We start from the raw sequence: 144,179 nt of genomic DNA, 5'->3' as shown, positions 1-144,179 counted from the left end.
TGAAGCACTGAAGGGATGAAGGAAGAAGAGAACTGCTTTGGGAACTCAGCCCATGCCTGGTTAATTGATCCAACTCAACAAATCAAAGTTAACATTCATCTACTGATGATTGGATAAGATGCATTCAAGTAGATTTCAGTACGTTTCTATTGCAAAATCAGTTCAAACAGGAATTGGCATTTAGCTATTTTTCTATAAATAACCAATCGTTTTAGCTGCCATCAAGCACAGCAAATCCAAATAAAGTATTGGGAATTCTATCTCCCCAAATTGCCCTTGCTCCTACCATGATTTCAGTGTGCCCGCTTTCCTGGAGGTTTTCCAAAAGTACAGTAACCCAAATGTGAAGCATCTTAAACCACCTTCAATTTCATTGTCACCAGCTGGTAACACCACAACTCGTCACTTGTGGGGAGAAAACTGTATCGGTGTTCTCATACTTTCTCTGTAGTATGTTTATAATCTTGTAAAATAGGGAAGTAATTGGATGGTCTACCCAGCCACAAATAACACAGAGAGAATTGCTGAACAGCATTCTGATTAGTTATGTTTATTCAAAAATTAATGCCTGAAAAGTCAGGGCTTTACACAGATGTAATAGGAAATAAATCTAATAAGTCTGAAAAGAAGGTCAGATGTGGATACTTTAGCAATGATACTAGATGTCTGGTTTCGGGTTACAGACATGGAACGTGTTGCTGCTGCTGTCCCTGATCTCCAAATGTCATTAGCATTCTGTATTTTTTCAGGGTTCTGCACTGTCTAAACCTGTTTGAAATGTGAGAGCCATTCATCTGCACTTGACAAGGTTTTTTTGGGGGGGGGGAGCAACATTTCTGAAAGGGGCTGAACTCCCTTGACTTCGGCTAAAACCAAGTGAAACACAGAGCAGTCAGAGTCCTGTAAAACCAGCTGTTTTGCTTTCAGTGGTCGTGAAAGTAAAGTGTGAATCTGAATTGAGAGGGAAAGCCAGTTGTCAGGGCAGCTTTATTATAGTAATTAATAGCCTCTTTAAAAACTATGTTGTGCTGACATTTAGTAAAGCACGCAGAGCTGCATTTGGTCTATGGGGAATCTGCTCGAGGACTCCAGAGACAGTCTGTTCTGGATGAGGTCGCACTTTCCCCCGAAGAAGCAGGTTTGTAGCTTGGAGGGTACTACTAGTTTCTCATCCATGGTTGCTCTGCTCAGGTCTCCTCTGTGGCATGTAGCACCTTTTATCAGTTCTGATTGGTCCACCAGCAATGAAATGCGTGACCTGGCCACAGTGATGCATACTCTCATCACATCCAAGTTAGATTACTATAATGTGTCATACACAGGGTGCCTTTGACATTATCCAAAAACTTCAGTTAGACCAAAATGCAGCAGCCTAGCTAATTTGTTTTCTTTCTTTTCTCCCTTAGAAGCTCCTTGATTCATAAATCTTGAGCAGCAGAATTCTATATCTTTTGTTTAAGGAGATATAAGGACTAAGACACAGAGGTACTAGTCACAGCCGAGCTATTGTCAGTAGGCCATACTGAAGGATCTGTACTGGTTACTCATCTGTCAATGGGCACAATTTAAAGTACAGATTCTCACTTTAAAGGTGCTAAATGGGGCCAGGGTACCTGAAGAAGTATCTCCTCCCATACTGTGCAGCTAACCAGTTAAGATCTGGTTCTCAAGCCCTTCAGAGGTGAGGCAAGTGACAAACAGAGACAGGTCCTTTTCTGTGATAGCACCTTCTTTCTGGAATGAAAAGTATTTCCCACTTGTTACCCCCCTCCCCAATTTAAATAGCAGGCACACATAAACATGACACAGATACAAGGGAAGTGGAGTTTAAGCTTTCTTACCACGCTGATCTTAATTTCTTTCTCCCTTTGTGTGGTTCTCAGCTGAGCTGAGCTGGGCATATATGTGCCTCCTACTGAAAGGATGGGGTGGGGTGTATGGGGTGCTTTCCATTATGCTTCCAGATTCTAATCTGTTTTGGCACTAACTGTGTGATGGGGCTAAGTCAGCCTATGCTCCCTCACAAGGTTGTTGTTAGGATAAAATGCAGAAGCAGAGAAACATGTTCTTGGAGGGACACTTAGAAAAATAGCTGTTTCAAAAACAGAATAGATTGGCAATTTCAGACTGATGAGGGAACCAGAGCTGAGAAGCTATCTCTGCTTCCTTCCACTTTTATTTTTGTTCCCATGATGGTAATGAAAATATCCCCAGCATGAGGGAGAGGATGCTACATTTGTCAGGAAGCCATATCATCATTTGGAGTGGCTCTTACAGTCTGCAGTTTTTCTACCACATCCAGCTGGTGCTGTTTCTGTTATTTACCCAGTAATAATTTACACAGTGATTGGGATCCATAGGAAAAACAGTGATCCATAGGAAAAACAACTTCTACTGGGAAGATATTCCTACTGTACATCAAGGGGAGAATTGATCAAATGGAAAACTGATGGGAAAACATAACCTTAAAATATTCTTCACACCCACCAGAAAAAAAATTTACCCCCTAACCTCCACACAAGTCTATCAGATACCATGCTGCTGCAGACAAATATAGATAGGAACTTCAAAATGCAGCATTCTGACAAGAATGAAAGAAGATGAAAGGCACTGCCAACTAATCCAACCTGAGAAATCAGCAGTAGCTGAACATGCTCTAAGCCAAGCTGGGCACAGGTTCTTATGACACAGAAATTCTTGACAACTTCAACAGCTAGTATGTCAGATTACACAGTGAAACCACTGAAATTTACAAATACTAGGAGGACAGTTTCAATAAAAAGGAAGAGAGTCTAAAAATCAACAAAACATGGCTACCAGTACTAAAAAAACACCGAAACCAACAACCAGAGACATTCAAACACAACTGAAAATTAACTCCCCCCAGAAACATGCTAATGCAGGGGTCTGCAACCTGCGGCTCCGGAGCCACAAGCGGCTCGTTCGTCGTTGTACTGCGGTTCCAGGTGGGTGAAGCAAAATAAAATGGGAGGAGGGAATAAAAGGCATTGGTGACAAAAAGCCTCCAAGCCTAGTCCCATTTTATTTCCGTTTTATACGCGATGCTTTCCCTCTTTCCTTCGGCCCTGCATAACGGTGTCAAATGGGAACCCAAAGTGCAGATTTGCATGGAACTCTTGTTATTCGATCTCTTTGTGCAGAGAGGGTTTGGGAGGGTGGAAGTGATGTTTTTGCCGCCTTCCCTCCTGGCAGGGGTGAAGCTGGTGAGCTGGAACGTGAACGGGCTCTGGGCTGGACTGGGGCCTGCAGGACTGCAGTGGCTCTTGGAGGCGTTGGATGCGGATGCGCTTGCAGGAGACCAAGATCACCTGGTGAGTGAGCATGCAGGGGAGAAGCCATAGGAGGCAGGGTCAAGTGTTCACATGTGCAGGAGATAGGAGAGGAGGATGAGTTGTACCTAGGGTTGCCAAGTCCAGGCCGGGAAATTCCTGGAAATTTAAGGGTGGAGTCTAGGGAGGAGAAGAGCATTATCGGGGTATAACAGCATAGAGTCCACTATTCAAATCAGACCTTTATTTTCCTGGATCCTTATCTTCAGGGGAACGGGCTCTATAGTCTGATGAGTTGCAATTCCATGTGGTCCCCAGGCCCTACCTGGAGGTTGCCGAACACAGCATGTCAGGTTGCATGCTGTGGGTTTTCCCATTGTGAGTGCCCCTTTTTAGGGTTACGAACCACCTGGAGGAACAAAACTCTCCTGCCTGCTTAATAGAGTCTTTACGGGATTTCATAAGCAACACACTGTAACTGTTTACACAAAGCATAAAGGTAAAAAAACCACAATAAATACTGTGTTATCGTCACTTTAAACGTCAAAAAGTATTTGCGGCTCCAAGTGTTTTCTTTTCCGTGGAAAATGGGTCCAAATCGCTGTTTGGGTGTTAAAGGTTGCCGACCCCTGTGCTAATGCAATCATCCATGCAATAGAGTGCTAGGTTTCCATTGTTCCTTCCCATCCTTCGTGTTCTGTGCGTGAATAAGGGGGTGATCGCATGTGTATGCATTGGTCAGGTGCTTCCATGCCTGGCATCATTGACGTGATACTCTACACTCTGTCAAGGTCAGCAGCATTGGAATGGATTCCAAAGCAATTGCTCTGCTTTAAGCTCCTTGGGATTGGGTCTTTGGGGCATTCTCTGCTGAGACAGAGAATATCCAGGCTAAATCTTCTAAGGGCAGAAAATAACTTTTCTGCCTTTCACCTCCCACTGAATGCACAGATCTCTACTTTTACTACTTTAGGTGGCATGGGGACCTTGAGGAGTGACATGGAGGGCTCTGCAGTGGGAATGGAGAATCAGTGGAAATTTCCAGTTTAGTCTGAATCCACTTCAGGTATGCCAGGGCTGTCATAGATATGCTGACATTAGGAGTCTTAGTACTGAGCTGTTAGAGCATTTTGTTTTTGTCCACAGTGTTTTATAGCTGTTTTCTAGGACAGATCAATGAAAATTGTGACATGGCTACAGTGCAGTTCTAAACAGAGCTTTACCCTTCTGAGTTGTTTAGGATTGCACTGTTCATAGCGATGATTTTTAAAAGCCATAACACAAACAGCATCTGTTTATGGATTGCCTTAAGAGTGTACGGGCTTCCTGCAAATTGTCACATTTAAGATGTGACTTTACTTTGACTTCTGAAAGCACCAACTAGATTACAGTATCTTGTTATTGCTGCTTATGTTCCTAATGGGTAAACTTCTGGTATCAGTTTAGTGCAGATGTTCCAGGATGACGGCAGCAGCCATAGATACAGGCATGACTTGTGACTCTTGTACAGGATTGCCTAAAACATGTACTGTCATAATACTGTGCACAATATTTTTCCTCAGATTGGTACAGCATCCGATAAATCTCTCCTTATGTACCATAATCGGGAGTTTAGACAGAGGTGGCCTGTATGTGAGGCAAGGTCACTTTAAATATCCAGTTTTGAGGATTATTAAGGGAAAGTGATCAGAAAAAGAAGAGGCTTGTGCAATTAGGCACAAATCTCACTGAGGTGAACAGAATTTACAGTGTTTATTAAAATGTAAGACTAGATCTAGGTATGCCATCAAAAAAAGAGAGAGGGTTGACTTAAATTTGCATGCAAGCTAATTTATTCCAATAATTTGCATACAAGCTACATTTATTACAATAATAATTTTTTTATGTATAATGTTTTGGGGTAGGGTTGTCTTACATTTGGGGTCTTCCTTTTGGGTAAATACAGTATTTGTATACATTAGTGAGAGAAAGCGCCATTTGTATCAGACACCAAAGTATCTTGGGGCAGCCTTGTATGAAGAATTGCTTTGCCATAGAAAATTGGATTTTGTTTTCCAGTACAATTGCTGCAACTTCTTTTACATGACACATTTTTTTTGAAAAAGCAATGATTACCTCAGAATCTAGAAAGAACATACATGGGGCTTCCTGTGTTTGCCATATGTTTGAACCTCACACATTTTTCTATTCTTCGCTTAGCAGACTACACTACAAATATTCCTTCCTGTTTCCTTTCCAGGAAACCACACACATTTAGGGCTCTTTCCAATGGCTAGGAGGGTGGACATCTGTTAACATGTAAAGCTGCCATGTGCAGAGTTGGATCGTTGATCTATCAAGGTCAGTATTGTCTACTCAGATTGAAAGCCGCTTTTCATGGACTCAGGCAGAGCTCTTTCATATTACTTCTTCCTGGATCCTTTTAACTGGAGTTGCCAGGAATCAAAACTGGGACTTGATTCACTCAAATAAGATGTTCTTCCATCGAGTCACCTCCCCAGGTAAGTGGCACAGCAAGTAAATAATATGGCTGAGAAAGGGCTCCCTGAGAAATTATGAGGTGAATAAATGCTTGAGAAAATGTTACTGCAATCATACACCTTTCCCATAGGATACCATCTATTCTTAGAGCCTTGAAAATGTTAATTTCCCTATTTCCCTCAGTTTTCTTTTTCTTTTCGCTTTAATCATTACTCAGCTGCTCTTAACATTCTAAGGGCATTAAGTATGTTCAGTGTTCATAAGATTGCTTTGGGATATGTGTGTCTGTTTTATTATTTACAAGACAATGGTTTTTCTGACTGTGTGTGTCCGGGGGAGGGTGGTATATAAAATTAATAAAATATAAATATAAATAAATAAAGTGTTATCAAGTTGCAGTTGACTTATGGTGGCCCCAGCAAGGGGCTTTCAAGGGGCTTTCAAGTCAAGTGATCAAGGAGAAGTGGTTTGCCATTGTCTTCGGCAGAGTCTTCTGTGGAGGTCTCTTTTCCAAGTACCAACTCTGCTTAGCTTCTGGGTGTTAATGAGATTGGGCTATACCATGCTGCCTTCCTATTTTTTCTGTATATCTGGGGGATTTTCTGTATGCAGAAACCGCTATCTTATGGCCCACTTTCACTGCCCTACTGCCAGTGAGTCAGGCACAAACTTAAAAAGGATAAGCACAAAAGGAATTGTGGAATGCAGCCCTCACTGGGAATGTATTCCTGATTCAAGGCTTAATTGATTGCTTAGGAACAACAGAATTTTGCTTTCCTCATTCTTTCAACTTTCTTCCCTCATTTTAACTGATTTGTTTGTTTGTATCCCACTTTTCTCCTGTAGGGACCTGAAGAGGCTTACCATAGCTTCCAGGAGCTTCCTCTTTTCCTTCCCTGCCAGATATTAAAATGCCCTCAGCATTTTGTGTTTCCGGAACACTAAGTCATCATCAAGTCATTCTGAACGTTGTTTATTTTGAAAGTTGGTTATTTTTATTGAGAAAATAATGGGCCAAAAGGAGCCAATATACCAATGACTGTGAACCCAAAATAACTGTGGGGCCCTTCCATAAGAAGGTTGTTCATAGACTTCATAGAACACTCTCATTGAAGTAGGAAAAAACCCCCCCCTGAAAGCTGCCTTGTACCAATTCTGATTGTCTGATCAATAAATATCCTTGCTATAATATGATACAGACCAAAAAAAATTAAGAAGTCACAGGGGAGAAGATTTGAGGTAGATCATTTGTAATTTTTTTAATAATCCAGTAAAAATGTTGGAATGGAAGCCAAGAGAAGCATCGATCTCATCCTAGTAGACGAGTGCAAAAGAGATATACGCAGGGAAAGTATGTTGCAGTATTTTTTACAACATCAGATAATTGATGGCAATTTTCTGGCTCTGAAAAATACTCAGTGCAATACTCATGGCACACACTCAATAAAAAGGTCTCCTTGATGTAAGCAGCCTGAAGAGAAGTGACCTTTCTCTGTTATGTCTGCCAACCATGAAAGTAATGCTAGAACTCTCTGAATGCCATGAACTGAGTTTGACTGACAGGACAACTGGGCCATCTATTCAGCTGCAAAACAGCTGTTGCATGTTCTTCTTTGAGGCATACCTTATACATTTTGTACTCCAAGATATTTTTACATGAACCCTGATCCAGAAATCTCAGAAAAGGGTAGCATTTGCGATCTCCTCTATGGTTCCTAGTAAACAAGGTTTGCCCCAGATCCAGTCAAACCAGACATGTGCTGAAAGTTCTGTGTTCAGTGCTCTCAGTGATCTTTGAAATTCAGTTCTCAGGCACATGGGGGCATGATTTGGATCAGGATTGCAGCATGCAGGAAAAAGGGACCGAAGCTCTCCCCCCCACCCCCACCCCCGGCATGTTTTCCTGACCTGAATCAGCCCTGGGGAGCTGCTGTTTGTCCCATTTGGGAAACATACCGGTACTGATGTTCCCAGACTAAAATGTTTTACATTTTAGAGCTCTAGGGAACAAATCTCTTGTGGCTTGCCAAGTCATATTGCAATTCCATTTATGTTCCAGTAGCCAGCATTTCCCTCAGTCTCCTTTTGTAGTTCTTTTGTCGTTCTTGAGCGTTAGTGGGAAAGAAGAAAGAGCTTTCTGCTTTCATGCTTCTGCATTAAAAAAATGCATTTTCAAGCCACCACCTAATCACACTTCTGATGTTTCTTGTGCCAGCTATAAAAGAAAGCAACAAAAGATGTTATGGTAAACACACTTGCTTGAAATCCACTCATGAATATTCCAACAACTAATCTATTCGGCCAAAGAGTCCATTTTAATTATACTCAGAGGGTAGTTTCTGATAAAGGTAATGTGAAACTGGACAACCAATTAACACAACTGATAGAAGTGATACAATTAGCTGTGATAAGCAATGTATTTTCTTGGCAGTTTAAAAACATGTATTCACCATACTTTTTTTTAAAGGTACTGACAGATTTTTAATTGTAGGTGCTGCCATCTGCTGCCAGGGGGAAATAAATGAAATCTAGATTACAGAAATGTTCATTTTCACTCAAGTTCCTGAAACATATACCAAGAACTAGTTATTTCAGATAATTTAAACAAAAAGTTGAAGATATTTTTTATCAGCATGCTCATCCAAATAGTCCAAGAAATGTACTTCTTATTTTGTAAAACTATAGCATTTTTAAATCAGTAGGGCATTTTGCAATAACTTCTACAGCAGGATTTATGTCACAAAGAGCTGGTGCTTAGTTTGTTTTCAAGGGTGGTACCTTTCCTGGTGCCCACCAAATATTTTTAGAAAGTGGGCAGGGCTTTTGTATGCAAATATAAGACAACTTCATATTTATTTTGGATGGCACACCTGATAATATTTTTGATGGCATACCTGCTAAAAACATAGTGTCGCCTTGAAGTAAATACTGCATCTCCAAACATCACACACATCAAATATAATTTCCATGATCCTTTCTTTTCCTTACCAGGCTTCATTCCAGCACTGGGGAGGATGAGAAGAGATCTAAGACAAGTCTGCTGAAAGCAGGGGCTTCAGCATCTTGCTATTAACCTATAATAATTGGATCTGGGGGTATCCACATGGCAAAGTGTGTTACCTGCTCTTTCACAATCCTACTATGATTCCAAGCCCTGGGGAGTACTGCTAGAGAATTGGATAGAGCTGTAGTCCCCCCGCCCCAGTTATTTGCTGACATTTCCTCTGCTGCCTTGAACCCTTAGAATCCTGTGAGCAAGAATCGCTACTCATGAGCAAAGGCCGAGTTCCATTTTAGGCAGCAAGATTTCCAATTTAGCTTGCTGTAGAAGAGCCACATCAGTTTTACAGCTACTGGACTTGGAAGATCTCTGCACAGCTGGACTTTCCTTCCCCTGCTTGCTTCTTTCCAAATCTTGGTCATGGCCTGGGAAGTATAGGACCATCTCAAGTGAACTACAAGATATATAATCTTGGAATAGGATGACCTGCTATGGGTTATTATAAGCAAAAATATTACTTGATGCACCACCTTTGGAGCTAATGCAGATGGTGATCAGGAGCATGGTCTTTTCAGTAGAGGGCTCCACCTAATCATGGAATGAACCAAATAGGGAAACCTGGCAATCATGCTGCTTGTCATGTTTTAGGGAATGATTACAACACTGCTTTTCATGGCAGGTTTTTGCTGTGTTTATACTGTGGCTCTCTGCATTTCACATTGTTCTTCCAAGCAAGTGTTCAGCACACATTTTTACATACATTTGAGCAATGCATTTGTAACTGAATGTTTATTTTGAAAACTACGTATGAGCAAGATATGCACGTTGAACAAATGGTACTGGAGGAATGGTCCAAATGTGCAAAGGAAACTCTTAAGAACATTATCATCACAGAGGAAAATAGGAAGTCTCCACACACATGTGGTTATTTATTGTTGGAGATTTATGAGGTTTCCATAGTTAAACCCAACATTCTACTCCACAGAAGTAATGTAGGAAGTGCAGCTGAATTATACAAAGATGGAAGGGAGGAGGGTCACAGTCAAAATTACTATCCAAAGTGTACAAAGTATTGGCAAAACTATAACACAATCAACAGTGATCACTAAAAATATATTACATATATAAGTTATGGCCTCTAATACAAAATATTGTTTTGTTGTCACTTTTTGAATATATGTGTCACACTTTTTATCACATTTTATCACCCAAGACTTGTATCTGTTATATTCTGATAGCTTGATGTGCTATTCTGTTTATCACTTTCTTTTACAGTTTCATACAAAAAACATGTACTGTCTTTTAAAGCACATCATACATGCAACCAAGTCACACAATGTACACCATGCTTTTTACAATGTTTGCATACATACATCCAACTTATACTATTTATACAGTATACCTATAATATATAATAATCCCTAGACAGAACTCAAACCCATAATCCTTACTTTGGAATTGTGATTTTGAGACCCCTCTGAGTTGCCAATCTATAAGTATTTGTATCACCTCATAATTGGTCCCATCAAGATGTGGAATTGTATGGTATAGTTAGTCTGATCTCATTAGACCCTAGAACAGTGATGGCGAACCTTTTCGAGACCGAGTGCCCAAATTGCAACCCAAAACCCACTTATTTATCGCAGAGTGTCAACATGGCAAAAATGGTTGGCTCTGAGGCGTAATGCTAAGTTACTCGAGGGTAAGCTTCGATTGGAAGCAACTTGGGTGCAATGCTTTGAATGGGTGAATCGTGACCCTAGGAGGGTTTACTCAGAAGCAAGCCCCATTGCCAGCAACTGGAAGCACTCTCGGGTAAAGGGGACCGTTGCCAGGCCAACCTAGATATATTAATGGGGTGTGTGATTTTCATACATGATGAACTCTGTGCACGCGTGCCCACAGAAAGGGCTCTGAGTGCCACCTCTGGCACCCGTGCCATAGGTTCGCCACCACTGCCCTAGAAGCTAAATAGGGTAAGTACTTGGATGGGAAATAACCAATGAACACTTTGCAGAGGAATGCAATGGCAAACCACCTCTGCTGCATGGCTTGCCTTGAAAACCCCTTGCTTGGATGACCATATGTCTGCTGCAACTTGACAGAACTTCAAATACATGTAGTAAACATCTTCCTTTCTTGAGTTCCATTATAAGATGAATTACAATGTTATTTAGCCTGCACACTAAAAAATAAAGTTGTGTGCTCCAAATCTAAATAGTTCAAAAATTAGAATAGCTATTAGTTGCAGGAACTTCAATTTATTTTTACTTATTTATTTTACAAACCTCGTATCCCGCCTTTCTGCCCTCACAATGGTTACCAAGGTGACTAACAAGTTAAGGTGTGAATAATAAAATCACATCTTAAAATGATTAAACTAACCTCATCAAAACCTCACACACATTATTAAAACAGTTTTTAAAAGTGCTAAAATACATATAAAGACATAAAAGCAACAGTCAAAACAATTAAAACTAATCAGTATTTATTTCTGGAATTTTGTTATTAGCCCATTGCTGCATTGAGAAGTGAACAAGGCTACAGCAGGAACACCACGATAATAATCATCAGCAGAGAATTCACTTTCTGATTTTTGCATGTGGCTCTGTGTGCCAAGGAAGAAAATTGAGATCAGAGCACACAGCTGAAAAGAATCTCTTGTCCTTAGTTCCTCCCCTTCTTAATTCCCTCCCTTGTTAGCATCTTGGCTGGGCTCAAAAATCTCAAGGAAAAGAATGCAGATGGAGTTCAAAGTCAAGAATCCTTTCCTCACTTGTGACCTCCCTGTCATTTAATTCATCCCCCCTTTGGAATCCCGGCAGGGAGCCAGATCAGCCCATCAAACTGAAGGACACACGCCTAGCACAGAACAATGTCCACATGTCTACAGTTATTGTGAACAGCCACCACATTCATAAAAAACTGTTAATTACAAGCAGAAACATCCAGACTGCAATGCTAAACCTATTATTATAATATGTGTATGTCAAAAGGTAATCATGTGCACAACAGATGCATATTTCAATATGAGCATTATAGCAGCACATTATCCCTTACTTCCCACCATGTTACGCATGGTGGTGAAAATGCATTTGCTGCCACACAACAGGTGAAACATTCCCTAGTAAGCACTCCATGTCTCATCACATAAGAACACATCCACTATTTGAATGGGACCATGTGGGGAGTATCATCTGTTATTGCGCTACTTTGACATAAATGTGTCAATTGAGATTTTATTCTTCATGGAATCTATTCAACACATTTAAAAGGTTATTCATGCTGACAAAAATAAGAAAAGTTTAGCAATTAAATCACTCTCTGACATCAATTACATGCAGTGACAGTATTAGCAACATATTTGCTGGAAGCTCTTAATCATGGAAATCTTAGATCGAATGATCCCTGTTAAAGATTCATGTATCTCTGCAGGTTTGTTTTCCTCTTATTTGGGCAACAAATTCTTACAGTACTCAGATATATTCCTTGGCTTCTTGTGTTTAATGTGATAATCCAGTCTGGAATCCCATAAATTGTACTGATTATCCACTAGGAAACTTGAGACAATCATAAATCTATCCATCTTGAGTAGCATGAAATACTAGTAGCTCCAAAATGATATATAATAGGCATTTTGTTAAAGGATTCTAAATAATTAGAAATTAAGTGGAGCTGTAGATACTTATAAAATAATGCTCGATACCAAATTTATTTATTTATAATTGTGCCACTCTCCCGGTTGCCAAAGTCTCAGAGCTCTGACAGAGCTGAAGTATGCCAAATTATGTATTTGAACACATCACTTTTCAAAATGATTATATGATCAGTTGCAGATGACTCGATTATTTTGAGGTTAAAGGGTAACATCAATTGTTATGCTTTCAAAGTGTTACCTATTTAGAGGCTTATGAGCATCATGACTCACAAGCGAATCGTCCACTTTGCTGGCACTGAATAGGACTCTGTGAATAAAAGACATCGTAATGTCATGGTTTGCCGTACAGATGATTAACACTTCCTTTATCATCTATTAAATAGCTAGATTTTATGTTGTACAGTCTATTTTACACTGCACATAAATTACTTTTTTGTATCGGAATTTGCACAAATCTCCTCATGAGCAATCTGTCATGTGTATCTTACTGTTTGTTTCCAAAGTTCTGCTGCTTTTAGAAATGTCTCTATCTCCATATACCTATGTTCTTTGCCCATTCACTATTTTGGGGATTGGGAATGGAGAAGAAACTAGAAAAGAAGGGGAAATGACATAATACATAAATAAATAATGAATAAAGAAGGGAAAATGAATGACAAATATATGCCAGTAAAATGGGGGGAGGGAATGACGTAGTAAAGTCTGAACAATTTAACTGTTCAAAACATGCAAATGACTCTACATTACTGGCAGAAAACAGTGAAGGCTTGAAATTACTATTGCTGAAGGTTAAAGCAGAAAGTGTCAAAGCAAGACAACAGATAAAGCAAAAGTAATACTATTGGACAGTCTTAAGGTAGACTGTTGTAAAGTGTGTGGTGTCCGAGAAAGCCGATGGGATGGAGGAGATTCAGTCATGGGATGGAGGAGATTCAGTCATGCTCCCAGGGCCCATGCAGAATCTGCCCAAATCAAGCTGAACTCTCTCTAGAAGCTAATATGACTACACTGAGGCTATGGTACTTTGGTCACATTATGTGAAGACAAGATTCACCAGTAAAGGCAATAATCCTTGAAAAATTTGCAAGCAGCAGGAGAAGAGAAAGACTTGACATGAAATCGTTTGATGCAATAAAGGAAACCAGGGCCCTCAGCTTGCAGGATTTGAACAAGGCTGTTAACGAAAGGTTTTGGAGGTAATTGATTCATAGGGTGGCCATGAGTTGGAAGCAACTTGACAGCATTTCACACACACACACACACACACACACACACACACACACACACACACACACACACACACACACACACACACACACACACACAGAGTTTTTTTTAAAACCTAGAGATGCCTTTTCCTTAATATTGAATACATAAATCCAGCCAGTGTTTTGAAATGAATTTGACTGGAAATAGAAGTAGGGAGTATAAACGATAGATGTGTGTTAAGCTTGTGTAACCCCTGTGTCAGAATGGGATGACCCAGAAAGGGGTGGAGTCTGAAATGAAGTAGAATGCTGCAGAACTCATGAGGTTGGAGGAAGCGAGACTACCAGGCTGGGACCTTGATTGATTTTATTAAGCCCTTAACACCTTGTTTAAGGTAACTGCAATGTTGTGGGGAACTAGTGGGAAGGGAGTTTATTTTTTTGCTATATTGTAAATGTTAGAATTTATTGTTTCAGGGTTTTTGTGTATGTAAATGGTGAGAGTTTTCTGGGAACCTTCATCATCTTGAAGCCCATTCACCAAGCCTCAGAAGTCTTCAAAACCAACCACCAGCAAAGAAGAATTGGACTTGGCAATATCAGTAGACTGTAAATAAGGACTTGAAAATGCAAACTTAACAGGACTGCAAAGTGTAAATGTTAAATGTTTTAAAAGTGTTATTTGTTAAGTAAAGTAAACTGTTTTGTTTAAATTTGGTTCTTTGCAACTCCTTCCAAGTACTGCCCCACAGAACCCACAAGCTGAGGTTACACTTGCTTGCTAGTATCAGCTTTGGATACTATGGTACTTTGGTTGGACTGTTAGAGGAATCAATGCGCTTAAAAAGACTAGGGATGCTTTAATCCAACATTCCTCCTTTTTCTGTTTCCCACTACCATGATCAAAAACAGTAACATATTTTCCTTCTCCTGAGTTTCATATGTATGTTTAATGGTTCATGAAGAACTGATGTTAGTTACAAATCTATTTTGAAAGGCAACCTCACCAGTGTGGGTTCCAGTTCTGTAAGTGACAATGTTGCCAAAGTTGGACTAGAGAGATCTAGACTAAAATGTCCATTCAAGCATGAATTAATTGGGTGACTCCAATATTACCTTTCAGCATCACTTAGTTAACAATTTATTGCTGTAAAGATATGACGGAGGGGAAGATATGGATGCTGCTGTGAGTTGCTGTAATACAAAAAGATGGCTGAGCTTCTTTCAGCTTCTCTTTTTGCACAAGGAAGAGGCAATTAAAGTGATTTATTATCTATGCTTCATATATTCCATGCTTTCTGAAATCCTAGTACTTTTTCTGATTAGTATGTATTGGATCACAGTAACTTTGTATGTTTTTCTTCTGTGGAACTGAATCTCTGACCATTTCTGCATAGCAGCAGAAGCAGCTGTCCACCAGCATAATTAATGTCAGTGGAGCCACAGGACTCGCACGGTCTGGTGTGGGTGGCCCCGAAGCTGCTGTGAACCACAGAGGCAGCTCCACATGGGCAGGTCTGTTTACCTTGTCTTCCCGCCAAGGCTCCAGAGGGAGTAAATGACAGGGTCAGGTGCTGCTCCTCTGAATCACAGGTGAAGGAGGGGAGCCAAACCACAGCACATAGTTAGGTGAAAGCGCCGCAGGTGAGCGCTCTCATGCCAGTGTCCTTTGCACGGTGGTGGCGGGAAGACGCCGCCTTCCAAAAAACACATTCATGGAGCGAGTTTTGAAAGCAGCATTTTGCGTCATGGGGGGGGTGAGCACGGTGCTGCTGCAGCGACAGCTGTGTGAACAGCGCCACAGGGACAGTGTTTTTACCGTCCATAGGGCCTGTGCAGAAACGGCCTCTGTGTTGAAAAGCTCTTTGAGGAAAAGCATATCTTTTCTTGCCACATACAACAAAAGCCACGTGGATGGCCACCAGTAGCTACAGCACCTCTGAATTTATGGCTCAACAAATGCTGCTGGCCTAGAGATAAAGGCAGGAAGTGCTTGTCAGGTTGCCCAACAATGTGCGTAAGTTCTATAACTGAAACATTGAGTTCCTACAGCTGCAGGAAAAGGTGCAGTGGCTGGAATGTGGAAAGAATACCTTCCATGCTTGAAGTCTTACTATTGTGCTATAGTTTCTACTGAAGAGCTATTAAGAATCTTGGAGCTCTAGCTGATTGGTTTGGAAACAGATACTAAAGAAAATGTCCATAGAAATATAGGTTTCATAAAACAGTAGCAGCAGCTAATTAATAAAGGACCCTGTGAATTGCTCCACGGATTTCATGTTGCTGCCGCAAGATGAATGTTGTTGCCTGATAAATGCACAGCAGAAACAATGAATGTGCTGAACACCAGCTGTTCCACGTCTGCACAGCCACACTGTGGGTCATATCTAGGCACTTATTCTCACCTGATTCTCCTTCTTACTGCAGCCAAGTACACCCAAATGTGTGGTGGTGGTGGAGATATGATTGCTTTTCAAATCAACACAAGGAAAAAAGGGAAAAAATGAAATTGCTGCCTGCAATAAAATATAGCATTTCTTTATGGCTGAAGGTAGTTGAGGGAAAGCAGAAAATTTAAACAGATAAGGAAATATCAAAGGCAAGAAAAAAAGGACACACAAAATACCTCAGTTAAAAAATAGTAAGCAAAGCATTATGAAAGAATTCAGATTTATTACAAAAAGATAACAAGAAGGGGGACACTGGGAAGGCACATATTTACGCAGCCAAATAATAAATTAGAAGATAGTCTTATAGCATTATAGAATTTATTTAAAGTGTCTCTGGAGCAAATAATATGGTACTGAAATGCCCAGTATACCCCAGAGTGCCAAACATGTCAATGGTTTTGGAACAGGTAGATTGACACACAGGTATAAGTATTGCTGAGCCAAGCATTCCCAAGTGTTCATTGCATAATGTGCCAGTGCAAGGGAAACAGCATTGTCTGATTAGTGTGCAAAATCTCCAGAGCCACCTTTGCTGTAAGTTATTGTTGTTGCCTGATAAAGGCACAGCAATTATGTAATGATCTTAAGTGTGAATTGTTTTGATTTTTTAAAAAATTGCACACTACTTTGAAAACTCTCATGGGTACATGGAGATCTTTAAGCAGGGCAAATAAATAAATTAAAAACAATTCAAACAAATTATAAAGCAGTGTAAGATAATTATTCTATCATCTGTATTAATCAGTGTCCTTAAGGAGTATTTTGATGGTGATGTACATGTTTTGAGCTTACATAGCTTGAAAAAGTTTGCAAAACAGTTACAGTGATTATGCAATTCATTTTTGCCACATCCTTTGGAGAAATCAGCTCATTCTGTCATTCTTACATAAACACTGACAGACAAATCCTATATATTTTTACAAAGAAGTAAGCCCCATTCGATTAATTTGCTCCTGAGTGAGCATAAAATGGCAGCCAAGGGGCATAAGGTTATGTTTCTCTAAAGGGATTATGGGTAAGGCACTAGAAGTGAAGAGGTAATTTTGTTCTATGATACAATCACTATAAGGTGCCAATTAACATTTTGCAGTTTGCACAGATTGTATCCGAGTTCCCTGCTCTGTCTTTCAGACACGTGAGTTGCGAGTTCCCCTCAGTTACTATGTACATTGTGCTTGGGACTTGGACTATGATGTGTGAGGAGAAGGAGCTTTAGTTCTACCCTTCTGTGCTATTTTTTTAACTCGATATGGTACTAGGGTAGCACTATTTGCCCCACCGGGGAAACTGACATGTAGCCATCAATACAGTAGGCTTGTCCTACCAGTTTTCAAAGAATGGTAGGATACAGTTTATCTTCCAGGGTGAAAGAATCATTATTTCCAGTATGATGCTAAAAACTAGGCAACTGAAACAGATATTGCTTATTAAATAACAATACTAGTAGGTTTTTAAAATTGTGAATCTTATATAATAATGACAGAACAATTCTTTTTTGTTGTCTTTACAGTCATTTTGGTGCACACCATGAGATTATTCCAAGTCCTAAACTGCAATCAGTGACTTCAAGCAGGAGGACAGCTACCACTGGGAAATTAATCATAGGTCCATTCCTCACAGCACAAAAAAATACATTTGTGAGACATCTTTAAAAAGAGGCAGCTTCTGATGTGCTTCTCTCCGACAGTGGTAATTTGAGCCGGGAAGTGCTTCATTTCCAATCTAACTGCCTTGCTCTCTGGCTCGCTCTCACCACCCCCAACTTGCACCTGGCATTTTGTGTGCAGCTGATGTGATCCTCCCTACTTTCATTTGCTGAACGTTACCCCAGGACATTTGCCCTACAGGCTGTGATCCTGGGCACCTTTTGAGCCCAAAAAATATGTACTGAATGTGTATAAGTCGACCCGAATATAAGTCGAGGCACCTAATTTTACCACAAAAAACTGGGGAACTTATTGACTCGAGTATAAGTCTACAGTGGGAAATGCAGCAGCTACTGGTTTACTAGTAACAAATCTTGACTTGCATTTTGCAGTCTTTAAACGCTACAAGTGCAATGGAATCTCTCTCCAAGAGGATGCCATGCCTGTCAGAACACAAATTTCAAAGGCACAGAGTAATACTTAACACAGCATTCAGAGCCAATGGAGCAACTCTAATTGCAAAGTCTGTGGATTTATCAAAGCTGGAGGATTTATAAGCCTAGACTTACATAAAAACACAAAAGGGAATGGTGAATTTAATACTCAAAGTTGAATGCAGGCAAAATGCTTCTGCCACAGCTGGTGTGATCTCCTTTCTCCATGTGCCACAGCTCCAGCAGCCATCTTAGAATTACCATATATACTCGAGTATAAGTTAAGGGGGGGGGGCTTTTTCAGCATTAAAAATGTGCTGGAATGGTCAACTTGTACGGAACAGGTGGTAGCTGTACCCAAATGAAGTGACCTGGAGATGGTGGCAATAGACAGTTTTCCTGATGCTGAAGAGCTATCTGTGAGCTGCATAGACACAAAGGCGGGGAATTCTGCTTAGCCACTTGGAAGACCTGTCTACTTCCCATTGAGAAGCATTGGGTTGACCTGCTCTCTGCGGACTAACTTTCCCCCTCTCCCTTACTGCACATTAAAATGATAATTTCTCATCTTCCTTCATGCCATTCACTTACCATGCAGCAGTTCACAGCAAAGTGCATGAATTGCCTCCACTGAAAGTATCAAGCCTGGAGTGTTCTGGTGCAGCCCTGGGGCCACTCGCATGCTTCTGTGCAAGTGGCCCTGGAGCTGCTGCAGCTCGTGGATTTGCCTCCACATGGAGGCACATCCTTGAAACTGACAGGTGTACGTGCACTAGATTACAAGGGCGCATGCGGCTTAGCTGCATCTTACTATTTGCAGCCTGACAGACAAAGGTTAACTCTACCATGTCTGCTCTGGTCCTCAGAAAGTTGAAAAAGTACTGATGTAAAACAGACTTTTTACCTACCAGGAGCTTTTTCTGCAAATTGTTGCTCAAAGCAAACAGCCCTGCAAAGGATTCTGAAACAGATTGTTGGAGGGTATAAAGGGGAGGGAATTAGGGAGATATTATTTCCAAGGAATGATAAAGACATAGGGAAACCCACCAAGCACTGCCTAGAGCTGCACATTGTGGGGAAAGATTGGTTTGTGGGTAACAAATATTTTAATTCTGAAACTCTGATACTACCCAAGAAATCCCGAGCTTTCCCAGAGAACAGTTTGAAACTATTTACATAAGGTTGCAGTCTGTTTCTTATAGCTTCATCTCCTAAGTTAGTGAGCAACTGTAGTGTGGCAGTTAGCATATTAGACTAAAACAAGGGTAACCTGAATTCATATTATTTAACCATAAAGTTGTTGGGTGACCCTGGGCCTAACTACACTTACAAAGGACCTAACTACACTTATAAAGTTCTCAGGTCATATTCAGATCCACAACAATAACTTTTAATCAGATGTGAATTGAGAGTTTCCTACAGAGCATTCAGTTCCCAGGTATGCATGGGAGCAATTTGGATTCAGACCATGGCATACATTTAAATCCCAACACCCTTCTGAGAGCTCTGCTGATAGGTTGAGAAAGTGGCATGGTGGGTGGGGCTTAATTGCCCTCTTCCTGTGCACTGTGGTCATAATCAGGCACTTGTATACTTGGGCATTGGGTTCCAAGTGGAGAATGCACAGCTCACATTTGATTGGAAATCCTCATGGTAGGCTCCAAAACAGCCTCACATGGATGCTTTGCAGAAGTAAAATAGGGGAATGGTATAATTTGTCCTGACCAACTTCAGCTTCACTCATAAAAATCAGGACCTCCACATTAAAGAAACTGTGTCCTTAATTTTGTTTAAATGAACATGTTAGCAACAGAGAAGAAAGAGTGATAAGCATAAGCATAAGCATAAGCATTTTATTGTCATTGTGCACGCACAACGAAATTAACAGCAGCATTCCTCGATGCACACAATTTCGTATCGCAGGACGCATCCTCAGCTTTTCCTTCTCCTCCACCCAACCCTGGCAGCCCCAACTACATCAATATGAAGCAGCGCAGTCTAGCCTAGCCACAGCTCCAGAGTAGAAGCTGTCTCTAAGCCTCGTTGTCATCTGAAGTTCCGAGGGGCCTGTATCAAGTCTGGGCCAGATGGTAAATAATTTAAAAAGAGAGGGAAGTAGGGATTAGACAATCCCTCGGGGAATATTTTGGGCTTTATTTAGGCTTCGGGAATTATAGATTTCTTCCAAGGAGGGAAGAGGGCAGCCGATAATCCTTTGTGCAGTAGTGATCACCCTTTGGAGCGCCTTCCTATTAAACATTAAACATTGGACTCCTATTTTGTAGAATAAAAAATGTCATCTCTTGCAGACTATTTAATGAAAATAAAAGTCCTTTTATTTATTTATATAATACAATGAATCGGTACAGTTCTTCACAGTATTTATGCTGCTAATTAGCATTTTAAATTTCGGCAAAGTCTAGCAGCATGATTTGAAAACTGAGCAGGATATGATATCCCTCTTCCCTGTTCATATGTTCCTGATGTGAAGTCCAATTGCATTGTATATAAATGTTGGTATATACATTTTGGTAAGAGGTCTATTATGTCTGGTTGTCTTCTTAGTAATTCCTTCACATCTGTCATGGTAGGTCAACACATGGCAAAAGATTCTGCGCAAATTCAAGTTGGCACACTCAAGCAGAGCATTGTCTAAATATATTGGACAGAATGCTGCCCTACATAAACTTGGACTGAAACCTCGAACTATTGTTGCCAGCTGACCAGACAAAATGGAATGGCTTGCTGTTGTAACTTTGTACAGAAATCAGTAGGTGGTGGGAAGATGTTGACATTCTCGAAGCTAAAATGGGAATCTAATCTATTTATAAAGAAAAGCAAAACGTAGGGCGAAGGAAGGCTTGACAAGAACACAACGAGTGAAGCACAAAGTAGAGGAAAATGGAGTACCAGTTCAGGGCTGTTAGATATGTATCAATATTGTTATTCTGTGCTTTCCTCCAGCTAGTGAAGGGTACATTGGACACTTAATTATGCTGCCAAGACCAGATCTTTCATGGCCTGTTGCATACATTGTGTTAACCAAATCAGAATAAAAAGACTAAACAAACAAGCAGGATGGAGAACATTTGTCCTGGCCAAATTTGACAATAGACCTGTGGAATACAATATACAAACATCATGGGCCACCTGAAATCATACCATAATTTACAGCTGTTGTTGTTTCTGCTGTTAGAATGGGATACTTTGGGCCAAAATGGAAAGCTATATTTTCCAGTTGTCATAAGAAGCAGGGTCCAAAGAATAGCAGTTAGAGCGCTGGTCACAGAAATGCGTTCACAGTAGTAGAACTGAGGATCTTTTTGTCCTAGACCTTTTGCCATCTTCACCTGTACAGGGATGGTCACCTCTCACCAGAGGGTTGTGACTCCTACCTGGATGACCTGCATCACTGCCTGTGGAATGCTATGATAATCTGCAGGTGAGGCAAGGAGTTTGTTAAGCAAGGCAAACCCTTTTTGTTGGCAAGAATGGAGCAGGTTGCTCATGCTCACTGTAAGTATGGAGAATTGGCAAGTTCCCCGAGGCTTCAGGCATGATGGAGGGTCAGCTCTTGAACAACCTGTCATGTGTGTGGCAATGAGATGGAGTACCCTTGGTGCTGAACAACATCACTTAAAGCTGGTCATGGTTTCCAGTACATCAGGAGAGGGTGATGAAGCTTTGCACCTCTCAACACAAAATAAATGCTGGTGATAATAAAAGAGGCTGGCAATTGCGTTTGGAATCAGGGTGAAGCTGCCCTATTGCACTGTCTTTAAAAGATGCTAGCATATTTCAATAGGATGTAGAGGTTTTTTTAGGGAGGGCATTTTGCTGTAAGTTGCAACTGACTTATGGTGACCCTGTAGGGTTTTCAAGGCAAGAAACATTCAGAGATGATTTGCCATTGCCTCCCTTTACATGGCCACTCTGCACTTCCTTGGTGGTCTTCCATCCAAGTCTTAACTAAGCCAGGCCATGGTATAGGGTAGCTTAGTGAACTCATACTTCTGTCTGATGACTTCATTCAGGGAAAGGTACCTGGGTCAAATGATCTTTCCTGACTCCTGTCTTTTTCTGCAACTCCTCATGCTAGTTCTCCATACTATTTCCCTGCATCATCCAAAAAACCTGATCCCATTGGTCTGGAAACCACATGGAATAAAGAATATAGAGCCACAGGTTGAGTCTGTGACATCTGCAGAAATTGTCTCCCAACCCGTGCAACCTTTTTCTCGCACAAGAGCACCTTCAGAACTAGCCCATTTCCCCCCCTTACTGCTAAATATTTTGTGAACTAATACATCCATCTGATTTCTGCCTGGAGATGTTATCAATAGTCCTCTTTCCTCTTGCTCTCACCTCACCTGACTGTTTGGTTGTGAGGGGACAAGTGTTCCCATATATTCAACCAATCCTTGTCAGAACAGAGTTTTCAAGGTCAGCAGGAGACGAAAAGCTGTACCTAGGGAGAGCCGAGACATCAAGCCCCTGGTATTTCATTGCAGACACGTCCAGCATTTATAAAAGCAAACAGCTTAGGTCAGATTTTCATTCTTGGATTATTCCAAGTCAGCCTTGCCAGAGTGTATAAAAGTGGACTGCTCAGCTCAGATTTTCATTCTTGAATTGAGATTTGGATTTCAATGCACGCGCCATGCAAATGAATACCTATGACAAGTCACCTACTTATAGAGATTAGGCTGTCTCAGTGTATCAAATCTGGAAGTTGTGCCTTAAATAGATGAAAGATTTGTGTTGTATAAAAACCACATATATTAACTGACCTCCTGTGTCCATTTCTTCTAATAAGTAGGCTTGTTTTTCATATTTTATAATGGTGTGGGATTCCGGCCAACTGCAATTGTTATTGTAGGTATTATATTGCTTTTACTGCATTGTCTTATGTCTTTGTAACCCCACTTTTTGCATGGTTTATAATATATCTTGCCTTGGCTGTTTGTTATTCATTTTGTTTCCTAGTTCTGTAATCCTAGTCCTATTGTATTGTTCATTGGTTGATTCAAACTGTTTGATTGTACTGTTTTATATTCTGTATCTGCCTTGAGACTTAGCAAGAGAGGTGGACTATAGATATACATGACCACTGCTCTATTTTGCCCTCTAGAAAACTATGTTCTGCACTATTTTCGTGGGAAACCTGTATCTCCAACCCAGATTGTTCTATACATGACTGAAAGATATTAATGTATAATGTAAGATCCTTTATAAATTAAACTGTGGTAACCTCTGTTTCGTACTACATATCTGGTAAATTATGAAGCTTTGTGAAAGATTGCTGTATTTAAAAGAAGAAAATGGCAGATAAATCAGCAAATCTCTGAGTTTAAAAGACAGTGAGATTTCCCTCTACATTTCGCTATTTTCGCTTTTGGCAGCTCTTCCAACAAAGATCTGGCTCGTGTGTGGTTTCCATCCGTACCGATCATGCTTTCCATTTCATGCCATGCATCACAGTGAAGGGAAAAGCATATGACATTCTTGCTTGTTGGATACAACATACCACCGAGACCTTGGCATCCCTCAATCAAAACACAGTGAGACATGCCTTCGAATGCATTCTGTGAGGCATGTTACATGTCAAATACCATTAAACATTGGACTCCTATTTTGTAGAATAAAAAATGTCATCTCTTGCAGACTATTTAATGAAAATAAAAGTCCTTTTATTTATTTATATAATACAATGAATCGGTACAATTCTTCACAGTATTTATGCTGCTAATTAGCATTTTAAATTTCGGCAAAGTCTAGCAGCATGAATAGTGGGTCATTGTCTTCATTGCTGTTTAGCAATATTTATAATGGAACTAAATTAGACATTAAAGTAAACTTGCTGTCAACTCAAGGCACAACCAACTTATGTAACCCCATGAAGTTACACCTCATAGGGTTTTCAAGGCAAGAGATAAGCAGAGGAGGTTTGCCTTGTATTTTTCTGCATAACAGCCCCACTCTTCCTGGATGGTTTCCCATCCAAGTACTGACTTTTTCAAGCTCTGATGAATCAATCAATATACCTTGCTTCATAGGGTTATTCACTGATATTTGACCCACAACTGAGGAAGATATTTCTGTCCCTATCAGCAAGACTGCCCATGACCCATATGCCTTGAAAAACATTTTGAAAGATCCTTAGCTCTGTGGTAGAGCACACACTTCACATGCAAAAGATCATTGCTGTCTCTAGCAAAAGTATCTGAGAAGGGAAGTGTGGGATATACGACTATGAATTTTGAAGGTTGCTGTTAGTTTACCTAGTTGAATATTTGTTATTCATTGTTGACTTTGTATAAACATTTCTGCAAAGTCCTCCCATGTCTTTACAAAAAATTATGGTATGGATGACAGGCAAGCCAATCCAAGAGACCAGGCAGCCGGCTGTGTCACCACGCCCACGCCACCCCATCGCTTCCTTAGGGGCTTCCCAGTGGCGTGGGGAGGCTTGCAAAGCAAAAAAGCCTCCCAGCTGCTGAGAAGCCCCCATTGGGCTTAATAGGCTTAAGGCACCTTTTTAGGTGCTGTAAGTCTAAACCCTGGGCCGCCGGCGTAAGGCGGTGAATGGCCGGGAGGAAGCTGACTGCTATCACCTCCTCCACTGGCCACATCCCAGCAGGTGGCATAAAAATATGTTAAACAAATAAATAAACAAGTTAGGCAATAACTGAGGCAATGCACAGTTCCTTTCTGTACAGTTTTCACATGTATGTTAATGTCAAATATAGTCAAGGTTAAAACCATGTATACCTGTAGACAAATAGGTTTCTCTCATGATTTCCTTCATGATTTCCAGTGGTAGGACCTTGGATGACCTTTTTAGACATTTCTTTGCTGAGCACACACCTCTCTTTGGAACAATAATGACTTAAATGAGAAGCATATCTAATTACAGCAGTCGATTTTAAGCGCTGTACCATCGTACATATGCAGAGGCAGTGCAGACTTTCAGTGTTGATCTCCCTGCCAACTACATTCTTCTTTCTCCTTTCATTGCAGGAATTCACACATAGGAACTGGTACAGAGCTGAATGCAAATTTCTTCAGACAGAAATCCTCATTTTGGGCATCAAAGAAATTGATTATGCTTTTATTGGGGGAAGGGGTTATTTTAAGGAAATAATAATAATAATAATAAAATTGCAGACAGTTTATTCAAAGGAGACATGAGAACTGTGATAGGAATTGGGAAAGAAACTACTCATGGATGTCCAGAGTAATTGTGGGCCCCAAATATTTATTTTAATGGGTGAATAGTAATAGTAAAGCGCTAAGGGATGGAATGTCCAATGACAAACCCTCCACCAATAAGGAAGCAGGACTCATAGGTGCTCCCCCCCCCCCCAGCAAGCCCTCTGGGACTCTCCCACACCATCATGGGAAGTCTAGCAAGAATTTCTCATTTGCTCTTAGTAGTCTGTAGGTCAAAGCTATTACCCTGATTATTTTGCACAGTTGTAAGAAATATCACTTTTGACCTACCAGGTTTCCCACTGTTCAGCACCAGCACACATCAAAACTTACATTACCTTTGCTCAAGTTCATAACAACACAGTAACTCTGTTAAAGATCCATAAGGTTCAACAATATATTTTTCTGCAGCAGTATCAAGTCTTATGGAAAGCTCACAACTACAGTGTGCAGGTTGCATCCAAGCCAAGTGATTCTGAATTTGGAAGTCCTGTTCTTTAGTTGCCTCAACAAGAGGTCAGTAGATCCATCACTCTCCATCAACTTGTACGAGGCTACCTAAACTCATTACCATCATTTCTCTCCCCTCCTGCTGCCATTACTGACCTTATATGTTTCTGCATGTGCAGATAAGAATGCAAGATACACCTGAAATTTCATTTTCAACCAGTCTGACATCTTTGAGCCCTCCATTGCTAAATACTTATAAACGAAACGTTTTCCTCCCAGAGTCTGCTCTACATCATCAAAGAGCTCTAGGTCTTCTTGGGTTGCTGCTGTTCACTCACTGATTCCTTACTTTATTTGTGAAGTTCTTTGCCCTTTGTCACTGCTACTAGGGTTCTCATCCATTATTTACCTCTTCCTATAATAATCTGTTATTTCTTTATCCCTAGACATAACTTGAGCAAATAAAAGCACATGCCTTTATGATTGAACCCACTATTGATCTTGTTTGTGACCTCATTTGCTCCCGGTTGTCTGATTATTTACTGTACATTATTCAGTTCAAGGTCAGCAGAAGCAGAGGGTAGTATGATGTCAGGAATAAGTTGCCGATCTTCTGGAATTTCAAAGCAGCCACGCCTGGAGTTTATAAAAGCAAACAGCTTAGGTCAGATTTTCATTCCTGGATTATTTTGAGCCAGACTGTGCCAGAATGCATGAAAGCAGATTATGCAACTCTTGAATCAGGATTTAATTTGTCAATGCCACCAAATATTTGCAGCAAAAAATGTGAGATTCAAAGGACTGCATACATTGATCAATCTCAAAGAAATTCAATGTTTGCTGCTGAAGAAATCCAGTTGAGTTCAAGGGTGATAAATGTTTTGCATTTTAAATGTCATTCTTGTGATCGAGATAGACTAATGGTCCAATCGAAGGGGTAGGGTGGGGGGAGAAACAATTCTTGGAGGCAGTGCAGGGCTGTACAGGAAGATTTGCCTTTCCCAAGGCACTTATCCTGGGGAAGGGGTAAATCTACCAGCAAGCACCGTGTCAGTGCCCCTGCACTACTGTTGACCCTGCTGGCATAGTAGGTTGTTCTGGAGGCATAGCAGGGGGCGGAGCTGATGTAAGTCAGTGTCCACTCCAGCTTTGCCTCTGGATGCGCTATGGCCCAAGGCTCTGATCTATGCCACCCAAAAGGGTGGTGTAGGTCCATGAAGTCCTATGGAGGGCTTTTTGGCAGTAGGAAGGTTTTTTTTGGCTCCCTGTGCCATTGAAAAGCCCTCTGAAGGTGGAGGTAGAGGAGTGGGGTGGCAAGCAGTGCTGTCCGCACTTGTCTGGGCCTCTGGATTGGAGTGCCTGGCTACAATCCAAAGGGGAAAGCTGAAGCCATCTTGGAAGCAGTGGGAGGGTTTTCGGTTAGCTGGGAAATGGGTCAGTAAAAACACTTTGCTATTATTACAAACAGAAATAGCTAGTATGCTTTCCAGGTGTAGAACTGCAGTCACACAGTCAAACATGATATAAAAATCCTCAGGTTGTTCCCACAAAATTTAAGGATTTTGTAATGTGCATTACAAAATGTAAGGATTTTGTAATTATACAAAAGCATTCAGGGGAGGGTTTTGTGCAACAATCACTCTTTTAGGCTTTGCCGCTGATAATAATCTCACTAATTTCCAGTTTGCTGTTGAAACAGCAGCAGTAATCTGAGGGATTAGCACAATTCTAATGCAGTTCACAGGTGTCAAGTGTGCTCAGTAAGCATGCTTGTTACTGCAAAACTATAGTTATCTACCAGTAGTGGGAAGAATTTAGTAAGGAATGTAGTAAGAAGGGGAATAACAAATAAGAGTGTATAAAAAACTTGACTGGACCAATTCATTCACATGCGAATATATTTAGATTTATTTTGATTAGTTGATTTCACAGTTTGATAAATATGAAATTAGCAAAGATCACACGAGTGCGATTGTTTTGCACATACTGAAGGAGAGTTAGTTTTTATACTTCACTTTTCTTGACCATAAGGAGTCATAAAACAGTTTACAATCACCTTCCCTTCCTATTCCCACAACATATACCTTGTAAGGTAGATGGGGCTGAGGGAGTTTGGGGAAAACTAACAAGATCACCCAGCAGGCCTCATATGTAGGAGAGGGGAAACAAATCCGGTTCACCCGATCAGAGTCCACTGCTCATACGGAGGAATGGAGAATCAAACCTGGTTCTGTAGATTAGAGTCTGCTGTTCTTAATCACTACAATGTGCTAACTCTGCTTTTTTATGGTTTATGTGTGTACATATCAATGTATAGAAATGCAATGTGTGTACACAAATGTCCATTTAGCAGTGTATATATTTTTAATGGATACACATGGCAAGGATAAAGGCCTCCTAGCAATTCCAACCATGAATACACGTTTGCTTTTTTGTCAATAGACATCTCAAGAACTTTGCTTCCTGTGTTGGGGAGAGTTTTGTGCATTAGACTCAATGGAAGTTTTGTGTATCCCATATTCACCTGTGCTCTTTTCTCCTTATGACCATGATAAGTGAGTGGAAGAGATTTTGGTTCCCTCCTATGCCATTTTCACTTCCTCAGGCTGTCCTATGTAGCTGCTCTTGACTCACCTGCACAGGTAACCATGTAAGTAACGGGATTGTGCAAATGGGGCCAACTGCAGTGGTTTGATGATGCAAACATGGCACCAGGAGGTGTTGAAGCTAGTTCCACCTGTGCACTGTGAATGCGAGATGAAGAAGGCATGGGTGAGTCTGGGAGGCACAAAACTCTGAATGAATGTCTAATGCAAAGTCCTACTAACCAACGTGAGAACTTTGTAATGTATGAAATGATTTGTTTTTACAGTGATGTCCACAATGATGCACTTTATCATCATCATCATCATCATCATCATCATCATCATCATCATCATCATCATCATCATGAAAATGATGATGAAGGAGGAGATGAGGATAATGATGATGATGATGAAATCACAGCTGCCAGATCTTCTGCTGATGATAATCACTTGGGAAAACAATTACTGGTTTGTACCATAATCCATTTTCAGCTCTTGGTATTTTGTCATCTTTTTCCAGTTCTTTTTCTTCAACCTTGCTGTCACCAAGTATTGCTACAGCAATTACCCATACTTTCCCCCCCTCTTTTCAGCCTGGTATATTATGCACCTATACTTTATCCAATGAATCATTTTAGCTACTGTGTTATGCTGTTGTTTATAATGGGTTTGTGTGATCTTGCACAGTCTTAATATATTATCTACTGTTTCTTCTACTTCTTTGCACAATCTACATTTTGAAGTTTTTCAGTTCTGGATTTAATTGCATTCATTCCAATAGCTTGTTCTTGAGCAGTTACTACCATCACCACCACTACTACTACTTCACTACTACCTGGGAATATATATCATTGATCACAGTTGAAGAAGAAGAAGAGCTTGGATTTATACACAACTTTTCTCAACCAAAAGGGATCTCAAAGTGGTTTATAAACTCCTTCCCTTCCTTTCCTAATAACAGACACCCTGTCAGGAAGTGGGTCTGAGAGAGTTTTGAGAGAACTGTGACTAGCTCAAGGTCACCCAACAGACGTCATGTGTAGGAGCAGGGAAACAAATCCAGTTCATCAGATAAGAGTCGCTGCTCATGTGGAGGAGTGGGGAATCAAACCCAGTTCTCCAGATTAGAGTCCACTGCTCTTAACCACTGCACCACTACACCACTGCTGGACATTCTCCCAAGTAAACATATATAGGATTAGGCTGCTAATCATATTTCTCTGCCTGCAGCTTATCATTCTTGTCCTCCCACACTCCTTGAATTAGCGCAAAGGCATTTCAGATGACTGGTGCCATGTTTCAAGCTACCTCCACATTGTCTGCCTCCATCTGTCTCCGCTTCCACAAGACAAATTGAAATGACAGCTGCTGTCAAGTATGGGACAATACAAGGAGTGGCACCCTGGTTTATGACTGAGACAAAGAAGTTGTTAACAAGCAGCTGCTACTTTGCGGGAAGTGGTCAGGAGAGGGCAGGGGCTCGGACAGCGATGTGTCAGTGCCTATTCATGTGATGTATTGCCCAAGTAATTTTGCAGCCTGATCAAAGAACTCTTTGCATCACTATCACATGACGCTGAGGGAAAGGTAATGTTAAAATAGATAGGACTGTTTTAAGTCAGGTGTGGAAATGATCAAATGATACTTCCTCAAACTCATTCCACCATCATCAAAAAGACTTGGTCAGTTGCCTATAAAATCCCTTCGGTTTTATGTAGGAGCTCTGAGGCCTGGTATTCCCTAACTGAATTTCTTATCCATGTACGGTCAGGAAAATGGGCATGGGAAAAGGTCCCATCTCAAATTTCTGACAATACTTTTCTCCCAAAGTACGTTCAAGTGCCAGAATGAATTCCTCCCGGCAGAGATTCTCCACAACCTTTCTATTTTAAAGTTTACAATTTCAGTAGTATTAAATGTTTTAATCTAAATATTCTTCAAAAATTATCTGTTTTGTAGAGCGATACAGCCCATAAATTGAATTTACATATTCCTGTGCTTGTGGCCTAGGGCTGAGAGCATGGAGGGGGAAGCCATTGGGCTGGCTCTGCACCAGTGGCATGGCTCCTTTCTTCCGGGGGCGGGAGGTGAAGGGGGAACTGTCAGGCAAACCTGACAAGAATGGTCATCATCCGGGTCTGACATGCCATCCCCTACTTAGCCAGGCAGCCAGATGTGTCTTGCCCTATCTGGGTCACACAGCAAAACAAACTCATATATCTATCCTCAGAATTAGCTGGAAACAGCTAATTTCTTCACTTTGATTAAAAAAATGAAGTATTAGTGACTGGTGGTTGGGTTTGGCTCTGGAAACCTCCAGCATCAAATTCATCTCAGCTATGAAGGGTGTACCAAAACTAATTTTGAAGAGATTTGTCTGTTCCCTCTGTCGTTTCCATCAAACTCTTTGTTTTGTTTTGTTTGGTGTCTTCTTATTGACCATCTTCCCTGTTTATGTTTTAACTGCTGTGAACTGTTTTATTTTAAAGCTGTTTGCCAATCTAGGGTGTTACTAGCATGGAAAGGCAGATTAAAATGTCTGAAACAAACCAACAAACCTACAAGCAGTGGCCTTTAACAAGTCAGTATGGCCACAACCAAATAACATTTAATGTTGCAGTCCTAAATGCACTTACTAGGAAGTGTGTCCCACTGAATTTGATGAGACAATGGGGAACTTCATGGAGGAAATGTTTTATTTTCTGTTCAAAATTTTTTAAATGAATTGTGCAGAAAAGGGCCCATATCTTGCCAGTTATAAAAGTTCTTCACTGGCTGCTGATTTACTTCTGGGCCCAATTCAAACTGCTGGTTTTGACCTATAAAGCTCTTAAATGATCTAGTACCAACAGAGGCGTAGCTCCAAGGGGACCTTGGTGTGATGGCGTAGCTTGGCATCCTGTGGGGAGTGGTGGTGAGGGCATTCTGGGGGTGCGTTGGGGGCATTCCAGGGGCATGGTGGGGCAGTCCAGGGTGTGGAGGGGGCAGAGGACACACCAGTGCATTAGGGTCTTTTCCCCCTTGCTACACCTCTGAGTACCAGGGTAACTGAAGCATTGCCTTATTCCACATGACTCAGTCTGCCAGTTCAGGCCCTGCTCCAAGGTCCTCCTCTATATGTTTGTTCTGAAATTAAGTGGGTAAGCATTTGAGGTAGGGCCTTTTGTTACAACACCCGGATTTTGGATAACTTGCATGACACCAAATGTGTTTTATTTTCAAGTGTCAGATGGAGACATTTCATTATCTTTTGACTTTTAGAACCCCTACAAGAAATTCTAGCCACATAATTTTTGATTATTGTTCTAGGCTGTGTTTTAGAGGCTTCTTGATGCTGTTTTTAGAATATTGACAGTATCCTGTTTATACCTATTAATTGTGTTATTTTTTTTTTGGACAGTAAGGAGCCTAGAAGGGTATAATCAAATGAAATTGGTTTCCATTTATATTCTGTGCTTAGTCACTTTTACTTTAGCATTTTATTGTTTTTATATTATATGTTGCCTTCAATATATTTGTTTAGATAAGTGAGTTATAAATATCTTAAATAAATAACAAGAATTGGAAACCCTGATGGATATTAATTGTCGTTTACAAATCGATGCAAATGCTGGTATGCAAGAAAGGTGCTAAAATTCGTTTTAATTTACTCTTCCCTCATTTGAGCTAAGAATACTCTATTTTATTTTATTGTTATTTGTTGGAAATATTTACAAGTTACCTGACAATAGTGCTACCAATATGATAAATTTAGCATGCGACAGAAATGGATACAAGGCACAATAAAAGTCAGCACCCTTTTAAATTTAAGGAGTTTTTTTCAAAAAAAGATATCATTTTATAATGCAATTCTACACAGAATCATAGCTTTTATTGAAGTTATTGGGATGGATTCCACCACTCTCTAAGTAGCCCTCACCTCAGTTGAAGAGGCATTTAAGTTAGACGAAGGCTCCTTAAGCTGGAGGAAGGCTTTAAACTTCAGCCGGAAAAAAAGGTGGGATATGAAGTTAAAGATAGAGGCAGCATCCACCATAAGGAGCCTAGAAGGGTGTAATCAAGTTATGAAATTGGCTGGAATAGAAATTTAAAAGCTGAATGAATTAATAAGGTATAGGAAGCTTGTAGGATAATCATAGTGTTCAGCTGTTTAACCAGCTATTCAGGGAACCTACTCCATCTGGTCACAGACACTCCTCGTTGGAAGAGACAACAAATGCAGCCAACAGGAGCTCCTGGATAGGCTTTTCCAGTGGTCAGAAGCCAGGCTTTCTCTGCTGTACCAGACATTTCTAGTCACAAAGCAGTTCAAACTAAGGAATTGCTTGCTTCACATGTATTAGAAGCTTAGGCCCTTTTCCAGACTGCAGAAAGAGCCCTGACAAATTCTCAGCAGGAATTCTTGCCGGTGGAGGGTAGGGGCCGATTCCCGCACGGGACAAGTATATGCAGCTGCCCCCAAGCAGGAGGCCAGTGATGGTGGGGAGCCGGCGTTTTGCATGCTGAGCCGCCTCTCTTCCCATCCCTCTCCCACTCACCTTGCCAGCCGTCCGTAGCCGGCTGCTGGGACTCCTAAGAGGCCAGCCCACGCTTGCCTCCCTCCGGACTCCTCCAGGGGTTGGAGGACAGCGAGGGAGGGTCTCAGCAGTCCAGTAGAGTGATGAAGGCGACGAGGTTAGTGGGAGAGGGATGGGGAAAACAGTGTGTTCCTGGCGGTGCCGTCCAGGAGGGAGGTTTTTGGAGGCGGCCTGACGCAGCCCTGGGGGTGGTGGAGGGGAGCCAGGTCGGCGCTGCTGCGTTTTAGCAGCACCGCCTGTGCGAACGGCTCCCTGGGGACGGTGTTTTTGCTGTCCCCAGGGCGCCATAAATGGCCCGTGCGGAAAGGGCCTCAGAGTGAGCCAGTGTGGTGTAGTGGTTAAGGTGTCAGACTAGGATCTGGGAAACCCAGGTTTTAATCTCCACTCTGCCACAGAAATGTGCTGAGTGACATTGGACCAGTCACTTTAAGCCCTCACCCTGGCTAGTAGTTGGATGGCAAATCTTCAAGGAATACCAGGGGTGTGATGCGGAGGCAGGCAATGGCAAACCACCTCTGAATGTCTCTTGCCTTGAAAACCCTATGGAGTTGCCAGAAGTCAGCTGTGACTTGATGGCAAAACACACACACACACAAAAGCTTGACTTTGCTCCCCTGCACTAAAGAAGCACATTGAAATTTGTTGCAGTTTCTTGATTTCAGTAATTTCCATATCCCAGCAGATGTGTCATGTGCTGTGTGAAGCATTATTCCTAGCAAATGGTGCTTATAGTTTTCTGATTAAAAAAACACTGAAATAAATTATCACCATTCAGTGTTTCCAAACACTTTTTAGAATGGTTGTCATCTCAAACACTGTGCCACATTTGTTTTAAGGATAGGTAATTAGTCTGTAAGATTTCAGTATAAAAATTCAGTTGGGTAGGGATATTTGTAATCTATGAGCAGATTTGTTAGAATGATGGCAGAAATTTGTATGGTTCTGTTGGATTTGGGGAGGAGCTATGGCTCAGGGGTAGAACATTTGCATTGCAAACAGGGGTCAGAGTCCATTGCTGAAATCTCCAATAAAAAGCTCAGGTAGCAGGTGATGTGAAAGGCCCGAGACTCTGGAGAGGAGCTGCCACTCAGTGTAGACAATGCTGATGTTGCTAGACCAGCGGTCTGACTCAGTAAACAGCAGCTTTATGAGTTCATGTGGACTACCTGTTAAGGATGGAATTTAGGAAATGGCTCAGATTAGTCCTATAAATCAATTTATTTGATTATTTTAGTATTAGATTTCTATCCCGCCTTTCCCAACTTAGGTTGGAGTCAAGGTAGCTCGAATGGGTTTAGGCTCATTTCTTTAATGTGGCAAATGTAGTATCTTTGACTTTGATAGCAACTATATTTTAACAAGTAGTATGACAGCCAGGGTGGTGTAGTGGTGTAGCAGTTAATCAGTAGTGGGGTTTAAATTCTTCTCACTCTGCCATGAAAACTCATTGGGTGACTTTGGGCCAGCCATGCACTCCTAGCCTAACCTAACCTGAGGCTAAATTGGACAAAAGGAAACAATGAAAGTGGCTTTGAATCCCAACAGGGTATGAATGAAGTAAATCAATAAATATATTCATATTAATATGGCCAATATTACCATCGTCTCATAGGTAATATCATGTATTGTGTTCTGTTCACCTAGGAGATTTTCAGAACAAGTATGTTTGGCACATAGAGATATTTGGCACATAGGGGATATTGCAGATAAATCTGAACAAAAAAATTAGAAAACCCATAAGTTTCAAACTATAATAAAAACAACAGCAGCAGCATCACATTTCACAGGTAACTTGAATGTAACATCTAAGTGGAATGTGGATGTGATTTTTAAACTCCTGCAAAAGAAAGAAAGAAAGAAAGAAAGAAAGAAAGAAAGAAAGAAAGAAAGAAAGAAAGAAAGAAAGAAAGGTGATTCTCTTAGTGTCCCACTAGTCCTAGCCCTCTCTGAGAAACGGGCCAGAAAACGCCATTCAAAGAACCCCTCGCGATGTACCCTTCACAGGCTTTTCAGACGATGTGCCAACCGGGCGTATCCCATCATATGCTTATCGGACCCTCCGAGCCTAGGAGAAGGGTCCGTTTGGGCTCAAGCCCGGGGCTGGTTCTGAAAGGGAAACCTCTGCGACTCACTTGGGGGGGGGGGGCAGGACCTGCTTCTTCCTTCTCCCCCATCCCCGCGCCCCCAGCCGGCTGGCTGCGCGCCAGTCGTTTCTGGCTGTCCTCCGCGTGCCTTTGCCAGATGCGAAGTGTCGGCGTTGGCCGAGCCCTATAAAGGGGCCGGACGTCCGACGACCGCGGCTGCCCCGGTGCAGAAATCAGTGCCAGGCTGCGGAGCGCAAACGGTGCCGAGCGAGACCATGAGCCACGGGCTGAGCCCTCCGTGGGGCTACTCCAAGGAAAACGGTGAGTGAGTGCGGAGGGGGCTTACGGGTATCTCGCCGAGCCCTCCCTTCAGGGGCCAGGGGTCGGGGGGGGGGTCCCAACTCCCAAGGCAGGCTGGAAAGCGCACAGAGCGCATCTTCCCTCGCTGCACCTGCAGGCGGCTTGGTGAGACCAACGGAGCCAGCCAGCATCTCTGCTCGGGCGCACGGAGGCCTCCTTTTGTGTTGCTGGGCAGCCCTTCATTTACAATCGAGATCGATTTTCCAAAGCCGCTTTCAACGGTCATAAAGTGACAAAACTTTTTTCCCCCCAGTTAGAAGTATTAACAATATATCAGTTGTGCAACAGGCCAAGATACACAGAGTAGGGGGGAAAACAAAAACCAGCAGCCAGAAAAAAATGCAGAATGAATGCAATAAAAATATCCTAAACTCTGGGGACTCGTTGTTGTTAGCATTTTGTATTGCAAAGTCAGCTAAAGAAACAGATGCCCAGTTGCTTTGGTTTGCTGGCAGAGTTGCATGTTCTGCAGGTTAACTTTTTTGTTTGGCAAAATTGTGCATATGTACTTTTTACAAATACTTGAGATATTTCAATGTCAGGTAGTACCACAGAGACAGATTTATTTATTGAGGTGTGTTTGTGAAACGTAGCAAACCTAATCTTTTCTTGGTAGAATATCTTGCCCTGTTCTTGTTTTTTGTTCATTTCTTATTTTCTTTGGGTTTTTTACACATATTTTAATAAGTTTATGGATATTTTATTTACTTCTTTATTTGAAACATTTCTGTCCCCACTTATCTCCTCAATGTCAAGATAGTGAATGAAGTGGCAACCACGTTGCAAGGACATAAATCCCCCCCCCTGCAACTTTCAGAATTCCATCTAGTTTCACATGAAGAATTACTCAGAGCCTCAGAAAATTTTCAGTGCAATGCTAAGGAAAATTACTCCAGTCTAGGACAATTGAACAGGCTTAGACTGTAGTAACTCCCCTTTAGATTGCACTGTTTGGGTTATTTGGTGCCCCTGTGACATAACTCTTTTCCAAATGTCCACAGCAAACTCTAGCCATTTAATGTTAGCCAGTCAACAAGTGGCTTTTGGGCAGGGATGTTACTGGTCAGCTGTAACATCCAGTCTTTGATTTTATTTGCTCCTCCTGTCTCTAGATATAAAGTCTGGACATAAATATAGGCTTGAGCTCCTGGGCAAATGGAATGGCAGCAGCCGAAGGCTCTTGGCCATTGGACTGTGCCCTTTGCCTTTGAACAACCTGGGCTAGTGGATCCAGGGCCAAATACAAGATATTAGTTTTTTTATCTTAATTGTACTTTTAAATCTTGCATATGAATGGTATTTCATACAATTGTAAGTCATATTGGGTGGGCTTTTTCGGGGAGAAAAGTAGGGCATTGGTGATCTAAGTAAGTGAGGCAGCATGGTCACTCTTATTTTAGCAAGTGGTTGCTGTAATCCCTGCCACAAGATGTGATGGTGGCCACTAGTCTAGAAGGATTTAGAAGGGGCTTAGCCATCAGAGCTCAAGCACCTCCAGAATCAGAGGGAGTATGCAGCTGAATACCAGTAGCTAGGAGGCAACAGCAGGAGGGAGCTATTGACTTTATGCCCTGCTTATGGGCTTCCCAGAAATATTTTGCTGGCCTCAGCATGTTGGGTCCTCCCTCTTCAACTGACCTTGGAGGACTCTTCTCATGTTCTCGTTTCTGTGCTGTAGCCACACCAATGCTGCTAATTGAATCAGTAATGGTGATTGATGACATGGTTGTGTAGGAAGGGAGAGGCTGCCCAAACATTGTTTATATATTGTTGAAGGCTTTCATGGCCAGAATCAACTGGCGGTTGTGGTTTTCTCTTTGGCCAGGGTCTGGTGATTTTAGCTCCTGCTGTTTTGCCTGGATTTGTTGCTGGCAACTTCAGAGACATGTCATGGTAACATGTGTTTGAAACACAACTAAAATTGGAGGGCTTCTCAAAAAAGATGGTGTCAGGTTAGCAGTATGAGTTTTTTTCTCTTCCAAGGTTATAATATTGTCCCTGGCATTTAGGTTCACTAAAACCTTTTTTTAATAGCTAAAGTCACCAGAACGTGGTCACATGGCCTGGAAACTCACAACAGCCAATTTGTTTTTTTCATTTTTGGTTAACTATCAGTTAATTATTTAGGTGATTTTGCAAGGCATAATATTGCAAAAAGAGCACCCTTCACATCCTAAAATGAAATATTGAATTAAGCACCTGAAAAACTTTGCAATCTCAAGCTTATTTACTTGAATAGGATTCCTAACTTTTGTGTGGCATTTTCTTTTTTTCTTCTTCTTCAGAAACTCAAGTAAATAAATGCAGGATCATTGTGGAATGATTGGGGCATGATCTCTCTATATTTATTCACTATTAAAACCCATTTATTTATGTAGGTTGGGTAAGCAAATATTTCAATTTTTTACTTAGAAATCAATGGGAATAAAAATAGTTATACTTTGGCTTGATCATACCATCTGTGTATATTGTACTATAGATTTTATTTGCTTTCTACAAATACATGAAATAAAGCATAGTGTTCATTAAACTATCCCTTCTTTCTGCATTTTTGTGATATTGTTCAATAAAAAATGGGCACAATTCCAACAGTCTTTCATTGTAGCTGTGTAAAGTCGATCCATTTTAGTAAACTTACTAAACTTACATACTTACACACAATTTTTGTACTTTTCCTTAACTGAATGGTGATTTTATAGCAGAGATACTTGGCAATTGTATGTATTGGCTCTTCATACTCTGTTTATTTCTGTGTGGATAAAATGCTGCTAAGTTGCCGTTGACTTATGGCAACCCTATAGGGTTTTTTAATCAAAAGATAAAGCAGGTGGTTTGCCATTACCTTCCTTTGCACAATGAACTTGGTATTCCTTTTTGATCTGTCATCCAAGTACTAATCAGCTTCTGAGATCTGATGAGATCAGGTTATCTTGAACCATCCAGGTCAGGACTCCATGAAGCCATGAAATATTTGGTAATGTGGAACAATAACTTTACAGGTTACATGATATCAATGAAACAAAATGTCCATGTTTGGCTGGTAATTAACTATTCTTGTCTAATAAGAAACGGTGGCTAACAAGAGCACAGTGCTAAATGGTAAATACAATTCCTTAAGGCTGGCCATTCAATAAGTAGGAAAACTGTTGTGTGATGTTTTTCTTCTGGCATCTACTCAGAACCTGACATTTCCTTACTTTTTTGCTCAGGGCCTGATCGTTGGCATGAAACTTACCCATTGGCCAAAGGAAGTAATCAATCACCTGTTGCAATCCTTACCAAAGATGTCTTCAAAGACCCTGTTCTACTGCCTTGGTTTACGGGCTATGATCCAGGCGCATCAAAGGTCATCACAAACACTGGAAAAACTTGCCGGATTGCATTTGATGACACGTTTGATCGCTCAGGTTAGTTTCAGTTTTATTTTGGTAAAAAAAATTGGGATTAACATCTGTGCACCTGTGGAGATGAGAGATGAACTATGAGGAAGAAAGGGAGCTTTTGGCTGCTGCCTTCTTCAATTTCCAATCTATTTTATCAGCCACTGCTTCAGTTTTTGCATTTATTCCTGCATCTGTCATTCAGGTAGGGAGTTGGTAGTTGCAAAACCTCTCTTCCTTCCTACTCTGAGAATCTTGTCCACTAGTTACAGTGAGCACATGTACAATATGTGCAAAGTGTATCACTGATTTTTGTTTATATGTTCTTTGAGTAATGATTAGGTTATATGCAACACATATACAGCTGAATGTGTGGTTTAAACCCCACATTGATCCAGGTACTGATTGATCACTGCCTTCATTTGTATAGTGAAAATGTGGTGGGTTTTATTTGTTTACAGGCAGGTTTTACCTGCATTTATTGTAACAAGGTGAGCAAGATGTTAAGGCTCCTTGTATAACCAACACTGTTAGCCCTGTTGTCCCAGTGGCTGTACCCTGACCTCTGCAACTGGAGATGGTACAATAGAAGTGTGCATGTACAAGCCACACCTAGTGCCATTATTAGGGACTTGGGTACCAGTGTCATCATTTCTCATACTTTTCTATCCCGTTTTCTCTTTATTTAGTCTGTAAAAATGTAGCCCCTTCCAAGACCTTGGCACCTTTGTAGACAGATTTTTTATTTGACTTTTATATGTGTAGATAAGAAATAGCTTCCAGTTGGATGCTGTGTATGATGCAGGAAAGAACCAATATAGTTCATTTACAGGTTGGGGGCTAATGAAGAATCATGAGAGGAACAATTCTGAAATCCTCCATCTCAGAAAATCTGTGCTTCTAGAATTGTATAAGCTCTCAGGATATTGTGAAGTCTGTTTCTTCTTTCTCCCCTTATAACCACTGCTCAAAATCTCCGTTCTCCTATTGCAAATTCAAGCACAGGAGGCTATTCTTTTCTTTCTTTCTTTTTTGATTACTTTACAAAATCATACATTTATACCTACCAAACACGTGGACTCCACCAAACATGTGGGAATTTTTACTTTATTGGTGAATTGTCTCATAGTGCTGTTTCCATGATCACTGTGGGACCACCTACTTTATTATTAGAAAGAGTCACTCCAAACACACTGAATGGCCCCATATGGTTTGAACCATAAAAATAAAATGTTCATGGTAATGTTCAGAACATTCAGTAACTATATATTTGACCTTGGTATGGATAATGATGCTGCAGACAAGCAGTTATTGATATGATGTTTATTTTGAACCTAAGTAATTTGTTCCAAGAAAACATTCCAAACATCTACCTCCCTCTCTTGAAGGAAAATACCAAAATATCAGAGAAGGAAGAGACAAGAACATGAAGACCCATCCTAGATATTCCATTTGGCCATGAGTTGTGTTAGGGGTATCACAGTCTGGCTTATGGTCAAACATAATGTCTAGTTTGAAATTAGGAGAGCAGGTCTACTGAGAATCTAACTCAAGCCTACCCAGTAGGGCTTACTCCCAGGGAAATGTTCTTGGGGTGCCACTATCAATCCTTGATAGGAAAGCAGGGTCTTTGAGTTATTCAAAATACATTGAATGTTTACAATTCATTTCTTGTGAACCTTTCTGAATCATGTTTCTTTTTTACCGGGACTATTGTAACAGCCTGCCCTGTTTACTGGGTAATGATAATGCTATTATACACTCCAGTGTCATAAAACTAAGGGCTGATTGCCACTGCAAAATTCATGAAATTAATCCCATGAAATGCAGTAATAATGAGTGAAAAGACTGCCATGTGCTTTATGTACTAGTAAGCAGCAGACTTATCTTTGCCCTGTTCTCTCTTGTGAGCCAAATTTTACCACTGCCCACTTTACACATTTGAGATGTTTGTGTATTTTGTACTTAGGTATTCATATCTGATTAAGATTAAAAAAAAGAATTGGCCACAATGGACAGTGTTTCAGTCAAAAGCCTTTGTTGTCCAAAACTCAAAAGCAAGAAGAAAGGCATGTTCTAACTTTAGCAAACCTCCCATGGCCTGTAGTGTGGGCCTATAATATTTCTGCTGAATGTAAAACCTAAAATTTTGTTGTGGGTTTTCTGGGCTGTGTAGCCATGCTCTAGTAGTTTTTGCCAGTTGATTCCAGCCATGAAAGCCTTTGACAGTATATGGTTTTAATTGTTAACAGCTGGGACTGATTTCCATGTTGACACAATGGGTTACAATCCACCTGTGCTGCCATGAAGAGATAGCCTCTTCTCTGAGTGTAAACAATCTTATATGGCTGTTGTGATGATAGAATGGCAAGGGGAACAGTCTTCCCAGGCTCCTTGTAGGAAGAGCAGAATAAAAACAAAATAAATATACCAGGAAGCTTTCAATGGTGCAAATTAGCTCCTAGTGCTGTTCCACAAATGTTAGTATGGTAACTTGGGCAAGAACTTCACAGTGGGGACAAAGGGAAGATTCTAAAGCCACTCTCATAGTTTTGTGTGTGTGTAGAAACTTACCATTGGATTTAGTGGTATTCTTCATGCACAGTGCTGTTGCATGAGATTTGAATTGGCTTTCTGCGAGCCAACAATATCTTCTATGTGCAGAAAGACACATGGCCAAATCATAATGTGTTAACATAAGTCTATATAATTGCAATTTGTAACACATAAAAAGTCATGCACCCTTGTCTTCAGTTTGACATAGAATTTGATGGATATGTTAGCATTTAAATATGAGCATATTTTGCAACTCCATGAAGATGGATGGAGTCAACTGGCTTTTTAATTTAATAGGAAAAGTTCCCTATGGACCACACCACTAGGGGACCGACAGGGGCTAGAGAAAGCTGAGCCAAGTGGGCCTGTGGTGCTGGTGGCGTCATAGGGTTTATGCAGCTTGGCCCTGTGTTGTGGCAACGATGGCACCAGATGCAGTCCACCCCCTTCCCTAGGGGGTCACTTGGCTTAGCTTGCTCAAGTGCTATTGTAATGACCCAGCCTGTTCATACAGATTGAGTTCAATAGAATATAGCTCAACTAAATGATAAGAGATTTGTGGGTTAAGAAATTTAATAATATTGTTTGCTTAGCATTTATCACTTAAGTAGAAGTGTTTCAGCATCTCTTGTCTGTAGAACAATACTGTAGGTTGTACTTCACAGAGAAATCATTGACAACATTTGTGTAAACTAGTAACCTTGCATTACTTGTAGTATTAAAATATTGTGCTCCTGCTCTGGTTTGTTGCACATTCATGGTTTACTGCATGCTACTAAAGTATTTGTTGTTATTTTATGGACATATGCTGGCACATCAAGTTTTAGGATTTGGCTATTTAGAGACAATACTCATCTTAATGGAAATTCCACGAGGAAACAGACTGGCCTTGTTTGTTTTGCTGTCCTAATTTGTGGGCATGACAGAACTTATCCATTCTTCAGGCAGCTCTCTGAGATCTTTACATAACAGCATGTTGTTGATGGTGATTTATTTTTGTATTGATGATGCATACCAATCAAACTGAGAAGAACCGCACAGCTGAAACAGAGAGATGGCACTTGATGCAGTCATTTCTGAGCCAACTACAGAAAGAAAAGTCCAAGTTAAGCCTTTTGCTCTGTGCTTAACACATCTTTTATCTTTGGGTATTCCAGCACATAGGGTATCAATCACTGACATATGACCAGCAATGTCCTGGCACAACAGGATTTAAGACCTGTGCTAGCATTAACTTTGAAATTCCATGCTATGCTGTTGCTAGAGGTCAAAAAACTTGAACGTTGTTCAAACAAAGGCCTTCACGGATTGCTGCAGTAAATTGGGTTATCAACTTTCTTCCCCTGGAGACATGGGTTCCTTTCCTTTTATAGGCTACAAACAAAGATATTTAGTATCTCAAGAGTCTGAGGGCTAGAACAGTAGGGTAGGGCACTAAAAATCAGGATAAAGACTACTCTTTTGCAGGTGTTCTTCAGTCTCTATGCCAAACTATCTTACAATAAAAGCCTTCTGCCTATCAGCAGTTGTTTTCAATTATGAAAAATAGCATTGCATTAGATGGAAAATTTCCTTCTTGGATATGCAGGCCACCTAATTGCACATTGACAAACACACATAGCTGGCTTTATTGACCATAATGACAAAGAACGTGCCAAAATGATCTGCTGAGGCAATGTTTGTTTATTTCTGGACCCGTTAATACGTCCATATTGACACAGCCAACTGTGCTGTACTGTTACTTTGTTTTTATCACGAAATAACATGGCAGAGAGAACATTTTGTCTCTTGGGGAAGAAGGTGCCTCATTATTTTCACTTGTGGATTATCACCTGTCACTGTAAATCTGGCAACAGGTGAGGCTTTGAGATCTTCATATCTATAAGACTAGGTTTCCCCATAACTATAAATATCTGGAACTACATTCTTGGCTTATAGACTTTGTTTTTACCTGGCTGTTAATGACCTCTTATGTACTGAAGAATCGCTTGTGTGTTGTGTGGCATAGACTGCCACCTTCCTGTTTTTGCTAGTCAGAATTTGGCATCATTGCATCAGTGAATCCTGCAACAAGAATCACTGGTTTTGTGCGGAAAATCCACAACGTACAAAATTTGTTTGAAATGCCTGCCTTCAGTAAGGAAAATCTAGTAATAGAGAATATATGAAATTTACAGTTAAGAAAAACAAAATTTGGAACTTAGATGCTCCCCTCCCCCTGCATAGAGCAGTAGATACTTCAAGGTAGATAGCCATATGCTGTAATGGCAAAATAAAGCAAGAACCCAGTAGCACTTTTAGAGTCCCACAAGATTTATCCCGGCATAACTGTTTGTGAGCTGGAGCTCACTTCATCTGATGCATGAAGTACACATTGATTAGGCTGGTGCATTTGCATTAACATCTGTATCTGGATGGTCCAGGCTAGCCCGATCTCATCCAGTCTCAGAAGCGAAGCAGGGTTGGTATTGTTAATATTGGAATGAGAGGCCACTAATGAAGCCTAGGGTCACTATGCAGAGGTAGGCAATGGAGAACAACCTCTGAACATCTCTTACTCTATAAATTAGCTGCAACTTTAATCTATCTATCTATCTATCTATCTATCTATCTATCTATCTATCTATCTATCTATCTATCTATCTATCTATCTATCTATCTATCTATCTATCTATCTATCTATCTATCTATCTATCTATCTATCTATCTATCTATCTATAATTGTATAATACAACTTGTATTACAATATTTCTTCATTCATTGACGTATATTCTTATTTAACACATTACATTGTTTCATTGTAAGAAAGAAAATATTGAATTTAAGTAGAAGAAAGAAAACAAAGTAGGAAGAGAAAAAAGTACAGAAGTGACAAAATTTGTATCAACAATCCTGTCTTGAAGTAAGAAAAATGAAGAAGCAAGTTTCGTCGTTAGATTCTTAACTTTTCCTTACTTTGTAAATTGACTTCCGTTAATGCATACTAACTATAATTAATAACGTTAACAATATTTACATTAACAATAAATGCGATAGCTTATAATACTTTAAATATTCTATTATTTGTCTTATATTTTTTGTCTAAATATTCTGTCCATTGAACCCATTGAGTATTAGAATTATAATTTTCTTCTAGTTCATCATAGTCTAGTTCACCAGAAATTTTTGCTATTTTAACTAACTTCAACATCTTCATATGCCATTCAAATATTGATGGTATTCTTGATGTTTTCCAATTTCTTGCTAGAACCAATCTAGCTGCTGTTGCGAAGTATTGAAGTAATACTCTTTTGTCTTTATCCATATTGACATCACATATCCCTAATAAATATATCTCAGGCTTATATTTTATTTGTAGCTTAAGAATAACTTGAATTTCTTTATGAATTACACTCCAAAAATTTTTAATTTTTATGCAGGTCCACCACTGATGAAAAATGACTTATCCTTTTTACCACACTTCCAAAATATTGGTATCTGTTTTGAAATTTTTGCCAATTGATTGGGTGTAAGATACCATCTGTATCTAATTTTGTAAAAGCGTTCTTTAATATAATTACTTCTCATGAATTTTAGACCTGAATTCCATAGTTTTTCCCAATCTTCTGGATTGGGTGCCCCAAATCTTTGGCCCATTTCACCATATAGTCTTTTATAACTTCTTCTTCCATCTCTAATTCTAGGTCAAATTCATACATCCTTTTTATCAATTTATCATCTTTATTTAATAAATTTAGAGTAATTAGCTGCAACTCGACAACACTTCCTGCAACCACCACTGTTTATATTAACAACAGAAAGCAGCAGCAAGAGTGGGGAGAGATGTTACAAAATAGGCCAGTTCAAAACGGTTCCCACCAAAAGAGTAATCAGTCCACTGTGAGGGGGTGAGGACTACTCCCATTTTACATTTTTGCTTGCCCATAGAGTTTCTATCTTCTACTGTGCCTCTTTACTTGGTCCTTTTTCTGCTTACCACATCTTGTATCTTCACAGCAGGAAATAAGTGTGTGAGGCATGGCAAGAGTAAAATTCCATGTAGATTGAAAGTATGTATGAAGTAGCAGACTGTGTTGATTGTCAACCCCTCCTCTTCTGAATTGTGGGCAAAAAAGGGTGGGTATTCTGAGGCTATGGTCCTGTAGGGCAGTGAAGAGCAGAAATACATTTAAAGATGGACTATAATTGTGGCAAAAACACAGATAGTAGCTCAGTGAAAATATTAATTAAAAATTTAATAGGCTTCTGAAGCTTCAGAGATGTTTTGCAAAGAAGTTGATTCTCTTGGACAAATTTACTTCACTATACATATACATATACATAATTCACAGGAATTATATTGGCATGTGTGTACTGGGAATGCTAGCTTTATTTTATGAAGTTTTCATATAATAAGCCAGGCAATAATTCATTTGAATAGTGTCTATAATAAATTATTTGCGTAACTTGGGATAAATAAAATTTACAAACCCATGCAAACATCACTTATTGAATCATTATATCTAATTCTGAACCAGGCCAGGGAATGTGGATTAAAAAAGCTACACAATGGGGCCAGGGATAGACAGAAGGCATTTTTCTACAAGCCTGGTGGAAGTCCCAGGTTTACATAAAAAGATGAAATGTAAAAACAAACAAACCAGGAATTAGTAAGACCTAAATATCATAGAAATATAAGAAAAGTTTGCCACTGAGCAAACCAGTAAGCTATAAAATGCTAAAATGGTGGGCTGAAAGACAGGAGAGATTTCATGAAAAGGCTGGACAAGGACCTTTTAAAAATTTCCTACTGTGCTTCTTTAGCTCTTTGCAAAGTGTGATACTGCCCCAATAAATGGGAAAAAATGGAAAATTAGAAAAAGATGACTTCAGCTACACTGTCATGATAGCTGTCTGTATCTTAAAATGCAACTCCAAATGCCTGTTCTGTTATGTGGAATAATTACTTGTGCTTTCCAGGTATCTTTTTTGCCATTGTGTCTTGCTGTTCATATAGGCAGAAGTTAGGCACTATTTATAGATGGGACTTGTATGGCTTTTTGGCAAAAGCCCAGCCTCACTCACCACTGCTCTCCAAGTGACATGCACTTAACACTCAAATGACAAGGGAGAGTTATTATTGTTTTCAATATGCTGGCTGTCTACAAGTGTTGGCTACAGTATTGCTGTCTGGTCTCTTAATGTCTCTTTCCCACCCAAACAGAGTTCTAAAACCGGTAAAATACCATGCCCATGCACCTCAGGGCATTCACAAGCTAATCTCTGAGATTTCTCAGACCTAGGCCCTTTCCGCACGAGCAGGAAAGAGCGTCCCAGGGATGCTAAAAACAGCGTCCCTCGGGAGGGGATTATAATGGTTGTCGCTTTACCGCGCTGCAGCAGCTACCGGACTCGGGTGAACCCTAAGCGGTGCAAAGACGCTTCTTCTGAACGAGGTTCAGGGAGCGAGGTTTTTCGGAAGCAGCGTCTTCCAACTGCTGCCATGCGAACGGCAGTGGCTGGAAGATGCCATTTCCCCCACACCATCCCCGAATGCCTACCTTGTTTCCTGGCATCCAGCTCGTCGCAGAGGCCAGGGGACATGTCCCCCTCGCCTGCGACTCCAGAGCCATCGCTCCAGTCTGTGGGGGTGTGTGCCCTGGCCTCTGCGATGAGCCAGAAGCCAGGAGACAAGGTAGGCATTCAGCGACGGCGCAGCCTGTGTGAAGGCTGTGCCGCCGCCTGCCGCCCTTCTGGGACTGTCCGTGCGAACAGTCCTGGTGTGTGTGTGCATCGGCATTGTTTATGCCGACGCACCCCTGCACTGCTGCCGTGCGGAAAGGGCCCTAGTCTGAATCTATAGCCAGCGTGGTAGAAGGGTTAAGAGTGGTGACCTCTAATCTGGGCCCCTTCCGCACATGCAGAATAAAGCACTTTCAATTCACTTTCACAATGGTTTGCAGGTGGATTTTGCTATTCCGCACAGTAAAATCCAGCTGCAAAGTGCACTGAATGTGGATTGAAAATGCATTATTCTGCATGTGCAGAAGGGGCCCTGTTTGATTCCTTACTCTTCCACATGAAGCCTGCTGGGTGATATTTGTCTATTTTATTTTGTTTATTATTTTATTTGATGTCGTACTGTGCACTCCTTGTCAAGGCTGGGCTCAGGGCAACTAATACACATACTTTAAATGACATTGTAAAAACACCACATGGATAAGTTTATAGTTAAAACATTAAAAACATTTCGTACATTATAATTTCTCAAATGCTTCATTAACAAACATCACCCATGTATCAAATCAACTCTTGCTCCAGTTTGTTCTATGGGCAAGAGTGAAGGGGGCATAGTTTCAGAGGTCAGTATGACAATGTTTGGACCAAGCGGCTTCAGGTGTAACCCTGGTGAAACATCTCGATCTTATAGGCTCTGCAGAATTGATTTATATTCCACAGAGTCCTGATGTCCTCTGTGAGCGGTATGGGAAGATGCAGTCCTGATACAATGGTCCCAGACCGCTCAAGGCCTTAAAGGTTAGAACTAGAACCTTGAAGACAATCTGGAATTCAACTGGTAACCAGTGCCCCTGATAGAGCACAGGTCTTATATGTCCCCTCACTGGAGTACTCTCACAGCCAAATTCTGGACCAGTTGCAGTTTCTAGAGCAGTCTCAAGGGCAGGGCAGCATAGAGTGAGTTGCAGTAGTCTTGCCCAGAGATGACCATCACATGGATCACTGTGGCCAGATCTACATGGGACAGATAGGGGGCCAACTGCCTGGCCTGGTGGAGATGGAAAAAAGCCAACCTGGATATATTTGTGATCTTGCCATCCATTGACAAGGAGGACTCCAGGAACACACCTGGCTCTTTGTGGTAGAGGCAAGTGTTAAAGCCTCCCCAGCCAAATTTGGCAGTTGGGATCCAGTGAAGGAGTAATGTTTCAATTTCAGCCCAAAAAGCCATACTGATTGTGCTGTTTGGTCTGCTTTTAAAAGTCGGATAAATTCCTTTGGAATCACCTCTTGGTATGCCCTTCCAGGAGGGAGACTATTTATGTTTTTGATGCTGGTTCAAAAGAAGGTCTGAGGAGAAAGGGAGGGGCCTAGGTGGGCTGGCAGAAATACTATCATGTCAGAACTTTTTCAGAGGTCCAAATGGAAAAAGAGGAAGATCTGTGAGTGGCACAGGAAAGGGGATCTGTGGATGCCATTTCAGCTCACTTCCACATTGCCTGCAGCTGTTGATGCCATAGTCAGGTCACACTTTCATGCCCCTTGTAGAAGCAGCCTTGTTTTACTCTGACCTTCACAATGTAATGTAACTTGGGTTGCCAACTCTATGGTGGGAGATTCCTAGAAATATGAGGGGTGGAAGCTGGAGTATATAATGCTATGTAGTTTAGCCTCCAAAGTAGCTTTTTTTATCCAGAAGAATTTATTGCTGTCACCTGCCAAACAGTTACAATTCCAGGAGGTCTCCAGGCCCCACCTTGAGACTGACAACCCAAAATGCAATATGCTCATGCCTTGGAATGCTGGGGCTACTGACCTTGCTTTGTGATAACTCCTGCCTTTGATTCCTCTGTATTGTGTGTATATTGACTGAAAATAGCATATTACACATCTAATGAAGAGACTTTGGCTTACAAATTTTATGCCGCAATGAATTTGTTCTTGTTTAGATTGCCCCTCAAATTATTGAAGGGAAAGTACAATAATTTCTGTTCATTGAAGAAGTACGTGGAATAATTCCGTGCCCAAGAAGAGAAAATGCCCTGTTGCAACGGTCTCAGAACTCTTCAGTAAAAAAACCCCCCTCTGGTATTACACAGTTGTACAATTGCTGTGGCTGTGAAAAGTTTTCTTTTAACATTGGTTGTTTATTGCAGTATTGAGGGGTGGACCACTCCCCGGAATTTACAGGCTGCGTCAGCTCCACATGCACTGGGGTGCTACAGATGACAAAGGCTCTGAGCATGTTGTGGATGCAACAAGGTATGCCGGAGAGGTGAGTGTTTGCATGGAAATAGTATGGAATGCCTCTCTATCACTCCCACCCAGAGTTGTAGCGAGGGGAACTGCACTTGGGGCACGTGTGTGTCCTGCGCCCCTGCCACGCTCCCGCTCGCCTCTGGAATGCCCTGCCCCACCCCACCCTGTCACACCCCCACCCTCGTGTGTGTCCAGTGCAAGACGTCCCCCCTTTCCCCTGGGTGCTACGCCACTGTTCCCACCCCACCTAAATAGAAAGTCCAGGCTCACTTCCAGGGAAATATACTCCAGTTACCCAAAATATTTCCATTTCCACTTTCAGTTCTGAAATAATTTTAAGGAGATTAATGACATCATAAACTAGGTCGATTGGCCAGATTAATAATGGTATCCTGTGAGAAGGCAGGATCTTAGCAGTTTGTTTCTTGAGAATACAGTTTCATGGTGGCTTTGTATCGACTACTTGCTGGAAAAGGGAAGTTGTTTTTTTCTTCACACGTCAGTGGACAAAAGCACAGACCCTGGATCTTATAAGTGCTTTTTGTGTTCACTTTACAGTTCTTTGTATGTGCATTGAGTAAGTCTCATGTTACAGTCAGTACATGTACAGCTAAGCATATGATGCAAACCCCACATTTATCCCGGTACTGGTCACCAGTTGCAATCATAAAGTGAATGTGGGTTGGTTCTTTCTTACGAGCAGATGTCCACAAGTACAGGCAGTATTCACAAGTGTTCGAGGTAATGTGAACAAAAGGTGGTGATTTGGTAAAGCCTTGAAAACCTGAAAAAAAGCCATATTGACTTTTTTTGGGTTTTAATTTACCAATAAAAAATCCAAGAGCTTCTTGGAGTTCAGCATTCAGTTGAAGTGCTCCCCACTGCCATTTCCCAGGTCCACAAAGTCTAGAAAAACCATAGGGCAGGGGAGAGAAGAGCCACGGGGGAAGAGGATGTCCATGCAGACTTCGGAAACTGAAGCAGGAAAAGCAGAGCTTCAACTGAATGCACAAATGGGGTCCAGCATTCTGTTGACACTCTTCCCGTTGCAGTTTCCCAGTAGCCTTGGGTAACTACGGTAGAGAGATCAGAGCTTCTATGGAATGTTGTACTGAAGTCCAACATTCAGTTGAAGTTCTCCCCTACACCCCACCACCATTTCCTAAGTCTATGTGGAGTTTCGAAATGATGCAGGGAGAGCACAATCTTTTTTATTTGGTAGCTTTCGGGTAGTTATCAGCTTTACTCAGCTTAACTGAAAATTTCCAGGCTTTTAAAACATGAACCCAAAATGTGCCATATAAAAAAGATTATGTCTGCCCCTAATGCGAACTGGTCTACAATTTAATGTTCAAAGCATTTAACCCCTGTCAATGTAGCTGCACCAATTGTAGCTTCTTTGTTGTCTTCAAGGGTAGGCCCACGTTTTAGTAGTCCAGTTTAGAGGAGCATGGATTAGCTTGGCTGGGTTGACTGAATTAAAAAAAAGACTTCCCTTTTTATGCCATATGAAGTTGACAAAAGGCACTTTTTGCCAGCTGGTTTACCTGCTTCTGCAGCTAAACAGATGGAGGAAATGAGACTCTCAAAATATTCTATCAGAGGCCCCTTCCGCACATGCAAAATAATGCGTTTTGAAACCACTTTCACAACTGTTTGCAAGTGGATTTTGCCATTCCGCACAGCTTCAAAGAGCACTGAAAGCAGTTTGAAAGTGCATTATTCTGCATGTGCGGAAAGAGCCATAATGCCACATTTCACTTGGACTGCAGCAGTGACTGCAAAAATCACCTTGTGTGGGGAAACAGGTGTGGGAACAGAAATACGCCTGTGCATTTCCCTAAAAGTCTTCATCAAGGTGATGGATCAGTGTTTTGCTGCCCTATTACTGTATGATAACATTTATAATGTCTTCCTTGGTTTCCAGATTCATATAGTGCATTGGTATTCAAAGTACAGTAATTATGCAGATGCTGTGAGAAAGCCAGATGGTGTGGCGATTTTGGCCATTCTTTTACAGGTAAACCCTGAACTATTCATTCTTCCATATAGTATTATACTTAGTTGCATTTCTGTTCAGAACTGCTGTAACATCCGGCACTACATTACATTTATGTTGCGTTACCGTAAAGCAGTGTGATCAAAATGTGATTATTCTGGATCTGCAGAGCAATAAAACAGAGCACGGATGCAGATCTGCAAAAGAAATTCCACTGTTGTCTCACATCCTACCCAAATGCCACTCCTATTGCCAATGAATAGTTATTAATAATATGCGAATTTGTAGGACATTGATTCATAGGAGTCAGATGGCATTTAACACACACACACAAATAACATTTTTTAAAAGTTATTTTCTTTCGCCACTTCAAATGACAGACATTGATAAAACAGATCATAGGTAGTTTAATGATGGAATTAGTTGGCCCCATTTTTGGTATGCTATCATCAACCCCCCCCTCCCCGCACTCCATAAACTCAAGTCCCAACCAGAATTGAGCCCTTGTAGCCCACTGGGAACTGGCAGATGGTATATGACTGCCAATCCCTGAGGAGAAAAGCCATGCCTAGTTGGTCAAAAGTCAAGGTTTCCTATAATTTTGCTTTTCAGCAGCTCCACCTCTGAACTTCCCAATGCCTCTGAAACTCCAGTATGTACACTGAATACAATAATAGCTATTGCATTGCCGTTAACTTGAGCACAGCATCAAATGAAATGAACAGTCAAGCAAATCTAAATGGTTTTCACTGAGTTTTTTTTTAAGCCAAAGGGCATTTTTGGTTGTTTTTATTTCAGCATAAAATGTTTTCATAGTGTTAACTTACTTAAACTGACAGATAGGTTGGGTAAAGAACAGTTTGCATGCTGTCAGCCTTTATAACTTGGAGAGAAATTGGCTTCAAAATCTGTTTTGTGATTTCCACATTACAGGTAGGAAAAAATCCCAAGCCAGAAATAAAGAGAATTCTTGAAGGAATAAATGCTATTAAAACAAAGGTAACTATGAAGATGTCATATTAGATTTCTCTTGAGATGGATTATACGCTCCCAGTGTAAAACAAGACATTTTAATATTCCTAGCAGGCAAGATGATGAGTAAGACCTGCTGGATTGGCAGGAAAGATGAGTACTAGGTACTCGGGGAATATCAGCAAGGTCAGATCTTGGTAAAGCAACAGTTGATCAGCCCTTTAGCCTTTTTTTCTTTTTGAAGGCTGGAAAAAGAATTGTGAAGGCCCTTGTGACTTAGGCTATGTCATATGTTCACATTTGAATAGTTCCTGTGACATCACTAGTGACAAGTGACACAGCTTCCTGTTTGTATATCCTTTTGTGATTAAACATTTCACTTGCTGTAGCTCAGGCATTCTCAAGAATTCACAGTTCAATAACGCGCTGGCCATTATGTCCTATAATCTACTTAAACAATGGCTTGGGCTCACCCTTATTCAGTCAAGTGCTGTACAGATCACTAAAGGGAAACACTTTGTGCTTCCACAGTCTGTTTAGACAGGCATAACAGGGAAAGCTGAAGGGTAAGTCAGGGGTTTGTATAACTAAAGCATAGAATAGGGCGTGACGTACAAATTGTGTGAAGCTCTGCAGGAAAAGTGGATCTGAAGAAGAGACTAGAAGTGAGAGAAAACGATTTACGAGTTATATAAGAAAAAGAGAAAGTGGGGATAGAGAGGGGAGAAGCTCTTTTGTCCTGCTGGCCCTAGCCCACCGGTGTGTATGTGAACTTGTGAACAAAGACCATAGGTTGTAAATTTTGTGATATTATGAATCTGACAAATGCAGGATCACTGTGAGTAGCATGGCAGAAGACATGGAGAGAAGAGTGGGAGAAAACAAAGGAGACTAGTATTGGCTGAATATGGTCATAACGGTCCAGCAGATTTGGGATGTATGCCCTTTATATATAGAAGTGGGAGGGATAGGATTAGGGCTACCAGTGCCCCAGCCCCTGTTTCTCGCAACCACAGCCAACAGAAGTAAAACCATTGTTAAAAATCATTGTTGATGGAGGTGTAATGTCACTTCCAGGTACAGCATGTAAATGAAGTCAGTTCCATCTAGGAATCTCCAGAACCTCTATGGAGTTTCCAGAGTTTCCTAGAGATATATCATGTTACTTCCAGTTTCCCCAGGAAGTGATGTCATGCTGTTGATAGTGCCCTCCCATGTCCCCACTCCCAATCATCGGGTGGTTGATAGGCAATGCCAGGCAACCCTGAATAGGATTTGTTTTGTACTCTTGTCATTATAGATAACCAAATGTGTGTGTGTGTGTGTGTTTGAGGGAGAAGAGAACAGTCCAATTTAAAACAACTGCCAGAGGTGATGGTGATATTGAGATATACCCAACTTTATCTTCTGTCTTCAACTTTATGTAACAATTATATTTTTCTTTCATTTACTTAAGGGAAAAGAAGCTCCTTTTCAAAACTTTGATCCCTCCATTCTTTTCCCTGCAAACCGGAGCTATTGGACCTACCACGGCTCTTTTACCACACCTCCTTGTGAAGAGTGTGTTACCTGGATTGTTCTGAAAGAACCTATCATTGTCAGTGAGGACCAGGTAAATACTAGAAATTAACACAACCATCTTGGTTTCTTTATGTATCTGTATCAAGTGAAGTGTAACATGATATAGTCAACATACATCCTACATGTACACACACATGTGTTGATAAGAACAGCCAACACAAGTACATTTTACAAATTAAACTGAGGACGAGTTCCTGGATAAATGTGGGGTTTCAATCACACACTCATCGTTATATGCATTGAATGTAGCATGAGAATTAATCAACATGTGTATAAAGAAGAATCATAGACTGTACACAGATTGCACATAGATTCTACAGCAGGCCATTTGGTTTTCTCCTGACATGACTGAGCTATAAAGATTCCAGGTTATATTTGAGTTTTCGCTGAGCTTCACACTTTGCTTGCCTTGCTGTCATTACTCATTCCTGGATTCTCAAAGGAGCTAATGACATAATGTTTAGAGAAGGATTTGAAGAAATCCCTTTAAAAAGACCCTCCCTTATCAAATTGTTTACAGCTTAATTTTTCTCTAAATATTTTACATCAAAAGTCTATCTTGTATTTTAAAATGTACTGACTGTAGTGAAAAGAGCTAAGAAAATATTTCACGTTTGCAGAGCAATCGGTACTCTGACCTGGATAGTCTGGGCCTGTCAGATCTCAGAAGTGAAACACTCGGCCCTGGTTGTTATTGAGATGGGAGACCACCAAAGAAGTTGAAGTCACTATGCAGGCAGGCAATGGCAAACCACCTCTGAATGTCTCTTGTCTTGAAAACTCTATAAGGTTGCTATAAATCGGCTGCGACTTCATGGCACAAAAGTGTAAATAATAGAAAGTATTATTCTTCATAGACCAATTAATAGAAAAATAATCAGCACAGAAAGATAATCAGTTCTTGCCATGTGGTCCTGTCAGTATTACCAGTTCACTTCTGAGACAAGTCTCAGTAGGTTCAATGGGATCTATTCCTGGTCATTAGTTTTAGGAGCCAGGCAACCCAATTCACAAGATGAAGATGGCGCCACTGTGGCCCCATCCCACTGCCTCCAGAGACCTTTCAGGCAGTGCAGGTAGGCAGATAAAACAAACCAACCAACCCATGGCCTCCTGAAATGGAGTTGGGTGGCATAAATACAAGGCCCTGGTTGCCGTGTTCCCAGCCCTAAAGCCCCGGTGGAAGCTACCATCAGCTCCACCCCAGAAACACCATGCCCCTGCCCCTTCCTTTGTGCCGCATTTCTCCAGACTGGATGACAGGTGCCATTGTCCTCTCTGCCAGCAGAAGTACCCCTTACATTAGCGGATGGGGCAAACATGACAGCACAGCCCTACGCCTCCATTGACCTGTTCACTCACCCCCTTAGGACTGGGCTGCTAGAAAGTGATTTTGTCTTGTACCCTCCTGTGGCAGTCTGCTATGCCTCTCAGAAATCATGCCTCTGGGGGGGGGGGGGCATTGTGAGGGAATCACCAATAATTTCTGTGTGATTGAGATGACTGTTAGCAAACAAATTCATCAGAGTGTGATTGTAAGGGGACCCCCCCCCCCCGGAAGGATTGCAGGAAGTCCACACAATGGCTACAACAGTTTTCTGATGAGAAAGTTTTCTGAGGAGCAGTTCCTCATCTCATTGTCAGTTTTTACCAGGCTATTGACTTGACCTTGATAAAACATTCATTTTACTTCTCTACAGATGGAAAGCCTTCGTTCCCTTTCTAGCAAGACTGCAGATGAACCCCACTGCCCTTTGCTGGACAACTGGCGGCCTCTTCAGTCTCTTAATAGCAGGATGGTGAGAACTCCATGCCAATAGAATCTGCAAATCCACACTCATGTGGAATACTGTCTATTGTTCCCCATCTGGATCTGTGCTGCTGAGCCAGAAACTCTGAGTTATGAAACAGGGCAGATGATTAAATAAATGTAATCTTCAGAGGACAAAAAAAAAGTGGGGCAAGGTCTATTAAAATAGAGAATCCATGTACGTAACCTTTGTTTATATTAGCATTTGTATGAATAATTCTATGGAGGAAAAGCATCATCCATCGTGTACTTCTTCAATGATTAAGGATTTCTCTCTCTCTCCTCCCCCTCTTACACCCCAATTAATTGTTCTCAGCTTATTCAATTGAATTTTTATATCAGTGTAAATGAGAGATATTACAGGAGCAGAGATATAAGTTGGGTGTGTTTCTTTATACTATTCATGTACTATGATGGCATCCATAGAAATCACTGAAATGTACCATTTCAATAACCAAATTGTGATTTTAAAAAAAACATCCAAATAATTAACACTGTTTTATTATAGTAAGAATACTTACTTTTATTGTACAATTATATACATGGTACCAGTTTCAACTTTCAAATGTAATTTCATGTTGGGTGATTTGAACTTATAGGCCTCTTTCAAACATCCAGGATTTTTTTTTAACTGTGTATGTAGCTAATAGTTAGTCAAGCAGTAAATTATACCAAATCATGCATCAAAGACATTTCACTAAGGGAAATCCCTTAATGTTAACATGCTGCATATTTTACACTTTTACTGGATTGTTTCTCTAATGTGAAAAAGTTATTTTCTGATCTTGTTCACATTACGGCAAATTGTACTGTGTCAGTGAAGACTGTGCACTTATCCAAAGCTGCTAATAGAGATGGGCTGAAATTTCATAACAAAATGAATTTTTTGATGGGAATCCCATTTCACTTTTTTAAATTCTTGGATGAATTTTGAAATGGGATTTCCCCCCCATAAATACATGCTTTAAAATACCAACATTAAGATTTTTGAAATAGGTTTTTATAACTCCCTTTTTCAGTACATTTCAATAATTTAGAGATGATAAAATACACCCCGTTCCAACTTTAACATGATATTTGTATTGTTTTCAAATTAAAAATATAATAAAACCAAGACCTGGGATCTGTTTGTTGTACTAAAATTGTAGGTTTTACATCTGAAAAAATAATTTTAATTTCAAATTATTAAAAGCATTTTCAAAAGCTGTAATAAAATAAGGTGGTTTCTAGCGATTGTTTTTCTTTTTGCATTGATCTTATGCTTTGTAGCAGGAGTAACTGAGATAGCATGGCATGATGGCAACATATTGGCTTTTGTAAAATAAATAAATATTAATAAATCTATTTCTGAGATGCAGCATTTTCCAGAAAATTTTCTAATGCAAAATTATTATTTATATTAGTTGATTGAAGAATGATAAAAATATATATTTCTGTACTTGAACAATTTTGAAATAGATACAGATTTTAAATATCCCTTGTAAACTGAAGAGAGCTAATTCAGTCAAAGGAAATAAAATCCTAAATGACCTGTGGCAAATTAAGACTGGCAAATATATGGTCTCGAGTCCCATTGATAAGATGCACATGACCTGTTGGATAGGTGAATAAGTGCAGTCCTAACATCTATACCCTTCGAAGACAATTAACTTCAGTGGATTAAGAAGGGGTAACTCTGTTTAGGACTGCATGGAAAATATATGTATACAAGTTGGGAGAGTGCATCCCTCACCCTTTTGCTTCCTTCCCTCTTACCCCTTCTCTAACAATCTTCCCCTCTTGGTCGCCCCTTCTTCCCTGTCAATCTTTCCCCCCTCTTTCTCCCACTGCCCTTCTCTGTTCACCTACTCCCCTGTTTCCCCCTTTCTCCCCTTTCCTTTATCTGTCAACCTACCCCCATCTCTTTTGTCTCACCCTTCTCTCTGTCAGCCAACTCCGTCTTACTCCTCCCCTTCTCTGTCAACTAACCCTATTCCCCTTTTCTCCCTTTCCCTTGTCAGCCTACCTCATCTCTTTTGCCCCCACCCTTTCTCCATCACTCTACCATTCTCCTTCTCACTCTTTGGCTCCCCCAGCCCTTTGCCATCTGTCTACCTTTCCCTTTCTCTGTCAACCTGCACCCTCCCTTTCACTCTATGCCTTTTTCATCAATCTTCCCCCTTCTGTGCCAACCTACCCCCTCTCTATTTCATCCACCCTTGTTTGTCAATATTCCCTCCACAATCTTTCTTTCCCTCTCTTTACTTTAATGGCCACATCAGCTTTGGAAAGTTGTCTCAGACCTAGAGTGGTTCTGCTGTTGCTGAGCCAGATGTAGTTCCATGCCTAGCGGTAGCATCTAGAAACCCCTATGGGCCAGAAGCAGCTCTCAGGCAATGATGCTGTCACTGCCAGGCCAAGAGAGGCTCCCAGACATGACACCGCCAACTAGGAAGAAAAAGATAACTAAGCAGATAACACTTTTTTATTTTTGAGGGAATTTAAAGCCTCACCTTTTTTTAAAGGATGTCAGATTTTTCTGCAAACCTTGGTTAAAAAACCTAAGTTTGCACTTCAGTTTAGGTGAGTTAAGTCACAAATCCCAGTGTACAATATCAATTATACAAATGCCAATATGACTGTGGTGCGGGTATTACATAGAGAAAAATACACTTTATCCATTGTGACTTTTTCATATTATGAATCCTTGACAATGGCCTTTTTCGCATGCACAGCTTACCATAGATTTTCCCAGTGATCAACCCTTGGGTTTTGGAAATGTTTTGCATGCTAATATGCAGAGACTCACTTTGCCCCAATAGCATAACACCATTCTCTTTGGAATAAAATTGGGCCGCAGCCCTTTTTATTAAACAACATAGGAAGCTGGGTGAGCATAAAGGGGCACATCTTAGCAGCTGGGAAGCACCCTTGCTGAACCCGGCACCATCCCCAATCCGTATTGGGGAATTGGGACAGAAAGTTACTAGGTGCCACCTGAGCCCATTACGTGATGCCCCTTTCTGTCAGGGGTAGCAGGCTCCCTAGCAGAGCCTCCATGGCTTGCATTATCGAGCCTGCCCCACCCCCAGACCTCTTATTGAGACCCCCCAACTGCAGGGAGGTCTGGCACACAAGCTCGGCCTCCCCAGAAAGGATGTGCTCCTATGCCCATACCCACCAAGGCTGCGATGAAAAAACATTTAATGAGCATTATGAACCCCATTCAAACATTTAACCAAAGGGGCGGGAGGGTGGGTCTGCTCGCTTGGCTGCCTTGAAAAGAGGCTGGAGCATGATGTGCGCTGCCTTTTACAGGTTCGCACGCCCCTTTCTTGCCCACATACCTCCTGCCACAACGGCAGCCCCGGGTAAGTCCGGGGCTGCATTTTCTGTGAAATCATTCCGCACATCTTTCCTCTTGTTGTTTTTGTTTTCTTCCCCTTTGTCTCTTCAGCTGCATGTATTCCACACATTGCTGCTGAAAATATATTATTCCTGATGGTGGTGGGATGTCATCTGAGAGGCAGAAGCATTCTATTTTTTCTTTTTGCATAGGTACTCTAGTGTCAATGTGCAATTACATTTTGAAGCGGCAGTTCAAAAGTGTCTCAGTCTCCATTTCTACAATTGAGAACTACCAACCCAAAATGGAAGCCAGAACAACTCATGGAACATGGGCCATTACCTGAAGGAACAAAAACGTAGCCTCCCCCTCTACCCACCCCACACACATAAAGAACCACATGTAGAGCTGCACATGAACACAGGATTGTTGCTGCAACAGTCCCTAATCAATTTCCTCCTGCAGAGACAACTTATCTTGTCAATTTCACTCATTCTGAACTGCTGACAGGTATCTTCACTGTAACATTGCACTGCTAATGCAAGATGAAATTGACAAAGCTGATACAATCAACCAGGCTTATGTCTATGCCCTAACATTATATTGCTAACATAATATGACAAATAGATTTTTAAAAATTCTTTCAAAAACAGAAGATGTGCGGGAGGAGAAAATGGCTGAAGGGGAGGTAGGGTGTAGATAAGGGTGTTTGGTGGAGTGGACAAATAAAGATTGTTTCATCAAGAGGGAAGTTGGCTCAGAAATGGGTTGAAAAAATATGATAAAAGTGCTCAGGAAAACAATGGAGGGAAAACGTTTCTGAAACCAAACAGACAAAAAAGCGTGTGGAATTAGAAGGAAAAAATGTATTTTGTGACAAGATAATGTAAACAATGTGTGTGGTAAAAACCAACAGGTCTGTCAACAACAACAGAATACTTTTTGGATTTGGTGGATGATATCAACATATCATGTCATGCAAAGCATGATCACTTTTGTCTTAATGCCCCTTGGGATGATTGTAGCATAGTGGGATAATCACATCAAGCAGGCATCATATTGCATACACAAAGAGAACAAAATTTGAGATGTGCAGAGAATTCTGACCCAGGTCTCAGTCACAGAGGCTTGATAATGGGCAATCAAATGATTACTGGGTTTTTTTTCAAACACAGAATGGAAAGGAAAATGATCCCACATCCAGAGAAAATGGGCCATTTCATCAAAAAGATATAAAATTAGTAGCTGTGTTCTCTCTTAATCTAATTTTCTTTTAGAAAAATCTTATTTGACATTTGTGTTTCTCCCAGTGAATGTATGATAAAATTACCTTCCCTTTTAGGACACATAATTAAAAATTGCCTTGAATTTACTGGGATGGGGGGGTGTTGCTCGTTGTGTGAGTAACAGAAAAAAATGTAAGCTCATGAAAATCATAGGTAGGCTCTATTCTTGAACGAATTTTAGTAGACAGATTTTCATGCACAACCTGTTTGGAATGAAGACTTGAACCTAATTGTCATCTGCATGAATTTGCAAAAATGTTGAACTGCTCAGAAGTTATATTTTTGACCTGCAAACTCTTCCCCTATACTTGAGTATACACTGATACTTGATGCACTAGATATGCCCTCACCTGAATGACACAGGCTACCCTCATCTCATCATACCATATCTCAAAAGCTAAACAGGGCAGCCCTGATTAGTACTTGGCTGAGAGACCACCAAGGAAGTCCAGGGTCACCATAGAGGGGCAGGCAGTGGCAACTGCATCTCTTTGTGTCTTGCCTTGAAAACCTTACAGGATCATATTAAATTGGCTGCAACTGCATAACATGTTCCTCCACTTCACTTGAATATGATGGACAACCTGTAATAATTAATGGTAAGGAAAGGTACTCTGCACATGTTTAGAGTTATTACCTATTCTTAGCATTACTTCTAACATTCCCCAAAATAATCTATTTACGACTTTTGACTTCCCTTGTAGGCTTTCTGGCCTCTACAATTCTTGTGTGCTGGATGGACATAGTAAGCGCACAGTGGCTTGGAAATAAAATGATCTTTGATATAATAAATGTTCAGCTGTAACTCTAATTCAGGTTGCTCAGGAGAATTACCGTCCCCCAGGGGCGTACCTAGACAAACTGGCACCCGGGGACAAAACCTGAGTTTGGTGCCCCCCCCCCCCGGCGTATGGGCGGCCACCCTCCCCCACCATGAACAAACAATGATTTTTTGTACCAGCTCACAAAACACCTCCCACTCCCATCAAAACATACATGGCTCTCTCCCCAACAACTCTTTTCCTAATTTCCTAATCACAACAACCCTATGAGGTAGGTTGTTAACCTGAGAAACAACTCCAAGCCAGTGCAAGTGGGTATTAAGCATGTAAATCTCTCACAAATCACCCCCAGCAAAACATTTCCCAAACAAATGTCAGCATCATCTCTCATAAAACACCTCCAGTGGAATCCACTTCCAAACAGCATCAGTTTCAATGGTGTTTAAACTAGGGAGCTCAGATTCTTTTTTAAAATCTACCTTAAAGGGAGAATCTGGGGTCCCCGGTTAAAACAAAATTGAAAGTGATGCTGTTTGGGGGTGGATTCTCCCCCATCCTGAAACAGCATCACTTTTGAGGGTTGGAGATTCAGATGAGACAAATAGCAGATTCGGCTGGAATCTGGGCAAATTTGGGCACATTCGGACAAAAATTGTCCGATTATATCCTGCCCAAATATGAACAAATGTGAATGCAAGGTATTTGGATTGGGGGGGGGGGTATTTTTGGTGTTTTTTCGGCCTGCAGGGAGCGCATTTTTAAAGCTAGCAGCACCATGATTTCAGGGCATCATCCAGAGACTGCCCTGATGATACCACCGGAGTTTGGTGATGTTTGTTTCAGGGGCAGCAAAGTTATGGACGCCCAAATGGAATGCCCCCATCCCCATTGTTTTCAATGGGAGCTAACCTGAGATGGGGGCTACCTATTTGAGGGACCATAACTTTGGTCCCCCTAAACATAACTTCACCAAACTTGGGTGGCATCATAAGAATAGTTAACAGATGATACCCTGAAATTTTGGTGTCACTAGCTTTAAAAATATACCCCTTTCAGGCACCCCAAGAAATTTGCCCAAGATTCTTTGTTTTGCAGTGACTTTGCTCCATTGTACTAATGAGGAATTTCTGAGGCAGGCTGCACATTTTTGAAGATAGAGGTGCCAGACTTTCAAGGTGGCTCCAAGAGGCCTTGAGTAATAGCATCCAAGCTTGGTGAGCTTTGCTTCTGGAGCGGGGGGGGGGGAGTTGAGAGAGTTCTGAGAGAACTCAGCCCACAGGCTTTCATATGCAGGAGTGGGGAAACAAAATAAGCCTTTTGGGGGCCCATGAAATTGAACCCCCATAAGCAAAGGTCTCCAAACCTGGATTCTATTACCAGGAGGCCCTCCTGGAGCCACCCTGAAAGTCTGGTGCCTCTATCTTCAAAAATATGCAGCCTGCCTACACACTCAGCAATTCCCCATTGGCTACAATGGAGCAAAGTCACTGCAAAACAAAGAATCTTGGGCAAATTTCTTGGGGTGCCTGGAAGGGGTGTATTTTTAAAGCTAGTGACACCAAAATTTCAGGGTATCATCTGTTAACTATTCTTATGATGCCACCCAAGTTTGGTGAAGTTATGTTCAGGGGGACCAAAGTTATGGTCCCTCAAATGGGTAGCCCCCATCTCAGGTTAGCTCCCATTGAAAACAATGGGGATGGGGCACCCCCTTTGGGGGTCCATAACTTTGCTGCCCCTGAACCAAACACCACCAAATTTGGGTGGTATCATCAGGACAGTCTCTGGGTGGTACCCTGAAATTTTGGTGCCGCTAGCCCGCTGCAGGCCGGAATGTGAAAAAACACTTAAAACATTTAAAAACACACAAACGACCCTGAAATGTTGGTGCCCCCCACGTGACCAAATGGGGGGCGCCCGGGGACATAGGGTACCCCCTGTCCCTAGGCAGGAACGCCACTGCAAAACACCTTGTTTCTTGCTGGATGGAATGCTCCATGCAAAGGATTGTCATCAGTCAGTTGCAACTCAATGAAATGTTCTCTTTAATTTGTATTGCAAAAGTATGCACTTGAAGTTCTGACAATCTTATGCCAAGATCTCTGAATTCTCAGCTTTCATACCCCCCCCCCCCCCCACACACACCAGATTTCTTCCTTGCAGAGTTATAAAAGTTAAAAATTCAGAGATCATGCTGGTAGATCTTTGGAACATTAGTACACACTTTCTAAATCACTGATCTCAGCAGCCAGATCTTTCCATTCAGACAGTCGCCTCTAGCTCTCTCTCTCCTGTGGCCCATCCCCTCCTCTCCCGTGCCACCTCCCTCCTTTCCCCATCTCTCTCTCTTCCCCTGTCCTTTCCCATTCCCCTCTCGCTCTCTCACCCTCCCTCCTACCTGCTCCCCCTCCCTCCCTAGCTAACTGGAAGCCAGCTTCCATTTAGATTAAGGCAGGGAACCTAAATCCAGGGCAGGGGATTGAAATTTCTGGCAACAAAGGGAAATAGCTTATTGATCTGAGGATTTCTATCCCCCCTTTCTCTCCTGTATGGAGACTCAAAGGGGCTTACAATCTCCTTTCCCTCCCCCCCCCCCACAAACACTCTGTAGGTGGGGCTGAGAGAGCTCCGAAGAACTGTGACTAGCCCAAGGTCACCGAGCTGGCATGTGTCGGAGTGCACAAGCTAATCTGGTTCCCCAGAAAAGCTTCCACAGCTCAAGTGGCAGAGCAGGAAATCAAACCTGGTTCTCCAGATTAGAGTGCACCTGCTCTTAACCACTACACCATGCTGGAAAGCCCCACACTATGCTCCCATCTGAATCCCCCCTATGCACCAGCACACTTGTAAAGCTTACTGAGAAATCCACAGGAGCCCCGGCAGAGATTGGTCACAGTTCCAAGCATCCCATTTGCCACTACTGACGGATCACATCCAATGCTCGCAGCTACTCACTGCTGAGCTGCAAAGCAGCAGGCAAATTCACCTGCTGGCATAGTAGGCAGGGATTCCCAAGCAATTTCCCAAAAAGAGCATCCCAGCTCGTGTAACCCAACACTGCCTGGAGTGAGGCAAACAGGTTTTCGGGCACTGCAAGGGCAAAGGGGGCGGGTGCTCTCCCCCCTCCCCCCGCTCCAAGCCCAGCCCTGGCAAAGGGAAAGAGCAGGGATCTGGACAGCAAAGGGGATGCTGGAAAAGAGGAGTGGCAGGAGGAAGGGATGGGGTGCAGTTTGTTTTGCTGGGTGGAGAGACCCTCACTCCCACACAGGGAACATTGGGTGGTCTAGGGGCTCCTCCTCAGCTCCCCTCCTCACCTGCCACCAGCAGCGTTGGCTCCTTGAGAGCGCCCACGGTCTGGCTGTGAGTGGGGAGGGAGGGGGGGAGAGAGATGGCTGCCAGTGCCTCTCACCTGCCTCCAGCGGTGCTTGGGCGCCCACAGCTTGTCCGCATTGCTGGCCCATCACTCCCCCCCCTCCACGGCCGGACTGGTTCCTGTGGGCCATGGGCGCGCTCGCGGAGCAAACGCTGGCGAGGCGGGTGAGGCCAAGGAAAGGCTGACGAGTCCGGATGTGTGTGTGTGGGGGGGAGCAATCATGGGCTGGTTCGCTGCCTCGCTCACCTGCTGCCGCCTGTTGTTGCTGCTGCCGGGCTCCCATTTGGCTTCCCTTCTCGGCTTCTGCCTTCTTCTGTGCCGGCCAGCCTGGGGAGAAGTCTTGTGACTGTTTGCAGGCAGGCTGGAAGAGAAGACACGGCATGCCGGCTCAGAGGGAGGCGGAGCTCCCGCCTCCGAGGCTCCTGATCTTGATGACTCACAGCCCCTGCAGAGGTCAGGAGAATGCCTGGGAGGGCGCGGATTTTGCCCGCCCCCTGGACTGGACATTCCAGGCCACCGTCCTTGCTGGACTGGAGCATGATGGGTAACTGTGGGGGACATTTTGGCACCCCCACGTGACTTTAATCGGTGCGCCTGGGGACAAGGGGTACCCCACGTCCCTAGGGAAATTCGCCACTGCCGTCCCCTCCCCAAGGAATTAGAAGTAACTCTCCACATCTCCTCCGGAGCGGCTATAGTCACTTTCCTATCTATCCCTTTAAAGTTACTTCAGCAGCCTTTGGAGTTGTGATGGTAGCTGGCCTTGGAAAACAGCACCAGAGCTCTGACCTGGTCAGTTTTACACAAGCTGCTATTTTGTGACTAGCTTTGCCTACCCAGATACCATTTTATGACTTATAGCTCTTAAAAATCAAGTAGCTCCCAGGAACATAAAGTTTGCCCTCCCCTGTTCTAGGGAAATTTAATGACTGTCTTTTGTAGGAATATTGTAATTTTGTCAAACAGCTGTATTTTGTTCCTGAGAAAATGACAGAGGTGCCAGCAGCCTGGAAAAAAGGTACGCTTATGGCCCAATCTGATGGGGGCAAAGAGAGTTGTGGTGGCAGTGGGGCCCTATGCTAGCAAATTTGCTGTCCCCAGGGCACTTGCCCCATTGGAGGAGCACATCTGCTGGCAGGCAGTCACTGTGGCCCTCCATGACAGCTAGACATGGCACTGGGTGCCCCTTGCCACCAGTGCTTCTGTGCCCCTACCAGCTCTGCTGGCATAGTGGGAGCATTTCAGAGGGCTGGAGCCAGTGGTGGGATTCAAAAATTTTAGTAACAGGTTCTGATGGTGGTGGGATTCAAACAGTGGCGTAGCACCAATAGGGCTGGGTGGGGCACGATGGGGGTGTGGCCGGGCATTCTGGGGGTGGGGCATTCCTGGGCAGGGCTGTGGCAAGGACGCAGGGCGCACGCGCCCCAGGTGCAGTTCCCCTTCGCCCTGCCTCTAGATTCAAATAATGACTGTTTAAAGTATTAAAAAAGCAATATACCGAAATTATATTGATTGATTTTAAATAATAACATAAGTAAGAAGAGAAACCAAAAACTGTTTACAATAGTTAACATATTACAAACGTATCTAATTGTCTATCTCTCTCAACCCCTCCCCAACTAAAACATCCTATATTGCCTCCCTCCTTCCCATATTTCCCTCCCTCCCTACTTTCTACTTCTCCTTCAGATTCCTATAACTACTTTATTCCACTTGAAAAAAACCTAACAGAGGGAGAGATCCAAAATCCTTAATCTAAAAGAGTAGCTTAAACTCCTCTCTGTCCAATATAAATTTCAAGGGAAAAAAAGAAAATGAAAAAACTTTACGTATAATACTTTGCCAACTTTTATACCAATGAACAAAAAAAAATAGAATTACTATATATTGTATTATTTCATACAGTTCATACACACGTGGGGGGGGGGGGTACCATGGGGGGCAGGGGGCCCTGGGGGATGATTTTGCATCCCCCACTTGACAAGATTTGTTGTATCCAGGGACAGAGATTACCGCCTTGTCCCTAGTGGAGTTAATCATTAATAACTGGTTCTCCGAACTGAGAAAAATTTAGTAACCGATTCTACCGAATAGGTGCGAATAGGCTGCATCCCACCTCTGGCTGGAGCCAACATTAGTCAGTTTCCACCCTGGCTTTGCCTCTGGAGACACTGGTGCCTGGTTCTTGGACTTATACCACCCTTTTGAGACCAACGGAGGCTGTTCAGCAGTGGGGAGGGTTTTTTGTTTGCTTCCCCACACTGCTGAAAAGCTCTCTGGAGGTGACAGGGCATTGTCACCAGCTGCCTCAGGGCTCTGGATTATGCTGTTAGTCATTTACCTGGTAATGTTACTTACCTCCGTGCCATGAAAAACTTCACCTGCCATTTCCCACATATTTATTCTCCGTTAAGAGCAGCAGACTCTAATCTGGAGAACCAGATTCAATTCCCCAATCCTCCATATGAAGGCTGTTGGGTGACCTTCTCTTCTGGCAGCATAATTAAAAGCGATAAAAGGAGAAAGAATTGAATTGTAGAAGACACTTGTGTTTCGTTTCAGGGCCATTAGATGGCAGCAAAACCACAGGCATTTACAAAGACATGGAAAGACGCAGGCTCTCCTGTGGGAAAGTTTATGCTACCCTGAAAATGTGTTAAGTGCTTCAGATGCATCAAGGTTCCTGCTTATTTTGCACAGTGACTCCCAAGTTGTTGATGATGCACAGTTACTGCAGCAAGGATAACATGCATGTAATATGTGAACAGTATCTTATTACAACAGAAGTGAAGGCATTTCCCTAAGGCAGAGGCTGATCATGGAATTACTTAGGACAGAACTTTAATAGAAGTATAAAAATATGGAAATGGACAGCTGAACTTTCTCATGGTATGGAGTAAATAATATCACCTTAAACCTATACTCATGGAATGGGACATTTCCTCCCTTCCATCTCAGCTTAACTTGTTGTACAGTAGTTGAGTAAATATAATAAGGGGGCAAATAGTGGAGCCACGTATACCATCCTCAGCTCTGTGGGCGAAATGTGAATGATACCACAGTCTACAAAGTTGACTGTGTTATCTGCAGCCAAAATCACAAAATCTTATGGCCCTTGACTAATAAATGTATTGTAAGCTTTTGTGATCCAGAGCCTGCTTCGTCAGATGCATAAATTATAATAAAGGCTGCTACATTGCTTAAGGATACAAAAGCAAAGAATAAAGAATGCAGCATATTTTATTTATTTATTTATTTTTTAATATATATCCCGCCCTTCCCACAGGGCTCATATTGATATCTGCTATTCCAGAGGAGGAGTGGAGGTAGACAGATTAACATTAGATCAAATTGTCTAGAGCAGGGGTGGAGCAAGGGGGAACTGCGCTCAGGGCACACAAATGCCCTGTGCCCCTGCTGCAGCTCCGCCTGCCATTGCCCCATCCCGGAACGTCCCCTCCATGGCCCGGCTATGCCCCCACTGCGGCGGCACCTGGGGTGTCGCACCCCCCCGCCGCCTCGTTGGTGCTACACCACTGGTCTAGAGTGGTAAAATGTTTAAACCATTCTAATGAGTTCCCAATGCCATGCAGGATCATTAGTGTCTTCATTTTGTTAAACAGAGTTAAATGAAGAGGGTTTTTTTGCTTTCAAGTCTATAGCTAGCTTATGGCAACCCACGGGGGTTTTCAAGGAAAGAAACGTTCAGAGATGGTTTGCTATTGCCTGTCTCAGCATAGTGACCATGAACTTCCTTGATAGTCTCCCAACTAAATACTAACCAGAGTTGACACTGCTTAGCCGCTGAGATCTGACAAGATCAGGCTAGCCTAGGCCATCCACGGTAGTTCACTGGGACTGTAAGCGGAAGAGCAGCCTATAAAATTGAATAAATAAATAAACTCATATCCTGAATTATGTCCAGCCAAAGTGCCATACCCAAACCAATCTCGTGAGATTTGCTATATAAAGTGAATCACCCAATCTACTCTAAAACATAATCATACTGTAGGAATTGCTTTATGGGACCAAGTCCCACCTGGCCCTTTATGAAATTCCCACAGCAACCAATTAGAAATCTCTAAAATTTAATTCCTTGTTTGCATGGTGTACTAAGATATGCTACCTTTGACCACTATGGCTCTATTTGGTTAGAATGGCTAAGAACCAGACCTGTTCGACACAAATTTGTCTAATCATGCATTTTAGATCTGGCAGTTGTAATCCAAAAGCAAAGATGCAAACCATATAGCTGCAAGTATGATCAAAGCAGAAAGCCCACAGAGAATGCCCACAAGAGTACAAAAATGACCACACTGTTTTAGAAACACTGTGTTGTATCAAGAAGTAATAAACTTTAAGGTTTTATTAATAACTAAAGATGTTCCTAGATTGTAAGAAGTTGCACCAATGACTTTAGCTATATGGTATCTTTTTATTTTATTTATATCTTATGGTTCTCACAAATAGCAACTCAAAGCAGCTTATATTTGTATCCTCACAAAAACCCTGTGAAGTGCATTAGGCTGAGAGTGCGTGACTGGCCCAAGGTCACCCGTAACATGTCCTTGGCAGAGTGGGGGTTCAAAACCAGCTCTCCCAGATTCTAATCTGACACTATCACTACTACACTACACTGCCTCTCCACACTGCTCCATATCCAGCTGCTTTGGTGAGATTGGAGAAAAACATTTGTCCATTAGAATGTACATAGACAAGACAACAGGAACTATTATTTGGGCAAATGGCTTGAGGGATCTCATTGTGCAAATGCTTGTTTTGAGGAAAACTGATGCTGATTTAAAGATCGGGCCTGTCTGCTGGCTTATCTTCTACCCCATGTTCAGTTTGTACATCTGCAAATAAACATTTGTTATAAATAATAGCCTCAGGTCTGTAGAACTCTTCTGTTACAAGGGGATTGATCCTGTAAAAGTTGCCACCTCAACCACAAAAGACTAGTCTGAATTCTACAGGATGTTTCCCCTAAAGGATTCCTGTCAGTGGGGCATGGCTTTCTAGCCTCCCCTCAACTTATCAGGTGAATTTTGGGATGAAGTGGGAAGGGCAAGGTAAGAAAGTTGGTTCATGGAATCCACCCAGCATGCTGCACAGCAAGCAGCATTTGTGGAAAGAAGACTTTTTACAGGGTCATGACTATTATATTAATTAAACTGGTAAAACTGGAGTGAGAAAGGTACAAAATAAAACACAATCTCCACATTAGTTATATTAATAATCACTTTTATAATGATAATAAAGGGTCCTTCTGAGTCCAAAGTAACAGAAATCATTTCCTATACCAGTGTTTCCCAACCTTTTCAACGTCGTGGCACCCGTGACCTTGCTCTTCATGTCTCTGGGTACCCTTGAGGAAAACACCTATTTTTAAAAATTATTTATTTTAATTACACACTAGTAATGGGGAAAGCTCTTTCTATTAAATCATAGCGTCGCAAGTATCAAGCAAAATGTTTTACTGCTTTTTGCACTTGAGCTTCATTTATGCAGGAGATAAATAATCTCTTGTCTTCTTGTGTCTGCCTCTTGATTAGGTACTACATCTTAATTAGGGCATTGAAATAATGAGCAGGCTGTGAAAAATAAATGGCATTTATTTCATTATTCTTAATTGAACTTCTGAGGATCTGATTGACTCAGTGCTGTGTAAAACTGCAGAGAGAAGAGGATGAATGTGAACATTTTCTGTGGTGCTTCCTGAAATACTCTTGTTATGCACATAGATGGAAGTGGCATTGTGCATGCGGACTCCACCCCCAATACCCACAGACTCAACCAAATATCAAAAACAAGCACCTACACAAATACAAGTGTATGTGCATAGAGTTCTCCACACAGATCATCTAAAGGAGTTCATTGCAGACTGAGAATGTGAGTAGGGGGGTATAGCCAGGGGGAGTTATGTCACTGCCTTCCACAATGCAGTCAATAGCTTGGATTCAGCATAAAACATCTGTTTGCACTATAGTGCTTGGACAAGCAAAAATGTAAGAGAAAGACCACACTAACTGCTTGAGCTAAGTCAAAATTATTGTATCTCAAGTTGTATTTCCACTTGCGTAATCTTGGGGTTTCAGGGAATGAGCCTACATCCCCTTCATTTTCAAAATAGGATTGAGAACTTTTGAAATTGTTCCATCCTAGTTGACCAAGAGCCATCTTATATAACAATCATTAATGATTGTTATATTATACATTTTATTATAAAATATTATTGCGAGTCACTCTGAGTCCACTGCAGCAGGGAAGAGCAAGATAAAAATTAATCAATCCCCCTCAGTTTCAGCTCGGGAAGAGGGAGGTGAATTGTAGCACAAGTTCTTGTGTATGTGTCACTGTGTACATGAAAAAAACTTGGATGTGAGAGGGATGTGCACCAGATGTTGAGGGGATTTTGGGGATTTTTGGGATTTAGGTTCATTTCAAACTTAGGTTCATTTCCCCCATTTTCAGGTGTTCTGTAGGTAACAAATAGGCTTATCATCCTTCTCAAAGGCAGTGGTGAAGCGGGGGGGGGGAATGATGCCCGGGGCAAAATGGCACCTGCCCCACCACCCCACAGCCCCCTCCCCACTTCCACCAGCAGCCTGGTGGGAACTACATTTCCAGGAGACCTTGTGAGCCCCAACTCCTGCAGAGGCCTCCCTGGGGGGGAGGGGCTCACAAGGTCTTCTGGGAAGTGTCGTTCCCACCAGGCTGCTTTTTCAGCCGGCTGCTCTTTGCAGCTGGCTAAACTAAAGTAAGTGGGGGGGCGGGTAGGGAACTACACTTGGGGTGGTGGAAAGGGGGCCTTTGTGGTTTCCACTCCTGCCATACCAGCAGGCTGCTCCGGTCTGCCAGGCCCGGTGGGGCAGGGCAAGGGAGAAGGGGTGACCCCAATGGCCCCCACGTGACCCCAGTGGCATGCCCCTGGGGTGCAGTGCCCCCACCCCGTTGCAGCTACGCGACTGCTCAAACGTAGTTGAATGCTGAAGGAGCACTCCTATGAACTCATCTGAGCGACTTCCAGTCTCCTGGCTCCAGGACAGCCTCCTCTCCACCAAAGAACCTGTCCATCAAATGCCACTGCTGTGAGCCCACCACAACTTCAGCTCTTTCTCTCTCCTATAAGGAAACTCAGAAAGGCTTACAAACTCCTTTCCCTTCCTTTCCCCACAACAGACACCTTGTGAGGTAGGTGGGGCTGAATGAGTTCTGAACAAACTGTGACTAGGCCAAGGTCACCCAGCAGGAATGTAGGAGAAGGGAAACAAATCTTGTTCACAGGTAACAGTACACTGCTCATGTGGAGGAGTGGGGAATCAAACATTTTGATTGGTTGAAGGACTTTTTTCCTAACATGATCAGCAAAAAGTAACCAACAAGAAAGAAATTCAGCCAGTATTCACAGAGACCTGGCCATATGTATGATGATGGCTTTATTAGTATGATGATGGCTTTACTAGTAGTAGTAGCAGCAGTAATCATGGCAATTCTGTTTCCTCATTACATTCACACAGAATTTTCAAGATCCAACCCTACAAATTGTTTCACTAGAAAACAAGTGTATATAGCACAAGGTCCACTATGGTATTGCCTGATAATTAGGGAAAATATCTAGGGTGCTACACTGCTGTTGTATTTTTGGAGAGGGTGCCAGTAGCCACCACTTCACACATTATTTAGATCCGTGCTGCAGTCATGGAAGGTCCCATCTCTACTCCATGGTATTGTTGAGTAGACTTTTTGTATTGCTCCTTATAGGGATAGGACGAGATATAAATCCAATAAAAAAAATGTTCCCTTAAGAAAAAAAATGGTCATGGCAGGGGAAAGACCAGAGATATCTCACTCACATTTATTTACATTTATAGTCTGCTTTTCTCACTTGAGCTCAAGGCAGATCTGGTGGGCCATTGCAAGTAGCAGAGTGCTGGACTAGATGGACTCTGATCTGATCCAGCAGGCACTTTCTTATGTTCTTATTATACAGAGGAAGTCAATGCAATCAAAGGATGGGACAGCCAATAAACAATGCAATAGGATTAGGATTGTAGAGCCAACTGGAAGTCTAAAAGCAGAACTGAAACAAAGTATAAGTATTAATATGACACATTAAATGATGCAATTCCATTGTAATATCCTAGTTTCAGCAAGTTATATTCAGTAATGTAGACCACAGCCCCGAATAATTTTTGTGAATCATTTAGTACAGTGCAGCTCTTTTGCCTGAGTGGAAAAGCCCTCTTGGGTAACTCAGTTTTGCATATTTTGCGGAAAGCCAGGAGACTGGAAGCTTTCCTGACTTCCTTATAAGTCATTCTAATGACTATGGGAACATATTGGAGCCATTCCTGTTCCCAGCAGACTTGCACAACCACTAGTTGGCAGTAAAATCATTGAATGGAATTGCAGCAACAAGCACACTAACCTATACAGCAGCAAGACACACCTACCTACTAGAGCAGGCTGAAACAAAGTATCTCACATGGGTTGTTGTTGTTTTCAAGCTAAGGCTGAAAGGTAAATGTCAAGGAACAGAGTAGAGGAAATGTTGCAGTAAAAGCAGGTGGGCACTGAAAACATTTAAGCTTGGTTCCAGACATAACATTTCGACAATTGAGAGGATTTCTACTCATGGGCAGACATTTTCCTGTCTTCCTCACCCGCACAGGGCCTCCAGGAACAGGAGTCCAGGGGCATTCCGGACTACCTTGGGGATAGTGAGAAAATAGCATTGAAATCCTTTCATTTTGCAGAAACTTTAGTCTGGATCCAATCCTTAGGATTAGAGATTAATTATCATATGAAGTCACATTGTACCAAGTGAGTTCCTGGTTCATTTAGATCCATCCTGCCTGTTTTATTCTGATTACCAGCAGATTTCAAGGACAGAAAGTTTTTCCCCCTCCACTATATGCTGAGATGTTTCAAGTGCAGATGCTAAGGAATGAATCCAAAATCTCTTGCATGCAAGGCCCAAGCATGTGGTAGGAGGGAGGGTACACTTTGCTGAGGGGAAGCAGGTTGCAAGAATTATGTATGCCGTTTCAGAAATATATATTTTTTGATAGGAAGAGATTTACAGGATGTATTTATGTGTGTGGGCATCTGGATTACAAGTTTCTACCCAGTACAAAGAGCTGACACTCTGGCCCTTTCTACAGAGCAGCGATAGTAATTTATTTCCTGGGAATGAAAGAAAATCCATCAAGTGGGCAAGGAAAGAGAGATTGACCAAGACAGATTAATCCTTGAAGAACAAGAATGGCATTATTTATTGTCCAGTGCTCTTGTCGATATGATCTTTCTTCTGATCATGCAAGAATCTGATGATTTATTGAGTATGATAAAGCTGCCAAGGGGTCATAAGGAAAGGCTAAAATAAATCTCAACATGCCAAAGACCAATAATTGTGTTGCTGTACAGGTGAACAGTCAAATTGATAAGAATGCTATAAAGCGGGTGACTAGACTGAGGTGTTCCAAATGAATTAATTAACTGGAGAGGAGCATATTGTTGCCATTCGAGGACAAATTTTAAATAGTGCCACATGAAGGGATAATGGAGATTAAAAAAATCAGGAGTTATGCACTGGTTGCAAAACTCAGCAGACCTATGAAAGCAGCCAAGTATTTATTACTTCAGTACATTACCCACAACACTAGGTACTCACTGAAACTATATACAATGCATGAGGGCGCCTCTGGCTGTATTTGTGATCATAAATATTTACTAAGATAACACTACATAATGATGCTATCAAAACCAAGAATGCTTGCTGGTACAGTCCTTAGATCAGGTATGCAAAGAAATTCTGCAACAGGCTGGGATAGAGGATCCTCCCTCCCCCACTCCAGGATCTTAAACCCTCTTTGCATGACATCATGACCCCGGGCAACTATTTCCTACCATCAAATGAATGCAGTCAACATTATTGAGGATAAAAGTGTTTTCAGTCACGTCCACTGAAGTGAAGGTACAGAGTCCAAATTGGCCAGAGTCCAAATTCCAGGTGTTCTACAGGTAGCAAGTGTGTGGGCTCTGTGTTTGCTGCTGTGAGGAAAATTTTGTGGTGCACAAGGAGATTATAGAGATCACTGAGGCAGGATTACTATATAAACAACTAAGAAGATTTATCTATTTACAGGTTGGTTTTGAAGGAACAAACCAACAGCACAGGTCTCCAGGTAGATAAAGTAGAAATGTGGCCAAGGCACAAAAATTTAAACTGGTTACAACTTCAGTAGACTTTTCTACAATCCTTTCTGGAACAAAAATATTTTTATTGAGTAGACACTAGGTTAGATCCTATCAAACATACAGGATTTCACCCATATCAGTTTGCCCTTTCCCAAGAGTCAGATTAAATTGTTCAAGGTCTACTCATCACCAGAAACAGGCCTTGCAATTGAGCACTCTTGCCTCTCCCAGGGATAGAGCTAAACCTCTCTGCCACATTACCAAGCAGAGGTACCCTTCATTCTATCTGCTCTTTTTCCTGAGGTGGACCTGAGCAGAACTTAGCACATCCTTCTCCTGTGTTCCCTCCAACATTTTATTTCCTTTCTTGAAGGTAATTGGATGCTGCTGCAGCGCCAGCAGCACTCCTATAGGCTCATCTGCTCATTTTCCCTTCAGGGGTGGGACTGCCATAGAACCTGCTTTATTTGTGGGTTGAGGGAAATCCCTTCTCCCACTTCCCTTAGCTATGTGTTCTCCTGACCATTGCTGCAGCTTCCTCCCTCACTGCCAATTTCCACTGCTGGTGAGTCTGCCACCACTTTGGCTCTCCCACTGCCTGTGTTCCCAGCAAGCCACTGTGGCTTTGCCCCCTAGGTTCACTGTGGCTCCACTGCTCTTCCACTCTCCCAATCAGTTCCAGTACCTGTGAGCCCTGCACAGTTCCAGCTTCCCCCAGAGAGCGTTCTATGGTAGCCAGTCTATACTGATGTGCCCAAAGTGTCTCCTGACCTGCTCAGGCCCACAGTGCTGGTGGGCCTGGTGTAGCTCCAACTCCCCCCCACCCGCACTGCCTCTGCTCCTAGCAAGCCCAGTTTAGCTCCAATTTTTACAACTGTCTCTGATGCACCTCCTGTCCCTCATTACCTCCAGTGCTGGCAAGTCTAGCACAGCTACAATGAGCTCAGAGCAGCATCAAGCGTCCGTTGCCTGGCCCACTATGATTCCCATCAATTTGTTGATTCATGACCATCATACCTTGGGTCATTCTTTCCCTGAACTTCTCAAGCATTTCCCAATGTGAGGAAGAGCATCCACTCTCCAACAAAACACCCCATACAGCCTCTTCAATTAAAATTTGTGTTTACTTACTAAATCCAGATTTGATGAGACACTAGGATAAATCTCACCATCAAACTCATCTTATGCATGCCTATTCTGACATTTCACTAAGTCCAATGGGATTACATTCCAAGTAAGCATTCACAGTACTGAAAACCTAAATTTCTTATTGCTGCTAAACAAGTTACATTTCTGTAATGTAAAATATTATTTCCGCAGGTTCACATTAGGAGTGGAGTTCTATGCAGAGTTACCCCAGCCTAAGTCCACTGGAATCAATGGGCTTATATTAGACTACTTTGGAATTGGATTGCACTGTAAAATGCTATTAAAATACAATGTGAGAATTGCTAAAATAAATTCACTTTTAAGAGATGTGTTTCATTTATTTAAGCATTCATACCCTTTTTTGCTGTCAAGTCACAGCTGACTTACGGGGGCCCCATAGGATTTTCAAAGCAAGAGACATTCAAAGGTGGTTTGCACTGCCTGCCTCTCTGTCATGAAGCTGGTGTTTCTTGGAGGTCTTCCATCCAGACACTTGCTAGGGTTAACCCTGATTAGCTTCTGGGATCTGAGAACATCAGGCTAGCCGGGAGCTATCTAGGTCAGGGCATCTTAGACTTATTGTATGCTTTTTTTGATGGTCAAGTCACAGTTAACATATAGGGTTTACAAGGCAAGGGACATTCAGAAGTGATTTGCCACTGCCTTCCTTGGAACTCTCTGATTCAAATAGTTCCCAGGATCAACCCTGCTTAGCTTCTGATATCTGAGGAGATTAGGCTAGCCTGGACTGTCTGCTAGAAATGGGGGAAAGAAAGCTGACCGTTTCCCTGTTTGACCACCAAAGTGTATCTAAACAAACAAACAAACTGAGAATGGCCACAAGGAAGGGCATCTTTGCTGTAATTAAACAGGTATAGATCAGTTACTGCTTGGTAAGCCACCTACCAGGAATGTTATGCAACTCCCTGAGTTTTATGATGGATGAAAGGTGGATACAAATGCAAAATAATATTCAATTAAACTTACTAAGGTTGTAAGTCTTTCTTTGTTGGTGTACTAAGGACTCACAATATAAAGTCCTGTTAATAAGTCCATATAATTTAAATCAGGAGTTTTGAACTCAATTGCTACAAGAGCAGGATATGAAAAAAATGTGACTTGGTCATCTGAACTTGGTCGGGCCAGACCGGGCCAGGCTGGGGGGTGGGCTGTCTCGGCTGGTCCCAGAACAGTACTGGAGGGTGCTTGCACTGGTGACCCTGCAAGGGGGTGGGATGTCTGCATGGAGAGGGTCAGATCGAGAGTGGGGGTGGGGGAAGGTTTGTCTCAGCTGGCTCACAGGCCTGATAAACCCTCTCAAGGGGCTGAATCCGGGCCTTGGGCCACATGTTTGACACCCCAATGTAAGTGATTGCAGTACTATATACTGTTATTCTCTTTCTCTATAGTGGTGTTTCAGACAGCAGAAAGCGTATGCACAAGAAAAAATCAATTTGTATTCGTAAAAGGGGACTATTTTTCTTTCGATCCTGCCTTCCTTCCAAGAGGCTCAGGGCAGCATGAACCCTGTACAGGCCTTTTTTCACTTTGAGCAACCAATTCTGCAATGTAGTTTTGACATGCTTTATAACAAATGCATTTACAACCCCTTTGCTGAGAATGTTTCATGAACTTTATGGTTACATTTTGACTGGAACTCTAAACATTATCCACTGGCTCCTCTGTACTACAACTGCTTGTTCTACAGAGGGCTGTGAAAAGCAATAATTAAAAATGGGTGTATGACCTGCCTGTAGCCAACGATGGTTCATGAAAATATGTGAGTTCGCCTTCCATGGGCATATCTATGTTATTTGATTTGCACATTTAAGGTCACTGCTACAGTTCTGACTGAAACCAGGCAAGAGGGAAAGAACAGGGCAACGTGGTTAATCAGTAACAATATGTGAAGCATTTCTGATAATCTTCAAAGAGCTTTGAGAAATGCCTTCCTTTCTTCCAATTATTTTCAGTTGGCTCATTTTTTTTGCTATTAGGAACAATAAATACATTACATAATCACACTTTTATGCCATAGAGGCCTAAGGGGTCCTTACTCTACTTTGCAATGTGGATATATACTGTAACATTATGCAAATGTTTTTCAAGTTGTATGAGTATGTAACTCACTATAACAACATCAACTGCCTGTGTATTTTTGCATTATTTCACGCATAACAACACAACCTGCACGGCTCTGGAAGGCGCGGGCTAGCCTGATCTCATCCGAACTTGGAAGCTAAGCAGGATCAGCCGTAGCTAGCACTTGGATGGGAGACCACCAAAGAATATCAGAATTGTTATGCAGAGGATGAGAATGACAAACCATCTCTGTTAGTCACTTGCCTTGAAACCCCTGCTGAATTATCACAAATTGATGGCACTTTACACAAACACAATAGCACAATTTATTGTCATCTACCCTTAAAAGGCACAAATATCCACAATATTTAGAAACTGCGGCCCCTATCAACCAGTCAATGAAATCCCACCTGCCCATGAGCTGTTTTACTTGGTCAAGCAGTCATGGCTCCCAGAGCACATTTCCTCCCAAATGAGTTTGCAGAACCTGCTACTCCTGCATATTTATTATTCACAGCAATAAGTACAAAGGTGAAGAGTACAACCCATCTTTTTTCATTCCAACAGGTTTTTTATTTTAATCTCTTCAGTAGAACTCTCAGCATTGGAAAGTTTTTCTGATTAAATGGTTGCTCCAAGGGCAAACTGTGTGCAAATGAATGTATAGCTGATGGCAGTGGCGGTTAAGGAGGTTAAGAGTGGTGTAGGAGCAGCAGTGGCGTAGGAGGTTAAAAGCAGGTGCATTCTGATCTGGAGGAACCGGGTTTGATTCCCTGTTCTGCTGCTGAGCTGTGGAGGCTTATCTGGGGAATTCAAATTAGCCTGTATACTCCCAGACACGCCAGCTGGGTGAACTTGGGCTAGTCACAGCTTTTCAGAGCTCTCTCAGCCCCACCCACCTCACAGGGTGTTTGTTATGAGGGGGAAAGGGCAAGGAGATTGTAAGCCCCTTTGAATCTCCTACAGGACAGAAAGGGGGAATATAAATCCAAACTCTCCTCTTCTTTAATTGAATGTGGCTTCAAATTATTTGAGTTGAGGGGCTATTAAGATGGGCAAACAAAGCTAAGGACAAGGTAAAAAGCAATTTGCCCCCAAATGTAATAAATGCCTTCTTTCGCTAACAGTATCAAATGCAGCCACCTGTCATTTTCAAAATGGATATTTCCCTCTGCTTGAGCTTACTAGATAATGTTTTGTACCAACAGAACACAGAAAAGGAAAAAAAACTGATCTGCCAGTCCTAATGAAGTTTACTGTGGGAATCCTCCAGATCTGAGTGCTGAATTTCTACTTCAGCACCAGACATTCCTGGAAACCGTAAACAAAACTCCCTCTACCAGTCACAAGGATTCATGTAGCAAGCTCTGCTAAACCTTACTACTGGACTTCTGCTTTATTCTGTGCATTCATGCTGTAAGCCTTACAACCTGAATGTACAAAATAAACCAGGAGTCCGTTAGCACTTTAAGACTAAAAGAAATTATTCCAGCATACACTTTTGTAAATCAAAGCTCACTTCATCAGATGTACTGCAGTGCAAATCCATCAGAACAATCCATATGCACAAGGAAAAAGGTGGTGGGGAATATTACAATTGAAAAAAAATAAGGCCAATTAAAAAATAAGAATGGGTGTGAGACCCCCCTCAGAGGGCACTAGAGAAGCAAAACGGAAAACTTAATGCAGGGTGAAAAGAGATTAGTAGATACAATAGGAAGTTACAGAGATGGAGTTTTAGCAATTAACATCTGTGTAAAGAATAGGAAAAGCCTCAGCATGGGGCATCAGAAGAGCAATCCTTAGAAGAGGGAAGCATTTCTCCTTATAAATTACTGTTGTCCCCACACTCAAACAGTCTTCAAACTAACTGCTACCAGGCATCTCTCCAGCTCAAACTAACTGGGAAAGCTCTATTGGCCAACGGCACTGATGAACTAGTGCTGTTTGCCAGACTTGTCATATTATTCCAGTTGCCACATCTGTATAGTAAAGTGCTCTTGTAGAGGAGTAATTTGCAACTGAAAAGTGGCTGTGGAAGAGCCAGAGGGCCAGAAGAAACAGGCAATTGTGTAGCCTAATAAAACTCCTGGATATTAACTCTATTAACAACTAATGTGAATGTTGCTCCATTTTGCAGGGTGGAATGGTATCCTTAGCAAATGGCATGGTTGGTTGCACTGAGAATTTCTCAAGGGCATTCTTGAGAAGGAATGGCTCACAGAAGTCACAAATAATGCTCGTGTGCCTCATAGGCAACTTCATGCTCTAGTCTAGAGTGCATTTGGCCTCTCTCGAAATAAGTCACTTGTGAGCTTCTGCATCGTTTGTGTGAATGTCCTGAAGAGAAAACAGAAAGCTCAGGAGACCCAACTAACCACTGCAGATTGTCCAGTCACACCGAGGTTGTCCAGACTTGCGGTATGCAGGAAAAGTCAGAAGGCTGGGATGTAAACGATCTCCTAGCAGCATACATACGAGCAAAGGAAACAAGCCCGCCCAGCTCCCCCGCCGATATGCCGTGCTCGAGTGAATGATGCAAAGCCTCCCGGTGTCACATGCAAACAAGCCTCGCAAGGCCTGCGGCGAAGGAGGGAGATCGCTGCGCCCTGCTGGCGCGCGCAAGAGGGCTGTTGCAAGGACAACTCACCGCGCTCCGACCTGTGGGGCGCGCGGCCTTTGCAGGGCAAGCGAGGGCTGCTGCCGGGACGTCCCTGCCTAACCCGGGCTGCCCTCTTCCCTCCCTCCCTCACCCGCGCGTGCCAGGCCGCCCCCTCCCGGCTGCTCTCCGCGCCGAGGCGTTCCAAGGTCACTCCCGGCCGGGAGGGCTTTTCCCGGAGAGGCTCCGGCGCGCGGGGCCAGGCATGGGCCGCTTCGCAGCAGCTCGGCCGAAGAAGGCCCCGCGGGAACGCGAAGCTGCAGGAGCTCCTTCGGCTGCTGCCTCCACCGGCCGGCTGGCCGGGCCTGCGCCCCTCCGAGCGCATCGGTTCCGCCGGGGCTCCTGTCTGTGCCAGGCTCCGGCGCGGCGTGACAAAGCCGGGGCGGTTGTTGCAGCAGCGCCTGTGACGGAGACGGAGCCCCGGCGACGCAGGCCGGCAGAGCGGCACAGGCGGCGGCTCCCAGGAGCGCAACGAGGACACCGCGCGCCGCGGCTCCCCTGCGCCGCTCTCCCCGCCCCCCGCCCCGTCCGGCTCGGAGCGATCCTCCCCCTCCCCCCCCCGCTGCCCCTCCCGCCGGCTGGTTCCGCGCGAGGGGCATGGAGTTGGCCGGAGCCTATAAAAACCCCTGACGAGCAGCGGAGCCTGCCACCGCCGGGCAAGCCGGAGCCAGAGCGCGCAGCCCCAGCACCTCCGCCACCCCCCGCGCAGCTGAGCCACCACCATGTCACATCACTGGGGCTACGGCAAGGACAACGGTGAGTCCCGCCCCCCGCGCCTGGCCGGTCGTCCTCCCCTGCTGACATGACCCGCACCGGCCGGGCTGCCCTGACGGAGGCTGCTGCCCCGACGACACGCTACCTGCTGCCGGCTGAGCTCCCGAAGGGGCGCGCAAGCTCCGGCGGCGAAGGCGCTACCTGGCGCGGCGCCTGGAGCTGCTGCTGCTGCGGCTGCCCGTTGCAGTGTACTCTCCCAGCCCGAGTGGCGGCTACTCTGGCATCAGTTAATGCGAAATAGAGATGCCCGCTTGGGTAAGAGACGCAGAGCAGAAGGCAGTGCCCGATCTAGGCAGAGATGGAAACTTTCTCAGCAGGTGGATGGACTTGTCCTTTCAACTTGCCAGGAAAGTTCACTGGTGACCAGGAGCAAACTGAACCCGTGGTGCTGGTAGATCTTCAGGGGTGCTGCGGCAATGATAGCCAGTGGATGTCGGTTTGGTGCACCTGTTGCCAGCATTGCTACTGCTAAGGTCTGAGCCCACTGCCCTGGTAATTCTGCCAGCACCACAGGAGCCAGTCTCCAGGGCTATTTCAACCTCCCAGTACCCCCCTGGTCGGAGAGGGTCTGATGACCCAGTGAAGGAGACCTGCCACCATATTCCAACCCCGGGTCTCTGAGAGACAAATCCAGAGACTCAGCTCTGTTGGACATGCAGGGTCACCTGGCTGTCCCTTGTGTGTGCATGTAAAATGCTATCAAGTCACAGCAGACTTATGCAGCCCAGTAGGGTTTTTAAGGCAAGAGACTTACAGATTGTTTGAATAATGACCCTGGTGGTCCTTGGTAACCTCCCGTCCAAGTACTAACCAGGGCTGACCCTACTTAACTTCCGAGGTGAGCAGGCTAGCCTGGGTAGGATAACACTCCTTTATATATATTTATATATTTCAAAGCAATTTAAGAGTGTGTCTTTATATTCACCATAAGCCTTTCCTTTGAGAGGCATGGGACCCCTCCCTCTGAACTCTTCACTGGAGGGCCAGAACTAGAAAAATCAATGTTTCTGCTTCTGGTCACTTCAAGGGCCAAAGTTCTTGATGCCCAATCCTTTACCATTCAAAGCCATGTCTGGGGCTTCGTGAATTAGAAGAGGAAAGCTGCCTGTTCAATAGGAGAGTGATTGTGGGAATGAGAAACCACCTTTCTTGTGTGAGGTTTTCTCCCTGCCACCAGGAGATCTGTAGAACCTGCTGTCCTTTGACCTAGCTCAGTGGCAAGGCAATGGAAATGTTAATTGTGATGGAGATGTGTGAAATCTTGTTATCGTGTGTTCTTCTTGTACCCTTTCCATCCCTTAGATAAATGCACCCATCTCCTATTATGCCTGTGTGAAAGTTTTTTTAAGCATCCTTTGCTTAGTTCTTTGGAGTTCAATAATCCTTCCTTCCACTCAGTTTGTAGGGAAGAACGTAAACTGTTCTTCTGGGATACCTCTCAATGCCCTTTCCATCCTAAATCCATCAAAATGTGGATCTGTGCATATACGTCACCAATAACTTCTCTCTCTCTCTTTCCCTCTCTCTGTCTGTCTGCCTGGCAGTTAGAGAGTCTAATTCCAGCTATCCAAAATTGCTTCATCCTCTCATTCAATATTGATGAGAGGAACGTTAAAGCCTCCCAGCTGCACTTAAGGAATTAAAGGCCTCCTTTGAATTTATCAGTCGCCCTCTTTCTCCAGTTTGTGCTGGGGCTTTACTTGTGGTTTCTTTCTTTCCTCCCTCCCTTTCTCCCTTTTTCTAGGACCTTCCACCTGGCATGAGGTTTTCCCCATTGCCAATGGAAACCGGCAGTCACCAATTGACATTCAGACCAAGTCTGCCAAGTACGATTCCTCCCTGAAGCCGCTGAGCATCACTTATGACCCATCTCCAGCCAAAAACATTGTCAACAATGGCCACTCTTTCAATGTGGAGTTTGATGACGCAGCTGATAAATGTGGTAAGCCTTTGGGCATGTGCACTTTCCTTAAACTTGAGAGTTTAATACTTTGGGAAGGGAAATGGGAAGCAAAGCAATGGGAAAGGAACGTAGTTGAAGTTGACTAAGTACTGCGAAAGAGTATGTTGCTTTCTTGTATTGCCTTGTTTTAGTTAGAAATTAGTACAGGAAACAGTACAAAGAAGTGGGAATCCCAGTTTTATTATCTGGAGGTTTCCTGTATCCTGTTCTCTGGATAAGCTTTACGATATGTTATATAAATTAGTTTCTCAAATACTAGCCTAAATATATCAGATGAAAACTCCCCTTTTCCCTTTCAATCAGGTGTACGGAGCCAGCACCGTTTTTCTTTTCTCCATAGTCAAACACAGATTAATTAGATGTGTATGGTTTCAGGAAGAGCTTTCAATTGATGATGCAGAGTTATCTCTGTTTGAGCAATCATTATGCAGTGAATTCAAGGGCATGAGCTTCAAAGCCTTTTATAGCTCTATGTTGTTATATTCTTTCCCCTGTAAAATACGCTACACAATATTGGATAGATGTCACATCATTTAAATTAGTTGCAGCAGAAGGTCAGAAGTGGGACACGGGAAGTTTTTTAAAAAAGAGAACAGCAGTTTGGCAAAATTCAATATATGCGCTTGACTGTTTTTGTGCTGCTTAGGACCCCCAGGTCAAATGAAAAGTCAAAGCATAAAAGATCAATGGGGGTGGGCAGTACCTGCGGGGAGGAATCCTGTGGACTGCAGAAGCATGAAAATGTTTCTTGTAAAGACAAGGAGCTGTAAGCAGGTTGAAATGCTTTCTTTTGAGCAATCTTGGAGCTTTTCAATGCAGGCAGCAGTACGTTCTTCCCACATTCCCACACAGTTCATCGAGGGCTGGTTAGTCATCCTCATTGGCAGCATGTGCTGTGCAGAGCCATGCCATTTTTTTAAAAGCTCATTTTCTTAGTTCCTGTTCTGATAGGGAGTCCCTGACCAGTGGCACACTGTTAGCGAAGGGGATGTTTTGTGGCTACTCTAGTGACTACAAGTGCTCTTTAATCACTGTAATTTTTCAGCTGGTTGCATGTGCTGCAGCTCTCAGCTACGATGAATATGAATCAGCTTTTAATGTAGGACATGGTGAAAAAAAGCCCAACAAAAACCATCAGGAGCTGCTGCCTCTTCAAGACGCTGCCTGATTTGGCTTGCTTGAGCAAGTGCCCTATTTTTCCCTATGTTGGCAGTGTCATTGAAGGAATGGGTCTGAAAACAAATTCAAAGAGCCTGGAACAGCTTTGTCTTATGAGTTTTCCAAACAATATTGCAACCGTGTTAAAGGCTGCAGTCCAAAGCTCGCTTCGTTTGCTGTTTGAGGGTAAAATGGATTGGTGGATTGTAGCCAATGTATACTTAAATCATAATACCTCATTTTGTTGTCACTATTTTCTGGGAAAATAAAGCCATAGTGAGTGTAGAGCTAAATGCAGAATAAATTTTTCAGCTGGCATAGCTGTTTAATTCTGTCACTTGTCGTTTCTTGGGTATCCAGTTGCCTGCAATGCTCAGGAGACGAAGCCAAAAAGCATCCAGTACTATGTAGTCTGGTCCTTTAGTGAAGCTGAATTCTTTCATTTAGGCACACAGAACTACTAAGCATTAATTGTAGAGGAGTTGTTTTGAAATTAATGAGGTTTTCTTTGCAGGAATCAGACTTTACATTTTTTCCTGTGCAGAATTTGGGCCCTTGCACACTCAAAAGTTGAATTTGTCTTCAGAATTATGAAATACAAATTATGAGATTGCAGTGCATTGTGCAAATTGCACATATAGTTTGAATTCTTTGCTCTGAATTCAAAATAGAAGATTATTCACAATGCTGAATCCTTTGTTTCAGGGCCTTTCCCCACTTACCGTAAGCCCCGCGCTACTTGAGGAGAGTAGCGCGGGGTTCCTCCTCCCTCCCCACGGCAGGGGCGGCCACAGCGCAGCCGCCCCGACGCTGTTGCGCCCCCTTAGCGCGCGGCATCCCAGGCGCTCTTCCGAACTGCGCCTTTTGACGACCCCGCACAGAGCGCGGGGTCATGGGGACGCCTGGGCGCGCGCCTGGGATGCTGCGTGCTGAGAGCAGCGCGTGGCATAGGGGGATGGAAGGGAGTGGGGAAAGGCCCTCAGTTATGTATGTGGGGGTGGGGGGTGGAGAACACCCCTGGGGTGTTTGATTTTAGTTCTGATAGTATCTCAGGGCAGATACTAAGAGCTGTACTCCGTACAGGTGGAATGTGCTGGATCTGACCAACTTTTAATATTAAGGCAAGGAATCATGGGACCTGAATGGACAAAACTCATGTGGGGAGGGGGTGTTGTAATGAGGGGAATTAGATGAGATTGAGTGGAAAAACTGGGTGGATCCAGACCAGTATTCTGAACGACTCTGGTTTTAACAGAGAATTACTTTACTATTTCCCCCCTCCATAATAATGTGGGATTGAAAACTGGTTTTAAAACAACCAAGTCAAAATTCTTTAGGGACTACTAGATTCTTCATTAAGCAAACATGTTGAGCAGTACATAGTGGGACTGTGACCATGCTGTGGTTTTAGTTTTTAAGTTCTGTTGCTTGTTGCTTAGGATTGAGAGTCTTTCTGAAGGCCTTTCCATACATCAAATGTATAGCGGGTTGCAGTTGGGATAAAGTAACCGGCTTTCCTGTTTTCGCATTCGCATGCATCCGTGCAGGCAGCGATTGGAGCCCACGGAAACAATGTTGTGCCTTCGCACGGAAGCACGTCTATTTTTTTTAACCTTCCACCAATGCACAGCTACGCAGGCATGTCCAAATGAACTCTCACAGCCATCCTGACGTCTCATGATACCACTATACAACCATTGGCACCTGCGTGGCTATGCAGATGTAAGCCAGGAAATTTTGAAAAAAAGGAAAGTGCAGCTGAATAAAGCTCCTCCTGCCTGGCTGTTTGCTCGCAAGCCGCTGCAACCTAGGATTTTTCAAAAGACTCATGAATAGTGCGATTCTCAAAAAACCCAGTTTGGGGGAAATAACATGGGGCTTTAGGTGCGGGATCCATGCGAAGTTCCTCCCCAAAATGTTTTTTTAACCATCCTTAACCCATGTTTATTGGCCCTGCTGAATGGGCTTGAGTCTCTCTCTCTCTCTTTCTCTCTCTCTCTTTCTGTTTTCATCAGTTGAGGGCACTGTGAAAAATCACACAGTGCCTGTGAACATGGTGAGCAACCTGTCTAGCTCATTCAAGATTTGTTGTGTTCTCTGCAATACTATTCTGAAACAATGAATGGGAGGGATGGGTGGAAATGTTCAGACTTGGCAAAAGTGGCTCAGTCAGAAACTGCAGCCCAGGCACAGATCATTTTCATTCTGAGCAGTGAATATGTCTCAGCATGCAGAGAGTAGGAGGAAAGAGCGGAGGAGGACAGCACCGGAGTGGAGCGGAAGCAAGCAGTGTAGCGCGGCAGCTCACGTGTGGACTAAGGGAGGGGGATGCCAAAGCTACAACATATACTCAACATTAACTACTTCTATTTTTGACAAGCTTTCAAAAAAAAAAGCAGGAAATTTTACCAGCATATACTCATAATTCCATCAAAGGAGGAGGCCTTCTAGCTCAATTGGAGAGCATATGCTTTGCACAGCCTGGATTCAGTTGCTGTATCTTGCAGGTAAAGAGATTTAGGTAGCATAATCTCCACTTGAGACCCTGCAGCTGCTACCAAATAGAAAAGGCCAGAATGAACAGTCATAATGGGCTCTACAGACCCACTCCATCTAATGCTGTTTCATACATTCAGAAGTTGCAGTGAAAAATTACCTATTTCTTCTGTTGTAAGATGCAAATATACAGTTGTCCTCATTGCATTTCCAAGGGTGCTTATTTATAATCTTCCTGTACCTGCATATGTGGTAGATTTCATTTCCTTAAAAGCTTAGCATGAGTTATTTTTAAAAGTGTAGTCTCATCACTGCTGTTGTAAAAGCAAGCTCTTTTCATTTTCATTGCAGTGGAGAAATCGAAGGCAGTAAGGCATCAGATGCTTATTTCTTTATTTTATTTTATTTATATCCCACCCTTTCTCCACAGGGTTCGGGGCGGGTTACAACATTAAAACTTAGCAACCAATTAACTTGAAAAATACAGCATTACTATAAAAACAATGTTGGTGCACAATTCTTATATCGCAAACTACAAAAATGCTAGTTGCTGTTGCCAGCAACTATGATATTATGATATTACAAAAACAAAAGAAACTGTTATTATTTACCAGATTGCTACATACGTTTTTAGGAAATGTCACATAGGAGGAAACAATAAGTAGAATAACTGTATAAAAATAATTAATGTACGAAACTTTAGATTTTACCCTGTGGCTCCATTCTGCTTGCAGCAGCATCTGTCAGCAGACAGCTTCTCATCCCAAAGGAAAGTGCCATTGTTAGCGGAATGGATCCAGTCCAAAGAGTATAGATGCAAGATAGCTGCAAGACATCAATATAATGTATTTAAATATATTGATGCACAGCTTTTACTTAAAAAGTTCAAATACTCTTGTCCATGGGGGATATTCCTGATTGTCCACTTTTTGTTTTCCCCAAGATGTGTTTTATGCCCATTAGAGGTTATTAGCAAATTAATCAAGTTTATTGTAATCCAGTGCTCCTTAAGCTTTCTGTTAAACTTTGGCTGAGATCATCCAGAGCTTTAGAAGGGGTCCTTGTGACCAGTGTGCCCTCAGCTTTGATGCTCAGCTTTGTTTATCCCTAAGCCTTCAGAGTTGGCTGAAAAGGTCTAAGGCCAGGGACTTGATAGGGGGTAGCTGATAGTGAACAATTGAGAGCTTAATTCCGTTTCAGAGGGTAGCCATATTGGTCTACAGTAGAACAATTAGATTCAAGCATCTTAGAGACCAGAAGATTTTTTGGGTATGAGCTTTCAAGAGGCAAAGCTCCTTTCATCAGATTGAACGTAGCTGACCTTAATCCAGACTCCTTTCTGGGGTTAGCCATTAGAAAAAATGTAACTGTGGTGCAGTGTCAACTGCTCAAGTTACTTATTTGCTTCCAGGCCCAGTTCAAAATGTCAGTTATTACTTTTAAAGTCCTTTACAGCCCAGGATTGCCACATTTATTGAACCACACATCTCAGCATACACCCATATACCAGCTGGGGATGGCCACCTCCAGGTGGGATTTGTGTTACCCTAAGTAGGCCATCTCCGTGTTAGTTTTAGGGAATTAGCTTAAGACAAAGAGTGCGAGGGGGTTACTGGGATCGATAACCAATGTATAACAGGATCATCCTGGGAGAAAACTCTTAAATGAGCAGGGAGTTGTATAATTAAAATAGCTTTTGTTAAAGAATAAAAATAGTAAAACATGAAATATTTTAAGCAGTAAACATATGTACACAAAGCATATCAGAGCTGACTATGGCCGTTTCCACACGGGCCAAAAAAACGGGTAAAAGGATGGTAAAAACAGCGTTATAGGTGGGGAGTTCACACGGCCGTTGCTGCAGAAACGACATTGCAGCGATGTGGCAACGCTCATGGGGGGTCACAACGGTTTATTCGAAAATCTCTCACCGAGCGTGTCTTTTCAACAATGGCGCTCCACAGTCGGCATCGTGTAAAGCACCCGCCAGGAATCAGTTCCACAGAGCCCACCCCCCACAATGGCGGCTCACACTGGCTAATCCTGGTGCCGAATGCCTGTGACATCCTGTTGCTGCAGCATTGCCAATAAGACCAACAGCACAATGCTCTAGTTGGCTGTTAAGAAACGGCCTGTGAGAAAAGGGAGGAAATTGGATAGGGATTTAGGGATGACTGTTACTGGTTTTGAAGGGACATCCAGGGAAAACAGCATTGAAAAGGAAAATGACCAACATTTCCAAGAGCAAAGGATAGAACCCACATGCAAGGATGTGTGTGCATGCGCGCATGGATCCAGAACACACACACACACACACACACACACACACACACACACACACACACACACACACACACACACACACACACACACACACACACACACACACACACACACACACACACACACACTCACTGTGAATAGCCAAAGGACCAATATTTATACCCCCAAATTGGCAGTATGAGGTAAGCTGGCAGGAATGTCAGAGACAAAGAATTGATTGCTTTTCAGGGGTATCACAAAAAGCTAGGAGAGGCTTGATGAGTTGTCAGGACCCAAGAAAATGCCTGCACTATTATCTTAAATACTGATTGATTCCTGGGGTGGGTGCAGTTAGGCTAAGTATTGGTCTGCTTGGAGTGCTGAAAAAATCATTTTGGGTGACACAATGGAGATTAGCTAGTCCCACTGTCCAGCCAGGCACACCATAGGGCCAGAGGAAAAGTTCAGCTACCAATGGCCTTTTTGCCCAGGCTTGGCACACAGGATGAACCCCAAATCCCTCTGACAGGTATCCATTTTGTGTGGAGGACTGTCTTGCTCTTGTACCAGCCTTTGGTCCTCATGCCTACATGGTACCCTTAAATGGAAGGAGGGGTCTGGGGATCCCCCTGGCTTTGCAGCTTATCTCCAGACTAAAGAGATCAGTTCACCTGAAGAAAATGGTTGCTTTGGAGGGTGGATTCTGCAGCATTGTACCCCACTGAGGTCTCTGAGGTCCCCTGGCTCCATCTCCATATTTTCAGGATTCTCCCAGCTTGGAATAAGTAATCCCACACCTATCTCCTAACAGCAGGCAGGGAGGGGGGGCTGGCAACCCTAGCACCAACTTCTTTGAATTCTTTGTCTGCAACAAGTTGTAGGGGGTATTTTCTGTGGTAAGCCTTTGCAATGGCTTACCAGAAATGGTGTAGGGGGCACCTTCGCTCCCTGCATTCAAGAAGGCATGTGAAATGGCTTTAGGTCAGAGGGTATTTGGTAGAGGATAAACTGGCTTTGCAAATCAACCTGTGCTGCTATTATCTTGCTTTTTGATTGTTGTCTTGTGTTTATGCACTTACAACTTGTTGCTTTGATAGCCGCCTGGAATCTAAGATAAAGCAGGACATAAGGAGGTTAAATAAATAAATAATCTCAAGACAATAAAGAAACATCACAGTATTGATTTTTTTGGGTTTTGATTGTAGGATGTGCACAGTATGATGACCCATATAGTTTTTTAGTCAGGTTACCTCATTTCCCAAAACCAGTCATTTAAAAATCCAATTACTTGACTCACTTCCTAATTAGAACACCAAGATTCTTTACAGCCTGATACAATCAATGTCACAGTTCTGTTTGATAGAAGTGAAGTTTGTGGCTGTTTTCTTTTAATGATATTTTAACATTTTGGAAAACAGATTCTCTTGTTGTAGATATAGTTGTGTGTTTATTAACTACTGATGTGGGTTCTGCTTTCTCTATTACAAAATCCCTTGAATGTTCTTGTCCATCAGAACAATGATTCATGTGGACAGTATGGTAAACGATGATCCTCATTTTAAAAGAAAATAGTTTAGCATTTGCTTTAGAAAATAGTCTATCCTTTGCTGAGAGAATGCTGAGACAATGAAACTTAAGAAAATTAATATGTTATTACTAGAACCTTGATGCATGAACTCATCTGTTCAGCCCTGGTCTTCCTAACACCATACTGGGTACGATTTGGCACATGGTATGTTCACGCAGACCCTTAACATTTAATGATTTCTAATACAGCATCAGAAATGCCATAAAACCTTCAAATGGTAGAAAATCAATACAACACATTACTTTGCTAAGGCCGTTTCCGCCCGACGCCAGCAGCGACAGCTGATGATCGCCGCAAATTGGCGACTTATCTGACAATTAAAAGCTGCTTCATTACAGATTAGCGAGCTGCGGGCCCGCAGCCCCGCCAAGAGAAATGTGACGGTTCGCGACTCGAAGGGCCAGTGAAGTCTGCCCGCTGCTTGTTGCGCTTCTGGCGCCGAAGCTTTGCGGCCGCAGGTTCGACGCCATGCCCACGCAGCAGTTGCGATGGACAACGCGTGATGACTGCTTACCTGATGTCCTGCCCGCCCCCCCATCTGTCAGTGCGCCTCCCAGCTACCGTATCAGTCCCAGTGCATAGGTCTGGGGAAAGGTGCCTTTGGCCATGCAGGAAGCACCAGGGACCTAACGCGGTGTGTGTGGGGAAAAGGTGACCCAGCTTGGTCGTATCCGGCGAGTCGCCATTTTGATGACTGGCTCCCTTGGCGGCTGTTCGCACGGGCAGCGGCGTTACGATGCGTCACAGGGGAAAAAAAGAGCGGTTTAAAGCTGCTTTTCTGAATCTGATCGCCGGCCGTTTCCAGCGTTTCGCGACTTGGGCGCCACGCGCTTTATCGCGCTGCGCTTGGCGTTAACGCAGCTCGCCATGGCGGTTCTTTTACCGCTTCACGACGATCATATTTCACCAAGTCGCGAGTGAAACGGCCTTCTGTCATAAACAACATTGAAAGGACTGCATTTCCCCTTTCCATTATGTTTGTCAGTGTGCTGTTTGGGAAAATGTGTTCCACAAGCTTTCTGGTAATCTTCTGCAGAGTTCTGTACCTGTTCCCCCGAATTCCCACCACTGCAGTTTACAGTGGTGGGAGTTGGGGGAGGAGGGAAACAAGTAGAGAATTCTGCAAAGATTTCAAGATGCCCTAAAACTGATGCACTTTGTTCACATTTTCATTACTGGTTCATAGTATATTCTTGATTAACGTTTAATGGTCATAAGCTTAAATATTCAGAAGGTTAGATGCTGCAGAGGGAAAATAACAATTATTTCTAGACACTTTTGGCTCCAAAGTTGTCAGTGGCAACCTTAATGTGGCAGAATACCTGTTTCTTGGTGATAACTCAAAACATATGGATTCACTAAATACTGACAATTTGATGGGTGTTAAGCCTCACCCTGTCTGAACTCTTTGATATAGCATTTGAGTGTCAACTAAGGAGAAGCTAATTTCCCCTTCTTTCCCAACTTTCTTGGGGACACCATTAATAAACTGAATGTGTGTCTGGGTGTGGGTGTGCTTGTATTTTTGCACTTGAAGTCATCTTTGCATCCTTTCAGTTTATTAGAGTTGCTTCACATCTGACACATATCTAGACAGATAACACTTCTGCATAAGCCAACTGCACATAGATCACATGTACACCATGGCATGTGCTAAGCAAACCTATCTGTTTTATTGTGTGTACAATTGGTGTAGATAATCAGGAAACCACAACTGAACAAGAATGTTTAGCATATGTCCATTAAATGAAGCAGAGACATGTTTCTTCTCATGGCATATATTTCATGTTGGGGAGGGGGGCAATGAGAGGGTTAAGGTGCCAAAAGTAGGGCACTGTTGCATAAGAAGTGGCCTGAAACTATGTGTATCCTATAAAGACTCAGGATACCCAAGTGAAAGTCGGCTCCCCCCCCCCCCCAATTTCCCCAGATTATGTTGAATAGTTCATTTAAGGCAAGTCTTAATCCCTAGCAATTTACCAAAATGCAGTCAGTATGTGTAAAAAGGGGTGTTTGAAGAGAGATGGATTAAAAAAAATGTTATCTCTGTGGAACAACCCTTCTTGCTGTCTTGAAGTCCTCAGCTGACACATCTCTTAGAGTGAATGGTATATCAGAAGGTTTCATAGCATCCTAACTTGTTGTCGGTTCTAGAAGAGCCAGGACTCTGGTTAAACGGTTCAGACTCTGAGGTCGTTGTCTGTAATCATTCAGAGCCAAGTGTTTATCTGAACATAGGCTGTGGGAGATAGTGTATTTTTAAAAAAGAAATGTTCCCCCAAATATGATATTGTGCACTGCATATAGGCTGCTGGATAGTGATTAGAACTCACCCTGATTGAACTTGTCAGTAATGGCCTGTGGGTTAGCCAGGGACAACACAGCTTAATCCTTCAATATCCTTATTTGTCTCATCTCATCAGCAGAACAATGCTCTCAAGCCTGGGGCATTGCTGTCCACTTAATATAGATTTTTCTAGTAGTTATACACACACATATGTGTGGGTATTTGCATATGTAAAAGAACTTGTGTGCTTGAATAATAAATCGTTGCACATCTTGAGTGTGCATATAAAGGAAAGCAAAATAATGATAAAGATGCTTTACATTACCAAAGATCTTTTGGTATATAGGTATGTGGAATAGAAAGGTATGTAGCACTAAGCAGCCTTACTGTCATATAAAGCTTCTGTGTACGGGATCCCATCAGTGGTTTATCGTGGCTTATTTGAATTGCAGTGCTGAAAGGGGGCCCTCTTGAAGGAACTTACAGGCTGATTCAGTTCCACATTCACTGGGGATCCTGTGAAGGTCAAGGATCTGAGCACACGGTGGACGGAGTGAAATATGATGCAGAGGTAAGACCTGTTTTTCATCTTCTGAGAGCATCCTTTTGACTGTGTCTCCATTAGATATTCAGAAAGACGTTTTAGAAATGGTCCAAAAAAAGTGGGCTTTAAAACAACCCACACCGGGGTTGCCAGTCTTCAGTGATCTCCTGGAATTACAAATGATTTCCAAACTACAGAGATCAGTTTACTTGGACAACAATGCTGCTTTGGAGAAATGGGCTGTGTGGCATTATATCCTGCTGAGGTCCCTTCCCTCCCCAAACCCTGCCTTCCCAAGGGTGTATCACAAAATCTCTTAAAGTTTGGGCAACAGACTTTGTGGCATATGAACCTCCTTACTCATTACATTAATCAGAGATCTGTGCCAGCCCTCCCTGCTCCTGACTGTAATTGCAATATCTGCTATGGCTTGGAGCAGGATCATGTGATGTGTCCAAATGATATTTTTATTCTTCTAATAAACATTTTATCATTTTATTGATTTGCACATTTAGACACCATCTAAATGGTGTGAGAGCACAGCACAAATATCTATATATTTGCATTTCTATTTCACAAGGAATCAAATCACTGGTCAAGGAAGTTATGAGCTGTTCTAGATTTGTATATATTGCAGTCAAGCAACCCAATCCAGAGGGAGAGTATGTGGTGGCTAAGGATGGCGCCGCAGTGGCACAGCCTCACCACCTCCGGTTCTGGACAGTGTAGAAAGGGCAAAAACAAAGAAAAAGTCCTGGAAACCCCATTGAAGCAAAGGACTTACAACACGTTTTCATGTTGTAACTCTGCCACTGATGTGTGTGGGGTGTGTGGTGGGGTGAGTGGGTCCCTCGGCTGACAGCCCTTTAGAAGCCAACTACAGTCAGCTCCACTTCTGGGAATGCCCCCCAACCACCCACACCCTGCTGGCGTGAGATTTGGCACCCCTATTGTAACTCGAACATCCAAGTTCCCACATTCAAGCCATGCAGTTCCATTCCACCTACGTATTCAACCACTTTGTTTGCATATTTGCCCCTTACGCTGGTGAGGTGGGCACCCACATCGGTGCAACCTTGTGCCAATTCCATTATCTATCTATCTATCTATCTATCTATCTATCTATCTATCTATCTATCTATCTATCTATCTATCTATCTGTCTGTCTGTCTGTCTGTCTGTCTGTCTGTCTGTCTGTCTGTCTGTCTGTCTGTCTGTCTGTCTGTCTGTCTGTCTGTCTGTCTGTCTGTCTGTCTGTCTGTCTGTCTGTCTGTCTGTCTGTCTGTCTGTCATCTCTCTCTCTCTATATATATATATATATATGTCTGTCTGTCTGTCTGTCTGTCTGTCTATCAGATTTAATATACTGCCCCATCCCTGAAGGGCTCTGGATGGATTCACCCCTCCCCCAGATTGGGCTGTATGGCTTATTAACTGAAAGATCTTTTCTAACAAAGTCTTTCTTTCTTCTCCAGCTTCATTTGGTTCACTGGAACACCAAGTATGGTAAATTTGCAGAAGCTGTGAAACATCCGGATGGTTTGGCTGTCTTGGGTGTGTTTTTAAAGGTTAGTTCCTTTTATTGCCATCCTTTCTGACTTCACAGAACTTTGTCTTCAAGGTGTTTTATCCCTAGTCCACAAAGAGATTTTACCCTTCTGCAGCCATTAAATGTGTCTGTCTTTTATTCACTTTATTCTAATCCTTTGTCTTCTGAAAATTGAATGTTATTTATTTCTTGCATTTATATCCCGCCATATCTCCAAAGACTCAATGCAGCTCACAATAAAGCATACATAATAAATACAGTAAATATCATAAATGCATAAAACATTTAAAACATCAAAATTACATAAGTTTAAAACCAAATACAAACAGATGGCTTGAAAACCCAACATGGGAGCACAAAGGAACAGATGTGTATGCCGTATCCAACGAGGACCAGAGATGGTTTTAAAAAACAGGGAATGTCTGGCTGGCTTGACAGAGAAGACCTGTCGAAACAGCTCAGTTTTGCAGGCCCTACAGAATTGAGACAGACTCTACAGGGCCTGGATTTCACTAGGGAGAGCTTTCTACCAGGCTGGGACCAGGGCCTTAAAGCCATTAAATGTGTATTGTAAAGGCCCTGGCCCATGTTGAAGCCAGATGAACAGTCCTGGGGCCTGGGACCACTAACAAATTCCCCTCCGCAGACCAACAAGTCAACATGAGGAGAGGGCAATATGGGGAAACCTCAGAAATCATAGGGATAGAAGGATTAAAAGGATCCAGAAAGTTGCTATGACACACCTGGTATGACCCAGGTAAGCTCTCATCACAAATCAGTCAACACAAGAAATGTGCCAGAAGCAAAGACAAAGGAAACCTGTTTCTTAGAAGTTCATACCTTGACAATCTTGTTGCTCTGTAAGGTGCTAGTGGACTCAAATCTAGCTGTTCTACTGGAGATAATTAGGGCTACCCTATGAAACTCAGCCAGGACAAAGTGTCTTGTATTTTGTCATTCCTCTCAGCAAAGTTTGAAGTCCTCTTGCATTCTTCCGTCAATGGAAGTGATTATTCCTATAGGGACTGTCTAAAGAAGCTTCCTTAGGATCGAGGATGGTCTGATGCTTTGCAGAGGGAATAGCAGGATACAAGCCCATACACTTTATAAAGTTATCTGCAGAGAAAACAGATCAATGACTCAGACAACTGAGCCACACCACATTCTTCAGAAGACACATATAATTTCACTTTTGCACTCATAAATGCTAATTATGGTGGCTCTGATCTTAAATATGCTTACCGTGCAATCCTTAGCAAAGTTACACCTTTTAAAGTTGATTGAAATCTATAGGCTTAGATGAGTGTAACTCTAGGACTGCACTGTTTGAGCAGCTTCCTGCACAAAGGTTGTTGTTAACTGTTCTGGCATTATGAGTACAAAATATTCAGTAATGTTTGAGCTGCTTCTTTTCCTGGGTGTACAAAGGTGATTTTAACAGATCAGTGGTGTAGCACCAACGGGGCAGGGTGGAGCACAATGCACTGGGCATGCACCGATGTGGGATCATGGTGGGGGTGTTCCAGGGGCGTTCTGGGTTGGGCACAGGCAAGGGCGTGGCACGGGCACAGGACGCAGGCATGCCCCGAACACAGTTCCCTCTCACTCCGCCCCTGCAACAGGTAAATGATAAATATCATATATACCCTTCACCACTGAGATTGTCCATGCATGTTTCATAATTCATGTATATATAATTATTCTGTGCCTGATTAGGAAAAGTTGCACAAAGCTACCTTTCCTTGGAATGACACTCCACTAAAATCAATGAGTATTACTTCAATCAAAAGGATTTATGACCAGGTTGAAATGTTATCATTAGTTTTAAATTCAGCTGACAGATTAACCTCCTGTAGAACAGAGATAAATGGTTATGGATAAGATATGTTTAAATTTTGTCTTCAGGCATGGTACAAGTACAGATATGTCCATATATAACTTTTATCTTCATGCCTTTCTTATTACAGGTAGGAAGTGCCTGTCCTGGAATACAGAAAGTTATTGATTCCCTGGGCTCCATTAAGCACAAGGTAATGCTTCTGTCTGTGAGGTAGCTGGGTAGGATAGCATTGTAGGATTCTGTTTTCTCTCCAAGTGCAAAACTACAAGACTTTCAGCTTCATACTCTCTGTAGTTCAGCTACATAAGGACACTTTTATAATGTTTGCTAGATATGAGAAAATACATTCATTCAACAGGAAATTGTAGCATTGCTTTCAGCTGTGTTTTTCAGTCATCTTGAAGAATATTGTTGTTTGAAGTGGGGGAAACCCAGCCTGCCCTTACAGGATTTTACTTGGCCCTCATAGTCCCCAGCAGTTTCAAGGAAAGTGGTTCTTTTTAAGCATTTTATAATTGGTCCCTGGCAATAACCCCTGGCAATAACACATGTGCACTTGAGGTTTTTGGAAAAACTTGGAGGGGCAGTTTTCCCTGTGACAATGACCATAGAATATGCATCTGCCCATTATCTCCTTGACATGTAGGTCTTACCGTGCACAGGAACTGGTTTCAATCTCTATCCTTCTTCTCCTGCCTTCTTATCCAATAGCAGCACACTTTACTTTTAGCTAGAATTAAGGAGCCTCCCTTCCAAATTCCCTAATTGCTATTAAGGTATGTGTGTATCATTTAACCACACAGTCTTATTGGATTGTTTTATCTGCTGTAGGGCAAACAGACCGCCTTCACAAACTTTGATCCCACTGGTCTACTTCCTGCTTCCCATGATTTCTGGACTTACCCTGGATCACTGACTACTCCTCCTCTGCTCGAATGTGTCATCTGGATTGTTCTGAAGCAGCCTGTAACCGTCAGCAAGGAACAGGTAGGTATTTTAGCTGCTTTGTATTTACTTTGTATCAGTAAAAAAAAATTCTGTTCTAACCATGGCAGAGATATCAGTTCTGGAACTGTAGTTTACCATGCAAAATAATAGTCATACCAAATATTTGTAAAACATTAGCTCATGTGACCAAAATTAATTTTGTTTACATACAAAGTACACTGTATTAGTGGCTCTTGCCAGCTTGAGGGAGATCCCTTACTAAGTCACAACTTCCTTGTGAGCCCTATGAAAAAATCCACTCTTCCAAGGGTAGTAGGTTGATATACATGGTTCTCCCCCCTTCCGTTTTATATTCACAACAGCTCTGTGAGGTATCTTTGCTGAGAGAGATTGATCCAGGGCCAACCAGAGTGCACAGCCAATGTTCCTTTTGTGTCAATGGACATACACTCTTTTCTCCCTCATGCACACACACACTATTGTCCAACTGCCTTTCATTTTTTACAGCCATGGAAGATATGCTGTTGTATGGCTCCTCTTGTTTTTGCCTAAGTGGTTTCAGTTCACTTGTATCAGTTCAAAGGCATGACTACCCTCAATAAGTTAAATGAACTGAAGAATATTTCTAACCAGTAAGCATTGTACATCTCAGTGCCATGGAGAGAAACACATCTTATCATGACATGCCTCCGAAGATGCCATCCATAAATGCGGATGAAATGTTAGGACTAAAAACTATCCGACCATGGCCACACAGCCTGGAAAACCCACAACAGCTTGTTGATTCTGGCTGTGAAAGTCCTCAACAGTACAATGCACATTGAAGTATACATGCATTAACCGTGTCACACACAAGAGAGCTTCAGGTATAGATGAGTTTTGCATAATAAAATCCATCTGTTTTTCTGAACTTCGGAGTTAAATCTGAATAAATGTGTAAGTGAATAAAGACTGCATCTCAGAGGCCTTGTAGACAAATCTCAGCTGTAACTGAACACATTTCATGCTTATGAATGTTTTGCAAGAAACTCCAACTATTTTGAAAAACACATATTTCCAGTACCTTACCAGGCTGTGCTAAACACACAGTGCCACATAAACAACTGCTATAACCTGCCTATATTCTGGATTATGTGTCAAGCACATCAATAGCCATACCCAGCTTAATACATTTTCCCCCTAACATATGAAGATGTGAAGCTAAATCCAATCTCTCAACTCTGACTTGTAGCAAGCCATTAATTCTTTTAGGCTGACAGTCCTGGTGCCTGAGATCTGTTTTAACAGGCAATATTAAGGACTGAATATGGGGCCTTCTGCATACAAAGATTGTGCTTAGTCTTTAATGCTTTTCTCACATCACATTGACCTCTTCACAAGAGAGAAAAAATTATGACCAGAAGATGACAGAGGGAATTATAATTAAAAATTAAGATATTGCACCAACTAGCAAAAGGCAAACAAGAAGTCTTATCTAGGAAATCTCTCATGCTCACATAGATACAAACATTAAAAGAGGAAGGACTTTCCAGCTGATACTTCTTAGTTGAAGATCACAGTCTAATTTCTAATACTGATTTATTCCTGGCTCTTCCCCCCCCCCCCTCTAGATTGACAAACTCCGTTCACTTTCCTTCGGTGATGAGAATGAGCCACTGTGCCCCATGGTTGACAACTGGCGACCATGTCAGCCACAGAAGAGCAGAGAAGTTAGAGCCTCGTTCCAGTAAGCTGTGCTCATTAAACATGTCCGTGTCCTTGTGGGATGAGTTCTTTCTGCTGAGCACAAATCCAACTACTGCCATACATATACTGGCAACATCTCTTTTTTCCCTAGTGCTCTTTTTTCTTCCTGTCATCCTCTGTAGTTCTAACTAATGAAATGTGAAAGGCCAAGGGCCTAGAGAAATGCATATTTGCTACAGGCTGGGTATGTGTGTAGTGTGTGATGTGTGTGTTCAGGGAATAAGGGCAAGGAGAGTAGAAACGGGTTTGACACTCGGTGAGAATTACTGCGTGATTGCTACTGATGCTATCATAGGATTTCTTCCTGTGACCATTAGTCAAGGGGCATGATAAAATGGAAGTGAAAAAAAAGCCATTTTCAAAAAATAACCTCGTAGAGCATATGAGGTTTATTCTACTCAATAACTTGAATCTTTCATAAAAGCACAAGAATGCAGTCTAATACAGACATCTTATGTGATTTGGGACATTACCTTCTATCAACCTTGTATCAACATAGTAGGCATTAAATGTGAAAGTAATATTGAACATTAAATATCCTAGCTTTTAAAAGTTTTGAAGTGTAAATATTTTGGGGTTTTTTGTTCGTTTGTAGCCATACATTTGAATCATGTCTTAATGTTAGTCTATTTTTTAAAAAATTACATGTCAGCTGATCTAAATTAAGTACTATTAAGTGTAAAAGCTGTGGATGCCATAGATATAATACAGAGAATCTTTTCATTTCAAATAATGTCATAATTTAAAGAAATATATTGTATTTTAGATACATTCTCTAATTAAATAAATAAAGATATATATTTATGTTTTTGTTTTAGTCTGTTATTGCAATAAAAGAAAATTGAGAGTGGACAAGAATGATAGTTTTACAAGCAGAAACCTGCAAGGATTTCCATGGGTTATTTTCTTCCTCCTCTATTCCTTTCCCCATACTGTTTCCTCTTTCTCTTCTCCTGGTATCCCCCATTTTCTCCTTGTCCTTTTCCTGCTTCTTTCTGTCCTTCCCAGTCACCATCCAATATTTCTTTTATATGCCTCCCTCAGTCTCCAGATCTTTTTTAAAGGTACAGGTGCTGCTCCTATCATTGGAAAGTGTTAACTCCTAATTTTTTTAAAAAAACCCCAATTTTTCTGCAAATCTGAGACTTTTGGTAGAAAGATCTGCCTGTCTGTTCATAGCCACCATCACTGAATTTAAGTATCCACACATGGGGACATTAGGCGTATTGATATGTGCATAATTTATTAGAGCTAAAAATGAAAAAAATCTTGATGTGTGTTTCATAGTGAGATGGGATTAGAGTTCAGATCAATTGTCTGTTATTTCTGTTATGTTCTATTGATTTGAAATTTGTAGGATTTGCATCCCTGAAAGAACATATAATTGAAGTTGATTGTGGTTCTGATCCAGAAACCCTCGTTCACAGCAGGAAAGCATAGAAAAATGTTTCTCCCACCACACAGATCACCTTACAGAGCCTAATGTTTTTATTGTGTTTTTATTGTGTGCTAATATTATTATGTAATAAATAGTAAGCTTGCCTCATTGACTAAGCAGAGACGGGAAAAGGTCTCAGGTTGTCCTGTCCTTGAAGGGAATGTCAGACACTCACACAAGCCCGTAAGAATGCTTCTCCAGTATCCAATCATCTTCAAGAAGGGGGAAGAGAGGTTGGAAGGGTACACAGGAGAAGAAGGAGTGGAGTGCTGCTTCAGGGATAGCTCAGGTCTTGCTCAGGAAAAACAGCAGACAGAATGAAGTGGTAGTTTGGCAGAGAGATTTAGTTCCTATCTCTGGGAGCCTGGTGACTTTGTACAATTTAGTCTGACTCTGGGAAAGGGGTAGGCTGGTGTGGGTGGAATCCTGTATGTGGGAGAGGATATACTGGCTATTCAACAGAAGTTTATTTGTGCCTAAAAGCATTGAAGAAAAATATAGCTATTCTCTGAAGTCATAACCAGTTCAAATTTTGTGGCTCAGGCTCAGCCATGTTTCTACTTTGTCTGCCTGGAGACCTGTGCTGCTGGTTTGTTCCTTCAAAACCAGCCTGTAAATAAATGAATCGTCTTAGTTGTTTACATATTAATCCAGTCTCAGTGATCTCAGTAATCACCTTGTGCACCACAAAATGTACCTCACAGTATGGAATCCAAGGCCCATACACTCACTACCTGAAAAACACCTGGAAACAAAGAGGAAGGTTTATAGTTCAAAATGAACCAAGTTCCCAAACATCTTAGGAAGCTGTGTTCATCTCCTCAGCAGGAAAAAAGGCCTGTCGTGGGGTGATATTCATAGGCTTCCCTGTCTTTACAAAAAATGCTGGTCTTGCAGCAGCTCTTATTGATTTTTTTTTGGCGGAGGATCAATAGATTTTTTTCAAGAGGTAAGTATCTGGATGCTGTAACAACAAACTAACTGAAAACTCAGTGTAGACAAAAAGGCTGGGCAAACTGATAAACATGGCCCATGTTATAATATGCAGCTTAATATCTTTTTAAACAGAGGCCTAACCACAGTATCAGCAATTAAACCTCAAGATGACCTCTATGATGTGAAAATGAAAAAAGAAGGAAGCGAATCGCTCATAATCACAAGCCTCTGGTGATGTCAGAAGGAGTGCACAACTGGGTCAAAAGAGTCTAGACTAAATTTACATGCTGGAACCATGCAATAAGGGCAGGATGCTGCAAATCCTGTTTTAATTACAATGCCCTAGAAATAGATTAGAGGGAGAGACATTGCTAAGAGTGAACATTAAGAATATTTTTTTTAAAATAACATTACTTGGGTTTATGTGTCTTTACTCCAGGTGAGTGTGTGTACCACCCTTTGCTCTTTTCTTTCTCATTTCCTAAAACCAGGCTATACATCCTATTACATATTAATGTTAAACTGCACTGATTACAAAACCTGTGCCTGAAGCAACATTAGAGACAAAACCAGCTGGGATAAAAAATAATTCAAATTATCGCCCATACATGAACAAGTTATCCTCATTACTAATTTTGTCCACAAGGGGTGAAATGGGAAATATTGAGCACTCTTCCTGAACTGTTTTCTTCCTCCCTTGTTTATTTATGCTAAGAGGTCACAATTATGTCTTACATTTCTCAGCTGTATGTGGAAAAACACCTCCATGCAGAAACTCAGCATGGTAGCATCAGGGCAGGACAATTACTTTGAAGTGTAACAAAGACAGAAACAAAGTCCAACTTCCTTTTCCTGACAGTACAAAAGCTAGCATTTTTTCTCATGTGGTGCAGCATGGAATGTTGATAGTGAAAATAGCAGTTGGGGTTGAAAAGCTGTTGTCTCAAGCATGTTTGTTAGTTTAATAATGCTTTAAAGCCAACAGTTTGAGAAGCATCTCTCAGTCTCTTAGGCCGTTTCTGCACGGCCCCCTCGCGCCCCCACTCCGGCAGGAGTTCTGTCGGCATGGGGGCGGGAGCCTGCTCGCACGCAAGCGTGCGAGCAGGCAACGGGGAGGCCGGCAGAAGGCAGGGCGGCTCCGTGCGGAGCCGCCTCTGCGCCCTCCCCCGCCCCACTTACGGTGTCCTCCTCGTCGCCTGCGGGGCGTCGTAGCCCCGCCCACGCTGCCCTCCGACCCCTGGAGGTCGGAGGACAGTGTGGGCAGGGCTGCGACGCCCCGCAGGCGACGAGGAGGACACCGTAAGTGGGGCGGGGGAGGGAGAAAGCGTCTTCCCCAACAACAACCCTTTAAAGGGTTGTTGTTTAGGGCGGCTTGACGCCGCCCTGGGGGGAGGGAAGAGGCGTCAGGTCGCCGCGCCTGTGCGAACGGCGGCCTGGGGGCACCTTTTTTGGCGCCCCCAGGCCGTCGTAAACGGGCCGTGCAGATACGGCCTCACCATATCAATTCGTGAGTTCTGCATTTTACAACATTGTGGTTTAAGCTATAAAGATCTCATTTCTGAATGCACAGAAGATGTGGATACCCACCTGGGCACTTCTCAATGTCATTTTAATGTATAAATGATATTCAAAAAGGGAAAACCTTGTTATTCTTTTATGCCCCCTCCCTATTAATAAAAGACTGAATTTCAGTTTTATTCAAGAGATATGCCTCCGATGCTCAGGTTAAAAATGTGCCATTGAAAAAAATGTGTATATGTATTTTAAAATAGCTGGGTTTTTTAGTATCCCACACTTGCATCAAAATAGCACAGGGTTAAAGCTTCCCAATGTAATGGGAGAATATTCGACACCCTTCCTGCAACAACAATATATATTAGCAGATAAATGAATTGTCACCAGAAAGATGCCTGTGGATATTTCACAGTGTGTCTATATCAGTGGATCCCTGCCAGGTTTTGATACTGGCTTGCCAAGTCAGTTTGGCTTGGATTTTATGATTTGACATTGGTTCTGTTGGGCTTGCAACATTATTACTTGCTTAAGTTGGGTTGGCTCAGATTCTGTTTTGACATTAGTTTTGTTGGGTTTTAACACATTGGCCAGTGGTTCTTCCGAGAGGCAAATTCTACATGGGCCAAAAACAGCAGTGTGAAAACAATGTAAAATGGTTTAAAACGCTGTAAAAGGGTTTATACTGTTTTCACATTATTTTCACACCACGGTTTTTGGCCCATGAGGAATCCGCCTGAGCATCTGATTTGACCTTGCATCTGTTGGGCTTGTTGGTTCTGTTTTTATCTTTGAAGGCTTTTGGCCAGTAGATGCTTGTGTGTGTTATTGCTATTGGTTTCTTCATCCTGGAGAAAGCATGCAATTATTTCTCCTCAGGAAACAGGATTGTTTAGGGTCCTGTAGAAATGGACCACTTGATTCTTTTCACTTGAAACTTAAAGAGTCTTTAGTGGACATACAGGACAAGGTTTCCTGCAATATTAGTGCATTTCCTTGAAAAACTGCTCCCCCCCCAAAAAAGAGTCCTCTATAGGGAATAATAGATCTGATTTTTTTTAAAATTCCAAACTCCTCCTGAATGCAAATACTGACAAATACTGAAGGACTCATATAACTCAGAATATCTGTGCCTTTCCCCAAACTAAGATCTGAATAACCCCTTTTTTTCAGTCACACATCCCTATTGCCATTTTCCTTTATCACAAGTAAGTTGTTTTTTGTTGAGAAAAGAATCCCTCTGGAAGTGTTTCAAAACCACAGAGCTTCACAGTCTTCCAGATTCAGTTACTACCAGAGTTGCGTTGTGAGGAGTAGGGGGAAAGTTTCCAACCAATGTTTTTCTGCAAGGCACATGCTGAGAAGTGCCAGGGCAGAGATTACTGTATTCCTCCCTCCCCACAGAAAGCCAGGAATAAAGCTTCAGTTACGTGTGAGCATTTTGTATGGGTGAACCTTTGGATTTTGCTTCAGTGACTGGTCTCCACTGGACAGCAAAGCACAACTGATACAGGTGTTCTGAGAGTAGTGAATCAGAGACTGTATTCACCAAGGTTAACACTCCACATTCTGACTGGCAAATAGATAGAGATTACCATCAATCAATGAGTAGTCTTAGTCATCTAATGGGCTGTATATGTGGAAAAGCATGACATATTTTATTTAAGTCGAAGGTCAATTAATGGAGCTGTGAAAATGGAGCAGGGCAGTACGACTGGTAAATGTGACAAATTGATGCTAAATACAAATTCACTGGAGAGATGTGCCTGGATTGAACATGTTTTCAGCTCCTTGTGCCTGGATTAGAATGCTTTCAGCTAACCAGATCTATATCTGGGAAAATGCCAAGATGTTATCCAAAAGTGGATGAGGAAATAGGAAAAAGATTAAATCTTCCAAATACAGAAGAAACACTCAAAATGGTTGTCAAAGGCTTTCACTGTCAGACTCAACTAGTTGTTGTGGGCTTTCTGGGCTGTGTGGCCATGGTCTGGTGGCTGGCATCTTCAGAGGTGTATCATAGGCATAAGTGTGTTGCACACAGTGTGTAAGACACTTCTCTCTGTAGTATACCTCTGATACACCTCTGAAGGTACCAGCCACAGATGCAGGTGAAATGTTAGGAACAAAATCTACCAGACAGCGGCCACACAGCCTGGAAAGCCCACAATAATAACTCAAAATGGTATTTATGCAAACAATTCCATCAGTTTGTACGATCTGGATTTTTCTCGTCCCAAGATCCTGATTATTCTCTGAAACAGGGAGCCATTTCTCAAATAATTTGCCAGCATTGGTGATAAAGGATTACAGTGATCAGCCATATTTGCATTTCTGACTGTATTTTGCTGTCAGATTTCACACAGCTGCTCCACATGCAAAAGCAAGAACGACAAATTTCTTTTCTTTCGGAAAGCAGGCAGAGCTTTTTGCATGAGGTTCCTGCAAGGGCAGATTATGCTGTATGACAAGGAAGGTCATATATTCATTCCTGCTCATGTACAATGATGAAGTACCTCATTCACTTGCACAATTATATTTGTATTTAAGATCTGAAGGGGAAGACACCCAACCCTTCCATAATTCAACTCTCCAAAGAACCACTTTTAAATTGTTTCTTAAAGGGCTCTCAGATGCTGCCAGAGCAGATTTCTCAAGCCTTGGAATAACTCTTTTTTTTCCATCCTGGGAAGTTGAATTTGATGGCCCCTTTCCAATGTGTATTTATAAAATATGAAAAATCTAGGTATGCTCTTGTAACTCATGAAAGGACATCCAAGTTACATGATATTTCTTTCTTTAAGTGCTTTCAGTTGGAATTCTGAAGCAAAATTACCCTGAGTTAACAATGTGTTACACAGACTTCAGGTTGTCTGGGTGCATCACAGGGATTTTCTCTCAACGTGCACATCAGATTTCTCACTGAAAACGTACTTTTCAAGAACAGGGGAAGGCAGGATTTGGACCATTGCTAAGGTTGCCAACTTCCAGATGGTGGCTGGAGATCTCCTGCTGTTACAACTGATCTCCAAGTGACAGGAATTAGTTAACCTGGAGAAATCAGTTAACCTGCTTTGGAAGATGGACTCTATGGCATCATACCCTATTGAAGACTCTCCCCTCCACAAACTCGGCCTCCTCATGATTCACTCCCAAAATCTTCAACCCAGAGCTGGCAACCCCAACCATGACACATGGAGAGACAGAGCATATATTTTTCCCTGCACTATTTTCACAACCCAAGAAACAAGCCCCTGGGAACTACTACTGACTCTGCTGGGACCTCCATGGGTACTGATGGGTAACACAAAGTCTTCCCAGAAGGACAAATTAGTCCCCAAAGACTTGCAAGAACACTATGTGGGGGAAGGCCTAAGCCCTATCTCCCTGTGTGCCATTGGCCTCCAATAAATTAGGCTCCTTCACACCTCGCAACTGAGTTCCCAGAAGAAAATAGTGCCCACCAAATAGAAAGTGCTTCTGGCACAGTGGGCCATTGCTTGAGGGCTAGAATGCAGTTAAGCCTTCTGCCTGTCAGTGGAAATGCAGGAATCTTGGTTGTAACTAAAAATGAAATCAACACAGTCTGTGCTTGGAATAGCAGATACCAAGAAAGACAGGGCTCTGATCCAAAATCCCAGCATAAGTAGTCTCTTGGATAGAGAAGGTAAGCAGAGGCGTAGCACCAAGGAGACGGGGTGGTGGTGGTAGTGTGTGACTCACTGGGTGGGCGCCCCTGCAGAAGCATTGCGGGGGCATGGAAGGGCAAGACGGGACGTTTTGGGGGCTTGGAAGGGCGCGCGGCACGCATGTGCACCAGGCGCACTTCCCCCTCACTTCATCCCTGGGTTCAAGTCAGATGAGGTTACCTGAACTTTTAATACCAGCACCTTCATACACTGACTTCATTTGAACACTAAAGATTCCCACGTTTCAGTTTCCCTCTAGTTCAAGAGATTACATCACCAAGCAGAATTTCAGATCAGAACAGAAGACATTCATTTATAAAATTATACTATAAAACACACATTTCTGTATTTATACAAAAGACACACAATTTTTATAAAATTATGACATAAAATATATTTCTACATTTATCCATTGACTCTTTTTATAATACCAATTTTTTTATGAACAATTTTTCTTTACATCTCTGAGAGTGCCCTGCATCACCATAGGTTACACATAGATCAATGTAGAGATTCTCAAGTCTTACTCTTTTGGGCAACATCTTGTTCATGAAGAAGAAACAACCAATTCATAGACATCTGCTTCTACGTGCAGGTCATCCATCAATGGACTGAGAGTGCTATGTTATATTGTGGCTCACATTAGTGGAAGTACATTTGATTATATTATCTACAGGTTGGTGCACTGCACACACTGAGGAGTACCTTTGCCTTAAAACTGAGAAAGGGTTAACTTGGCCTTCCTCCTCTGTTGCAGAACTCACCTCATCCTTTTTAAAAGCTTTATTCAGACTAGAGAGAAAAATCTCATGAAGTAATCAACTAGAAATAAAGCCATTAATTATCTTGGGTAGCCAAGCACCTGGGAAAATAAGGAACAAAGTGAATAAAGAATGTTTCAGTAGAGATTTTAAACATTTCAGCTTACAATAATACCTCTGGGTGTGTGGTTGTGACAGCTGTCAGCCTCAAATCCTGGAATCCTACTAAGGAGCTTCATTTACATTAGACTTACTCATATATGAGGTAAAATTGTACTTTTAGAAACCCCGAAAAACTATTACATAAGGACAATCTTCCCATGTTGCAAATTACAGTAAAGCTTAAAGGGAAATTCTCCAGTGCAAGTTTCAGAACAATGAGTGGGACGTCTACAAGTGAACTTCCTAGTGGAATGTGTGCCGAAACAATTTTTGACTACTCACATAAAAGCTGATGAAATCCTAGGATGTTTTTATGTACTCAATGCTTCCCTAAGTGATGAGAAGTTCTTGTCCTTAGATGCAAGAACCCTGGAAGTTTGTGGGGGGTGATTTTGTAATATTTGCTTCATTGATGACCTGCAAGTGAAAGGCAATACTCTCCTAAGGCAGAAGCTTCATTATGTTTCCCAGATCCAGAAAGAGAGAGAGGGAGAAAGAGTCTGTGCTAGGGCTGTGATGTCATCAATATGGAGATGACATCAAGCACTGCCTTTCTTCTCCACCTTATTTCAAGGATGCGATTTTCTGCACTGGTGCCTGCAGGATGTAATGGGCTGGATAAGGGTGAACAAGCTGAGACTTAATCCTGAGAAGACAGAGGCTGGGGACTTGAAATCTCTCCTGTCTTGCAAGGGGTTCTACGCCCCTTGAAAAGCCAGGTTTGCAGACTGTGAGTATGATACAACAATCACTTTAGAAAACCAGGTGGCTGCTGTGACTCAGGCCCCTTCCACACATGCAGAATAATGTACTTTCAATCCACTTTCAATGCACCTTGCAGCTGGATTTTACTGTGCAGAATAGCAAAATCAACTTGCAAACAATTGTGAAAGTGGATTGAAAGTGCATTATTCTGCATGTGCGGAAGGGACCTCAGAGTGCTTTTTCCCAGCTTCAGGCAGTGCTTCACCTCTGCCTGTTCCAGGTTCAGTTAGACTAGCCACAGTTCAGAAGTTACAGCTAGCAAAGGATGATGTGGCTAGAGTAATGCTGGTTGGGGCCAGTGACTGGGAGTATATGTCCCCAATATTACAGCAATTACATAAGCTACTGATCTGCTCCTGAGCCCAATTCAAGGTGTTGGTTTGTCCTTTAAAGCTCTATATAGGTTGGGAGTAGGGAATCTGAAGGATCTTCTTCCAGCATTCCTGCCCAGGAATTAAAATTGCAGGGAAGAGACCTCTTGATTGTCTCACCAATCAAAGAGGGTCATTTGGTGGGCACATGAGAAAGAATCTTTTTGATGGCAGGCTCACAATTACAGAACAACCTTCCCAGGATGTTCTGTTCAAGAATAGAATGGTCCAGACATGGGTACAGTAGCTGCTCCTGATCTTCTGCCTGGACTATGGACAGGGCATGATCCTGGCCTTCTTCCAGGGCTGGCTGTATTTCCAGTCATCTCCCTCACAGCTTTTTTTAAATTTAAAATACCCCATCTGTAGTCCCTGCATGCTCAGAAAAGTAGTTCCAGAGGATCAGAACTCTCCAGAGCAATTTTTCAAGGGTGTGGAGGAAACCTGATTAACAACACACACACACGCACGCCCTCCCCCCCACCCCCACCCCCGACCAAGGACCTTGGCTCCAGTGTTACTGTGTGAAATATATGTCTTGTTAAGAGGTGAATTAAAGATTCAGGTGGTACTGTGTGCTAGAGATCTACACTGAGATGAATCAGATGGTATGTGATAACACACCTCCATTCTTTCTCATTGTAACACTAATTACAACAGCTATAATGAAACTAGACTACAGACTGAGGCTCTGATTGGGCAAGACAGCAGAACCAGGAATCAAGACCAGAAAGAGCATTTAATGAGAGTAGAAGGTGAGTAGAAAGTGGCAGTTGAAGGGACAGAGACTAGTCAAGCTGAGTTGTCACACTCAGAGCTCTTGCATGCAGTCAAATGATTCCTGGGTGAACTTTATCATCCTGCCAAATGGCAAGGAATTTTTTAATCATGCCAGAGGTATACATATATGCTAAAATGCACAATAAAATATTGCTTAACCACTCTCAGTCTCAGTCCTTGAGTATCCTCAATACATAAAGACGCCTCCTCACTGATACTTCAATAATGCTGCCATGACCTTATTGTTAGTTCCAAGTAGGCCAATCTTGTTAACATAATTACAGGTGCACTTGAAGGAGGTATCAACTCCATACGCCCATTAACCACAGTGACAGGAGCTACCCAAACCCATCATGTAGCATCCTAAAAATGATCCTCTAAATTAAAGGTCCCAACCTTGTTAAGCCTACTGGCATGTTGAGAATTGTACGGTTAGTGGACATTGTCTGTTCTGGGCCCCAGTCAGCCAGGAAGTAAGAACTTGGGATCATGAGCCAGGAATCACTAAGCAGGCAGTGAGAAAAAGTTCCAGCCTTTAAACTCCTGGTTCGGGGGAACCACAGCTGGTCTTGATCAGAAGTGTTACTCTAAAGCCTAGGAACCCTTTACTACCTACACAGTACTCTGTCCTGAAAGGTTGGTGACTTAGTGCATAGATCAACAGAACAAAGCCAAGGATTCTTTGTTCTGTTCCTGGCAGCACTTTCATGAAGTTAGTTGATGGGTTTGCAGACTTGTCTAAGACAGACTGAAACACAGACAAATTTATTGAACATACCGAAGCATCAGGGTCACAAGTGTGGGCCAGAACTTCTCCATCTGTCCCAACCTTCATCTTGGAAGATCATTTTTTTGCTTTGGACTGTAATGTGTGCGTGTAAAGTGCCGTCAAGTTGCAGCTGACGAATGGCAACCACAGCAAGGGGATTTCAAGGCAAGTGAATAAGCAGAGGTGGCCTGCCATTGCCTTCCTCTGCAGAGTCTTTCATGGAAGTCTCCCTTCCAAATATTGATCCTGCTTAGCTTCTGGGATCTAAGAAGATTGGGCTATGCCATACCGCTTTTCTTCCTGATACTGCAATATACCTCAAGTAATAGTGTGTGAGTCAGTGACTCTGAATTTATAGAATCAGCCTCTTGAACTTCTTACCTAAAGCAAGATGCAATGGAAGTGCAACCTGATGCAGCCACCAGAGCCTAAGGAAAGCCACAAAGCAGTATAATTGGCATCCACTTGGAATTTAATATCAGAGGCTATTTCCATTATAAATCCTTAATTCTGTCTCTTTGTAACCTCCAAAAAGCATTTCCTTTCTGGGTGGAACACTGGATGATGCTCTTTTGCCCCTACTTTTGAAGAATTAAAGATGAAAGGTGCAGATCATTAAGTACATGAAATATCTGAAGTATTTGATGTTCTTTCCATTTTAAAATACAAATATTTTCAAGGAAAGGTAAGTATGAGCCCAAACACCCTCTTTGAGTTTGACAAGCATGCTTAGGAGAAGTGAAGATCTTTATGGCATCATTCCTGCAAATACTTGGGTATGTGAGTAATACATTTCCACCCACAGCCAGTGGGCCCTCTGAGTTAAGTGGAACACATTTACACAGAAGCTTCAGGGCCTAATAGAGGACTCATAACTTCCCAACAGTTCCCTGCTATTCCATCTTCATTTTTGTATTTGTATCGGTCTTCTCTCAGTCTCCAGTTAAAAATTAAATTTAATATTGAAGCATTAGTCAGTGCTGCTGAAACTGTGCTGAAAAAAAAAAGAAAACCCAAAAAAGTCTTGTATCCCACTTCTCAAAGATGCAGATCAGGATAAGTTCACAGTCATTCCTCAAAACCCACAATATCTAGTGATGTTCAACTGCATGGATGGCCAGTTTGGTGGATATGCAGGCTGTGTTTTCATGCTGTAACCACCTGTGGACTGAGCTTCAGGTGTGCTCACCTCAAACCTGACCATCCTGAATAGTGACTAGCATCAGGTCTGCTAGGGAGGGGAGAAATAAGGGGAGGGGGAATGTGGATGATATGTGGTGGGTGCTGTAGAGGGACCTGACCCTATTTGTTATTCCTTGCGTGTAGCATGATACATTGTGTAAGCAGATGTGTTGCCATACTATATGTGGCTAGTGACCTGATAAAACAGTTGAGCCTATGATAAAGAGCTAATAGTCGACCTACCACAAGGGTTCACTCCATACTTGAGACTGAGATCAGCCAGAGCACATGAATGTTCAAATATATCTAGGTTTAACTGAGGCAATATTAATGTTCACTTGTGAATTAAAAAGTAGTAAACATCAAATTATGAGATAGTAAACACTGAGGGTGTGTGTGTGTGTGTGTGTGTGTGAGAGAGAGAGAGAGAGAGAGAGAGAGAGAGAGAGAGAGAGAGAGAGAGAGAGAGAGAGAGAGAGAGAGAGAGAGAGAGAGAGAGAGAGAGATTTAAAGCCAGGCTTTAGCAAGACTCAGGCAAGGCAGTTTTGAGGTGAAGTTCAGGCATCAAAAATGGTTCTCTTTAGGCCTGAAATGTAGGAAAATCTGTCATTGGATTTTGCTGCTTTTTAAAAGATAAAAGTAGTTGCAGCCATGTCCAAAACAGATTGGCTAATAAATTCAAGGAAGAAAGGAATAACCCTTTCCTTCCATATTTTCTCAAATGAAAATCTTTCCGTCATTTTCACCATGGGTGAACAAATGGGTACTGTTATAAAGACATACCTCAAAAATATTCTCTTCCTTCAGAGCCAAACAAGAGGAAACACACAACCTGGAGTAGTTTTGGTAAGTGCTTATAAGTGTCTTGCAGCACAGACACCACCCTCTGTGCTATGTCCATGACCAGACCTGCTGTGTAGGGGTATGCATTCAATAAAGCCATAATTCTTAAAAATGTCGGTTTAAGCTGTAGCCAGCTATCCTGATCCCAAAAAAGTCAAAAAGAGAGAGAGAGCCTTTTCCCCCCTGCGATCGTTTCAGGATCACCAGCTACAGCAGTAGAAAGGGGAAAGATCCCTTTAAAAAGAAATAACTCTGCTTTGATTGGCACACTCATGCTGGGTTGCAGGGATTTGGCTCAATTTACAGGGGCAGGGGATGGGAGGCGAGAGGTGGGGCTGTTTGTTAAGATAGAGGTACCACATTTTCAGCATAGCTGCTTGTGATTCTTTTTAGAACACAACCCAAGTATCATAAAGATTGGGTCAGGGTCTAATTTTATGGGTCTCTATTTTTCTTCCATTGTTTCCACTGGAGGATGGTTGGGGCAACTTGAGTCCAATCTTTTCCCAGTTTGAAAATTTGATGCCTCTACCTTTAAAAAACAGCCCAGGAGAGCATGTCTGGCAGCCCACAGCCTCCTCTTTGCTACAGAAATACTGGAAGTGACCAACAGGTCACTGCAGGATCCGGGTCCCAGTATTCCTCATGAGCAGAGGAACTGACTTTTGCTTGTAAGAAGAAGGAGAAAAAGAAGAGTTTGAAATTATATCCCGCCTTTCTCTCCTGTAAGGAGACTCAAGGTGGCTTACAAGCTCCTTTCCCTTTCTCTCCCCACAACAGACACCTTGTGAGGCAGGTGGGGCTGAGAGAATTCTGAAGAACTGTGACTAGCCCAAGGTCACCCAGCAGGAATGTAGGAGTGCGGAAACACATCTGGTTCACCAGATAAGCCTCTGCCACTCAGGTGGAATAGTGGAGAATCAAACCTGGTTTTCCAGATTAGGATCCACCTGCTCGCCAGTGATAGAACCTTTTCAAGGCAGGCATTGTGAAATGTCACCAACCCAAAACCCCCCTTATTTGCTCATAGAAGTGCCAACCGCGGCAATTTAACCCGAGATACAGGTTTAGTGTAGAAAGCAGTTGGCTCCGGTGCGTTGGTGGTAGTCGGTGACTTTGCTTTGAAGCAACTGTGCAACTCTACCAACAGGTGAATCATGACCCTATGAGGGTTTACTCAGAAGCAAGCCCCATTGCCAGCAACCGAGCTTACTCCCAGGTAAAGGATTGCACTTTAGTTCTTCCCATGAAAATCAGTGGGGTTTAACAGGGTTACCTACGCTGCTTCCCCAAAACTAGGTCTTAGGTTTAATGCTAATAATCGAGCCCAGTGGCCCAGGCCAGCCTAGATGTGTGGGGGAGGGGTGTCTATTTGGACGTGCCCACAGAGAGGGCTCTGAGTGCCACCTCTGGCACCCGTGCCATAGGTTCGCCACCACTGCACTACGCCATGCTGGAGAAACCTAATGTTGAAACTAGCAGCTCGTGTAAGGAAACTCTATAAGGCTGCAGATAGTATGGGATCAACTAGTCTGTAGTCTTGCTGACTCCCCCACCAGTTGCCTGATCTGCTTTGTATCCATTCTTGTTACCTGACTCTTGGACTGCAGTGACTTTGCTTTTGGAATACATAACCTGATCCTGGAATAAGACCTTGGAGTGACTTTGCCTTTGATTGTGTTACCCAACACCAGACAGTGACTTTTGGACTGGGACCTGAGAACCCCAGCTGTCAGACTTTGTGGTTATTGAGACTTGCCTCCTACCTGGTGACCAGGTGGAATGAGCTGCACTGAGAAAAGCATAAGAAAGAAGGGTTAAGCGATGACCTCATTGCAATTTAACTCAAAAGAATGCCTGGCAAGAGCTTATCATGGATCTTCTGGCATCTTGTTTGCTACTCTGACCCTGAGATCCTACTTTGGATCATATAAGTGCTTATGACTACATTTGCCTTCTTGCAGAGCTAAACACAGCTTCACTAGGGTATTTGGTTGGTGCCGTGCAGGAAGAATGGTGTGGAAATAGTTATTTCTACCCCCACATTCTTCCTTTCCCTTCAAAGCTGTTGTATGGAGGCAGCTAATTAGCTTTTAAAAAGCCTAATCATGGAGCTTTGTGCCTTTTCTAGTTTGGCCTAGCACCTTATGTATTTCCTGGCCTTTTGCATCCCACTCTTTGCACTATTTTTAAACCAAGGATAAACTTCACATACCATTTTATGAGGAAACCTCTTCATGAAGCAGGCTGTGCTCCAAGGAAGCTTGCATGACAATGATCTGTCAATCTTTATAATTCCAAAAGACTCCTCTCTGTTTTTTTAACCAAAAATGAAGAGACCAAGCTTCACAGCCACTGTTCTCTAGTTTTAGAAAAAAACATTTTGCTTTGAGTTAAATATTAGCATATTAAAGACAAAGATCACATTGTCTGAGATGTGGAGATTTACACTCACTACATTAATTTACATGTTCTGACTAGCACTGGGTGGCATCTATCCAAGTGTTTTAAAGGATTTCAAGAACAAAAGGTCTTACCAGTTGAGAAGAACCCTCTGTCATCCTCCTCTGACAGTGCATCTTATAAAACAGACGTCAGCATAACTGCTGAGTGCTAACAAAATATACAATTTGTTATTTTAAGCACCAGCTATTCCACACTGTGGAGCAATGCCAGCGCTATGTGTCATGGCTTACTTTTGTAGAGGCTTACCTCTGGAGCAAATGCAGAAGACTGGTAATGGGTCTGTGATAGCAGTTAATGAAATTATGTCCCACTCAATGACTCGTTCATAGTTCAAGAGGATGCCAACAACCCAGTAAAGCCTGCATGCAGGGATAATCAACAACCAGCCTGGTTGGTGGTCCACTTACTGTCATTGAAATAAAACATCCAATACACTGCCTGTGACCAAACAGCCCAAGTATGTCAAACTGAAAAAAGGGACTGCGCGTGCTCAGTTATATATTGCTTCACTGCAGTTGCCTCCAGACCCCTACCACTTAATACAGAGCGCACTGTTAAAAGCAACAAAAAATGGTTTCACTTTTGGGAATGATAGATTTGTTATTTATGGTCAGCGACAAGTAATAATAATATTGACAGTTGGCATGAAAAGGGGGAAATACAAACTATCATACCTGTGTCATAAAATTAATTAAAACAAATGAATAAAATAGATTAAAATGTTAAAATCGTGAAATTTTAAAAGAGGCATTACTAGACTTTCTCACCTACCGGTAAATTTTTCTTGTATTCTTCAAAGTAGTGTGCCATTGTTCATAAACTTGTATATTTATTCTAGCATATTTCCAAATCATAAATCAAAAGGCAATCAACATACATTACAGGAGTTATTAATATGATATGATCGATACCATTGACCAATAATAATGAATAAAAATGATTATTGACATAAAATGAATAAAATTCAAATCATTATACCAACGTCATTATAAAATCAATAGATATAAAAGCATACAATTAATTAAAATCTTAAAATCGTTACAATTACAAAAAAGAATTCCTAGCGATCTTAACTACCTTGAGTTGTGCTACTGCAAAATTTGTACACTATTACAAGGAACTTAGCAACCAGGTTTGTGGTTTGCACAAATTCATCAATAAGAAGAATATTAGTTCTAGTTTTGAGATGACACTTCTTTGTTAGGTTTGCCTGATGGCAGAATCGATGTTTGTTATTGGTTTCTAAGTAGTCTGGTTCCAGATACATTTTTGCATGTGCATTGTCACACAACCTGATGGGAATTGTTGTTCCCTCCTGCATCCACAAAAGAACTGTTATTCAAACTGTTAATACTATTTTATACTATATCTTGGCACATAGCTGCCACACTTGAAAGGTAGTCAGATCATCTTGAATGCAATAAATTTGTGCATCTGTGTTCTCAAATTTTCTGCACTGCAGGCCATTTAAATGACACATTAGACTGTACAGGTGCAAAACCAGGGGTTGAACTTTGAGCATTTCTGTGCTTAACGAATAGGTCAATGACCCAACCATGAACTGTGAGATATTGGCCTTCTCATCAGGTAGCTAAGAAGATTTAGTTCACCAACAGTACAATCACAAAAGCAGTCTAAGCTGGTGCAAATATAGCTTATTTATCAAGACATGACCTGGCTATGACCGTGTAGTAAAAGCGGCTATTGTGCATGTACAAATCTGGTCCATACAACATTTGAGTAGAACTTAGAGATGAAACACGGAGGTGATCTGAAAAAGGGACTCCGTTTGTGTGCAAATTAGAGGTGTGATGGTGTTTAACTGGCAACCACATTCCTGTCAAAAATCTTAGCATCTCTGTCTGATAGACACACTCTGATCAACGAATTTAGGACCTTTCAGAAGGGGAAGGTCACAGGTTGCTATTAGATATATAGATTGTAGGTAACCAAGATATAACTAATTGCATATATGCACATTAGTAGGGTTGTCAAACTCCAGATAGGACTTGGCGATCTCACAGAATTTACAACAGCTGTCCAGACTACAAAGATCAGTTCCAGTGGAGAAAATGGCTGCTTTGGAAAGTGAACTCAGCAGCATTATTTCCTGCTGAGGACCCTTCCCTCCCCTCCCCCAAACCTCTCCCTCTCCAGGTTGCAGGTTCCACCACTAAAGCTCCAGGAATTTCCTAACTCAGAGCTGTCAACCCTATATTCTTCATAAAGTAATTTTTAGAATAGTAATAGAACAGATGAATAAATAAGAATTAGGTAACCTTATTATTGGATGGGATTTTAATGTGATTTAAATGCAAAATTGGATTGGTTAGTCAAACCTAGTCAAACAAAAATAAGTTCACCAAACTAAATTCTTCAGGTAACACATGATTTATAATTTATTGGGTCCATGGAGATTCCTGAACCCAGGAAAATAAGGATTTCTTTTCTCCCCACACAATTCTTACATAAGAACAGACATGTTCTTGATCTCTCTGTGTTTCTTGACCCAAACAGTATGTATTTCTATAGGTCAGTGATGGCGAACCTATGGCACGGGTGCCAGAGGTGGCACTCAGAGCCCTCTCTGTGGGCACGCGCAAACAGAGTGCCCTCCCCCCCCACCCACATCTAGGCTGGCCTGGGCTGCTGGGCTCAATTATTAGCATTAAACCTAAGACCAAGTTTTGGGGAAGCAGTGCAGGTAACCCTGTTAAGTGCTGTTAAACCTCATTGATTTTCATGCAAAGAACAAAAGCACGATCCTTTACCTGGGAGTAAGCTTGGTTGCTGGCAATGGGGCTTGCTTCTGAGTAAACCCTCCTAGGGTCGTGATTCACCCATTGGAAGAGATGCACGGTTGCTTCAAAGCAAAGCCACCGACTACCACCAAGCTTACTCCTGAGTAACGCACCCCTCGGAGCCAACTGTTTTTTCTAAACTAAAACCTCAGTATTCAGGTTAAATTGCTGTGTTGGCACTTTGCAATAAATAAGTGGGTTTTGGGTTGCAATTTGGGCACTCGGTCTCGAAAAGGTTCGCCATCACTGCTATAGGTGCTATGACATGCTCAGATCATGGTTCTATTAGAATAATTTAGTCCTCTTTGCAAACAGTATATCATCACTGGAAATTAAATAAATCAGTGCTTCATAATTAGATTTTCGTGGAGGAAATTTAATAACTTTTGGATGGAAAGTATTTAACGTCATGGAAAATTTTAATAAGTAGATATTAATTGGCTTACTATTTGGGGTGTTGGCAAGGCTTATACAAGACTCTTTTGCAAAAAGTAGCAGAGGTTTTTAAAGCAAGCAAATTGGAAGAACGGTAGTTTTTTACGTGTATCAGGCAACATGAAACAACCTTGAAAATTAGAGGTGCACAGATGTCTGTTCAGCTAGAACATTTCAAAAATAGCTGGAATTGAAAACAGCTTATGAACTGGAAATCTCTTTCAAGTATTTGAAGCACAACATTTTTGGGTTTAGGAAAAAAATCCTGAAAGTATTTGCAAAATATGAACAAAAAAGAAGTCAGTCTCTTCTTAAATTAAAGTGGGTGAAAGATGAAGGCAAAAAGCCTTCCAGACATTTCTGATACTTGCACCTACACTGATATCCATACCGCCACAAATGAACAACAGTAGGGAAGTTTAGACAAATCTGAGCTCAGAATTTTGTGCTCTATCAATGCAGTTATTTTCAAAATCCCTAAGCAAAGATCAGTTTTACTGGGAGATACATATTTTAGCAGAAAACTGAGAACAGACATCAATCGATCAAGGAGTTAATATACTAATGACAATTAAATGCATTTAATAGTAATTCATTTCTCACCATAATAATAATAATAATAATAATAATAATAATAATAATAATAATAATAATAATAATAATAATAATAATAATAATAATAATAATAATAATAATAATAATCCCCCCACCGGGTGCCGCCTTGTCGTTGGCAGGGGGCTTAACTGCTTCTGTGATGTTGAGAGCTGTGCTGGCGGTAGTGCAAACTACCGGCAGGTTCAACCATGCCAGAGTGGTCTCAATTGAGGAGAAGGACTAAGTGCACCCAACCCATTAAAATATGGTGAAACAAACTCAAAAGAAGTCTATACTGGCTCGGTTGTCGCCCAGGATAATAAGGACCGCATGGCCATGGGTGCTGAGAGTGAACTCCCTGGGCATCACACACACGTCCGACAAGTGGAGCTACAGGAGACCAGGACCCATTGCTGAGGCAACCAGGGCATGGGCCTGCAGGGCAACTTCGGAAGCAAAACAACTACCAAAGCTGACAAGAAATTTTTTCAATGTCAGAGAATCGAACTGTCATGAACTGCTACCATGACAGCTCGGAACCCCAAAAGCGTGGCATACCAAAAAACGGATGTACCGACTTGTGGAAAACTCTAGAATATCCAGATTCAACTGTAACTGAACTGAGACTTGCTGACCAGAGGCGATTCATAACCAGGAACAAGATGTTCAGTGAAGTCCGAACTTGAAGAAAATACGGAAAAATCATGAAAGAGTAGAACAGGCAACTGTGGGGAGAATGGTAGGAGTTCTAACAATATCTGAAGTCCACTGAACATTTTGAGCCAGAAGAAAATGCAGAAATTTTGCATATGAAAACTCTGTGGCCATTTTTAGAGTACACCTGCCACATTGACCACAAGGCAACCAAGAACTTAAAGAGAAATTTTTGACCTATGCTGCATCAAAGGAAGAAAGGCAAGAGAAGACTGCCAACATTGAAAACAGTACCAAGAAGAACATCTGGCACCTCCTAATGGAAGATGTGAATGCTGCACTCATATGACTATCCAGATAACATCAATGGAAGAAACTAATCAGCTTTTGCATACAATTTTGATTACAGCAGTGATTGTAACTTACACAAGAATTGGGGATACAAAAACTGAAGCCCGCAGAGAAAAAAAATGACTGGAAATCCAAAATGGAAAAATCAGGTTGGAGTTAAAAAATCAAGAACCTCACGCATCAGATGCAAGCAATCTGGAAGAACATGAAGGAACAAAACTGAAAAAATGTCAAAATAAAAAGAATAACCTGATTAAAAAAATACTGGCTGAACACAAGAGAAAAAATTGAAAGAAGCACTTGAAATTGTGAGAAAACAACAAATCACAGCAACAGCCAGAAAAAATTGAATGATATGAAGCTAGAGGTCATCCGAGTACAAAACAAAAATCCAACTTTTTCAATCTGATCAAAGGCGGTTCTACCAGAGCAGGCAGCTGTGCAGAATGAAAAACCAGAAAAAACAGCTACAAATACATTCTGGAAAAGATTTGTAGAAACAGAGAAAAGGCTACAACAACAAGAAATGCTGGGTGGATAAAAGACTTTGAAAAAGAAATTCTCAAAGAACAAGATGAGAAACTTGACGAAAGGTAATCAATACAGAAATGATCAGTAAAAGAGTGAAGAAAAGTCAAAATTGGACATCACCTGGCAATGATCCAGTTTGCATGGATTTTGGCTCAAATATCTGACCAGCCTGCACTCAAAAATGGCTCTAACAATTCAATGAAATGCTGCAAACTGGAAACATCAGGTGAATGGATAGTAACTGGGAAAACATATTTGATACAGAAAAGATTCAGCAAAAGGGACAATACCAAGGAAACTATACACAGGCCAATAGCGTGGTTTGCCCTCTCACAATGTTCAAACTGCTGACAGGCATAATTGCTGATCAAATCCAAAGATTACTTGGAGGCAAATAACTTATCTTGCCAGTAGAGACAAAAGAAGTTAATAAAAGAAGAAGTAGGGGACACCAAATATCAGCTTCTGATTGATAAAATGATACTGGAGAGAGAACTGCACGAAAGCCGCAAAACAAACCTGTAGCATACAACGTGGATTGATTACAAAAAAAGCATTACGACTTTCACTGCCACACAGTTGGATCATCAAATGTCTGGATGTCATTGGGGTTTGTGAAAATATTAGCAAGTTTACTCAAAAAATGCAATAGGAAACACTGGAAAACTGAGTTGTTCGTAAGGCTGGGCAACCAAAGCTACGGAACTGTCAACATCAAGAGAGGAGGAATTTTCCAGGGGTGACTCACTGTCACTGCTCATTGTTTGTTCATCATTGCAAATGCCATCCCACTGTCAACAATTCTACAAAAAAACAAAACCCTGGGCTATCAAAACTGCAAAGAAATTCACCAAAAAATCTCCCCACTTTGCTGTACATGGATGATCCTAAAAGCTTTATGGAAAATCCCAGAAACTAGAAATTCAGATCACTGACCAACACAGTCAGAATCTTCAGCAATGACATTAGGTATGGAGTTCGGCTTGGACAAATGCGCCACAGTGGCATTGAAGAAAGGGAAAACATTACTGACAGTAAGGGCATAGAGATGCCTAATGGAAAAACCATAAAAGTGCAATCAACCTGAATCCTATAAATACCTGGGAATACTACAGCTGGACAACCATCAAGCATGGATTACATGTGAAAAATGTGGTCAGCAGAGAATATGTCCAAAGGGTCAAGAAAAAAATTTTGAAGAGCAAATTAAACGGCGGGAAGGTACGCATCAAGGCTCATCAACACCTGGACCATACCCGTCTCATCAAAGGATAATAACTGCTGGAATTGTGAACTGGGCGCTTAAGCAGAGCTGGATGATCTGGACAGAAAACAAGAAAACTGATGACATTAAATCCCACTACTCATTACACCAGCCAGTAGTGATGTTACGACAAGGCTTTACCTACCCAGAAAATCAGGAGGGGTAGAGGGCTTCTGCAAGTGGAAACAGAGCCCGGTGGAAAGAAGAGAAACATGCACTGGCAGATTATGTGAAAAAACAGTGAAGAACCAACATTGATGGGAAGTCAACAGCAGAAAACTGCTCAAAAGTGCAAAAGACAAAAGAGTGAATACCGTGAAAATACACTGCCGTAAAAGCAGAAGAGAGAAAACTGGCAAAAGAAGGCTCTCCATGGACAGTTCCTAGAAAAAATTGAGGACAAAATTGACAAGGAAAAAGCACTGGTTGTGTAGCTCACGCCAAATGGAACTTCTTTGAAAAAAGGAGACTGAGAGCTTGATTCTTGCAGCCCAAGAACAAGCAATTCGAGACAAGCGCATACATCAAAGCCAGAATTGAAAAGTCAACTACAGATCCCAGAAGTGCACAGACTCTGCAAAGGAAGCGATGAGCCGAAACAATAGATCACATACTTAGCTGCTGCAAGGAAGATGCGGCGCCAGGCAGGGACTACAAGCAGAGGCATAATACTGTTGCTCAGATGATTCACTGGAACTTGTGCCACAACTACCATCTGCCTGTGACAAAGAACTGGTGGAATCACAAACCTGAAAAGGTCACTGAAAATGAACACGTAAAACTACTCTGGGACTTCCGAATTCAGACTGACAAAGTTTTGGAACACAATACTCCTGACCTCACGTGGAAAAAAATACTCCTGTGGAAAAAAAGAAAGTGTGGATAGTTGATGTTGCAATTCCTGGTGACAGCAGGATTGATGAGAAGCAACTGGAAAAACTTACACGATACGAGGATTTAAGGATTGAACTACAAAGACTCTGGCACAAACCAGTAAAGGTGGTCCCAGTGGTGATCGGCACACTGGGTGCAGTGCCTAAAGATCTTGAACGGCACTTAAAAACAATTGGCGCTGACAAAATCACCATATGTCAGCTGCAAAAGGCCACCCTACTTGGCTCTGCACGCATTATTCGTCGATACATCACACAGTCCTAGATGCTTGGGAAGTGTCCGACGTGTGATGTAATACAAAATCCAGCATATTGATCTTGCTTGCTGTGTGTAACTGTTTTGTATAATAATAATAATAATAAATTTAAGTAATAATTCATTTCTATCTAACTTGTGTGTGTAATGTGCCCTCAGGTTGCACCTAACCAACAGCAGCCCCATAGATTTTGAAAGCAAATGATTAAGCAGGGCTGATTTGCCATTCCCTGCACAGACCTCTTTGGTGGTCTTCTATCCAGGCACTAAGCCTGTTTGCTGTCTGAGATCTGACAAGATTGGGTTATACATTACCACCCCACTTACTCTATTTAACCTGGTCCAGGTTAAATATACATGAATATACAGGTTAAGGCTGCATGAATGTATCCCAGTAATTACCTATCCATCAATATGAAGATAAGTATTTGGCACCAGCAGAAAAATGCAACCAAAATGGTAAAAGGTCTGGAATCCATGCCCTACCTACGAGGAGAGACTTAGGGAGCTGGGCATGTTTAGTTTGGTGAAGAGAAGGTTAAGAGGTGACATGATAGCCATGTCTAGATATTTGAAGAGATGTCATGTTGGTGAGGGAGCAAGCTTGTTTACCGCACGGGTGGTAAACAGCACCCCATGGACAGCAAAAACGCCATCCCTGGGGAGCTGTTCGCACAGCTGACGCTGCTGCATTGCAGCAGCACCGGCCTCACTGCCCCCAAGTGGTGTGAAGACACTGATTTTAAACCTTGCTCATTGAACGAGGTTTTCCAAAAGCGGCGTCTTCCTGCCAGTGGTGTGCAACCGCGCCGGTGTGAGGGCGCGGCTTTTGGCCCCTCTGGTGTGTGCAAGGGACTTACCTTGCCTTCCTGTGCAGCTTGGGATGGCTGAAAAGACATGCCCACGCTGCCCTTGGGTCGGAGGGCAGCATGAGCATGTCTTTTCAGTTGTCCTGAACTACACAGGAAGGCAAGGTAAGTCCCTTGCACACACCCTGAGCGGCTCTGTGCGGAGCCGCCCCTGCAGGCAGCAGCGGTGTCAGGACTGCCCACGTGGAACCATGCGAGTGGTTCCTGACACTCCACTGGCTTACTTTAAGCCGATGGACAGCCGCTGCCTCAGCCGTGTGGAAACGGCCCCAGAGACTAGGACCAGGAGTAATGGGTTTAAGGTAAAGGACAAGAAATTCCACCTAAACATCAGGAAAAACTTCACGACAGAAAGGGCTGTTCGACAGTGGAATGCACTACCTCATAATGTAGTGGAGTCTCCTTCTTTGAAGGTTTTTAAAGAGAGGCTGGATGGCTATCTGTCACGAGTTCTTTGATTGTGTGTTCCTGCATCGCAGGGGGTTGGACTTGATGGCCCTTAAGGTCTCTGTGTTTCTATGATTCTAAGTGGAAGTTGGTGTGGGACTGACAGTAGATATTTCCAAACAAGAAAGCACATTTCTGGCCACTGAAATAAAAATCCATTGAAGCATGATTAATATTCTATGAGATTGTAGAAGGGACCACATTTTCAACTCCTGAACAGGGAAAATAAGAAGTTTGCGATTACAACTGAATGTTCAATATTGATCTCAGTGGACAAGGACCCCCATACAGAGAATCCTCAGATTGCTCATAGTAATAAAAAGTCAGTATTTATACTGGAAAAAATGCAGGGTTGTCATTGAGACATAGTTGAAGAATAGTTCATCATTGAAGAATAGTTCATTCTTCATCTGATGCATTACTGTCTCAGAACAAAAGCATTTTTCTTCCCATAAAAGGATACAGAAAGTACTAAGTTTCTTAATATCATGGCTTTAAATGTGCCTGAGGAGCATTTGTAATTTAAATTTTTATAGGAGTTTAGTATTGGTTGGTATTGTAGAAGTGAATATGGCACTACTGACAAAGTAACAGACATCTACATTCTCTACAATTTGTGATTATCTTACAAACTGTCACTGCAATTCATCTAAGGATTGGTATATAATACAATGTTGTTCATGCCCATTCTGCCTACTCTGCTATAGTATGTAATTACAAACACTAAGGAAGCCAGAACCTATTGTGAAGTCTTCGAAAATGAAGCAACATGGAATAAATGGTACAGTTTCCAGTCTTTGGGAGACAGGGGGAGAACTGGGTAAAACTAGCAATTGAATTCACGAGAGGTAACATTTTGCAGCCATGTTATTTATTCATTATATTTTTAACCTGCTTTTCTCCTCAATCAGCCAAAGCAGCTTACAAAAATATACCGTAAACAAATTTACAAATACAGTATAAACAACAATACACCCCCCCCCCCCAAGTAAACAAGATAATCTGATGGCCCAAAACCACAGGCTGTAATTTACAGGCTAAGACCCAAGGAAGGGGGAGGAACTCTTTCCTACTCAATCAGGTCCACTCTAGTGGTTCAATTGGGAGAGACTTTAGGATTGGTCCCCCCCTTATGTGCATTTTTCCCTGTTCTGTCTAACTGTTGCAGTAGTGACTGATAGTCAGCCGCTACTATACTTTGGTAGGGGCCAATAGAAAGTAGAACATAGATATAATCTTTTGCGCCTTTTCAAGCTGATGTGCACCATACACCTGAGGTGCTCTGTCTGGGTAAGTGACATGACAGTAAGAAATACAGAGTATTTCAGGGCAAGGAGAGGAAAGATTTGATCGTTACCTTTCAATAAGAACCTTTGCTGTTAAAATGGAAGGGAAACAAGGTCATGCTTACCAAACAGTTCCTTGTGGAGTATTTATGGAGTTTATAGCATTTATAACAAAATTTTTATCCTAGAGGGTCCCAAAGAGGGTCCCAAAGTAATTTTCAACAACAAAAGAAAAATACAATCTAAACAAGCCAAACAGACAAAACAAGAATATGTCTTGGGTTGGCCAAGATTCAGCAGATATATTCTTCCAAACCAATGACTGCAAGCCATAAGCATATTGCACCTCTGGACACACCGAAGCTTTGTAGTTACCTGCGGTGAGAGATAGACAAAATTAGCTCAGACAGAACTCCAGCTGCTGGCAACAAGATCTTCTTCACTTCTTCCTGCCAGTGAAGCTCTTTCTCTGATTAAATATTGTAAGCCACTAATTGCCAAAATGTGAAGACTGGTACTGCATTAATAATGTTGAACTTATGTTAAGATACGTAATAGAATGCAAAACAGGAAGATCATTTATTCCCTGTGTTGCTGATTGTTTTGTAAATGCCTTATGTAGGACTAAAAGAAATGTCTCCACCATTTCTTGAGATACACAGAGTATCGATTCAAACCTACCTTTACATAATGTCATTGTGCATCCAGGGAATGGTACATACCGCAGATATTAATCACAGACTGACCTTGAGGGTTTTTTTTAATGCTGTGTGTTAGTAACAATGCAGAAAAGGAAGAAAAATTTTGAAGCAGGAGCTCTTCAAACATAATCTCTCATTCTGGAAATGCAACTGGGACAAGAAGGCTGAGGCATCCTCAGAGATTTGGGCCCTGTGAAAAAGTCAGTGATGGGCCCGCAGAGTCACTGTCATCCCATTCCCACTGGGCCCTGTGGAGAAATGGCTCCTTCCCGCCCCCCTTCTGTTTCCTTTTTCTTTCATCCTCTCCTTCTCCAACCAGGTACCAGAGATTTGGAGGACTATGAAATCCCAGAGATACATCAGGAAATGCTACCTGACCTAGGGGGAAATGATATCTTGACCCAGCCTGACCTGGTCAAAGGAGGGTGGGGTCTGGGATCTGATAAATTGAGGGGGGGGGGGAAGAGAGAGAGAGGTCTCTTGGCTCAGGATGCTCTCTGGAGGAGCAGAGCTCTTGCCTGAACTAGGGGAAGGTGGCATCCATTTCTGGACCATGTGCTCCAGCCAGGTAATGTGAGCTCTTTGCCAATGGCAACATTTTAAACTTTAAGGACCTACCCTGCTTTCCTACCATGCCCCAGCCAGGGTATAGTATTGATGATAGGAAAAGAGGAGTTTGCGTTTTATCTCCTTTTATTTTTGTAACCCTTGCTAAAATCTGGTGTGTGCTAAAACATATGGTAATCATTTTCTTTTTTATGCGTACTTTTAAAACCTTAGCTGTGGAGGAAAGTTCTCTGTACCACTTATGCCCTACTGTCTTGGAACAGCTAGTTAAACAGGAGGAGGTAGAGGAAGGCTGAGCAGCTTTTCCTCCAGGATCTCCAGTCTACCCTGTAGACTGGGAGGGAACCAAGGGGAAACTGAGGCCAGGGAGCCTCGATACCAGTTGGAAAGGAAGCTGGGAAATCCTAGATCTTCCCCAGCAGGCAGTCCTCGGCAGTCCAGGTGGTGGCAGCATACCCAAAGAGAAAATTAGCCCTCCCCAGGAAAGTCAGTAACTCCTGGGGGGGTGTGCAGAGAGAGATGTGAAATAGGGCCTGCCGTGGCTGGCCGTTGCCACAGGGAGAAATGGTCTCTTCCCACTCTCTCTGTTTCTTTTTTTCATCCCTCTCCTTCTCCTAAATCCAGGTACCAGATTTGGAGGACTATGAAATCCCAGAGATACATCAGGAAATGCTACCTGGACCTAGGGGGAATGATATCTTGACCCAGCCTGACCTGGTCAAAGGAGGGGTGGGTCTGGGATCTGATAAATTGAGGGGAAGAGAGGGGCCAGGTCTCTTGGCTCAGGGTCTCTCTGGAGGGGAGAGCTCTTGGGTCTGAACTGGGAAGGTGGCATCCATTTTCTGGACCAAGGCTCAGCCAATGTGGAGCCCTTTTGCCACCGGCAACATTTTAAACTTTAAGGACCCACCCTAAGCTTTCTACCATCTTTAGCCAGGGTATGTATTAGCGATAGGGAAAAGAGGATTTATGCTTTATCCTTTTATTTTTTGTAACCCTTGCTAAATCTGTGTAAAGCAAAACATAAGTGGTAATCATTTCTTTTTTTAATAAATACTTTTTTTAAACCTTAGCTGTGGAGGAAAGTTCTCTTGTACCCACTTATGCCCTACTGTCTTGGACGCTTAGTTAAACAGAGGTAGAGGAAGGCTGAGCAGCTTTTTCCTCCAGGATCTCCAGTCTACCCTGTGGGAACCCAGGAGAGGGGAACCAGGGGAAACTGAGGCAGGCCTCGGTAGTTGAAAGGAAGCTGGGAAATCCTGATCTTCCCCAGCAGGCAGTCCTCAACTGATCAGGTGGTGGCAGCATACCCAAAGAGAAAATTAGCCCTCCCCAGGAAAAGTCAGTAACTCCTGGGGGTGTGCAGAGTGTGAAATAGGGCCTGCCAGCCAAAAGCAAGCCCGTTTCGCCACAGGCCCAAACAAGGGTGGCATTCACTCCATGCGAGGTGGATGGGAGTCACTACCAGAAGACAGCTGCTTGAGTCCCGGATGGGATGAGTGCAAGTGGCAACAACATTCTGCTCTTCTTTCCTCTCTTCTTCAGGGGGTGATACTGTGCGTGATCAGAACCCCTTCATGAGTGGGGCCTGGGACAGCTGCCCCTGTTGCCATTGGCTACATCTGCTCTATTGGAGGACTGAAAGCAAAAAAAAAAACCTGAATGGAAAGGGTCTTTCTGAGACAGAACCACTTCCCCCTTAAGAAAGAAATGCTGATGGAAAAACTTGCAATTGTTGGCCTACATTCCTTTAGAATTCCTGCAAAAGCTCAGGTCTATTTTGGAATGTAGCTTTGCTCACATGCTGTTGTAATTCCTTGAGGGAGCCCCAGTGTCAGCCAAAATAAATGTATCAGGGAGGCATCTCTCGTCTCCCACCTTCTGTGATTATTTATATCTATGAAAAGCAGAGCTAACATACATGGGAAAGAGACCTCTTAGAACTGTTAGATTTGTTCAGTTTCTCCTTTCTCAGTTATTCCTTTCATAGAATCACAGAGCTGGAAGGGCCATCAAGTTCAACCCCCTGCCATGCAGGAACACACAACCAAAGCACTCCCGACATATGCTCATTCAGTCTCTGTTTAAAAACCTCCAAAGAAGGAGACTCTATCACTCTCTGAGGCAGTGAATTCAACTTTTGAACAGCCCTGACAGACAGAAAGTTCTTCCTAATGTTTAGATGGAATCTCTTTTCCTGCACCTTGAATCCATTACTTCGTGTCCTAGTCTCTGAGGCATCAGAAAACAAGCTTGCTCCCTCTTTGACATGACATCCATTCAAATATTTAAACATGGCTATCATGCCATCCCCAGCTCTGAGGGCGGACATACCCGCTCCGAGTAAAACCAAGCGTGAGAGTTTCGCGGCGTGGTGACGAAAGGCTTTCTTCGCGCGAGGCGTCTGCCCGAGCAGAGGCCGAAGAGACACGGCAGAGAAGGCAGGCGACGCCGCCGGAGCCGCCTGTTCCTCCCTCCCGCCGCAGTATTACCAGGTAGCCTGCGAGCGTCGCAGCCCGCCCGCGCTGCCCTCCGACCCCTGGAGGTGGGAGGGACAGTGAAGCGGGGCTTTCTGTTTCGGGCTACGGTAGATGGAGGAAGGCTGGCATTCTTCCCTGCTGGCCGGTTACGCACCAGCGCAGAAGGCGCTCCCTCAACAACCCTTTAAGGGTTGTTGTTTAGAAAGCGACCTGAGGAGCCGCCCGAAGCGCGTTCAGGTCGCCGCTGCTGCATTTGCAGCAGCAATATAAACGGCGGCCTGGGGCGGCGTTTTTACGCCAGGCCGTGCGTATTTGGGCCGTGCATAAGCGGCCATGTCGCTATGGCCTCCAGTCGCTTCCCACGCCGCTTGTGAGTTTCACAAGGCAGGATTCGCTCGCACGGAAGCGGCGAGCAGGCGGAGGTCGGTAGATACAGGCGTAATTCAAGACGAGTCGCTTTCATTTGCCAGACGCTGCCGTTGGCGTGCCAGAATCAACATCGCCCTCCGACCCTGGAGGTCGGAGGGACAGTGTATGGGCCAAGCACGCCTCGCAGACCTAATGCAGAAGGACACGGTATGGAGGGAGGAGGGAATACACGCGGCGCTGTTCGCGACCACAGAGGGGAAGACGCTTCCCAACAACAACCCTTTAAAGGGTTGTTGTTTAGGCTGCCTGGAGGCCGCCCCGCGGGAGGGAAGCGCATAGGTCGCCGCTGCTGCATTGCAGCGGCGCCTGTGGGTAACGGCGCCTGGGGCTTAATACTCCCAGGCCGTCGTGATTTGGGGCCGTAGTATAACGGCCTAAGGCCCGTTTATGCCGCGGCCTCCAGTGCATGCCCGGTGAGAGTTTAGCGGTGAGGCAATTCGCGAGGCGTCTGCCCGAGCAGAGGCCGAACGGCAGAGAAGGCAGAGTACGCCTGTTCCTCTCCTCCCACTTACAGTATCTACTGCAGCCATGCGGGCGTCGCCGCCCGCCCGCGCTGCCCTCCGACCCCTGGAGGTGGGAGGGACAGTGAAGCGAAGCGGAACTCTGTGCTGTTTCGAAGGCTACCGGTAGATGGAGGAAGGCTGGCATTCTCCAGCCGCGTTCGCAGGAGGCGCTCCCTCTAACTGTACAACCCTTTAAAGGGTTGTTGTTTTAGAAGCGACCTGAGGAGCCGCCCGAAGGAAGCATTCAGGTCGCCCGCTGCTGCATTTGCCTTAGCGGCAATATAAACGGCGGCCTGGGGCGGCGTTTTTACGCCAGAGCCGTGCGTATGTTGGGCCGTGCATAAACGGCCTAAGTCTCTCTTCATAGGGCACGAATTCCAGACCTTTTACCATTTTGGTTGCTCTGGACATGTTCCAGCTTGTCAATAGCCTTCTTAAATTGTGGTGCCCAGAACTGATCAAAGTACTCTAGGGGAGGTCTGACGAATGCAGAGTAGAGTGGTACAATTACTTCCCTCCATCTAGACACTGTACTCTTACTGGTGCATCCCAGAATTGCATTGGCTTTCTTGGCTGCCATATCACACTGCTGACTTGCTCCACAGGCAAGATTTAGTTAGGTGTGCATGTTAAGTCAAGCAGGAAATAGAGAGACCAAGCTCATAAATCCAGCAACCTACCTCAGAAACTTCAGTGATATCAATGCTCAAACTAGACAATATTCAAATGCTCAAACTAGACAATATTTGAGCTCCCAAGCAGCTTTGACTCCTAACAGTAGCATGGAGAGCACAGTTAGGAGGAGTTTACCCTCCCCACCACTTCACCATTCTCCCATGGTATTTCCCCCATGGATGCAAAACATAAAGCAGTCTGGGGCAGACTGGCCATTTAACTTGTTGCCCTAGAAGGCCACTGTTAGCCAGGGAAAAGGCCGGTGAAATTCCAGGGCCACTGTCAAGGCCTCAGGGACCAAGTGACTCGGACCTTTCATCATCAGCGGCAACCTGTGCCAGCTCAGCAACTGTCACCTCTTGCACAGCTACCAAGTTTTGGAAAAGAAACAATGGGGGAGTAAATGCCCACTGTTGGTGTGCTAAACATTGTAGTAACCACTCATCTTGGCTTGCTCTGAAGGATCATTTCCCCTAACCCAGGAGTGTAGCTAGGGAAAATGGTGCCCAGGGCAGAATCTGAGTCCCCCCCATGGGCCCCCTATGCTTTCCCCCTGCACCCTCCCCATTACTTACCTTAGCCGGTGGCATGGCCTGGTGGGCCGGGGTGAGGCAGGGGTGCGTGCAGTGGCCTCCACCAGTCCTGGCAGAATGAGGCAGGGACACCCAGCAAGGGCAAGGGGAGAAGGAGGAGAGGTGTGGGGGCAATTTTCCATGTGATCCCAATGGCGTCCGCCTGGGGCGTCTGTCCCTGCCACGCCCCATGGTAGCTAAGCTATTGCCCTTTCCAGTCTGTTCCTGGCATATCTCATAGGCTGTGAATATTTTTGTCCCAGTTGCACAAGGTTTCTTTTTCACATTGGGCGAGATATAATTGCTCACCCACCTGATTAGTTTACAAGATTTAAACTACTGAGCTTTTAATGGTTAGATCCTTCTCTTAATGACTACTATACACTATGCTCTCAGCACATTACAATCAATTGCCTCTAATACTGTCTGATTGCCTATGGTAACTCAGTAAACCTCAGCTACCTATCAATGGAAAGATCTATCACTAGTAAATAATTATTCCACAGGAATCCAACTGACTAACAATTGGATTAGCACTGTAGGAGTATTGGTCTATTGCATACTTAAGACTGCAAGTATAATACAGCTTTAATTTACAAAGTGTGTATAATTTCCCCATAAATAAAGGTGCTACTTAGAGACAGGTGGAATTCTTCTGCTTTAAAGCTAATGGAGTTTTGTTGTAAAATTGCCAATGTATCTTTAAAAAGTTTTCTTGAATATGTAGAACATGGCTATTTCTGTTCTATTTTCTGGATGGTTTTTCTGTTGTGAAGGTATAGCCTAATGAATTTTCCACATTTCTCACATTATTGTTAGTTGCAGTAATGGGATGTTTCTTGAGGAGGGAGCTAATTGGATTTCTGTTGTATTTTGCATATTTAATATTTAGAACAGTAAGAGCTCCATCCAAAGGGTGTGTCAGGGTCCCCCTCCAGAGTACCGCGGGGGAGCCCTGATGCCTTCCCTCCAAACCCTACCCGGGGTTCTTGTTCCCGGCCTCACCCCTGTTCTAGGGAGGGGTGGTCAAACAGTGGGGCCTAAACCCCCTCAGGGCCCGCCTGGCCTCTCCACACAGTTCCCCTTGGAGAGCCTGTTCCTCCCACAGGACTCCCCTTTGTTTCCCCGAGGGAGCTTGTTTGCTCCACAAGTCTCCCTGTCACAGAACTGGGGGGCCTGTTCTCTCCACAGGCCTCCCCCACTCCCCTCCTGTCCCTCAGCTGGCCCTTCCCAACCTCTCCTTCTCCTTCCGCTCCCCAGCCCCTCTCTGCACACCCTTCCTTCTGCCTCCTGTCCCACAACTCTCCCAGCTGCTGCTGTTCTTCTCCTTTTATCCCCTCGCCCACGCTCCTTAAAGGGCCCTCTCCTTGCCGGCTCCGCCTTCCTCCAGACCTCTGGGCCCGCCCTGTCATGCCGGACGAGCCCGGGAGGGCCGCATCGCCGGCGCCGTCGGTGGGCCGAGCCGCGAAAGTCCCGCGAGGCTCCCTCCTGGGGAGCGGCCAGCCAGCAAGTCCCTCGGCGGCAGCGCCGAAGCGCTGCGGGGCATCGCTCCCTCGTCGCCGGGGCGAGCCCGTCCGGCCGTCCCCGGTCGCTGCCTCCCCCTCCGAGCCAGGACTGGCCGCATGGAGGCTTAGTACGGTGGGCGGGCCGGAGCCCGCCGGAGCGTCCAGCGGCGCGCCGCCGGAGGGCTCTCCTGCCCTGACTGTCTGCCGCCGCCCGAAGCCTTCGGCCGCCCAATCCAGCCGCTGGGGAGGCATCGGGCGAGGCGGCCATCGAGTCCGTGGCCAGCGGCGGCGGTAAGTCCGGGAGGGGGGGGCTTGCCGCTCCCGGACAGGGTGTGTGTGTGTGAATCCACTTTTGGGAGCGGCATGCTGCCATACTGGCAGATTCACCCTTCCTGGGCACTTACCCCAGCAGAATAAACAACATACATGATGATTTGGGCTGTATTCATATGTCTTGAAAAAATGGGTCCCTAAATTCCTCAAATTCATGTTCTCCTTAGCACAGTTCCATTCTGGATTTGAGTATTCTCACATTTGTACTGTCTATTTGTCTGCATGTAAAAGCATGCTTCTTCTTCCTTACTACCACTACAAAGTATAAAATCCAGCCTCTCACATAACTAGTGCCTTGAGGAACCCTGGCTGCCCCTGAGCAAATACAAACAGCAGAACTTCAAATTACATCAGCTTCCTCCATGTGTGCATGTCCTCAGCTTGTAAGAGACATCTTCAGTGTGTGGGAAGGATTTGAGTAACAATTTGCTTTTTTAAACAAAAAAGAAGCTTTATTACTGAAGATTAAACTACAGCACATACATCGAAAATAGCTATCCTAGGCTATTGGTGTACTTGTGGGCTGCTCTGCAAAGAATGTATATTATATATTGCTGAAGGCTTTCACGGCTGGAATGGCTGGGGTGCTGTGTGGTTTCCGGGCTGTGTGGCTGTGTTTTAGCAGCATTCTCTCCTGACATTTTGCCTGCATCTGTGGCTGGCATCTTCTGACACGGCCATACAGCTCGGAAACCACATAGCACCCCAGTGTATATTATCTTTGGATCAGATTATGAACTGTGCACATGTTTTTCCTCCTCCCAAACTCACCACCCCACAGATGAGAGAATCTCTGTGACTGCTGAAAGCAGGGAAAGTATGACTTTTCCCTCTGCCTTTGCAGGGAAAGTGAAGGAGATGGTCTAAATGTCGACTGATGAAGCAACAGACTGTGCTGGTACAGTTAATGCAGAAGTAAAAACAAACAAAAGAAAAGAAAAGTCAGCAAAGAGAAATCAGCAAACAAACAAAAAAGGTGACAGGCAATGGAAACAAGGAAGCAGTGGAAGGGAAGTAGTTCCACCATTACATTAAGAGTGATCTGAAGAGCTTTTTAAAACACTGGCAGTAAAAATTTATCAAGCTATCTTTAATCCAGTGAAATAATGCTAGACCAAAGATAGGAGATTCCCCCCCCCCCCCCCAAAAAAAAAAAGAGGCACCAAAAGGGAGTCTCCAATGGGGCAGTAGCAGGTGGACAAAATGATAGACTGGTTCAGCTTGTCTAAAGACCCTTCACAGCAGGAGACTTCCCTTTGGAACAGAAAACTGCAGGAAAACCCCACTGTGAAGCATACAGCCTTGCCGTAAACAGTAAGTGCACAAAAGGACATCATTAAAAGATACAGATCTAAGGAAAATACAAATAAACAGGTCTTTGCAAGTTCTACTGAGATTGAAAACTTTCTGATTTGATACCATTCACAGTTCAGAATCTGGTAAGAGCCTTGTGGTACAGAATGGTAATCTGCAGTTAAAATTCTCCTCACGACCTCAGTTTGATACTGACAGTTCATTTCAGGCTGATGGCTCAAACTTGACTTAGCCTTCCATCCTCCTGAGGTCTGTAAAATGAGTACCCAGCTTTCTGGGGTAAAGTGTAGACCACTGGGGAAGGCAATGGCAAACCACCCCATAAACATAGTCTGCCCAGTAAACAACATGATGTGATGTCACTCCATAGGTTAGTAATGACCCAGTGCTTCCACAGGGGACTACCTTTACTGTTAACAGAAGCTGGTATTATGACAACCTACGCTTTGCTTTTACTCTCTGCCAAGGAGGGGAGAGTTCCTGGGCTGAAACTAAAGTTGGCTCCACCACCCAAAATGCTCACAGCCTGTCCTGTGCTGTATTGGTATGCTCTCCTATGCCAGTGTAGCTTCTGGACAGCAGGCACTTCCAGATTTGGGTGCTGCGGAGTTATACAGCACTCATATGCTAAAGTGTTTGCTCGTTCTACTGGAATAGGTGATCCTTATGTTAACGGGGTGGGCAAACACACCAGTGCAAGCCCATGCCACTGTTGGAATAAGCGACTTCTGCATGCCTGGACACTGGGGGGTGCTGTGTATCTCACTCTGTGATGTTGCCTCTCTTGTTTGCCCTCCTTGTCTGGGCCAGGAGACCGCCCACTAACTTCCTTTCTTCCCCATGCTAGCCTCACTTCTGCTCTAGCCTTTGAACTGAGCGCATGGTCAATGGCAGCCTGCTCAGTGGGGCCTTTGCCACTGCAGCATCCACTCACTTCCACACACGTGATGGCGCGTTAGTTGTGCCCACTTGTCATAGGGAAAGTAATCTCTTTAGATAGGGTTCTTTCTATCTACCTTTTCTTGGAACAAAGTTGTGAACTGAAGATGATTGAATAAATGTAAGTTTTACCTTTTACATTTATGTCTCTGGAGAACTTTCTATAAACTGCAGTCACACACACTACTGGGCATATCCATGACTCTAAACGAAATCTAACAGCCACTTCTGTAACCCAGTTCACCACCACCACTACCACCACCCCACGTCTGATTGGGCTGCCCAGTATTTATTTAGAATTGAAGAAGCACTAGCAGTGCATAGAAAGAACATCAGAAGTCAGTAAACAAGTAAACAAGCCCCACCCCCAACTCAAAATGCTACTCTAGAGTTTGCTAAGAATAGTTTCTCTCTCTTGCTGTATTTGAAACCAGACTGGGAATGGCTTAAGGCACAGGTGTTAAACTCGTGGCCCTCCAGATGTTATGGACTACAGCTCCCATCATCCCCTGCCAGCATCATGCTGGCAGGGGATGATGGGAACTGTAGACCATAACATCTGGAGGGCCACGAGTTTGACACCTAGGGCTTAAGGTATGTGTGTGGGTGGGGGGACACTGTCAGCAGCACAGGAGATTATGGGAAGAAGTCAGCCAGCTTGCAAGGCATAGGGCGAATATGTTTCTGTATTTTGGTTTCCAACTCTGGCCTGGGAAATTCCTGGAGATTTGGGGGTGGCTCCAGTGGAGGGGGAAATTTGAAGAAGGATTTCACCTAGAATCTATAGTAGGGCTGCCAGCCTCCATGTATTATTACTGTTCTTCCGACTACAGAGATCAATTGCCCTGGAGGAAATGGCTGCTTTGGAGGTGGGATTCTGTGGTATTGTACTCTGCTGAGATTTCTCCTCTTCCCAAACTCTCCCCAGGCTCTACCACCAAATCTCCAGGAATTTCCCAACCCAGAGTTGGCAATCCTATTTGACACCCATCCCACGGTATGGGGAAACTGAAATTTGTGGGGTTGGGAGAGTTGGTAACAGGAACAAAAATGCTCATGAAAGCACAGACTTCATTTTCTCTTTGTAGAGTAGTTTAGCAGGAGCAGGAGGTTGTTGGTTATGGTAACTGGAACTGAAGATTGCATAATGTGCTTTTCTGATTGTTTGCATGTTTTCATGAACCACAGTTGCCCCAGAATCATAAAACTAACTTGTACAGCACCTGATAGGGAAAGAGTTAGGAGAATGGCTTGTATGGATTAGGAAGAAGAGGAACCAGGATTTGGGGGCCTGTATTTCTATTAAGGGCTACCATAATTTTCTCTTTAACTTGATAATCTGCAATGTGCAAATTAAGAGTTAAGCATTTAGCTGATGAAGTTAAGTGCATATGTATTTTTTTATTTTTTATAGAGTGGTGGTCATTATCCTGGGAAGTTTGTTTGCAGACAGCATTTTAATGTTTGGTTTGTCAATTAAGGGGTCTCATGATAATGTTTATCAACACAGTAGGATATTCAGTAACACAGAAATTCAGTTCATGTATGATTAAATGCAAATTATGAGCTGGTGGTCTCTCAGTGTGTGTGAAGAAGATTATTCATCTCTTATTTATAGACACAGTAACATCACCATGAGCTCTTTATTCTGGCATGGGCTTGTTCTGAAATTAAATTTTGGAAACTGTGGTTTTGGTGGGTTGTATTTAAATCCAGCTCAAGTACCAATTTCATAGCTTTTCAGGCCTGAAAAAATACATAGGGTAAAGAGATAATATATTATTTGGACTAGTCATACTCAGCATTGTGTAATGAAGGTGAGGGTTTGGTGATTTTCAGGGCAATCTGAATACTTTCCTGAAAATAAGCTGCATCAAACAGACATCGGTTAGACCTGATTAGGACTGCTCTCTAGGGTTGCCAGGCAGGATTGCCAGACCCCCACCATGTGGTCTGTTAGGGTTGCCTGAACTCCCCTTTGGGCCCCCTCCCCTGGTGCTGTCCAGCTAGCTTGCAGTTGTCTTACCAGGTTTAAAATGAAGCCTAGGCCTTGAAGTTGCCAACATATTAATGTCACTTCAGGAAGTGACATCATTGCACAGGCAACAAGAGGGACAGCACTCTAGTATCTGGGCAAAACGCTATGGAGAAAACAGCTTCTACCATAGAGTTTTTCCCAAATACCACAGCATCTCCCTCTTCCAGAAGACACATCATAACACAGGCAATGTGGAGACCTAGGCCCTTTCCCCACTTACCTTAAGCCCCGCGCTACTCTCCTCAAGTAGCACGGGGTCCCCCGGCACTTCCCACTACAGGGGCGGCAACAATGCAGCCACCCCGATGCTGCTGCTCTCGCGCCCCCTCAGCACGCAGCATCCCTGGCGCTCCTCAAAACGGTGCCTTTTGATGACCCCGGGCAGAGCGCGGGGTCGTGGGGACGCCCTGGCGTGTGCCAGAGATGCCGTGTGCTGAGAGTAGCATGCAGCAAAGGGCAGCAAAGGTAAGTGGGGAAAAGGCACTATGCCTCATTTAAGCATCGTAAGGTTCCTACCACCCTTCCCCACTGGCCCGATGGCCAGGAGGGACCTGGCAACCCTAGTGCCTGGCCACCTGTAGGAGGGCTGCAGTCAGGGATATGGAGGGTTGCTGTGATGCTGGCTGCAGCATCATGTATCTCCTTTTTTTAAAAAAACCTGGAAGTGACATAGGTAAGGGCTAAGAATTACTGGAAACTGTAGAGTAAAACCAAAGAGTTTCTGGCAATTCCAAAGCAACCACAGGGGAAAAAATGTCCTGTCCCTTTAACAGAAGCTTAACATGCAGAAATGGGCAGCTGATGCTTTTCAAAAATGGAAGTAAATAACACCACCTGGGAAATAACATCTCATTAACTCTCTATGAAAAGAACAGGCCTTTTTTTTCCTCCAGACAGTTGGCAATCCTACAGCCAACTTCACTGCTAAATTTAGTAAAAGTAGCACTGTGATCTCAAAGTCTATTTTTTAAAATTATTAATTTATATATTGCCTTCCTTCTTTAAATGAGAAATCCAGCAAGATAAAATGTGAGGATACAATGGAGGAGCAGAGAATAGTATTCTAAGTCATGTTTTGGAGGGTGGACTCCATGGTATTATACTGAGATCCCTCTCCTGCCAAACTGCCCCCTCCCCAGGCCTGACCCCCAAATCTAAAGGAATCCTAACAGGAGCCAAATGAACAGTACACTCCAGGGGCGGAGCGAGGGGAAATTGCGCCCAAGGCACGCGTGTGCCCCGCACCCCTACTGCAGCACCACCTGTCCACGCCCCCACCACGGCTCCACCTGGGGTTTTGTGCCCCCACCCTGTTGGTGCTATGTTCTGGTACACTGTGGTTGAGAATACAGCCAGGGATTTTTCAGATGAACTCTTATTTTGACTGTGCCACCCACATTACATCTTCAACCTCAACATGCTGCTGTATGCATCAGCTCTTATTCGAAGGAAGAACATCAGCATAAATGAGGAGCTACAGAATCCTTAATTTAGCTAAAACTTGGTGTTCAGATGGAGTCTTAAGGGAGTTGCTTATCACTTACATGCCAAACTGAAGTGTAAGTAATGCAAGTGATTCACCACCCAGAAGCTGACTAATTCAGATACTTGGGGAAATTAACCAAATGCCACTGCAGAGCATTAATACCACCATTTCCATAAAACTTTAAATGCAAAAAGAAAATTACTTTACAAAAAGGATTGTTATTGTGCATAGTCAGTGGGAGACTATAAATTCAACCACTTTTCACAGAATTACATGGAAAGTGAAAATGTGAAACAATTTGGATTTTAGAGTTAGAAATTGTGCAGCCAAACAAGTAGCTCTTCTGAAGTTTAATGCCTCCTTCGCAAAGGAACTTATCATGACAGTTTTTAAGAAAAAGTTTTTTTATAGCCTAGCAGAACTTATGTATGGATTGATTGAGGGTTTGATGCTGTTTAGTTTTGTTATCCCCAGATTTGACTTCCAGTTACTCTTGATTGATGTAACAAATGGATTGCCAGGATGGTATGGTTAAGATGTCAGACTAGGAATCCTCACTTAGGCCATGGAAACTTGTTGGGTGACCTTGGGCCAGTCACACATTCTCATCATTGATCCTGGCTAGTATATAAATGGGAGACCTCCAAGAAATACTAGGGTTGTGACTCAGAGGCAGGCAATGGTAAACCACCTACAAATGTCTCTTGCCTTGGAAACCTCATGAGGTTTCCATAAGTCAGCTGTGATTTGATGGAGAAACTAAAGAAGTAATTTTATAGCATTTTAACTTGATTTGGATCAAAATGGTAGAAATATAACAAAGAGATGAACATACTGAGGGCTTGCATCTGGCAGTGACTTAACCAAAAAAAAAACAGTTTAAAACAAGTAAAGGAACCAGTGTAGCGTAGTAGTAGTAGTAGTAGTAGTAGTAGTAGTAGTAGAAGAGGAGGAGGAGGAGGAGGAGGAGGAGGAGGAGGAGGAGGAGTTTGGATTTATATCCCCCCTTTCTCTCCTGAAGGAGACTCAAGGGGGCTTACAATTTCATTTCCTCCCCCCCCCAAAAAAAACACCCTGTGAGGTGGGTGGGGCTGAGACAGTTTGGAAGAACTGTGACTAGCCCAAGGTCACCCAGCTGGCATATGTTGGAGTACACAGGCTAATGTAGTTCCTCAGATAAGCCTCCACAGCTCAAGTGGCAGAGTGGGGAATCAAACCCGGTTCTCTAGATTAGCGTACACCTGCTCTTAACCACTATGCCATTGCTGAAATGGATAAGAGCAGTGGACTCTAATCAGGAGAACTAGATTCAATTCCCTACTCTTCCACATGATAACTTATGATGACTTTGGGCTAGTCACAGTTTTTTAAAACCCTCTGAGCCCACATGGAGGCAGACAAGGGACAAACCACCTTCAAACATCTTTTGCCTTGAAAACACTACCGAGTCACCATAAGTCAGCAGTGACTTAATGGCACTGACTCAATGTCCCAATTTAAACCCATCCTTGGGTGGGGTGAAGTACTGTTCTGGCTTGGGTGTTACGGCATGGAGTACAATAAGATTTTAAATAGCTACCAAAAAGTGGGCAAAGATAAGAAAGACAGTTCATGGAAACACAGCATTCCCACAGAACTGTAAACAAGAATTTGTAATAACAAGAAATAAATTATGTACAGCAAGATGTGTTCCTGACAAAAATTCAGCTGGCGACAAATCTACTTGCAGAGACAATGGGGAAAACCAAACATCTGCATCCTGGTCACTCATCTTCATAAACCGTCTAGAATGAAACTGTAAATCACCAAGCTATCTATTTATATTGAAGAGAGATTATAAAATAGATTAACAGCAATATATGTGAGGGCTATGCAAGAACTTTTAACTGATACCTTCCAAGTGTGCCAAAAAATTAGCCAATAAATAAGGAATAATTTCCAAGCAACGTCAGACACTTGTGTGCTGAGCAAACTGCAAACAAATTGCAGTTCTGGCAAGATGCCAGAAACCTAGGGAGAAGATATCCCTTGGGTACCATGGCACATGTTGGAAAAACTCATGCAGGGGTCTTACTATTTAAATGGGATGGCTACACAAGGGGAATCAAAAGTTGTACAATCCAGAGTTAATTTGTAATCCTTCAATAATGTTTATACTGTGCTTTGTGTGCAGATGTGCGGATTACACTTTACCCAATAACCACAGAGAAATATTTATTTCTTTGGAAATGAAAATTTAGCCTTAACCGGTTTATTAACATTTGATAACTTTCATAACTTAGCAATGCCAATAATAACAGTTGGAAGCTGGGCAAGCATATGGGACACATCCTGGCCACCAAGCAGCGAACCACTGAACCCGGCCACAGCATACAGCCCCAACTAGCTGACACCTCCTGGCCCCTTCGTGGCAGCTTAAACCAGCTGGCCCGGCACCGTCCCCATAAACGGAACCAGGACAGGAGGTTACTGGTTGCCACTTGGATGCATACGGTCCATTTTGTGACTACCCCCCCCCACTCCTGCCGGGGGGTAGTGGAGCCCAAACGTTGACCTCCGGGCCTGTGCCCACCAAGCCCTCCGTCACCCTTCGCAGACCTCTTATTGAGGCCCCGCGCGCAGGGAGGGTCCTGGCCTGCAAGCCTGCCTCCCCAATAAAGGATGTGCCCCTATGCCGAAAAAACCGCCCAGACTGCGACCAAATAAAGGTTAAAACACAGCATGCAACAACCCTAATAGCCCTAGGAGGTGGATCTGTAAGCCCCTGGCCTTGTGAAGAGGCCGAGCTGAGCCAGGCACAGGCTTTTATAGCCTCCGGCTCCCCTGTCATGTGATGGTGGAACCGTCACATGACCACCGCATTTGGCCGTATCAAGCGGGGAAGTGGGCAGACGCTTCCAATCCTCCCCTGCATAGCAAGAACGGCTCTCGTGGGTCCAAACCGGGTGCGCTTTTTCATCTAATGTTCAAAGTGGTTGATCACATTTAAAACAGGAACACCTACAAATAGCATATTGCCATGTCTTTGGCAAGCCCGAACTCTCCCTAGAAGCTAAAATGTTTAAACTGAGGTTCTTGTACTTTGGTCACAATATGAGAAGACAACATCCGTGGCAAAAAACAGTCATGCTAGGAAAAGCTGAAGGTAACAAGAAAAGAGGAAGATCCAACTTGAGATGCATTGGCTCTAGAAAGGAAGCCATAATCCTGCGTTTGCAAGATCTGAGCAAGGCAGTTAACAATGGGCCACTCCCCACTTACCTCGTCTGAGTGCAACCCCATAGCGACCCCTCGTAGAAAAGCCTCCGTTATGAAAGCTTTTTTGACAACCGCGGGAGACTATTTGTTTCCCCACTCATTTCCATTCAGGAAATGAGTAGCGGGGTTCCTACATCTAAGAGTCAAAGAGGCAATCCCGGCGTTCTGAGTTTGAAACTGGATAACTTGGCGTCAATGCATCATTTACACATGGGAGTTGCAGCCAGCCGAGGGCGGGGCTCCGTTTTGATTGGCTGGACCGAAAAGGATTCGTTTAACGGATAAGCTTGAGCGCATTTGTTTTGAGACGATCTGCACATGCTGACATCACTACCTGTTGCAAATTGCTTGGGCAGAAAAATGAAAGTAAATATCGAGTTTGAGTTTACGCCGACAAACCCTGTGCAAACCAGCAGCCCGCTTTGCCAAGCTGCAAAACAGTGGAGCCTTTCGAAAAAGAGGAAAAAGCAGAGCAATGTAATGTACAGCGTCTTGTTGTATTGCAATAACATCCTCAATTCCGAGCACTTTCTGACGGAGACACCCTCCCTAAACAAAATGGCGGTTCCTGTTTCCTGATTGGCCGGAAGCTGCACGTCAGAGCGAATCAGCCGCGCGTAAACAGCCGAGGTTCCCCACCCCCCTGCGGCACCCTGCGGAGGTTTTGAAAATGTTGCTCTTTTCAGAGGGATTCCTAATTTGCAGCATGCTGACAAAGGAGGTGGGAGAGCGGCAAATTAAGGGCAGCTGTGCAGTGGGCGCTGGTGACGTGGGGAACGTCCATCCTCCTCGTGTCTTTTAAAGAGGTGACCCCGTGGCTTATGGGGAGTGGGGAGTGGCCCAATAGGACATTTGGGAGGTCATTAATTCATAGGATCACTATGAGTCAGAAGTGACTTGATGGCACTTCATACATTTTTGTAACATTACCAAGGAATAAAAAGTTCTAAGGGTTTCACTGCCAGGTCAAGCACCTTTTGGTAGGAGGAAAATTGAAGAATTGCAATGTCTAAGGCCCTTTCCGCACGGGCGATATACAGCGACCCAGGGATGGCAAAAACACCGTCCCTGGGCTGCTGTTCGCACAGGAGGCACTGCCGTCCTGGCCGCCCGGGAGCGGCATGAAGCCGCTGCTGTTCACCTTGCTAAACGAGCGAGGTTTCTACAAAGCACCGTCTTCCCGTCGGCGTGGTATGAACAGCACCGGCGGGAAGACGCTGCTTTCCCCCTCCCCTCCACTCACTGTCCTGTCCAGCGTTGCTCTGGAGGGCTGCAGAGCCCTGCCCACGCTGCCCTCTGACCCCTGGAGGTCGGAGGGCAGCATGGGCGGGTCCCTGCAGCCCTCCAGAGTGACGCTGGATGGGAAGGTGAGTGGAGGGGGGTGACCGGAGGTGGCTCCATACGGAGCTGCCTCTCTGGCTGAGGGGAAAGTCGGGGCCGCTCGCATGTTAGCATGCGAAAGGTCCCCGAGCCTCCACCGGCAGAATTTATGCCGGTGGGGGTGCGTTTCCGTGCGTGTGTGGAAAGGGCCTAACTTAGGGGTGCCCACAGCACCCACCAGCACCTTACTGGATGCCTACTAAGTATTTTTATAAAGCC

General features: G+C 43.0%; 2 protein-coding genes and 1 long non-coding RNA gene across 4 annotated transcripts; 2 read left to right on the top strand and 1 right to left on the bottom strand.

Annotated features, from left to right (window-relative positions):
- The first annotated feature begins 35,285 nt into the window (after positions 1-35,285).
- LOC125438765 (carbonic anhydrase 3-like) lies at positions 35,286-82,697 on the top strand. Of its 2 annotated transcripts, XR_007245400.1 has the most exons (9): positions 35,286-35,397; positions 38,646-38,843; positions 49,247-49,365; positions 51,277-51,369; positions 52,282-52,347; positions 53,777-53,932; positions 55,602-56,930; positions 65,759-65,764; positions 82,684-82,697. XR_007245400.1 is itself a non-coding variant. In XM_048507284.1 (7 exons), the coding sequence occupies exons 1-7, from the start codon at positions 35,352-35,354 to the stop codon at positions 55,719-55,721; spliced, it is 798 nt and encodes a 265-aa protein (XP_048363241.1). In that variant the 5' UTR covers positions 35,286-35,351; the 3' UTR covers positions 55,722-57,068. The 2 variants fall into 2 exon arrangements, 1 of the variants encoding a protein (XP_048363241.1); XM_048507284.1 differs by lacking the exons at positions 65,759-65,764; positions 82,684-82,697 and having other exon boundaries at positions 55,602-57,068.
- Positions 41,937-81,525, bottom strand: LOC125438767. Its single transcript, XR_007245401.1, has 4 exons — positions 81,430-81,525; positions 45,349-45,511; positions 43,324-43,436; positions 41,937-42,413 (listed from the first exon to the last, which is right to left on the bottom strand). It is a non-coding gene; the product is annotated as an uncharacterized LOC125438767 (long non-coding RNA).
- LOC125438766 (carbonic anhydrase 2-like) lies at positions 81,171-100,529 on the top strand. The gene is made up of 7 exons (XM_048507285.1): positions 81,171-81,326; positions 83,089-83,286; positions 93,551-93,669; positions 95,118-95,210; positions 97,159-97,221; positions 97,863-98,018; positions 99,590-100,529. The coding sequence occupies exons 1-7, from the start codon at positions 81,293-81,295 to the stop codon at positions 99,707-99,709; spliced, it is 783 nt and encodes a 260-aa protein (XP_048363242.1). The 5' UTR covers positions 81,171-81,292; the 3' UTR covers positions 99,710-100,529.
- Positions 100,530-144,179: the final 43,650 nt, after the last annotated feature.

The sequence above is a fragment of the Sphaerodactylus townsendi genome, linkage group LG09 (genome assembly GCF_021028975.2).
Source record: "Sphaerodactylus townsendi isolate TG3544 linkage group LG09, MPM_Stown_v2.3, whole genome shotgun sequence".
NCBI classification, from domain to species: domain Eukaryota; kingdom Metazoa; phylum Chordata; class Lepidosauria; order Squamata; family Sphaerodactylidae; genus Sphaerodactylus; species Sphaerodactylus townsendi.
Note: the sequence above shows the minus strand (reverse complement) of the source record. Positions and strands in the feature narration are given on the sequence as shown.

Excerpts from the sequence above, each read along its gene's own strand:
- LOC125438765 (XM_048507284.1), top strand. The coding sequence starts at position 35,352 with ATGAGCCACGGGCTGAGCCCTCCGTGGGGCTACTCCAAGGAAAACG. Across the intron at positions 35,398-38,645 it reads GGGCTACTCCAAGGAAAACG|GGCCTGATCGTTGGCATGAA; the intron begins GTGAGTGAGTGC and ends TTTTTTGCTCAG. Across the intron at positions 38,844-49,246 it reads TGACACGTTTGATCGCTCAG|TATTGAGGGGTGGACCACTC; the intron begins GTTAGTTTCAGT and ends TGTTTATTGCAG.
- LOC125438766 (XM_048507285.1), top strand. The coding sequence starts at position 81,293 with ATGTCACATCACTGGGGCTACGGCAAGGACAACG. Across the intron at positions 81,327-83,088 it reads GGGCTACGGCAAGGACAACG|GACCTTCCACCTGGCATGAG; the intron begins GTGAGTCCCGCC and ends CCCTTTTTCTAG. Across the intron at positions 95,211-97,158 it reads TCTTGGGTGTGTTTTTAAAG|GTAGGAAGTGCCTGTCCTGG; the intron begins GTTAGTTCCTTT and ends TTCTTATTACAG.